At 40.4% G+C, this 144,179-nt stretch overlaps 1 protein-coding gene across 1 annotated transcript; it reads right to left on the bottom strand.

Annotated features, from left to right (window-relative positions):
* Positions 1-67,094: 67,094 nt before the first annotated feature.
* Positions 67,095-108,093, bottom strand: BACH1 (BTB domain and CNC homolog 1). The gene is given in 7 exon segments (XM_047795269.1): positions 67,095-71,320; positions 79,076-79,282; positions 81,184-81,573; positions 81,575-82,528; positions 84,303-84,596; positions 106,070-106,995; positions 108,011-108,093. Coding segments are annotated over 5 exon segments (2,229 nt in total). The 5' UTR covers positions 84,537-84,596; positions 106,070-106,995; positions 108,011-108,093; the 3' UTR covers positions 67,095-70,876.
* Between the last annotated feature and the right edge of the window lie 36,086 nt (positions 108,094-144,179).

Here is a 144,179-nt window from a genome sequence, read left to right as displayed (position 1 = left end):
CATCTACCAACCCCAAACTCCCTGTCCATTCCACTCCCTCTCTCTCCCCCTTGGCAACCACAAGTTTGTTCTCCATGTCTTAGACTCTATTTCTGTTTTGTTGATAGGTTCATTTGTGCCATATTTTAAATTCCACATGTAAGTGATATTACATGTTATTTGTCTTTCTCTTTCTGACTTACTCCACGTAGCAGGATAATCTCTAGTTCCATCTATGTTGTTGCAAATGCCATTATTTCATTCTTTTTACGGCTATGTATATTGCATTGTGTATATGTACCACATCTTCTTAATCCATTCATCTGTTAGTGGACATTTAAGTTGCTTCCATGTCTTGGCTATTGTGAATAGTGCTGCTATGAACATACAGGGACATGTTTTGTTTGTTTGTTTGTTTGTTTTTTGTCTTTTTAGGGCTGCACCCACGGCATATGGTGGCTCTCAGGCTAGGGGTCAAATTGGAGCTGTAGCCTCTGGCCTACACCAGAGCCACAGCAATGCCAGATCCAAGCCACATCAGTTGCGACCTACACCACAGGTCATGGCAACACCGGATCCTTCACCCACTGAGCAAGGCCAGGGATTGAACCTGCAACCTCATGGTTCCTAGTCAGATTCGTTTCCACTGCGCCACTACGGGAACTCTGACATGTATCTTTTTGAATTGCATTTTTGTCAGGATATATGCCCAGGAGTGGGATTGCTAGGTAATACGGTAGTTCTATATTTAGTTTTCTGAGGAACCTCCATTCTGATTTCCATAGTGGTTGTACCAATTTACATTCCCACCAACAGTGTAGGATGGTTTCCTTTTCTCCACACCCTTTCCAGCAATGCATTAATTTTTTTCATTGATTTTTTTTCTGCACTTTCTTTCTCTTTCCTGGCTTACAAAATGGGAAGCTGCGCTAGCTTATATTCAAAGCTTGTCTCCTCCACTACATTCCTAGAGCATCCTGTTCTTTTAAACATCACCAGATGCTACTCCCTGTCTTCACCTTCTACCTCACTTCTTCCTACCTGCCCGGCTGTGCCACAGTCCAGTCACCTGTCTCTCCATCAGTCCCCATGCAAACTTCATATGAGCACAGCTGTTTCTTATTCGTGTCTGCGTCTCTAGTCCCAGCTGGTACCAGACTCAAGTATACATCTAATAACTAGCAGTCAAATTAATTAATCATAAAAATTGACCTATCAAGCTACAAAAAAGGACATAGGGGAATCTTATATGTGTTGCTAAATAAGAGAATCAGCCTGAAAAGTCTTTATATTATATGATATCAGCTACAGGATATTCTGGAAAAGGCAAAACTAGTAAGACAGCAAAAGATTCAGTGGTTGCCAGGGGATGGGAAGAAAGAGGAAAAAAAGACTAAGAGAAGCACAGGGAATTTTAAGGTCAATGAAATCAATTCTATATGCTCCTGTATGATAGATAACATGGCATTATTTCTTTGACCGAAGCCACAAAACTGTATGATCCAGAATGAACTCTAATGTAAACTATGGGTCTTCAGTTAACAATAATGAATCAATATCTGTTCATCAATTGTAACAAATGTACCACACCCTTACAAGATATTAGTGATAGGGCAAACCGAGTCAGAGAAAGCATATGGGAACTCCATACTATACGCTCAATTTTTTTAACTTAAAACTGCTCCAGAAAATAAGGACTATCACTTTTTTTAAAGGGTGAACCAAATTCCAATGCTCAGTCCAGCACATGTGACACTTGGAAATTGTCTCTCTTTCCAAACAAGTAAAAAGCTGAACAAACTGAAAAATCAACAACTCATCTCAGATCCTCAGGAGAAGTGAGGTCACAGGGCAAAGTGTTGCCCTACAATTGGAGAGAACAGCGGGTGAATACAGAAAATCACAACTTATTGAAGCATGACATCTCTGCAGAAACCAGTGCCAGGGCAGGAGAACAGAAAACATAAATTGATGAATTGCTGGAGGCTCAATGTGTACACATCTGAGAGTTAAAAGTCCCCAACGACCCAGTCATGCGAGGGGGTGGGGGATTTCCACAACTTTATGTGTTTTACATCCAGGAGCTCTTTGAGAACCAAGAGTTTCTCATAGTGGATATAAGAGAAAAATAGTGAACATAGGAATATAGGAGAAAAATCCTCTCCTGATTTCACTGAGGGCAGGGCGGGGGGGATATACCAGAATATTCTGTTCTTCTTAACAAGACCTGCCCTTAAGAGAAACCATCTTACCACAGCCCAAACTTAGGATTTTTTGAGAGCCTAATCACCCAGAGGGAAGGGAAATACTCAATTCCAACCTGCCCTAGACTTTCATGTGGGGGGAGAGGGATACACCCAACTGCAGCCGTTTTGTCCCACCTGAGGGGGAGAAAGAGAAACACTTAGGAAGTTTACAGTCCAGAAGCACAAGCTCATAAGAAGACTGAGACAGAATCATAGCACAATAGAACTTTTCCCATCCCCCCCACACAAACCTTACTGCCACATTACCAAGGGTCTACTTATTCCAGCTCAGTTTACCCAAACCTTCATGTATGGGTATCAAGAAAAAAATTACAAGGCAAAACACAGTGTGAAGAAAAAAAGTAAACATCAAAACCAGATTCAGATATAGCATGGATATTGGGATTCTCCAACCAGAAATGCAAAACAACAATGATTGATATGCTAAGGATTCTAATGGATAAAATTGACAGCATACCACAACAGATGGGCAATGCAAGCAGAGAGATGGAAATTCTAAGAAAGAATTAAAAATAAATGCTAGGAGTTCCCCTTGTGACTCAGCTGTAACAAATCTGACTAGCATCCCTGAGGACAGGGGTTCAGTCCTCAGTGGCTTGGGGATCCAGTGTTGCCATGAACTGTGGTACAGGTTGCAGATGCTGCTCAGATCCTGTGTTGCTGCACCTGTGGTGTAGGCTAGCATCAGCAGCTCTAATTCGACACCTATCCTGGGAACTTCTCTATGCCACACATGTGGCCCTAAATAGAAAAAAAAATCCTAGAGATCAAAAAAACATTGCAATAGGAAGCAGTAATGCCTTTGATGGGCTTATTAGCAGCCTGGACACAGCTGAAGAAAGAAGCTCTAAACTTGAGTATATGTCAGTAGAAACTTTGAAAACAAAAAAGCAAAGAAGAAAAAGGAAAAAATGAAACAGGATATCCAAGAACTATGGGACAACTACAAAATGTATAACATCCCTTAATGAGAAGAAGAAGAGAGCAAGGGACAGAAGAAATATTTGAAGCAATAATGACTGAGGATTTCCCCAAACTAAGATCTGCTATGGTTTCAATGTTTGTGGCCCCCAAAATTAATATATTGAAACCTAATGCCCGGTGTGATAGTGCTTGGTGGTAGAGCCTTTGAAAGGTGATTAGATCATGAGGGAAGAGCCCTTATGAATGCTCTAAGTGCCTTCATAAGGAACTTGGGAAAACTCTTCACTTCTGCCATGTGAAGTTATAGCTAAAAGATGACCATCTAGGAAGCAGGCTCTTACCAGATACCATGATTGCAGTCATTTACCCAAATGAGTTGAAAACTTATGTTCACATAAGAATCTGCACATAGATTTTAGAGCAGCTTTATTTATAATTGCCAAAACCTGGAGGCAACCAAGATATACTTCAGTAGGTGAATGGATAAACTGTTGTACATCCAAACAGTGGAATATTATTTAACACTAAAAAGAAATGAGCTGTCAAGTCATGAATAGACCTGGAGGAAAATTAAGTGCATATTTCTAAGAGCATTTAGATTTAACTGCATGACATTTTGGAAAAGGCAAAACTATGGGATGTTAAAAGGATCATTGGTTACTAGGTGTTGGGGGAAAGGAAGGATGAAGAGATGGAGCACAGAGGAGTTTCAGGGCAACGAAACTAGTCAGTATATATCTTCATTTAGGCTTTGTCAAAACCTGTGGAATGTACAAAATAAGAGTGAACCCTAATGTAAACCAAGGGCTTTGGATTACAATCAATGTGGTTTGGGATTGTGAAAAATGCACCACTCTGATATGGGATTTTGATAGTAAAGGGTGATTGTGCATACATGGGGGCTAGAAATATATGAGAAATCCCTATACTTCTTGTTCAGTTTTGTGTCAAGCCCAAAAAAATAAAGTCTGCTTGAAAAAACAGAGCATGGATTCACATCCAACACTTGCTCCAGGTCACTTGGTTTTGTCCATGTGACATTAAATGTGAAGGAAGTAAAGACAGCTGGGCAGGCTATCACAGTTCATGCTGGCATTAGAACTAGATGTTAGGCCTCCTACTTTCAAGCCTAAAGAGTTTTTCCTATAGCCGATTTATTTTTCATTCAAGCCTTGTTTGCTTTTTAGTTGTTTCTTTATCCAGTGGCTTTTACCCTTTTTTCATCGCTTTTTCCACAACCTGGGCATGTCTATATCATTTTCTTGTCTGTGTCACTAATTAGCAATTGATCTCTAAAAATTCAGCTCATCATCAATAAATGCTGTTACTAAGTAGTCAATTAGAAAAAGAAAAAACGTCACACAGAGATTTATGGAGTTATTAAGTCTCAAATCTAGCTTTGGTGAACTCATACATTAAGACCTCATATCTCAGGAGGATTATCTGTGGTGACAGCAGCAGAAGGTAGACCTGCTCAGCCTCAGTAGGAAGTTCAGCATCAGGCTGGTGAATCTGTCTTCCCTGGACCGTGTGCTGTCACAACTAGCAGACTTATGCTCTAATTATGTGCCCCTCTTTTGCAACCTCTACAGTTAATGGGCATCACATTTGCTTTGGGTCTAATGTCCATTTTAAATTGAGTGTCATGCCATTAGCTTTCAGGCCTGGGGGACTTGTTTCTTCCTAAGGAAGGGAGTATGGCAAATATACCCATCGACCTGCCGTTGCCTAATGCATTAAGGAGAGCTCTTCTTCAATCTTGTCTTCCCACGGATGCAATAGCACTTTGTTCCCTGGGAGAAGCTCTTTTGATGAAACTGCTTTAATCACCCACATAAACCCACCTCCTTGAGCATCCCTGCCCTCGTGTTCCTCCCCTCTGCAGCCTTCCCCAGTTGGCAGTGAAAGAAGGACAAAGGCACTCCTCAGCCATGTACTGATGAATGATTACAAGAATTCATTGTGCAAGGCAGTGAAGAACGTTTATGTTGATCAGATAACTGGGACTTAAAATGCCTCCAGATGCTATACACCAGGTAAAAATCAACACAATAAACTCACAGCCCGGGTCTGGTCAACAGCATCAGATGTATTCATTTTAAATCAGGATACATCTGGATCCTCTCTTTGTCTCTCTCTCTATCTCTGTCTCTCTCTCCCCGCAAGCCTATGAGAGAGTAGGTAACACAAGGCAAAATATAAATGATTTATTTTATGTAAAGAAAGAGACAATCTGTGGGCTACTTTCTCAGGCCAGGTAATAGCTCAATAGGTGAGTACAGTGAGAATAGAATTGTTGAGGAAAGATCATTCAGCAGGCAATAATGGTTATAGGTTATGTTCATATAGAAAAACATCCATCTATGAAGGACTCAAATACATACTGGTGGAAGATAATCCTGACTACTAAAAATCAAATTTTGGAAGAATGTTTGTAAGACAATGATGAGATATCACTACCCCCATCTCAGAAGAACTCAGATAAAAAATAGTGACAATATGAAATATTTATAAGAGTGTGGAAAAAACTGTATCTCTTAATATCTTGCTTGTAAAAATGCAAAACAGTACAACCACCCTTATACCACACAACTTGGCCGTTTCTTAAAATCATCAGTTTCTTAAAAATAATGTGGTACTTTCTCAAAAAACAAAACTAAACTAAACATATATTTATCCTATGACCCAAAAATCACCCTCCTGAGGATTTATCCCAGAGAAATGAAATCTTAGGATGAAGGAAAAACCTGGACATGATTGTTCGCAGCTGCTTTATTTATCATAGCAAACCATTAGAAATTCTTCAAATGTCCTTCAACAGGTGAATGATTAAACAGACAGTGATACATCACACTCTGGAACATTACATAGCATTAAAAAGGACTGAACTTGATACATGCAACAGTTCGGATGGACCTCAAGGGCATTCAGCCGAGTAGGAAAAAAAGTCAAGCTCAAAAGTTCACAAACTGGATGACAGCACTCATATAACATTCTCAAAATGACAATACAGTAGAGGTGGAGAACAAACCAGTGGTTAGCAGAGGTTAGGGAGGGTTGGGGAGAGAATGACAAGTAAAAATATAAAGGGGTAGTATTGGGAGACCTTTACAGTAATGCAATAGTTTTATATCCTAATTGTGATGTTGGTTACACAAATCTGTAACATGGCATAAAATGATATACATATATGGTTAATGATGTCAATTTCCTGATACTGTCATTGCACTATGGTTATTTGAGATATAACCATTGGCAGAAACTGGATGAAAGGTACATGGACTTCATTTTACCTCAGTGAATAAGAGATTATTTCAAAATAGAAATTTTTTAAAGAATATTTAATGACAAGAAATTGTTCATTATAAGCAGGATACCTAATAAACAAACAGGAAAAACCATACCTACTTATACCACCCAAAAAAAGTGCCTTAAAAGAAAAACACTTCTGTTGGTATAGGAACGATTGTGCTTAGGTATCAGAATTTAAATTCCATGGTTTTTTTCTTTACATAAGTTCTACGTTGAAATCATATGAGTAATATATAATCAGACCCCCCAAATTCTATTTCCTTGTGCTCCACCAGAAGAACAGTAAGTTAAACATACTCTAAAAAAGCAGTAAGTTAAACATACTCTACTGAAATGAATGAGCCAGAAGTTGTTCTGAAGGAAAATTGCAGAAATAAAAGTCCTTCCCAAGAGAATCAAATCTTTCCCCTAAATACAATCAAGCAGAATTTCATGTGAACTCTATTTGCGTGAAATGCATATTTTAAACTAATACAAACCTAAAATTAGTAAAACATGCCTATAACACTATAACACTTAAACCAGATATGCTAATTTGATAACTATAAGCAATGGTGATGCTTTAATTGCAGTGTATTTCCCTACCTCAACAAGGTAACAATCAGAAAAGACGAGCTACTCATTAAGCTTAATATAAATCATCCTTTATGGCCAAGGAAGAACATGGGCCATGTGGTAACTGGTAAATTAACCCAAAATAAACATAAATAATAAGTCTTTATTGAAGTATCTTATATTTGGTAATTACTGCAATGCTGTCCTTTATTTCATGCTTCCCTCGTGAGCCGCTTTGGCATCCATATAGAACAAATAAATTATTCATAGTCTCTATATTTAATGCTTAATTTTTCTCTTTGAATAATCTACATTTATGAACTTCTTTTTGTAAGAATTTATAAAGTATATTCCACATATCTCCAGGATGAGTTTAATGACAGGAGATAACTGGGGTTTATGATTTTCCCCAGCTATTTATGAAAACAAAGAACAGTCTATTTATTATTCAGATGTAAAACCTCTATTCATCAAAAAGGCATTGATTTCACATTTTCAACTAAAAGAATCCTGAATCATTTTAAGTCATGAAACAAATGCCATCCAAATTGGAATTTCAAGATAGGCTCACAATCAAAAGGAATATAGCCTGAAGTTGAAATTCAAATAACTGTTTAGTTTCATCTCATTTTTTCCAACTTGAATAACAGGAATGCAAAAGAGGAAAATACACACATAAGTAAAATAAAGAAAAATTCTCTTAAAGCATTTGACAGTCAAAAGAAAACCCTGCCTGCTGTTGTGTCAGAAACAGCGACAGACATAAATGTGAGTATCCAAGTTGAATAAAACAAACATGCAATGGATAGAGGCAGCACGGTGTAGAGATGCTGGACGGATGAGCACAGACTAGGGAGCCCTGTTGCCAAGAGGCTCATAGCTGAACAAGACCAAGCTCAAGGCCAGACCACAGAAGCTCTCACTTTCAGGTTACAGCCTCTGTTTAGAGCTGACCTCCTCCAGTCGGCTCCACCATAGTCCAGTGCAGAGAGGCTCCAGTTCTGGGTGCTGTTCACACAAGGGCTGCACTCTTGCCTCCAGAGCCCAGTTAGATGTTGCGCATTTTTCAGAACTCCGCTGATATCTGTGCCTTCATCTGATGCCTCCCTGCATCTCTGGAAGGAAGGAAGTGGTGAACCCTGGATCTGGCAGTCATCCTAAGGATCTTCTCTTTCCAATCCTTTCTTGAATCCCTTCTCATATCCTGGCTAAGAGAGGTAAGTCCTCACCTAGCCTCTGCTGGGGCTCACATTGGAAATAGTCCATCCTGGAGCAGAGCTACTCATGCCAAAATACAAGTCCTGACTCTGCCTTCTGGGACCACATAGAAAAAGTTAAATTTTTTCGCTGCTGCAGCATCATTCCATTATTACTAATAGCTCCTGGACCTTCGTTCATGTATCAGACACTCAACTAAGCACTTTTAAGTGCATTGCCTCATTTGATCTATGTAGTAAATTTAATCAACAGGTGCTAATATTTTGTTCTATTTGACAGAAAAGTAAATTGAAAGCCCATGACCACGAAGCTAGTGAGTGTCAGGCTCACAGTTTGAATGCTCCACTCTTTTTTTTTTTTTCTTTTAACACCTGCACGTGTGGCATATGGATGTTCCCAGGCTAGATGTCGAATCAGAGCTGCAGCTGCCAGCCTACCTCACAGCCACAGCAACACCAGATCTGAGCCACATCTACAACCTATGCCACAGCTTGCAGCAATACCGGATCCTTAAACCACTGACTGAGGCCAGGGATTGAACTCACATCCTCACAGAGAAAACATTGTGTCCTTAACCTGCTGAGCCACAGTGGGAACTCCCAAACCCTCCATTCTTAATCATCCATCACCCTCGACAAATTAGCCAACAACTTTATATATTCCCTGAGATGGCTCTCATGCAGATCAATCATTCTTGTTTTCAAAGCAAAGGACTCATCACATTCTCTCCAATGCAGCAACTATTAAATGGGCATTGCCTCAGAGATCCTAGCTGGAAAGCGCATAATTCATTAGACCAGCTGGTTAAATTCAGAAAATGGTTAAAATGACATAAGGAATGGAACTAAAAGGAGTTGCATGTTTGCAGGGTCAGAACTGAAGTGGCAATTATCTACAGTCTCACTGCTCTAAATACTCCATTGTGCCTTCCTTCTTCCTAAGATTTCAAGAGTCATGGAAGAATCTCAAAGCATCTGCCAGTTATATGTAGGACAATAAACTTCTATGGATGCTAAAATCTTCTCAGTGTGTAAACTCTTTGAATGTATGGGTGATATCTTACTTAGATTTGTGTCAAATACACCTTTTTTTTTTCTTTTGGCTTTTTCTTTATCCCTTTTTTTTTTTTGGTCTTTTTTTTTTTAGGGCTGCACCTGGAGCATATGGAGGTTCCCAGGCTAGGGGCTGAATCAGAGCTGCAGGATCAGAGCTGCGTCTGTGACCTACACCACAACTCATGGCAACACCAGATCCTCAACCCACTGCATGAGGCCAGGGATCCAACCCACATCCTCGTGGATGCTAGTCGGGTTCGTTAACAGCTGAGCCATGACAGGAACTCCCACACCTGTGTTTTTTGATGAAGAGAAAAATCAAGAGACAACAATCTTCATAGAACTAGGAAACTCAGAAATAGTTACTGCTTCAAACTCCCAGCCCAAATTTCAGTGTTACCTCAGCTAAGGCACAACTTGTCCTTGTTGGGGCTCCCCAAGAACCAAACCCCAAAATAAGGACTTGGTGCACATAGTTTATTCAGGAACTAAGCCCCCCGAACAGAAGTAAAAGAGTAAGAAAAGCAGACCAAAAAGGAGAAAAGTCAATGCATGGCATGCTAATCACCTGACCTGGGTAACATGGTGGGCAGCTGTGGCGCCATCTTTCTGTGCAATGCTCAGGGGATGCTTCTGCGCAACCTTGCACAACACTTCTCAAACCTGTCACACCTGGTCATGGGAGGTCTTGAAGATGAAGATTTCCTCCCTGGGTGGTAACTATCCTGAAAGCCTGAACTGCACCCAGCCAAGTTTAAGCAACCTTCTGTAGCTTTGCTTGGAGAAAATGCCAGGCCTAATTTTGGTCAAGGACCCTGGCAGTGGTACATGGAGCAATTACGCTGAAATCAGATGCTGAGATCATATGAATAGTATATCACAGTGTGTGTTCTACCGTCTTTATCCAGGCTTTCTAAAACAGACTGAGGAAAGAAGGCCTCCTGTGGTCTCCGATGTTCAAGTAAATATCTGAAGTTTAGGATAAGTGGCATTTTTAAGAGACGAACAAGAAGCTGCCTGACACTCTCCAATTTGTAGAAAAGAGGGTGCCTGAACAAAGTGAAAATGGGTACCTAAGTTAGTGTGATAGGACTGCCATAACAGGTACCACAGACTGAGTGGCTCAAACAACGGAAATTTATTTTCCCACAGTCCTCAGTTCTCACAATCAAGGTGAGAATGAAGTCCTTAGTTCTCACAATCAAGGTGAGAACTGACCTTGGCCTTCTTCTCCATGTATCTTCACATGGTCTTCCCTCTGTGTGTGTGTCCTAATCACCTCTTCTTATTAGAGCCCTCCCCAATGACTTTGTTTTATCTTAATTACCTCGTGAAAAATTCTAAGCAGAGTCACATTCAAAGTACTAGGGCCAAGACTTCAATATATGCATTTTAGGGGAGCATAATTCAGCCCATAACAATATCTCATGCCCCAGCTAGAGGCTTGCTAACTGCAGGAATTCTTACCTCCCTGAAGAAGAATATGGTGATATTGTTCTCTGGAGAATCTGACATGGATGCATTAGAGCTTAGGGGTTTTGTGAACATAAAGTCTGGTGCCTGCCTCCCACTGAAGACTGTAGAAGATGGAGATGTTGACAGGAGAGGGGACTACTACTCAGCCATAAAAAAGGAATGAAATAGCGCCATTTGCAGCAACATCAAGGCAACTAGAGATTTTCATCCTAAGTGAAGTAAGTCAAAGAGAAAGACAAATACCATATGATATCATTATATGTGAAATCTAAAATAGGGCACAAACAATTCTACCTACAAAACAGGGAGTTCCCCATGTTGCCCAGTGGAAACAAATTTGACTAGTATCCATGAGGATGCAGGTCCAATTCCTGGTCTCGCTCAGTGGGTTAATGATCCTGCATTGCCATGAGCTCTTGTGTAGGTCACAGACATGGCTCAGATCTGGTATTGTGGCAGTGGCGTAGGCCAGAAGCTCCAGCTCCAATTCGACCCCTAGCATAGGAACTTGCATATGCTGCATGCAGCCCCAAAAAGCAAAACAAACAAACAAACAAAAAAACAAAAAAATAAAATCAGAAACAGATTCACAAAAACAGACTTGTGGTTGCCAAGAGAGAGAGGGAAGGGAATGGGGTGGACTGAGAGTTTGGGATAGTAGATGCAAAATATTACGTTTAGAATGGATAAATAATGAGGTTCTTCTGTACAGCACAGGGAACTATATCCAATCACTTGTGATAGAACATGACGGAAGATAATATGAGAAAAAGAATGTATATATATATGTATGACTGGGTCACTTTGCTGTAAGCAGAAAACTGGCACAACACTGTAAATCAGCTAAACTTTCATTTAAAAAATTAAAGAAGAAGACCACAGGATGTCTGAATTTAGAATGACAAAGGTCCCTGCATTTCCTATGGATTCAGTGAACAATGGTCAGTAGCCAGGCTTGTGCCATCTTGATGGGTTGTGAGAAGCTATGCACTATAATTCAGGGCAAAAGATGGCAGAGGAAGGGTTGGAAGAAGCTAACTCTAGAGTGAATCTCCTGCCACACCATTCAGAGTACTTGTTGCACATACAACACACCATGTAGTACTTCACAGATGAGCCAGAACCTGAAAGCATGCCACACAAATCATTAACAGCCAAGAGAAACCTATAAATATCTTTCTCCCTTTCATTCTAACCCATTCTTTCCCCTGCCCCCACCTAGGAGGATGCAGGAACAGGAGGTAGGAAGAAGAGAAAAAGAGAAAGGACTAGAAAAAGAAAAGATCATGTACTTTCCCTAGAAGATAGATCAAACTAGAGCTGGGGGGAAGATTGCAACTGCCTATAAAATTGAAGTTTAGGAGTTCCTGCTGTGGCTCCGTGGTAATAAACTCGACTAGTGTCCATGAGGACATGGGTTCCATCCCTGGACTCAATCAGTGGGTTGGGGATCCGGTACTGCTGTGAGCTGTGGTGTAGGTCACAGACGCATCTCAGATTCCACCCCTAGCTTGGGAACTTCCATATCCACACATGTGGTCCTAAAAAAAGACCCAAAAAAAGGAAAAAAAAAAAACCACGAAGTTTACATTAAGACTGTATTGGAATGTTTAATACCTCACAGTAAAATGGGACTTGTCTAATGAGGCAAAAGGACAGGAAAGTAATGAAACTTTTTCCAGATTCCATCCAGGGGCAAAGGAAGGTGATTGGACAGAGCATGTTTAAACACAAGAGATGAAGAAGAATTAATTTGTTCCCTATTTCTCTCCTTGTTGAGTTCAACACATTCAACAAACCAATAGTATTTCATGTTCTCAGACATGAAGTATTGAAAAAAATAGCCTTAACTAGCCTCCTTCCCAGAAAACCTTCAAGTTATATTGTACCCAAATCCATATTCTTTAGACACTACTTCTATCCCAGTATCCCTCTGCCCCAAATTCTCCATTGACTAAAGTGGTCTAAAGGACAAAGCTCAGGATTTTCTATTTGACCATAAAGGGCATCACCGCTAATTGCTAGTCCCAGATGTATGTTGATGCTTCTTTCTCAGGTAAAACTATGTTCCTGTCTCAAAGGTTGGAAAAGCTACATCATTAATTTCTCAGGGATCCTCCCATCATGCACTGCAGACATTTTTTTTTTCTTTTCTTTTTAGGGCGGAACCTGCATGTGGCATATGGAAGTTCCCAGGCTAGGGGTTGAATAGAAGCTGCACTGCCAGCCTATACCACAGCCACAGCCACAGCAACACAGGATCCAAGCCGTGTCTGCAAACTACACCAGAGCTCACGGCAACGGCAGATCCTTAACCCACTGAGCGAGTGAGGGATTGGACCGGTATCCTCATAGATGTTGGTCAGGCTTGTTACTGCTGAGCCACACTGGAAACTTGCACTGCAGATATTTCAAAATGAAAACTGTTATCTCAGGAGTTCCCATCGTAGTGCAGTGGTTAATGAATCTGACTAGGACCATGAGGTTGCAGGTTCGATCCCTGGCCTTGCTCAGTGGGTTAAGGATCCGGCGTTGCTGTGAGCTGTGGTGTAGGTTGCAGATGCAGCTAGGATCCTGCATTGCTGTGGCTCTGGCATAGGCCGGTGGCTACAGCTCCAATTAGACCCCTAGCCTGGGAACCTCCATATGCCACAGGAGCAGCCCTAGAAAAGGCAAAAAGACAAAAAAAAAAAAGAAAAGAAAGAAAAAGAAAATTGTTATCTCAGGGACGTAGGTCAGAAAACCCAAAGAAGCCACCTCCTCACTCAGCTGCAAATAGCCAACACTGGCTGCCACATGTCAGAGTCTATCATTCTTCTGTGTCCCAAATTCCTTAAAAGATCCATGTAACCACTAAAGGGAGTCCATCACCTTCCTATCCGACACTTCCCATTTTGTGAGATTGTGCATCAGGACTTGATCTTGAATTCTCTTTTGTATATTTGGACCCTGTGTAAGAATCTAAAGTCTAACTCTTTACCTTTCTCCATGTCCTCTTTAGTATTAAGTAAGGGGGAAAAAAAGATGAAGATAACGTAGGACTTTTTCAATGTCCCTGAACCTCTGAAACTCATGGCCCCTCTCCCACAAAGAAGAAAGGAATATCTACGTGATTAAACATGAATATCTCATCCTTGAAGAGATGGAGTCACATCAAATACACACCACCAAGAGTTCAATTTGGAAACCATGGGGCAGGTTTTGAGCGTGAAGTAGCAACGTCTATAGAATTCTTGGACTTCTGCATTTTCTTGCAACAAATGATATGTTTAAAGGGCGCTGGATCTTATTCTTCATCAATCAAGAAAATGTATTTGCAAAATCTAGAATCCAGTCTACAGTTAAGATCCACATTTTTCTTTCCAGTCCTTTTATTTATTTCTTTAAAATTGTTTTATTGTTACCATGCAAGCTCGTGCATGAATTATAGCCTTTAATAAAGCCATGACAGTTTTATTTCTCCAATGCTTCATGACCATATTAACCTCTCCTCCACAGAGTTATTCAGTGTGTTTTCTGCCCACACTTTTTTGGTGTGGCTTCCCAGGAGGGAGAGTCAGAAGTCTTCTCAGGAAGGGAAGGACATGTTTTTAACCAGCCCCATGGGAGCATTTGCATAATTATGGGCATGATTAAGGAGGTGCTTGGGGACATAGACAAGTGTACTAAGTTTTAATATGTTTCGTGACAATGCATAAGATGAGTGCATGTTGTACCCAATACAGGACCCTGCAGGTCGAAAAAAAAATAAATATGTGTAGAGGCACTGGAATGAATTCAGTCATGGGTATAAACAGAACCTTCAAGGGGAAATGAGCTTTGATTCTTGACGAGAGAATTGTTTGTGATCTGAATGAGGACAGCTGTGCAGAAAAGGTAACAGAGAGCTTGGGGACGAAAAGTCTCAGATGGTTTGCTCTAATCCCATGTTGTAAAGACAGCTTAATGTAAGGGAGGGGGTGGCAGGGGGAGCTTTGATTAATTCTGAGATGGGAGCTAAACCTTTTCTAATTTGACTCACCAATATTTAATCTTGTAACTAGGCATCCTTAATCAAAACTCAAAGGGAATCTTTAATCTGTGTGTATAAAACAGAAGATGATTAGAGCCCTTTGACCTGCCTGTGCTTCTAAGCTGCTTCTTTCTTTTCTATTTTCTAGGTCCTTTCAACTGTTCTTCATGTCTCCCAGTAGCTCTAGTTATGGAAAAATGCTATTCTGAAATTTTAGAAGCATGAAGAACATAAAGAGTTAACATCCTGTGCTCAATCTGTCATCTATTCTTTTGTTAATTCTTTTTTTCTTCCAATGGACAATGAGTATCTACTATGGATCAGGCACTGTTTTACCCGTTAAGAAAGGGGGCGAACTAGACCAATAAGTCTACTTTCCAGGCTGCACCTCACAATACGTTTTCACCCATTCTTTGCCACATGTAGGTAACCACGTGTGGCAAGTACCTGCATGTAAGTGATCTGGAAAAATAAATATACTTCTAAGGATTAAATAATACTATAGGAAATTTTTTCTTGTTCAGATGACGGCAACATGCACCTTGTTTACTGGAGAAATCCAATCTTATGTCTGACAAAACGTTTTTTGGATACTGTTAGAAGACGGATAACCAGGTGATAAAATTCGCCATTCCAGCATCACAGAATTTTAATAACAAAAGACTTGAAATGATGTCTGAGACATTTTATATGCACAATAGACAAGACTCCAGGGCAATCCCCCTGACCCATGCCTCATCCTAATCATAACTTTTGTAGAGGAATATCCTTGCAGAGCAGGAGGGCTCTCAGATCACACCTGTCCCTTGACCCAAATCCTATCATATCCAGGCAATACCTCCCTCTTATTACCATGTTAGAAAATCATGTATTTTACGAATGTTACTAAAATCTTTCAATTCTTCAGCTCCAAATTCAATTTCAGTAGTGGAAATGAATTTAAATGACTAGCAACTGACAAAACCCAACCAAAAAATCCCTGCAACAATAACAAATACTAAATTCTCTGGAAGACATTCCTCTGCCACTGTGACCAAAATAATGATAATTATAAAAGAGAGATTTTTCAGAGGACAGAAAGCATTTTTTTTTTCAGTGTTTGAAAGTTTTCTAGGTTGGATTCTTCCAAATGCACATAAGCAAAAAGATGGTCGGCTACTTTTTATTCCTCCTCCTCGGTCCTTCTACACAAATAACAAAGCTGATACCAAGGATGCCGGTAAGGGGACAACATTATTGAAATAACTCAGAAGGAGTAATATTCTGCACTCAGATTTATTTTATCCACTACACTAAAATACTCGGGCAAAACTCATTGCGGCAAAGCATTAGGTGACAACATCCACAACCAAAATATTTTCTGTTGGCCTTGGTGTAGAGAAAAGCATAAGCAATACCAAGGTTGTTTATTAACTTGGGTAAAAAACACCTCCCTCTTTTCAATTTTTCTTTTTAGTAAAGACCAAATGGATTTCCAGAAATATGCTTTAAGCTCCTCCAGAGGCACCAGACACCAAGCTCTTTGATTCTTATTTATTGTTTGTCTAGAAGACCCTTTGGTTGTATGGAGAAGAAATATTAACTGTATGTCAGTCACAATTTATTTGTGAGAGAATTTTCTCACTTAGAGCATGTTAATAAAAGGCATACTGGAAAACATTAAATCAAAAAGAGTTTGTCAGACACAGAAGACTAGAAACTACAGCTGGCTCTGCAAAAAGCAGTACTCAGTCCGAAAAGAATTGGCCTTACCCAAGCAGTGCCCTCTCCAAATTAAGAGGAAGGGAATCTTTTTATTATTCCTTTCTCTTTTTATGGCCGTACCTGCAGCATAAGAAAATCCTCAGGCTAAGGGTCGACTCGGAGCTGCAGCAGCAACCTACACGGCAGCTTGCTGCAACGCTGGATGCTTAACCCACTGAGCAAGGCCAGGGATTGAACTGCATTCTCACAGACACTATGTCAGGTTCTTAACTTGATGAACCTCAACAGGAACTCAAAAGAAGGGAATCTCAGAACAAAGAAGAGCCTGGTACTCAGAATGAGGGAGAAAAAAGATTCTTACAGCATTTCTCTTTTCTCATCATCGTTCTGAAATAAGAGAAGGGGAAGGAGAGAAAGCCAGAGGAGGCAAAGATTGTGACCACTCCCTGCCTCTTTTGACCTGTAATTCCAACATTTGACATTCAGATGGCTTGCTTGCTTCTTGCAGCTGTCAATAGCTGCCAGACAATCTCTATTCTTAAAAAAAAAAAAAAAAAAAATTGTTTTTGCAGCATTTAACATATAGAAGAGGAAATAACAAAAAACATAAGAATCCATGCACCCACCCCTAGTTTAAGAAATAAAATACTACTGGAGTTCCAGTGTGGTGCAGCAGGTTAAGCATCCAGGGTTGTCACAGCATTGGCTCAGGTTCAATCCCTGGCTGGGAAATTCCACATGCCATGGATGCAGTCAAAAAAATAATAAAATAAAATAAATAAAATAAAATAGTACTAATGCAGTCTATTTAATGCCGTCTGTTTATTCATTACAAACTGTATTCTTTCCTTCAATCTAAAGGTAATTAACCATTGTCCTGAATTTAGGGTTTGCCTTTTCCAATCATTTCTTCGTGTTTTTATTCTGCCTATATGTAGCTCCTAATAATTTTTGTATTGTGTTGTATGTTTTTTAGACTTTATATATCCTTTTTTAAATTTTCAACCTTTATATATATTTTTTTATTTTTAGATATTTGTGTAATCTTGCTTGTATGTTTTTATATTTTTTTATATTCTTCTGAATTTTGCTTTTCTTAAGCAACCTTATGTTTATAAGGTTCTTTTAGGGACATATTTTTCTTTTACGGATATATTTTGCTCTAGTCCATTAATTTTCAGTACTGCATGGTAGTCCACTATGTAAATGTAACACCATGAGTTAATCCACTGTTGTGTTGATAAGCACTTGGGTTGTTTCGAAGCATTTGCTGTTATAAACCATTTTGCTCTGAACTTGTTTATATCTCCTTGACTATATATGGGGAAGTTTTCTGGTGGTATATGCCTGTGGATTTCTGAGTTATAAGTCAGGTGAACCTTCAACTTTACTAAAAGTTGCAGAGCTTAAAGCTTATTGTAAATTGTAAAACTTATTGAAGTTGTAAAACTTATTTCTAAAGTGGCTACTCCTTGGAGTCCCCATCATGGCTCAGCAGTTAACAAACCTGACTAGGACTTTTGAGGATGCAGGGTCGATCCCTGGCCTTGCTCAGTGGGTTAAGGATCTGGCGTTGCCATGAGCTGTGATGTAGGTCAAAGATGCGGCTCAGATCTGGTGTGGCTGTGGCTGTGGCGTAGGCCAGCAGTTGTAGCTCCAATTGGCTCCCTAGCCTGGGAACCTCCATATGCTGCGGGTGCAGCCTTAAAAATCAAAATACATAAATAAATAAATAAATAAAGTTGCTACACCAATGTACATTCCTCCTGCTAGGTATATGAATTGCTATTGCTTAATATCTTTGTCATAATGTGGTGTTGTCAGGTTTTTAAATTTTTGCCAATACGATTGGTGTGAAATTATAATCATTTTTTCAGGTAATTATTAGTCATTTATGTTTCCTCACCTGTGAGGTTCCATGTTACTGTGCATGTTTTATGGACCACTTTTTATTGTTTTGATTGTGCTTTTCTTATTGATGTGAAGAATTTCTTATATACACTGCATATTAATCCTCTTTGGATTATACATGCTACAAATACCTCTTTTTCACTCTAATTATGATGTCTTTTGATGAACAAAGTTTTTATAGTATACACTACATTTTTTATTATATGTACTTTTCCATTTTTATTTATTCCATGCCTGAAATCTTAAATAAATTTTTTCTTCTAATTTTTTAAAAATTTTATTTTCACAATCAAAATTTTAATATAATTTGACCTGATTTCTTCATGAAATTTGAATTAGTGTAGCATAGTAATTAAGAACACGAGTCTGGAGTCAGACTGCCTGAGTTCACATCTCAGCTCCATCACTTTCTAGAGAACCACTTAACTTCCATGTGCCCTAGTTTCTTAATCTATAAAATGTGTATAAAAATAATAGTGCCTATATTACTTACAGTAGCAAAAACTTGGAAGCAACCTAAATGTCTATCAACAGAGGTTTGAATAAAGAAGATGTTGTACATATATACAATGGACTATTACTCAGCCATAAAAATGCATGAAATAATGCCATTTGCAACAACGTGGATGGACCTAGAAACTATCATATTAAGTGAAGTCAGCCAGACAGAGACAAATGTCATATGAGATCTCTAATATGTGGAATCTAATAAAAATGATACAATAGAACCTACAAAACAGAAAGAGACTCAAAGATTTTGAAACCAAACTTAAGTTTACCGAAGAAGAAATGTTGGGAGGGATAAATTAAGGGGTTGGGATTGATATATACACATAACTATAGATAAAATAAATGATTAACAACATACTGTATAGCACAGGGACATTTACTCAATACTGTGTAATAACCTGCATGGAAAAGAATCCAAAAAGGAATGGATACATGTATATGTATAACTGATTTTCTTTGCTGTATGCCTGAAATTAATACAGCCTTGTAAGTCAAGTATATTCCAATATTTAAAAAAAATAATAGTGCCTATTGATAAATAAACATGAAGTTACAGCTAGGACATGTGAAAACCTCAGAATAGTACCTACTAAATGCATTGGAAGTGATTACTATTATTATTGCATGAAGCAAGGATTTAATTTTATTGCTGTATGTGGATAGCCAAATTTCCTACTCCTATATGTTAACTAGCCCACCTCTTTCTCACCTTATAACAATGTCATTTCCATCATACATCAGCTTTCCTGTAGGTGTGAATATTTTTTCTAGCTTCTTAGTCCTCCATTGTCTATTTGTCGATCCTCTTGAAAAGTTTCAAGACCACGTTTAAAATTTCTTGAGTTCTAGAAGTCCCTGAAGTTATCAATCCTGCCTGTCCTTCCTTTATCATAATCCCACCTCAACAATATTTTTTTAGTTATTTGATAAAGTGAAGGAGAAGAGCTCTATTGGTTCCCTAGGGCTGCCAAAACAATGTACCATGAACTGGGAAATTTAAAATAAAGAAAACTTATTGTTTCTCATTTTGGGGGGCCAGAAATCCAAGATCAAGGTGTTAGCAGGATTATGGTCCTTCTGAGCATATAGAGGAATCCTTCCTTGCCTTTTCCTTGCTTCTCATGGTTTGCTAATGATTGTTGGTATTCCTTGGCTTGTACATGCATCATCTAATCTTCCACCTTCACATGGCCTTTTCCCAGTGTCCCTGTCTTCATAGGGAGTTCTTTTTATAAGGACATCAATCATATTGGATTAGGGACCCAACATACCCTGGTAGGAGTTCATCTTACCTAATTGTATCTGCAACAACTCTATTTTTTTTTTAATCTTTTCTAGGGCCACACCCACGGCATATGGAGGCTCCCAGGTGAGGAGTCTAATCAGAACTGTAGCCACCATCCTACGCCACAGTCACAGCAACACAGGATCCAAGTCGCGTCTGTGACCTACACCACAGCTCATGGCAATGCCGGATCCTTAACCCACTGAGCAAGGCCAGGGATCGAACAACAACCTCATGGTTCCTATCGGAATTGCTAACCACTGAGCCACAACGGGAAATCCACAACAACTCTATTTTAAACCAGGTAATATTCTGAGGTACTGGGAGATGAGACTTTATTTTGCGTGGGGGATAGCATTCAAATACTCCTCTTTGGCTTCAGATTTTCCAGTCATCACCTGAACATCTTGATCCACCTACTGAGGATGTTTGCCATGTTACTTTCAATGACAGTGACTCAATCTGCCTAGACCCAGATGTTCTAACTCGACAAATTTTAAAACAAATTGCAAACTTCAGATAATCAACCACATTAGGCGTTTGTAAAGGATGAAGATTTCAGAATCCTACCCCCAGAGATCCTGATTCAGTGGTTTGAGTTGATCAGTGCTGATGCAGGTGGTCAAGAGATTTTGGAAACATTAATCCAGACAGTAGTGTTAAAAGGCACATTTCTAATGAGGGGGCAATCTGTGGAATTGCCTGCCTCATTGCTCAATGCTCAGGCAGCTGCTCATTAACCCAAAGGTCTTGGAAGAGGCTGTCTGCAGAGAACTAAATTTTTCTTGATAAGTACTCAGAAAAGTTAGATTACTACTACTTCAGAGTTTAAATCCTATTCTTAGAGGATCATAGAATTGAACTGGTTCCATTTTTTAATTAGCAATTCAATTGTGTTTTCAATTTTCACAGGCTGTAGATTCCCTCAAGGCCCAAAGTAGGACACTGCAGGAATCTATTCTACATTAATAAAGCTCAGACCAGAGGTTGCTTTTCTATTTGGAAAAATAAGTTGAAAGACAACAGCTGGTATTTGTTGAAATCCTATTATTTGCCAACATTCTTCTGGGCACTAGTGATACAGCATTGATAAAAACAAAATCCCTGTTATCACAGAGATTTTATTCTGGTGGATGGGTGATTATTGAGGCGCAAGATAAATTATCAGTATATATGTAAATTCCAGGAAGATAGAGATTTCTGACTGCCTCAATTAATTAATGCTACATCTCAAGTGCCTTGAATGGTCATTAGCACATAGTTGAAGGTCAGCAAATTATACTGACTCCCAAAGGATGGTAAGTACGATGGCAAAAAAAAAAAAAAAAAAAACAGGAGTAAAGGAGTTCCCGTCGTGGTGCAGTGGTTAACGAATCCGACTAGGAACCATGAGGTTGCAGGTTCGATCCCTGGCCCAGTGGGTTAATGATCCGGCGTTGCCGTGAGCTGTGGTGTAGGCTGCAGACGCGGCTCGGATCCAGCCTTGCTGTGGCTCTGGCGTAGGCCGGGGGCTACAGCTCCGATTCGACCCCTAGCCTGGGAACCTCCATATGCCGCGAGAGCGGCCTAAGAAATGGCAAAAAGACAAAAACAAACAAACAAACAAAAAAAAAAAACAGGAGTAAGGAGTGGGAGGGGTACAGGTTTTAAATGGAAGAATCAAGGAAAGCCTCGTAGAGAAATGGTCTTTAGAGTAAAGATGTGAAGGAAATGAGGATGAGTCATGTATGTATCTGAGAAAGAAAGAAACAGAAAACAGCCTGAGCAAAGACCCTGAGATGGAAGCAAACCCAGTATGTTCAAGGAATAGCATGGCGAGAAGGAAAGGCAGGAAGAGAAGCAGCAGCATGGAAAGATAAGGCTGTTGGGGATAGACTAGGGAGCTCCATGTGTGCCACTTGCATTTCCCCTGAGAAAGGAAGCCACTAGTGGCTTTAAAGAGTGGAATAATCAGGAGTTCCCGTCATGGCACACCAGAAACGAATCCGACTAGGAACCATGAGGTTGCAGGTTCGATCCCTGGCCTCTCTCAGTGGGTTGAGGATCTGGCATTGCCGTGAGCTGTGGTGTGGGTCACAGATGCTGCTCGGATCTGGCATTGTTGTGGCTCTGGCACAGGCCGGCAACAACAGCTCCTATTAGAGCCCTAGCCTGGGAACCTCCATACTCCGCAGGTGCGGCCCTAAAAAGGACAAAAGACTAAATAAATAAATAAATAGTGGAGTAATCAAAACTGCTTATATTTAACAAATGTATTTCAGCTGTTGCGTTTTGAATACACTTAAGGGCATAAGTATGAAGCCATTGAAAAAAATCCAAAGAGAGATGAGTGTCCTGGACCAAACTGGTAGCAGTAAGAGGATGAGAAGGAATAGGGTTAGGGGTGTTTTGAAGGTTTGGACAACAGGATTTGCTGATGGGTAGGATTTTGAATGTGAGAAAAAGAGCAATTGAAGACAGCCAAGCAAGGATGCGGGGGAACTGGAACTGGAATCCACTGCTGGTGGGAATATAAAATAGCATGACTACCTCGGAAAACTGTTTGATGGCTGGTTGATGGCTTCCTTTTAAGTTACCCCATATACTTACCATACCACCTGGACATCCCACTCCTAAGCGATTTACCCAAGAAAACTGCAGTCAAATGTCTGCACAAAGTTTTCTGCTGAATGTGCATAGCAGCTTTATTCAGAGTAGCCAAAACCTGGACACTACCCAAATGTCCATCACTTGATGAAGACATAAATAAATTGTGGCATATTCCACATAATGGAATATTAATCACAACAAAATATAAGTGAACTCCATCACACACAACATGAACTGATCTCAAAATGTTTATTCAACATAAAAGAAGCAGACACAAGAGTATGGACTGTATAATTCCATTGATAGAGAAGTCTGGAGAATGTAAACTAAACCTACAGTGACATAAAGCAGATCTGTGGTCTCCAGAGGACAGAGGTAAGGCGAGGAATGGGTGACAGCGGGAGATAGAAATGTTTCGTATATTGATGGTGGCAGTGGTTTCATGGGTATACACAAACAGTCAAAATTAATTGAATTTTACACTTTATAATGGACAGAGTTTACCAGACATAAATTATATCTCAAAAGTTGATATCAAAAAATTTTAACAGGGAGTGTCCCTTGTGGCTCAGAGGGTTGATAATCAAACTAGTATCCATGAGGATGTGGGTTTGATCCCTGGCCTCACTCAGTGGGCTAAGGATCGGGCACTACCATGAGCTGTGGTGTAGGTCACAGACTCAGATCAGATCTCACATTGCTGTGGCTCTGGCTGTGGCATAGGCCTCACCTGCAGCTCTGATTCAACCCCAGCCTGGAAACTTCCATATACCACAGTTTGGGCCCTAAAAAGCAAAAACAAAAATCAAATAAACAAAAAAAAAATTTAATGAGGATAAAGTAAAGGTTTATAACCTGAGTGACTGAAAACACAGAGCTGCAATCTACATAAATAAGAACGATTAGGAGAGGAATTCCCTTTGCGGCTCAGCAGGTTAAGGGCCTGACATTGTCTCTATGAGCATGTGGGTTCAATCCCTGGCCTCAATCAGTGGATTAAGGATTTAACATTGCTGGAAGCTGCGGTGTAGGTCACAGAGGCAACTCAAACCCAGTGTTGCTATGGCTGTAGCATAGGCCACAGATGCAGCTCTGATTTGACCCTTACCCCAGGAACTCCCGTATGTCACAGATGAGCTATCAAAAGGAAAAAGAAGGAACAAGGAAGGAAGGAAGGAAGACAGGCTAGAAAAGAAGCCAGTTTTTTTGGGAGATATCAGGAGATACTCAAACCCAAGCTTAATTTGAGATACCTATTAGATATCAACGTAGAGATGTTAAGTGGATAGTCAGACATAAAAATCTCGAGTTCAGGAAACAGGCCAGGCTGCAGATATGCATATAGAAGTCATAAGACACAGATAGTCATGAGGCTATATCAGATCATTACAAGATTGAATGTAGAAAGAAAATAGAAAAGATCCAAGGACCAGTCCCTGGGACTCCCCAACATCCATAGGTAGAGCAGATGAGGAGGAATAGCAAAGAATCTGAGGAGCAGTAATGATTAAGGAGGAAAAGAAGTAGAGCCTGGTAGCCAAGAAGGCAAGTAACAGGTGGTTTCGGGAAAAAGGAATAATCCTGTGCAAACCCTGCTGATAAATCAGACTATATGAGGACGGAGGACTGCTTCTCAATGTAAACAACTTGACCTGGATGGGGTAATCATGAAGAATGAATGACAAAAGAGAAATGAGAATTAGCCTATACAGTTAATTCATTCATGAAGTTTGGCTACAAGAAGTGGGGAGCTGATGGTAAGTGCAGGAAGTAGGAGGGTCGAGGGAGAGTTTTCTTAAGATGGGAAAAATCACAGTGTGTTTGCTCACTGATGGGAATAACTAATGGAGGAAGAAATGTAAGTGCTTTAAAGGAGCTAGAGGAAAATTGTTACAGTCATATTGGTGAGAAATTAGGGGGCAATGGAATTGAGGGTGCAAGTAAAGGGCTTGTGTCAGGAGCCCAGAGAGTTCCTTAGCTAGAGAGACATGGAGGAGAATAGAGGCACAATGAAGTAAGGGGAGGCGAGGGGAGCTGCTGCCAGGTCTTTGCTATTTCTCTCAATGAAAGAAGAAGCAACATTATCATTGAGAGTGAGTATGAGTGAGAAGGTGATGGAGGCTTGAGAAGAGAAAAGTAACTACCTACTGGTCAGCTACTGTAGGGGCTGGCAAATTCCAGCCCACTGACCACCCCACCCCCCCTTTTTGTATGGTCTGTGAGCTAAGAATGGCTTTTCTATTTTCCAAAGTAAAATGTAAAGATAAGTACAGCCTTTCCGTGAGAACAGATGCTTGAAGAACTGAGGCTATTTCCTCTTGGCTCACACATCCTGCAATATTTACTATTGGCCTTTTAAGAAAAAGTTGGCTGTCTCTTGATGTAGAAGAATGAGAGAGTGAGTGGGCTCAGACTGTACAGCACAATATGCCAGGCAACAGAAAGGCACTGGGCAGGAGCTTGATGGAATGTCAGTCCAGTGAATCCTCGCCCAAGCACTGTAAGTTAAATATTAATAACCCAATTTTAGAGATACACTAATTGGGAGGTTCCGTAACTTTCTCAAGGTCACACAAAGAATAAGCGGTAGATTAATGACATTAAGCAAATATATAACTATCTCAAAGTCCTGTTTCCTTGCCACTCTGCCATGCTGCACCTGGCTACTTCATCTTTACCTCAAATCTCTGCATCTGCAATAGCAAGGTGATGCATAAGGACATAGTACATGCAACAGGTGAGCCACCTCCAGAGCTAGACAGATGTAGGGGTAGACCTTACCCTGCTCTTGGCTTTGTGGCCTCGAACAAAGTATGTAACATGTCCATTTCTATTTTTCTCACTTATACAATCAGATGAATAACAGCTGGACCATTTGAAGTTGCTGGCATTCGACCATTTTTAACCTGTAAAAATGACAATGTCCTATGGTTCAAACGAATACTTACCATCCAAGAATATTGTGTAGATTAAAGTTAATATATATGTAGCACAAGTACTATGCCAAAATTTAAAGAGTAGCTATTCTATAGACAATAATAATAGGAGAATCCTTATGCCTAAAGAAGTCTTTATTTAGAGAGAAGGGGCTGTGAAATGATCTCAACTATGTACCCTTGGCCTAGAGCCATAGGGAAAATGAGGGAGGAAGTCAGAATCCAATCAGCTGCAAGTCGCATTAATGCTAACTCTCAAGTCATTTGATAACATTCGTTTGGAGAGGCCCTGAAGGCCACTTGGTAGCCAGCTTCCAATACCTGGAAGACTCTTGCAGGGAGAATAGAGACCTCTCACTCTGTTTGGCTGCAGAGGATATAAACAGGTATACTGAGTGGAAGTTACATGAAGACATATGTATATGCTATTAAGCTAAAAATTCCTGATAATTAGAATTATTAACCATGGAAAGAGGTGCAGTGGTAAGTAGAGAATTCAAGGGGAGACTAGGAAAGCATCAGGTCATGTATTACCAGAGGAATCACCTATGGGTAAGTTCATCACATCATGAACTCAATGACCTTTGAGATTCCTTCCAATTCTAAAATATTATGAGCTGGTAGCCCCTGGCTTTGGCCAGTAGTGCTCTAAAGTTAGAAAAGCTGGTTAAGTATCCAGATAGGGCCAAGCACAGATTAGGCACTGAAGGAATGTTTGCCCTCTCATTCATGGTTCTTCTGCCCCTAAATGCAAGAAGTCTATGAGGCTACTTACCATTCAGAAACTGTACTATAACTCCCCTTTTATTGCATTCTTTTTAATTTATCATCTATCTGCTAATTAAGAAACAAAGGAGGAAAGAGCTGATTTTAAAAATACAAGTCAAAATTCAAATTTGAATCCAAGTGTATTGTCATGAAACTATTATCACATCAGGAGTCAGTATTTCATATCTAAATTGGCTTTGCCAAGAATATATCACTGGGATTTATATAACTAATAGAAGAAGAAATTGTTTCCCAAGAAAGGATTAAAAATAGGCCATTGGCATTTGAGAAATATTCAGATCACTTCACTCACAAATGGAATAGGAATGCTTACTACTTTAATTAGACTGGTCAGAAAAGGCATCAACATGAAAGACAATACTTAAGCTGATTTCCAATAGATAAGAAGCCACACACGAGGCAGTAGTGGAGAGAAAAGAGCAGAGGGAAGAGCATATATGAACATCTTGAGGTAGGAAAGATTTGGGTGTGTTTGAAAAAGAGTGACTTTTGTGTAGCGATGGAACAGTGCAGCCTGAGGTTGGAGAGGTCAACAGAGATGATCTGGTGGGTTTATAAGACCATTCAGCCCTTGTAAGGTGTATGGATTTGCTACAAGTACCATGAGAAGCCACTGAAGGTTTTTTAAGGAAGGTATGACCTATATTCTAGAAGATGATCACTCTTGCTTATGATGTCGAAATGGACTGTAGAGGAGCAAATGTGGAATCAGAGAGACCATTAAAGAGATGTTGACATAGTCCATGAAGGATGGGCTATGACCAAGGTATTATCCAAGGAGACAGAGAAAAGACAGAATCGAGATGGTTGGATGAATTGAATCAAATGATGTTACTAATGCTTTGGATATAGCAGTTACAGGAAAAGAAAATCATGACTGACTCTTAGGTGTCTGGATTGAGGAACTAAAGGATAGTGGTGTCATTTATTGCATTTATTGTAATAGGACAGATAGAGGAGGGATTCATTTGTAGAGGGGAAATGAGAAGCTCTAACTTGGATGTATATAGTTTGAAGTGTCTGAAAGACATCGAGGGTGAGCTGTCATGTAAGAAAAGTTGTTTATCGTGCTCAGAAAAAATTACCAGGAACTGAAGATACAAACTTTGGAGTCTTGAGTCATCATGATTTTTAAAAGACTTTTAAAATAGAGAGTTAATAGGATCACCCAGGAAGAAGGAGTAAGAGGAAAAGAGAAGAGGGCCCAGGACTTAAACAAGAGGACTGCCAACATTTCAGAGGAGGAACAGGAACCAGCTGTAAAAGGAAACTGATAGAAGAAGCCATTGCCTCTGGAAAACTACAGAGCAATAGTGTAATGATAGTCAAGAGAAGAAAGTGTTTAAAGACGTAAATGGCCAGCCCCATCAAATGCTCAGACTGTGGATAAGAAGAGGACAGAGAAGTGTACATTGCATATGGCTGTGTAGGGATTGTCAGTGACTCTGACACAAGAAATTTCAGTATAGTGGTAGGGCAGGGTAGAATCCATATGGGAATAGATTAAAGAAATGTTAAGGTGGAACCAATACAGTTAATAATTCTTGAGAAGTTTGGTTATGCAGGATAATGGAGAAATTGTTGAAACCAATCTTCAGGGAGCTATGGAACCAAGCTTTGATTTTTGTTGTTGTTGTTGTTATTATTTCTAATACAAAGCTGTAAAATTAGAATATGGTTACAAAAATGATCCAGTAAAAAATTGGAAAAGCTGATATAAGGAGAGGGGATAACCAAAGTGAAGTGTTTTTAAAGGTCAAAGAGCACTGGCTCCAGAAGATAAGGGGAGGAACTGGAACAGGCTAAGATAAAGAAAGCACCCTCCATTATGACATAAAGGAAGAGATGAAGATAGCTGCAGATGGGGCAGTTTTTGTTAAGTTTGCTTTAGGAGATTTAGAGTGATCATCTGATGGTTTTTATTTCACTTAAACATGAGGTAAGGTCAATAGCTGAGTATAAGTAAAAGAGGGAAGGGCTGTGGGTGGTTTGCGGAGAACATATAAAATCACTCTGGGAAATACAAGTGGGTTTCTGCGTCATAGTATGTGCAACTTGAGATTTTAGATAGTCAAATTAAGGAAATACCATTTCGGTTTTTATTCTCTGGTAACATTCCATTGCTCACACACAGGTGCAGAGAAGATGGAAAGTTGATATTTTACTAGATAACTGTGTTGAAGGTGAGAGTGAAAGGATTCAGAGTACTTGTGAGGGGGTGATTATAATGATGGACCATGATATATTTAATGATGTACATAAGAGTAAAAAATAGAAGAAAATTTAACAAAATATTTAAAAGGGATATTTCCGAGTGTGGAGAATACCAGTGCTTTTCATTTTCATCTTTATGTGAGTCTTTAATCTCTAAATTTTCTACAAGAAGCATATTTTAGTTCTAAGTACAGTTATTTAAAAAATAACCACAACAATATGAAAGCAGTTATGTACTGAGTTTAAGAGCAATCCTGTTAAAATTGAGAGGAGAATCAGAAAACCAGTAACAAAATAGCAGTAAGTACACACTTATCAATAATTACTTCAAATGTTAGTGGACTAAATGCTCCAATCAAAAGACATAGGATGGTTGATTGGATTAAAAAAAAATAAAGACCCACTTCAGAGCTAAAAGTCTCAAACTGAGGATATGTAAAAAGATATTTCATGCAAGTGAAAATGTCATGAAAGTAGGGATGGCAATACTCATATCAGACAAAATATACTTTAGGATGTAGTCTATAACAAAAGACAAAGAAAGGCATTATATAATGATAAAGGGATTAATAAAAGGAATATAACACTCATTAACATATACGCACCTAATACAGAAGCATATAAATATATAAAGCAAATATTAACAGACAAAATATACTAAGCAAATATTAATTAAAGGGAGAAATTGACAATATTACAATATTAGTAGGGGACTTTATCGCCCACTTACAACAATGGGCAAATCTTTAGGATAGAACATTACGTGCCAAAACAAGTCTCAATGAATTTAAGAGGATAGAAATTATAGGAAACATTTTTTCCTATTACAACAGAACATAACTAGAAACCAATTACAGGAAGAAGAATTGGGAAAAATGCAGAGACTACGCAACTTGCTACTAAAATCCGAAGGGTCAATGAAGAAATCAAAGAAAAAATCAGAAAACACCTTGAGGAAATGAAAACAGAAACACAACTTTCCAAAACCTATGGAACTCAGCAAAAGCAGTTCTAAGAAGGAAGTTTACAGAGATAGACACCTACCCCAAGAAACAAGAAAAATGTCAAATAAACAACATACCCTACCACCTAAAGGAACAGTAGAACAATGAAGAACAAGCAAAGCCCAAAGTCAGTAGAAAACAGGAAATATTAAAAATCAGAAAGGAAATAGAGACTGAAAAAAATGGAAAATATCAATGAAATCAAGAACTGTTTTTTGAAAAAAATAAACAAAATTAATAAATTAGATTCATCAAGAAAAAAAGGAGGACACAAACAAAATGGAAAATGAAAGAGGAGAAATAACAACAAACATCACAGAGATATAAAAAAATTATAAGGGAATACTACAGTTATATGCCAACAAACTGGACAACCTAGAAGAAATGGACAAATTTCTAGAAATAATTTTCCATGAATGATTCAGAAAGAAATAGAAAATCTGAACAAACCAATGACTAGTAGTGAAGTTGAATTTATAGTTAAAAAAAAAAACTACCAGCAAACAAAAGTCTAGGACTGGACAGATTCACAGGGGAATTTTACCAAATATATAAAGAAGAGGTAATACCTATCCTTCTCAAAGTATTTGAAAAAAAGTTGAACAGGAAGGAATACTCCCAGATTCATTCTACAAGTTCACCATTTGCATAATACCAAAACCAGACAAAGACAATACCAAAAAAAGAAAATTATAAGCCAATATCTCTGAAAAATTTAAATGTAAAAATCCCCAAGAATATATTAACAAACCAAATTCAACAATATATAAAAAAATCCCATGATCAAGCGGGATTAATTCTCGGGATACACGGATGGTTCAATACCTACAAATTAATCAATGAGATACACTATATGAACAAAAGGAAGGATAAAAAAATCACGTGATCATTTCTATAGATGCAGAAAAAGCATTTGACAAAATACTGCGTTGCTGCGGCATAGGCCAGCGGCTACAGCTCACATTAGACCCCTAGCCTGGGCACCTCCATATGCAAAGTTGCGGCCCTAAAAAGACAAAAGACAAAAAACACTAATCTGAAAATATACAGGCAACCCAATGTTCACAGCAGCATTGGACACAATTGCCAAGATACGGAAGCAACCTAACCATGCATCAACAGAGGAATAGATAAAAAGGGGTGGGTGTGTGTGTGTGCGCGCGCGCGCGTGCGTGCGCACGGGCATGCAATGAACTACTACTCAGCCATAGAAAGAAGAGCTGGAGGGTATTATTAAGTAAATAAGTCAGAGAAAGAAAATACTGTATGATATCACTTATAAGTGGAATCTTAAAAGTAAAACAAACTAATGAATATAACAAAAATGAAGCAGACTCATAGACATGAAGAACAAACTAGTGTTACCCCTTGGCGAGAGGGAAGGGAGAGAGGGGCAATACAGTTAGGAGACTCAGAGGTACTTACTACTCTGTAAAAAATAAGCTACAGTGATGTACTATGCAACGCAGGGACTACAGGCAATACTTTATAATAACTATAAACGGAGTATAACATTTAAAATTGTGAATCACCACCTTGCACACCTGTAACGTATAATATTGCACCTATACTTCAATTAAAGAAATGAATAAGTATTGTTGGGCTCGTTGTTCTGAAATCAGATAAAGGTACAGAATCAAGCATGTATCTTGTCTCTCTTTTATAGACCATTTTTCACATTAACCAGGTAGAAGTCCAGCGAATTCAGAAAGAATGACTGACTCACAGAAAAGTTATTTGCAACCCCGGTGAAATAATGGCTCTATGTAATAATCATCAATGGCTGCTAAGACCCTTCGGTAAAAAGTTGACAACTAAATCCCAGGAACCAAAATTAACATCACTAAAGGTGAAACAAACAGGTATTACATTCTTCCTGGCGTGATGCAGGGGGTACCCATACTGCCTGTGAAATATTCTTGCCTCTCTCAATAAAATTAAACCTAAATTTAATCTTGTGTTAAACTTATCTACCAGTTAACAAGAAAATTGAGCCATAGAAACAAGTTAGACAATACCACAAAGATACAACCAAATGAGTCCAGGATGCAGGAAATTCATCAGAAAAATGACATCTCTTCAACAAATAAATGGCTTGGAGATGAAACTGTTAAACAACAGTATTGGCATCAGAGTTAAAGCAACTAAATTCTGTAAGGGACTTTGTTTGGGTCCTGATGGAACAAATAGGACTAGTAACAAATTTTGAGATGATTGAACAAATCTGAACATGGATTGGAAAATATTTCAAACAATACTTTGTTAGATGAGATAATGCTATTGTGGTTATATTGTTTTATCTATTAGAAATGAGGCATTTACAAGTAAAATTACTGTGGCCCCAGGAGTGGACTGCTCAAACACAATTGGCAAAATATTGATAATTATTGGGCCCGGATGATAGTACCATCAAGGTTTATTACACTCTCCTCTCTTATTCTGGGCTTGTGTGAAATTTTCCGTAATAAATTATTTTAAACAAAGATGAAGTGAAAAAGATAACATGCCATTAAAATCTAAGAGAGTCTTGAGACATGAGGCTCATAAAACTGTTTCAGTGCCTAAAAGCGCCTGCAATTTTATACTATGCACGAATGATGCAAATATCAATGTGTATTGTTACTCTGTTGAACTGACATTTGCCCATTCGCAGTGTCTTTGTAAGAATGCATAATAACTGGAGCCATCCAGCCATCTGTGAAGAACTTCCTGTCTTTATCGTTTGGCAGAGAAAGAAACAGGTTGCTAGCCTCGCTAAAGCAGCCACCCACCCCCATCTTTAGGCAGGAGAATGACTATGATGATGGGATTAAAATTCACGGCCAATTACACCACCGGCTGATTCTGATTTCTTGAGATAAAACAGAAGAATAAAGGAACAAAAGTAGTGGCTGTGAGCAGTCAAATGTACAAATATTTATCTAGCGTCTCCACCACTGCACAGAGTTTTAATATGTAGTCTGAGAACAGAAACTGCAGATACCAATATTGTATATGTGTCTGAAACATGACAATTTAGCAGCCCCTCTGGGGCGCTTAAAACTTAGGAGTTTCAGTCCAGTGAAATCTAAATGGGAGAAGCATCCAGTTGTCAGGAACACAGAAGGCTTTCTCTTTCTCCCAGGACCCCCCTTTCACTTACTCCTTTGGGACCTGGGCTCATTCTGGAACCCCTTCACCTTTCTCACAACAGTCTACACTGACAAGCTTTTCTATGCCCATGTTCTGCCCCGATCAAATCCTACCCCTACCACCACCACCACTATGGTAACCAAGCAGAACCCTATGAGGCCTTCCCAGAAAAGCATGCCCCCCTCCCCAGTGTCCTCTGCCCGCCTCTTTTCTGTAGAAAGATTTTAGTCTCTTAGGCTTCTCCAAGTTCCAAAGAGTACATTTAATCAGAGAAATAAGAAAATGCAGAAAGAAAACAGTCAGGCAAGATAAAATAATAACAGTTGAGCCATTAAACAAAGTGAAAGACTTTGAGTCCTCCCTCAAAGGCTATAGATAATATTCTGAGCCATGTCCTCTGAGCTCTTTGGCAGATATTGAAACCCCCTCCAGGAAGAAGACGTTAACTGCATGCTGCCCATGAGCACAAAGACCCCAGATCTGTTGGAACCAGGAGGCCGATGATGTCAGCTTTCAACAACCTCACCACCAACCCATCAGAAGAACATCCACAAGCTTATTACATACCCCACAAACCCCCTCCCTCACCCTGTCTTTAAAAACCTTTCCCTGAGCCTTCAAGGAGTAGCACTAGCTACCTGGACTCCTCGCTTGGTGCCTTGCAATAAACACTGCACTTTCCTTTACCAACACCTGGTGTCAGTAGATTGACTTTCCTCTGCACAGGCCAAGAGGACCCAGTTTGGTTCGACAACAGCTCCATAACCACCACTTCCAACACACTTACACAGTAGGATTCCTATTTCTTGCACATGGTACAATAGCATCTCAACTTTTGGTCCTAAAACCACCAGCAGCAGCATCACCTAGGAGCTCATTAAATATGCAAATTCTTGGGCCCCACCCCAGACCTATAGAATCATGAACTCCAGGGTGGGGTCTGGTCTTCCAGGTGATTGCTATGCACGCTAAAGTTTGTGAGAAGTGGAGAAGAGTCATGCCCACAAAAGAAGGGTGAAATGGGAAAAACTCTGCAGGCCCTTCTAACCTCTAAAAACCTAGGGTTGAGTAAACTTAAGACATTCTCATTTTATACAAGAGAGAAAAGAGAATGATTAAGAAATCAGGGCGTTCCCATGGCGCTTGGGAAATAAATCCAACCAGGAACCATGAGGTTGCAGGTTCAATCCCTGGCCTTGGTCAGTGGGTTAAGGATCTGGCATTGCCGTGAACTGTGATGTATGCTGCAGATTCTGCTCAGATCCTGCATTGATGTGACTGTGGTGTAGGCCAGCAGCTACAGCTCCAGTTGGACCCCTAGCCTGGGAAACTCTCTATATGCCACAGGTGCAACCATAAAAAGAAAAAAAAGAAAAAGAAATCAAAGGATACATAGTCAATGTGAATTAATTATAGAAAACTTGGAGGGGGGTGAAATAGGCCAGGTAATACCAAACAAGTGTTAACAAAGTGTTAAATGACATTGTTTTAGCGTGTCTTCCAAATTGAGGTTAATTTAACGCTGGTTTGCATTGAATCAATTTGCCAACAAGTGCTAATTGAACACCCTTGATGTCCTTTCCTTCACTATACACCAACCAATGGAAACACCAGAAAGAGGGTATTTGGGGAATTCTCTGAAGAATTTATGACTTAAGTCATAATTTGAGTAATGTGTAGGTTTATAAGTGATACTATAATAAACTTTACAGGGACTCCTAGAAAGTGAGAAAATTACAAGGGTGTTCTGTCCAGAGTACAGAAGAAAAATCTACATTTTATTTATTTATTTTTTAATTCTACTACTGCACGTGCAGCATAAAGAAGTTCCCAGGCTAGGGGTTAAACTGGAGCCGCAGCTGAGGCCTCCGCCACAACTGCAGCAACACCAGGACCTAGACACATCTGCAGCCTACGCTGTAGCTTGGAGTAATGCTGGATCCTTAACACACTGAACAAGGCCAGGAATCAAATCTGCACCCTCAGGGACACTGTGTCGGGTTCTTAACCCGCTGAGCCACAATGAGAACTCTGAAAAATCTACATTTTTAAAGGAATACCCGTAAGCAAAACAGTGTTCAAAGACTGAATTTCTACTCTGCATCTCAGTTGAAATGTGAAGTAAATTGTCTTTAAACTTGAACTCATATCCGGAGGTATGCCTCATATTTAGCTCTCCGCTTATAGGGTCCTTCAAAGAAACCAGCTCATGGAATCCACTTCTTTGGAAAATATCCAGGGAAAGAATTTCTAGAATGAGGATTCTGAAGTATGAATATGCAGGGGATGTTTCTAATTTCCCAGAATACATATGATTTCTCATAATTAAAATGCCCAGGGTTTTTCTTTTACTTTGATTTTTATTAGGTTATAAAACTGGTGGGATAATTATTCACGGTAAAAAGAATTATTTTCAGTTTTAAGCTATCACCATATTTCAAACTCTTTTCAATTTCTCTTAATTGTGGTGAGACTGTATTTATAAATGCAGAATAAAGTCACCCAGATTATAATATTTCAAATACTCCCTGCCTTCTTTTTAATTAATAAACCCAAAAGCCATCTTTTGCAGAAATAACGAACTGCCTTAAGCTTCAAAAAAGTTTTCAGCTTAAAAGTAACAAAGCTCAAAATTTTTAAATTTTAAAATGGTGTCAAAAGGAAAAATCATAACATCAAACGGGAAGGAGATTCAAAAAATGGAAAAGGGGAGTTCCCTCTGTGGTGTGACAGGATCAGTGGCATCTCTGCACCAGGACACAGGTTCCATCCCCCAGCCCGGCACAGTGGGTTAAAGGATCAGGAGTTGCCGAAACCATGGCTGAGATTTGATCCCATTGTATAAGAATTTCATATGCCATGTGGTGACAGTCTGGGAGAACACATGAAGAGGCAAATTGGAGTTAAAAGACCCTGGACAGACATGGGGCCACGAGGAAAGTTTTGAGAAGAGTCTGGCACAGGCAGATGCTTCCCACGAAGCCAGTGTAAGATGAACTAGCCAAGCCAGCAAGCTCTACAACATAAGACATTATGGTAAACTGGGAACGGGAGCATGTATGCAGAACCTAAAGGCTCAGAAGCAGATTTCAAAACCACTCTGCACACCCAACAAACCTGATCTACTGGCAACATGGCCCAGAGGCCTGCCCGTTTGGCACTCCTATCCAATCTGATATTCAGCCTGTATACACTGGCCTGACAATACCAATTGGTCAGGTCCCCATCCATCATGGTGCCCCAAATACCTGATCATTAATTATGCAATCTGAATTGTACCCCCACTTTAACGTGTGAAAGCCAGGATGTACCCCCCCCCCAACTGGTAGTTACTAAGAATAAACAATCTGGCATGTAGTTTTGCAGGTATGCTATTTCTTTTCAGTCTAGGTGCTGGATAATTTGTATGAAGCTTTATCTGAGCTGGGAAGGCATAAGAACCTGGAAGAAGGAATCAGAAAAAAGGACCCCTGGTGAGAAAAGGTACTCTTCCCTTGATGAGGGAGGGCCGCAAGGAAGCTATGACTTTTGAAATCGTGCATTTGTGTTGCCTGGGCATATTGAAGGGCAAATCATTGAGGTCTGTAGCCCTGGAAGGGATTATGAAAACACTGCAGTCGACACTGCAGTTTAAGTCACCGCAGGAGCTTCAGAACAGGAGAGAGCAAAGAATAAGGAAGATAAGGAAGAACATAAATTCTGGTAGGTTTAGTAAGAGAATGGCTATCCCCACTGACAATGCGACACCATGACTGAGCCAAAAGATCATGGTGATAGATATTCCGGGGGTGTTTCTGGGTGTGTGTTCAGAACAGAAACACTGTCCTTACCACTTTATATGTTAATTTGCTCCTGCCCCCTTCCAGGGTAACATCTACTTCAGGTTAAAAGAAGTGCAGGGGGAGGTCCCGTTGTGTGGCTCAGCAGGTTAAGGAACGAACATTGTCTCTGTGAGGATGTGGGTTCAATCCCTGGCCTCACTCAGTGGGTTAAGGATCTGGTGTTGCCAGGCAAGCTGTGGCCTGGGTTGCAGAGGCAGCTCGGATCCAGGGATGCTGTGGCTGTGATGTAGGCCTCAGGTGCACCTCTGATTCAACCTCTGGCTCAAGAACATCCGCATGCTGCAGGTGCAGCTCTAAAAAGAAAAACAAGTGTGGGGATAGCATTTAATGTACCTTTTTTACCGTTTGAATTTTCCACAGTAGTCAAGCCTCTTTCTATGGTAGTAAATAAACAGATGTTATTTGGGGAAAAAAAAAAATACAAAATTCACGTATGACATACCACAAGTCTGGTAAATTATTTATTAAAATGGCCAAATAATATAGAGGAAATTTTAAAATATCTTTTATTTCTGGTCAATATTTGAAATTCCATAACTTTCATAATTTCTGAGAAGAAAACTATACCAAAAGGAATTATGATAATGAATTTTTTTCTAAGTACTTTTATTTAATGGAAATGTACTATAAACCAAGATAGACTTGCTCATTCTGGGAAAGGGAGATACCTCCTCTCCTTTTGTGAACTTTTAATTCTGAAGAAAGTATCTACTGAGGGACAGTATTGTGGCCACCATATGAAACAGGGCCATCCTGAGATCCACAGGCCTCTGTCCAGTGGGACCAGCTGTTCTCTCAAGAAAAGGCATCACCTCTTGGCAGCACGTTCAGGCATGTTTACAGACAGTTCAAAATGTGAGTTTCAGAGCCTTTCAACTTGACTCTGTAAAGTATGGATGGAGTAGACGATGTGAACCTCCTGTCCCACCCGCCGTGAGGTGTTGATGATACTTCCAATGAAAATTCCACTGTCTCAAAATTGGTGCCCAAGGCTGGGAGCAGAAAGCCAAGACATATCAAGAACCTCATGTTCTAAAGAGGACTGCCAAGGCTGGGGGCATGGAACCCTGCAGGATGTTCTGGCAGACTGGACTTACTCCACCAGCTGTGCTGGTCCCAACCATTCCCTCCACCTCAAACAGGCAGAAGACCAGGAAGAGAAGACAGCTTGCTGTGAGTCATCAGTAGGGGGTGGGAGAACCTCAGTGTCTCCATGGAGGAAGAAGGAAAGGGAGCCTTCACAGACCCTGGCAGTGTCAGAAAGAAGAGGACAGGCATCTTGAGCCATAGGGAGCTTACGGAGCTGACATGCCCATCTGGCCACTCTCTGAGCCTCTCTGAGCAGGGAGAGAGCAACCAAGAGAGCAGAGAGAGGACAGGGGTGGAAACCAGCCCTCCTGCTACCTGATGTTTCAAGGAAACCCGAGTCTACTGTGACTCAGGTGGACACTGTAGAAGGCACTGGGTTTAGGCCATCCTGTTGTACCCCAAGCCAAAGGGCCACCTATAGGGTGAGAGTCCTGAGTGATGAGAAATGGCTAGGTATGTTACTGGTAGTGAAAGCTATGGTGAGATTCAAAGAGGCTGAGCTAGAGCTAACCTCCCCTGTTAGGGAATCCAATGGAAACAAGGATTGGAAGCCCTGTCCTGATCCTGAAGGGTCCATGAAGAGCTCAAACATGTACCCCAAGAAGGATGCAGCCTGGAAGGCCCGCCCTCAGTGGGAATCTGTATTTGGTCCAACTCAACCCAAGAAACAATAGCCAAGTGATGGCCCATGCACACCAGCAATGACAGATTTGTCCCTTTCTATCTCTCCTCTGCAATCAAAGAGAAAGATGCCCCCAAGAGAGTGGGTTAGGGAGTGAAAAAGCAAACCAAGCCTTCTCCCTCCCCTAAGACCTCTTGGAAAAGCATGACCAGTGCTGGGAAGAGGAGAGGAAATTGATGGTGGTTGCAATGGCTCTGAAATGGACATTTGAAACTTGACTCGCCCCTTTTAAATATTCATAAGGAAATAAAAAATGTATGGAACTCTGTGAATACGAGGCAGAATTTTTCCTCCCAAAACAAAGAAATATTTGCAGGTTTTAAATTGAAGAAGAGACCTCCTACAGCAAAGGATATAGTCCTGAGGTCAGGGAATCGCAGAGATAAACTAGGAGCATCTCAGAAGTGACCCCAACACAGGATTTAAATTCCAGGATGTGGAGTTCCCATCGTGGCTCAGTAGTAATGAACCCAGCTAGTGTGCTCCAGCCTTTGTTATTTGTTCACTTGTTAATGATGGCCATTCTGGCTGGTGTGAGGTTGTACCTCACTGTAGTTCTGATTTGCATTTCTCTAATAATTAGTGATGCTGAGCATTGTTTCATGTGCCTGTTGACCATCCATATGTTTTCTTTGGAGATGTGTCTACCAAGTTCTTCTGCCCATTTTTCAGTTGTGGAATCTAAAATATGGCACAAATGACCCTATCTACAAAACAGAAACAGGCTCAGAGACATATAGAACAGACTTGTGGTTGTGGGGTGGAGTGGAGGGAAGAAGTAGGATGGTTGGGGAGTTTGGGGTGGGTAGATGCAAACTATTACATTTAGAATGGATAAGCAATGAGGTCCCACTGTATAGAACAGGGAATTATATCCACTGTCAGGATAAAACAAGATGGACGATATTATGAGAAAAATAATGCATGTATATACATATATATGACTTGTTCACTCTGCTCTACAGCAGAAATTGGCACAACACTGTAAATCAACTATACTTTAATAAAAAAATTAAAAATTAAAAAAGAAGACCCTGCAAGAGCAGAGAAAATTCCCTATCCAGCTCCCCACCCCAGTACATACACAAAAGCAGTGACTTTCAAAGTCCTTGTACCAAGATCCACAGTAAAAGAAAAAAAAATTTGCATCGTGACACTATACACATATTACATGCATAACTGATGAAAGTTTTATAAAACAATATCTACTCACCACGTGCAATGCATGGACCCTGGTCTTTTACATTCTGTTTTGTTTTCTTTAGTGCTGGTCATGGCTCATATAAATTGATTTCTGAATACTTATAGTCTACCACGGTTAGTATAAACACCTTTCCTTAGAGGCAGAGGACTCGTAAGAGAAAGGGTAGAGTTTTGGGGTCACACAAGCATAGAGAGAATTTATTTCTTCTCTCTCAAACCTGCCTCCCACATCCACAGTCCCTTCTTTATCATCAGACCAAAATCATAAGCTCCTGATAACCTTCCTTCCAGATGAGCTTTTTCCTCTGATGTTCAGACCTCTCTACTGGTTGTCTTATCTATCTATGCTCAGTGCCTTTCTAACTACCCATTCCAGACATGATTGGACTCTTCAATACTACCTGTACTAAGTGAATACTTTCCAATCCCTTAAATTGCCAACATATCCAAACCATTCACAGGACTCTCTCTCTTTTTTTTTTTTTTTGCTTTTTAGGGACACACCCACAGCATATGGAAGTTCCCAGGCTGCCAGCCTATGCCACAGTCTCAGCAAAGCCAGATCCAAGACTTTGACCTACACCACAGCTCCCAAACGTGGGAACCTTAACCCACTAAGTGAGGCCAAGGGATCAAACCCACATCCTCATGGATACTGGTTAGGCTTGTAACCCACTGAGCCAGGACAGGGACTCCAACAGGACCATCTTAACAAGCGTGTCTGAATAACAACTGTAACAAGTAATATTTATAGACACAAGGATGGGTCCATCCCTGCCCTCAGTGCTATCACTCTATACCTCTCTATCTATCATCCTTAAAGTCATCCCATAAATGAGGAAACAGAGGCCCAGGAAGGTTAAGTGAGGACACATCGCTGTTAAGTGGTAGAACTATGCTTCAGATACAAGTGTTCTTGGAAAACATGCAGGTCATAGCAAAGCAGGGACACAAAAGATAAGTGGAACCTTCCTTTGGGAGGAGCAGAAGAGGGTCCCAAGACATGGAGCAGAGCCTCTTTAGGGTTTTACTCATGGTAGAATAACCCTTCTATACCAAAGTGTTCCAACCAAGAGATTTCTCACCCTCTCATGAAGATACACGTGTGTTCACTGAGCTTCCCCATCGACCTACAGGGCTTCACATAGACCCTGAGGGATGAGAGACCTTTAGGAAACTCCTGTTTCTAGATATGGGAGCAGAGGGGATACGGGAGAACATCTGTCAACCCTGGCCGTCCCCGTCTCTAGACACGAGGGAACACTAAGAAGTGCCTAAATATCCGTCCAAAAGTTTCAGCCACCATCCCTACTTTGGAAGTCTTGAAATAATTATCTTGAAATAATTTTATCCCCACAAAACAGAGATGGAAGATACACATCCTGATAGCATTTGAATTTGTTAGCCACCCTCTCCTACCATTTTCACTTAGTTCAGGAATTTTAGGTGCTTGGGTTACTTGGAATATTGCCTGAGAAAACCTTTCTCAAGGGTAGGCTTCCTCTCAGAGAGAGTGTTCTCATAAGTCCCTGGGACTGGTCCTCAGTTTTGCTAGTTGAATGAGAGTAGACTCTAGGGGCACAAACCACGTTTAGATAACCTAGATCCTTCACTTAGAAAGGATGCTATTCTTTCCCACTCCTCCAGGGGGCACCATTTACAGAGAATTCAATAGGAACGGTACCCATAGGGATCAGGCAAAATGGTGGTCCTGAAAAACAGCCCTGCTTGAAACCATCCTCCAGACATCAAACATTTGGGAAAAAAAATAATCAAATAAATTGATTGAATTAATGTCCATAAGGTTGTTTAGTGCCCAGAGAATCAGAAGTAAAAGTAGAAACTGACATTTTCACCACTTCTTCCTCTGGGATGGAAACTGTTGGATATATTCTCTGCCCCATTATTTAATGTATCTTTTCTGACCTCCACCCATGATATATATATATTTTTTTCTCTTAAGAATGTATGTTTTATTACTAGTCAAGACCTATTCTCAACCATTCTCTTTAAGGTGAGTTTGCAGATGTATGATTTCAATCCCATTATGCTGATTTTCACATCAAATTTTCGGAGTTCCTGAATGCCATGTTGGTTCTCACAATGCAGTCCCTGGATCCAAGGCGGTGTCACTGGGAACTTGTTGAAGTGAAAATACTTGGGCCCCAACCCAGACCTGAATCAGACTCTCTCAGTGTGGCGCCAGACATTTATGCATTTACAAGTCTTACAGGTGATTCTAACACATGCTAAACCTTGAGAACCATTGCCTTAACATACAGCTTCCAATCCCTCTGATAGTAGAAACAACTATGAGGTTTTTTTTGTTGTCTCTGTGAGGATTCAGGTTTGATTCCTGGCCTCTCTCAGTGGGTTAAGGATCCACCATTGCTGTGGCTGTGGCATAGGTCAGCGGCTATAGCTCCAACTGGACCTCCAGCCTGGGAACTTCCATATGCCAAAGGTACAGCCATAAATTTTTGGTTTTAATTTTTTTAAGGGATCTGGGTGAAAATTCTAATTTTCTCACTCACCAACTCTGTGCCTGATTGAGGTTCCATTTTCTCATTCCTAAAGTGAGGATAGTAGGACCTGCCTCATAGGAAGGTGTTGGAGGTAAGATTCAGCAAGTACCTCATACAGAGATGGACAGTAATTCTTCCTCAGCCGCCATCAAAACTGGAACCTCATTTGCAGGGATTGGAAAGTATTCACTTAGTACAGGTAGTATTGAAGAGTCCAATCATGTCTGGAATGGGTAGTTAGAAAGGCACTGAGCATAGATAGATAAGACAACCAGTAGAGAGGTCTGAACATCAGAGGAAAAAGCTCATCTGGAAGGAAGGTTATCAGGAGCTTATGAGAGAGTGCAGGCCTCGTCTTATCCAGAATCACAAAACAAAGAGTTCTCAGAAGCTGCTTTCCAAAGTTTCATAAATAGCCTAACATTTGCACAGCCGTTATTGGGGTTTTTGCCATGAATCAGTGAGAACAGCATAGCCCTGAGATCTCACAGAGCTATTTCAAACTCTAGATTGATGAGTAGGGGAGTTCCTAGGAAGCAATATTTACCAACGGAGAGCATTATAATTGTTAAAGTAGCTCTTGTGAGCCAGATCACATTTCTGCTGACAACGGGGAGGCAAAGAATTTCAATGGTTGCCTAGAAAATTGAGTGGGAAGTTCCCCAAGTTACCTGCCACACACAGCTTTGTTTTTCCTTAATTATCTGGGTAATTGCTCTGGTTCCTCTACCTGCCTTTACCAAGAGACACCTGGGCAGAAGAGTGAGCAATTAAACTATTTATGGAGCCACCTGCTGAATGAAGCTTCAGGCTGCCTGGCCCGGTGCAGTGACTCCCCCATTATCAGTGGGACATTTCTATCAACTCTCCCTCCCCTGGAACTAATGAGGCCTTTCTAATTAATCTGGGTCCCTGCTCTTTTGGAATCGCATGAATTGTTTTTTTAATGTATCTGAAATTATCAGCCTAAAATCAAATTATTTCATTTAAAAACATGATACTCACCTTGACTTCCTAATATACATACACATTTGGAAAACAGTTTAAGACAGAAACTCTCAGATTTTGTCAAGGGTGCAACTGTTTTCTCCAATATAGTTTTTGACAATTCTGTACATATCAAACCAAAGTTCATTGAACACTCTCTGAATTAGTTTGTCTTGTGCCCACTAGACAGATATCTAGACACTGAAAGCCCCTGAATAGTACATAAAGGGGAAAAAATTAGAGGCAAAAGTTAAGATTGGGAGTTTCTGCTGTGACATAATGAGATCAGTGGCATCTTGGGAGCTACTGGGACTTGGGTTCTATCCCTGGCCCAGAAGAGTGGGTTAGGCATCTGGTGTGGCTGCAGATGCGACTTAGATCACAACTGTGACTCCAATCTGATCCCTGGACCAAGAGCTCCATATGTTGCAGGGTGGATGAAAATGACAATAAAATTTTTTTAAAAAAAAATTAAGATTAAAGCTGGCGAAAGGAGTTCCCATCGTGGCGCAGTGGTTAACAAATATGACTAGGAACCATGAGGTCGCCGGTTCGATCCCTGCCCTTGCTCAGTGGGTTAACGATCCGGCGTTGCCTTGAGCTGTGGTGTAGGTTGCAGACACGGCTCGGATCCTGCGTTGCTGTGGCTCTGGCGTAGGCCAGGGGCTGCAGCTCCGATTCGACCCCTAGCCTGGGAACCTCCATATGCCACGGGAGCGGCCCAAAGAAATAGCAAAAAAGACCAAAAAAAAAAAAAGCTGGCGAAAGAGTTAACAAATACACCACTTATATGAAAGAAAAGACATTTCAAAGGAGTAAAAAAAACTTCTTGGCTTGAACGTGATAGACCAAGTAGAAGTACAAATCAAAGAATGACTTGTACCCTTTGGCTTATAGGGCTTCAGCTGCAGATACCAAATAATACAGATCACCTCCCCCTCCCGGATGGCATGAGAGGTTCAGTCTTCCATATTCTATTGCCTTTGTGTCTTGAAAAATCCCACTGTGTGAGTCAGGATAGGTTAGGTTATGCTGCAGTAACATGTAACTGTAAAGTCTCAGTGACGTATAGCTACAAATGCTTACTCCTTTCCCACTGTATTAGTCATGGTTTTCCAGAGAAACAGAACAAATCATATGTAGATAGATAGATAACAAGAAATTGGCTCGTGCGATTATGGAGTCTGAGACATCCCCAAATCTGCAAGCTCTAAACCCAGGAACACTTGTTCTGTGGTTCAGTCCAAGTCTGAAGGCCTAAGAGCCAAGAGAAGTCATGTTGTAAATCCCAGTCCAAAGACAGAAGAAGATGAAATGAAACGTCCCAGCTCAGGGACAGAATGTGGGAGAATTCCTCCTTCTTCCTCTTGTTCTCTTCGTGTTGGATGACACCCCGCTGCAGTGAGAAGAGCGATATACTTTACCAAGACCTGTTATTCAAGTGCTAATCTCATCTGGAAACACTCTCACCCAGAAATAACCTTCAGTCAAATACGTGGGCATACTATGGTCCACTCCAGTTGACACAAGATTAACCACAACTAACGATCACACCAATACAACACTGTCTGTGGCTTTGACCCCCTCACCTTCACTCCAGGACCCAGGGTAATGGAGCAGCACCAACCACAACGTGGACAGGTCCAGGGCCGAGGGCAAGGAGACATGAGAGAAATGTGTACTGATTCTTAGTGTTTCTGCCCAGAAATAATACATGTGCCTTGTGCACACATTTCATTGGCCACAGCAAGTTAGATGGCCTCTCCCAAGTTTGGCACAGTAGGAATGTAAAATCCTCCTGCAAAAGATGAAAGAAAAGTAAAATATTTGGCAAACAGAAAAACAGCCTACCCTATCAATGGAATTTGTAGGGGGTCTACAGATTAACTCCCTCTCTAGACCATGCCCCAGTGACTTCCTCCACTGCACTTTATCAATTTTCCAGGCAAGGCAGGTTCTTGCTGGATTCAAGGGCAGTTGCGACTCTGTCTCTTAATTCCTTAAAAATGTAGCAAATACCTGGAAGAGCATTTAAGACAATTCGTTGAAGGCTTGAAAATAGAAAGGAAATTACAGAGTTCCCACTGTGGCACAGTGGGAGAAGCGGCATCTTGGGAACCCTGGGATGCAGGTTCAATCCCCAGCCCGAAACAGTGGTTTAAGGATCTGGCATGGCTGCAACTGTGGCTCAGATCTGATCCCTGGCCTGGGAACTTCGTATGCCATGGGGCAGCCAAAAAAAAAAACCAAACAAACAAAAAAAGGAAATTATAATGGAGAAAACAATAGTACCTGAGAGGAAATATCCCTGCTCCTTGAAATCCACCAGCTCTACCTGTTCTATTGGCTTTCCTTCTTCCTGGCCTTCCCTGGTCCACCAACCACCCCAGGCTCCTCAGTTCCCAGAGTACATTCCTTGACCCTCCTTTTCTTCTTTGAAAGAAAACATTATCCCCCACCTCCTCCCTCACAACACTGTCATCCTAACCCCACAGAGATTCAATTCTGCTCACAGTGAATTCACTGTGAATAATTTTATCAGAGTTGTTTCGTATGTGTTGTTCCAGTTTCCTGATTCCAAGATAGAATTTTGATGTGACATAAACAATGAGCCCAATGGAGAGTAAATTTTACTCAAAGATGATGCGTGTCTTCTACCTGTGCAAGAGAAAATTCCAGGTAGATTCAAAATGCAATTTACCGCCATTGCACACTAAAAGAAAACAACTGTGTATGTGTTGTGCTTATTGCAGCTGTGGGTGTAAGTGTGCAAAGTGGGTGCTTTTTGGGTGATCATATATTCATAGTGTCAATATTCATGTAAATACTATTTTACATTCTGCTTTTTACCTAAGTCATAAATATATTTCAATATTTTATATAATTGTCTTAATTAACATAGTCTAAAACTGTATAATATTCCATCTTGATAAACTGACATAATTTATTAAAGCATTCTCTTAATTTAAATAGTTGACTTTATTTAGTATTATGAATGAAGTTGTCATAAACTGCTTCATGCATATGGATATTTGCTTCTGTTACATTATTTTATTGAGGTAAAGTTCCAGGGATAAAATTCCTGGGCTAGCATGTAAATCAATGAAACTGGAACACACCCTCACACCATGCACGAAAATAAACTCAAAATGGCTTAAAGGCTTAAATGTAAGACAAGACACCATCAAACTCCTAGAAGAGAACATAGGCAAAACATTCTCTGATATCAACCTTACAAATGTTTTCTCAGGTCAGAAAGCAATTGATGTCTCCCAAAGCAACAGAAATCAGAGCAAAAATAAACCAATGAGACCTAGTCAAACTAACAAGCTTTTGCACAGAAAAGGAAATCATAAGAAAAAAAAACCAAAAGGACAATTTTTAGAATGGAAAAAAAATAGTTTCAAATGATGCAGCTGAAAAGGGCTTAATCTCTAAAATATACAAACAACTTATACAACTCAACAGCAAAAAAGCCAACAACCCAGTGGAAAAATGGGCAAAAGACCTGAATAGACATTTCTCCAAAGAAGATACACAGATAGCCAACAAGCACATGAAAAAATGCTCAACATCACTGACTATTAGAGAAATGCAAATCAAAACCACAATGAGGTACCACCTCACACCAGTCAGAATGGCTACAATAAATGTCTACAAATAACAAGTGCTGGAGAGGGTATGGGAAAAAGGGAACCCTCCTACACTGTTGGTGGGAATGTAAATTGGTACAACCACTATGGAAAACAGTATGGAGGTACCTTAGAAAACTATACATAGAACTACCATATGACCCAGCAATCCCACTCTTGGGCATATATCCAGACAAAACTTTCCTTGAAAAAGACACATGCACCTGCATGTTCCTTGCAGCACTGTTCACAATAGCCAAGACATGAAAACAACCTAAATGGCCATTGACAGATGATTGAAGAATATGTGGTATATATACACAATGGACTACTACTCAGCCATAAAAAAGAACAAAAGAATGCCATTTTCAGCAACATGGATGGAACTAGAGACTCTCATACTAAGTGAAGTAAGTCAGAAAGAGAAAGGCAAATATCATATGGCATCACTTATATCTGGAATCTAATATAAGGCACATAAGAACCTTTCCACATAAGAGAAAATCATGGTCATGGAAAATAGACTTGTGGTTGCCAAGGAGGAGGGGGAGGGAGGGGGAGGGAGGGGGAGGGACTTGGAATTTGGGGTTAATAAATGCAAACTAATTCCTTTGGAATGTGTGACTGGGTCACCTTGCTGTACAGTAAAAATTGACAGAACACTGTAAATCAGATATAATGGAAAAAATAAAAATCTTTATAAAAAAAATTACTGGGCTAAAGCTATGAATAGCATTACCTTGTACTAATTGTGTTTATATGTATTTCTCAATGTATACTGATTTTAAATAAATTTTACTGTAATAATATTAAATAACATTTTTATTTGAAACTTGTGTAGTTCAGTTTAATTTGATCATCTAATAAACTCCCTTGAACTACAGATATGAATGTTTATTTTTAATGTGAAAATATTTTAACTCCCCCCAAAAAATAAACTTCAAAAAGCTTTTCAGTGGTATAAAGAAAGCTCTTCTTTAAGTCCCTCTGATATGGACAAATAGTATATATGGATGACAACACTTTGGTTGCAAGTAACCAAAATCAAACATACAAAAATTTAGGCAAGAATGAAGAGCTTGGAAAGCTATGTTAGGCCCCTATAATAATTTTAAAAGGTCAGAAGTACAACATCTGAGCATCACTAGAGACTTTATTAAGAATGGGAATATTATAAAAACTCTCTCCTCCCTCCTCTGGCCAGACTCTGGCTTGTATCCTCCTGCTATAGACAGAGGTCTGTGCATGGAGTTCATTCCCAGCAGCTCCACAAAAGGAAAGGAGCCGTGGTATATTGGAGGATGGACCCCAAGTCTTCACCCCTCCATGTATGCACACACTAGCCATGGCCTGATCATGCTGATATATATTTCTGCCCTGGCTTTGGGATGGTCCATGTGACTTGCTTTGGCCAACAACATATAGGCAGAAATGACAATGTACCACTTCTGAGACTAGCTCTCTGAGACTTTGCGTGTTCTCAATTGCTCTCTTATGGATCACTCCCCAGTTAGTCTGCCAGAAAGTAAGAGACACATGAAACTGACATGCAAACCAGCAGTATGGAATGGAGATACCCTAGCTGTTACAACCTAAATCAATTCGCCCACTTCCAACCTTAAGACACATGAGTAGGGCCAGCTGAAACCTGCAGAGTCTGCCCAGCAGACCTGCAAATGTGTGAGATGAATAAATACTCACTGCTTCGAGCCACTTCGATTTTGTGGTTCTTTGTTATGCAGCAATAGCTAACTAATACAGGAAGCACCAACTCTAGTTTGAAAAGTCCCAAGGAAGAATGATCTCATCCAACTTGTTTCAAAGGCCCATGTCTGTCACTAGGAAGTTAGGTACTTTAAGAACAGGGTACTGGTGCTGGTTGTCAGACAAAAATGATAACTTTGAAAGTTCCCATTGTGGCTCAGTGGGTTAAGAACCTGACATAGCATCCATGATGATGCAGGTTCAATACCTGGCCTCACTCAGTGAGTTAAGGATCCAGCATTCCCACAAGCTGTGATGTAGGTTGTAGACGTGGTGCATAGCCAGCATTGCTGTGGCTGTGGTGTAGTCCAGCAACTGCAGCTCCGATTGGACCCCTAGCCTGGGAACTTCCATATGCCACAGGTGTGGCCCTAAACAGAAAGAAATAATAAGACTACATAATCTGAATCTCCATTATGGTCAGATATGAGAGAAAAAGAAGAAGGAAAAGAAGAAACAAAAAGCAATATTAACCAAAGCTCTGAGAAGCAGCAACATTTCTTTACATAAAAAAATCTTAAAATGTGTATTTGGTAATAAATATATTTTAAAATCCAAGAAATAAATACATTTTAGAATCGAAGGAAGAGTTTTTTTAAACTTTCATTTAAATAATAATTGATTAATAATATTGTGTTAGTTCCAAGTATTCAGCAAAATGATTCAGTTATATAGAGAGAGCGAAATACATACATATATATATACATATATATATATATGTATATATATATAGTTTTTGTTTTTTTGTCTTTTTAGGGCCACACCCACTGCACATAGAGATTCCCAGGCTAGGATCAAATCAGAGCTGTACACCGGCCTACACCACAGCCACAGCAACATGGGATCCTTAACCCACTGCGTGAGGCCAGGAATCAAACCAGCATCCTCATGGATGCTAGTCAGATTCATTTTCACTGAGCCATGATGGGAACTCCATATTTTTTTTTAGATTCTTTTCCATTATAGGTTATTGCAAGGCATTGAGTGGAGTTCCATGGGCTATACAGTAGGTCCTTGCTGGTTATCTTTTTTATAGGCAGTAGTGTGTATATTTTAATCCCCAACTCCTAATTCATCCCTCCCCCCATTCTCCTATGGCAACCATAAGTTTGCTTTTTGGTTTTTTGTTTTTTGATTTTTTAATTTTAAGGGCCACGCCTGTGGCATATGGAGATTACCAGGCTAGGGGTACAATTGGAGCTGCATCAGCCAGCCTATGCCACAATCATAGCAACACCAGATCCGAGCTACATTTGCTACCTACACCACAGCTCATGGTAATGCCAGATCCTTAAACCCACTGAGCAGGGCCAGGGATTGAACCTGCACCCTCATGGATACTAGATGGGTCCGTTACCACTGAGCCACAACAGGAAATCCATCCTAAGTTTGTTTTCTGTGTTTGTGAGTCTATTTAGAGTTTTTTAAATTAACACTTACCAGAACTGAGAAAAACAAAGACTGTTTTCCCAGGGAAAGAGAGTATATTGTCTCTCAAGTCACAGGTTAAAAGGCTGCCTCAGTATCCTCTTGTTGACATCTGGCACCAGCATTGTGTCCCAGCAAGGGATGAGAATCAACTATTTGGTGCCAAAAGCAGGTGAACTGAGATAGTAGAAGAAGATAAAGAAGGACATGAGCCAGAAAAATGAGGCAAAGGAGAAAGAAACTGTACAAGGATGAAAACAGAGCAAGGATGAAGACTCACAGCTAGACAGAGCCCAGAGAGGGGAGCTTCATAGGCCTTCTAGTTCCAAGGGTCTAGGAACAAGCACAGAGGTCATCTTTGCTGAGGAAGGCAGTGCACAACTGAGCAGAGAAGCCTGGAACGTCAAACGGCTGCTTCTAAAGAAACCCATCCAAAATCGAAGCAGAAACAAGAGCGAGAGCCATAGGAATGACGTCCACAAGAGGGAAGGTGATGCCAGCCAGCTCCCATCTGGGAAAGAACACAACAGCATTTGAAACCCAAGCATCTAAGAGAGTCAGGCAGAAAGGGGCTGGGTAGGCAGCCCAGCTAACTTGGGAAGGGCATTCCGAGGATCAATAGCTTCCAGTTACGAAGCAGACAAAAATTATTTCCAAATTCCACTATTTCCAAGGACAGTTCTATTGATTTACTGCCGTTATGATCTCTCCTTGGACCCATGATGAGTTGAAAACAGCCTACAGATGTAACTGAGTACTTATTATTAACAGCCGGAATGGGGTTAGAGCAAAGCAAAGACTGAAACCTGGCGGCGGGGGGGGGGGGGGGGGGGGGGGGGGGAGTGGAGTGGGGACTGTTGCTTCTGCTAAAGACTTTAAAAATCATGTATCATGTAACTATGGGCATATTGCAGTAGGAAATCGGGTTAAATGCTAGAGGTCTCCTCCCTTGCCCTTCATCTTTTTAAACATTTATGACCCCCTGCCATGAATTATTAAGAGCAATGGCCAGGGTTATCCAGAGAAATAGAAACAGACTGATAGAATAAGTATGTATCTATATACATATATACAGTGGGGCTCCTTTCTAGAGAGGGGATGGGATTCATGTCACTCAAAGAGAATGGTTTGTGAATGGGGAAGGGGGTGGTTCTTCACTGGCTGGAGAAAGGTACATTACATGCTGGAGAGATGACCAATAGAAGCCCACTACCACCAGCTGGCAAGAAAGTGTCAGGGCCTTTCCCCTTCCATTCATTTCCTTCTGTGAAGTGAGGAACCCATATAATTACAGGGGGAAGAAATCAAAATATTCTGAGAAAAACTTCATCCCACCTATAAAACACTCCTCATGCACGCAGTAATGTATGGTTTTCAAAGCACTTTCCTGGTCAGCATTTGACGTGCATAACAGCATCTCTAGGGGAGCAGCCTAGTGGGTAATACTGTCCCATTAGAGGCCTGAAAAAAAGTCAGGCTTCTTTTCTCATCTCAGGACATGGCCCTCTCAGGCTCATTGCAGAGGAAACTCCCAGTCTACACATATGCTATGGGAGGGAGGTCCCAGGAGCTTCCAGGAGAGGGTGCTGGAAGGCTGAGTGACAGTAAGGACAGCAAGAGGAAGAGAAAAGATTCAAGGCAAAACAAAGAAAGCTGCAGAATTATGGAACAAAGTGACCGCTACCAACAGCAGGAAGTGTATTCATTTCCACAAACTGGGTGACTTACACAACAGTAATGGATTGTCCAATGGTTCTGGAGGCTGGAAGTCCAAGGTCAAGCCTCTTGAAATGTGGTTAGTCTGAATGGATATGAGCTATGAGTGTACAATAGACACCAGGGTTCAAACACTTAGAGTAGGAGTTCCCATTATGGCACCGTGGAAACGAATCCAACTAGGAACCATGAGGTTTCGGGTTCGATCCCTGGCCTCGCTCAGTGGGTTAAGGATCTGGTGTTGCCATGAGCTGTGGTGTAGGTCGCAGATGCATCTTGGATCCCGTGTTGCTGTGGCTCTGGCGTAGGCTGGCAGCTACAGCTCCAATTAGACCCCTAGCCTGGGAACCTTCCATATGCCATGGGTATGGCCCTAAAAAGACCAAAAGAAAAAAGACAAACACTTAGAGTGGAAAAAAGAATGTAAGATACCTCAACAATATTTCTATCAATTACCTATTAAATAGCTGTGAGCTGTGGTGTAGTTCACAGACGTGGCTCAGATCTCACATTGCTGTGGCTGAGGTGCAGTCTGGTAGGTGTAGCTTGGATTCGCCACCTAGCCTGGGAATTTCCACATGCTGCAAGTGCAGCCCTAAAAAGACCAAAAAAAAAAAATGCTGCTTAAAATGTAGATGGTAAATATTAAACTTTATACCATTATACACTAAATGTGAAATACCTTTTCATCTAACCTAAGTGGCAGCAGATATGTTTGATCAATAAAGACCACACTTTATTTTTATTACTAAGAACTCAATTTGGAACAGGCCACCCAATATCTTGTAATAGTGGCTCCCGTTTAAGGTAATCACGTTTTCATCCATCTTGGATGAGAAAAATGAGACTATGTCACAAGGGTGATTTTTATTAATGACACATCAGAATGGTACCAGTCTTATTAAAGACAGTTTTCCAAATGAAGTTTTGCATATGCTCTATGCAGGTAAATCATGGGTTCCTTAGTGAAGTCACATCCATGTAGATGTATTTTGCTTTATAAAATGCGCTGGGTTATAAATACTCTGACCTTGTTTATAAAGGAAGCCCGGTTAGTCCTCTTAATGAAGACATTAATTTGCCATTCGTTGTGGACTGATTACTCATTAGCCACTCTCTCCTGACCAACGGCTCTGACTTACAAACTCAGCTGGTTTATCTGACCGTAGGCAGTGGTGTGCTGCCACCTACGGCTGGAAAGAAAAAAGGATAATGTGAAGAGAGTTCTGATAAAGCCACAACAATTGAAAAGAGTTAGAGTGAGGGAGAAAAAGGCTAGAACAAAACAGATTTAAAGGCGTACTCCTATGGACCTTTCCCCCTGTTGCAATCATTTTAAAACATTGACTTTGCAAGCAAAATAAAACTTAGATGAAGGAAGCCATATAGCATCACAACTGCAAAGCCTTAACCCAATTATTTTGGTGGGCTGGTGCTGTAAGTAAGATCAGCAATACTGATAAAGTCAAACAGTATATAATCTACTATAATCACTTTCTAAGCCTTGCCCAGAATTCACCTTGGGATTTTTTTTTTTTTTTTCACATTTCAGACCTTGTCTCTACTGTAGTATCCCACAACAGCAACATTCAACAAATATTTTTAGGGACCCTCCAGTGTTCCAGGCATCCATCCTCGATACTTGAGATGCAGCGTGAACAACACAGGTCTCCTGCCTTTGGGATGCTTACTTTCTAGTGGAGTGAGACCAATAAGAAACACTTAACAAAAGAAAGAAGCCAATTAGCTAGTAAGTTGGAGGGTGACAGGTGTTATGGGAAGAGAAAAGGAAGGACAAGATGAAGAGACTGGAGGTAGGATGGTAGAATGGAGGTAGGGTACAATCTTAAGTAGGGGAGCCTTGTTGAGAAGGTGACACAGGGTAAATGTCTTCAAAGAAGAACCCCTTGGACCAAGGTCCCCTGGAGTGACAGTGTGTGTGGGTTAAGAGAGAAGAGGCCCGAGGAGCTGAGGGCGCAAGAGAGGATGAGGACCAGAGGAGGAGGCCAGGGACGAAAGGAGGGAGCCCATCACAAGAGGCCTTGAGGGACCCCATCTAGATTTTAGCTTTTAGCTGAGTGAAACATAACTTCTGGCTTTTTTTATATTTCTGGCTGTCACCCCCTTAGAGTTTTCTCTTTCTGGTTTTGGTTTTAAAATCATGTTTAAAGAAAAGCCTGGAGTTCCCGTCATGACTCAGTGGTTAACAAATCCGACTGGGAAGCATGAGGTGGCGGGTTCGATCCCTGGCCTTGCTCAGTGGGTTAAGGATCTGGTGTTGCTGTGAGCTATGGTGTAGGTCAAAGATGCAGCTCGGATCCCGAGTTGCTGTGGCTCTGGCGTAGGCCGGCAGCTACAGCTCCGATTAGACCCCTAGCCTGGGAACCTCCATGTGCTGTGGGTGCAGCCCTAGAAAAGACAAAAAAAAAAGAAAAGAAAAGAAAAGCCTAGGAAAAGAACAGAGGTGAGGGGATGAATGCCAGGCCTCATGGACAAATTCAAAGGGCCTGTGGCAGCTGTGGGACTGAGAGGTTGGGAAAGAAAAGGATTTTACTAACTCCAACCGATCTAATAAAAAGAAGCTGGCTTGGTCTCTGGAAAGCGGTTCAGTCACTGCAGGTCCTGATCTCTCTAGCCTGAGGTTGTGAAATCTGGTAAGACATGGTGGTCCTCAAAACTGCTTCACAGGATGTAATAATATATGTGACTAGACTGCTTTAAAAGCAAATTAGTCTCATACACATACATACACATGCCAACCCTTGGATCCATACCTATTTCAAAGAGAAAAAGAGGAAATAATTACATACCACCAGGCTCATGGAAAGGGAGCCTGAATATAAATTTTTGCTTATATGTCACTATGACATCTTTTATACCAGTAACAATTTTTTTTACATTTTTGATTTCTCATTCTCAAATATACGGAAGCTTTTTTTTCACTTTCATCCACTAAAAGCTATCTTACATATAGCTTTACTCCTCTTACGTCTAAGTTTGCAAATTACTAGCATCTACAAAGTTTTGATAGTCACTTGTGTTTTATATTTCTATTATTCAATTTATTATTATTTAACTATATCTAGAATTGTTTTGTTTTGTCTTTGGCCACATCCACAGCAGGCAGAAGAACGTTGATCAGGGATCAAACCGATGCCACAGCAGTGACTCAAGCCACAGCAGTGACCACATTGGATCCTTAACCAATGTGCCACCAGGGAACTCCCTACCTGGAATTGTTTTTGGTAATGTGAAGCGAGGAATGTTTCACTGATTGCTATTTGTTCTAGCATCATTTATCACCAAAAAATAATAAATGTAAACTTCCCTTTTCCTAAAGGTTTATGTATATATTTCCAAGGGAGTGGCCAAAAAAAAAAAAAAAAGATACATCAGTACTAGGGATGTAATGTGTACAACACGATAAATATAATTAAAACTGCTCTGTGTTATTTATGGAAGTTAGAGTAAATCATAAAAGCTCTCATCACAAGGAAAATTTTTCCTCTATCTTTAACTTGATGTCTGTGAAAGAAGATGGATGTTCACTGAACTTACTGTGAACTCGTATGGTGCTGAATGTCAATTCTATCTCAATAAAACTGGAAGGAAAAAATAGAAAAATCCATTAAAAATTAATGGATGAACAAAGCATGGTATATACATACAATGAAATATTATTCAGTCTTAAAAAATGCTGCAACATGGAGAAATCTTGAAACATCCTGGGAGGAGGAGAGATTGGGAAGTTACTATTTAATGAGTAGAGAGTTTCAGTTGGATGATGAAAAAGTCCTGGAAATGAATAGTGGTAATGGTTTTGGACATCTGTAAGTGTACTACAGAAGGCCAAAAACCATGTAAAGATGCTCAACAAGCTAATTATTAGAGAAATGCAAATCCAAACTACCATGAAGTATCCCCTCACACCAATAAGAATGGCCATCATCATAAAGTCTACAAATAAATGCTGAAGGGGGTGCAAAGAAAAGGGAACTCTCCTATACTGCCGGCAGAAATGTAAATTGGTACAACTGCTATGGACAGCAGTATGGAGGTTCCCCAAAAAACTTAAAATAGAATTACCATATGATCCAGCAATCCCTCTCCTGGGCATATATCCCAATAAAATTATAGTTTGAAAAGATACATGCACCCCAATGTTCATTGCAGCAGTAGTTACAATAGCCAAGACATGGAAGCAACCTCAATGTCTATCAGCAGAGGAATGGATCGAGATTACATGTATATATGATTACATATATATATATATATATATATATATATATAAAATATTACTCAGCCATGAAAAGAATAATGTCATTCTTTCACTCCACAACCTGCTCTCCTCACTATAGCCAAAGCAAACTCCCTAAAACACAAGAGTAATCATATCACATCTTTAAAATTTTTCACATTGTCTTTAAGGTAAATTCTAATTTCTACAGTACAGTATACCTAAGAGGGGCTAGACTCTTCTCACCCCTCTCTCCACTCATCACACACCACCCCTCCAACCTGGAGCCATCATCTCCCTGACCACACACACACACAGAATTCAATCATATTAAACACATTTCAGTTCCACAAATAAATCATGCCCCCTCTTATTCCTCAGCTTTTGCACATGAAATCACCTAGGCTCAGAACACTCCTTCCCAACCCTTCTTACCCAGCTTCTTGCTCATCTTTCAGACTTCCTTTGGTTGGCTCCTTGCAATCCCTCTTCAGCATCTATATTTGTAAGCCTCAGATTCTTTCATTTAAAGCTGCCCCAACACCTGGCAGAAGCCCTCTTATATTGGATCCCTGTGGAAATGAGCCCAAATAGGCTTCCCTTGGGTTCCATATCTAGTGGCTGGAATCCTACAACTCTGACCCACACCAATGCCAATCCCACTTCTTCCCAAATATAGCCCTCTATTCTGCTGCCACAGGTGGTCCATCCATTTATGGACCATCTGTGGGTTGTTTTTGCTTTTTGTTTTCATGAGTCAGGAACCAGTCCTTTGCATCCCCCAAATTCTAGGTGACTTATGTCACAGCTTACCCAGTAGGTCCCTCATAGCCCCTCTCCCTAACTGTAAGATGGCTATATTCCCAGCAAAATAATTGTCTTTTTAAAAGAAATTCTCTATCTTCTCCAACAAATTCCTGTATTCTCAACCACCTCTGTAGGATGGAGGGTGGTGGTCAGTTTAGCATTCCCAAACCAGTTCTCGGCCAGCTCCTTTCAAATGCTGCTTAAGAGATGGAGGAACATGTCAGCAAGTTGAAGAAACAGAGAGAAGATTTCTCACTGAGAGAGAATGACAAGAGAAGAACATGATATGAAATGTAATCAGCGGGATAGGAAGGATGGAAGAGCATGATAAAGAGTTTATATATATTTTTTCAATAAAGGAAAACTACTGGAGCATTTTTAGCATAGGAGAGACATGACCTGCTCATATGTCATAAAAGCCAACCTCTTTCCCATGTGTAGAATGGGAGGTAAAGGGACAAGGGGGAAACGAGGAGACCAGTTAGAAGGCATCTCAGTGGCTCAGTAGAGAGATGGGAATGGCTCAGATGAGAGAGTTGACCTCAGGTAAAAAGACTGCTCAATCAGATTAAAGCTACATTTTATCATAGAACCAACAGACATGGCTGGTTGACTGGATGTGAAGAATGAAATAAAAGGACAAATGAGGGATGGGTCTAAGAATTTTTCCTCAAGCCATGGAATAAGTTACTTAGTTGGAAATGACTAAAGGGGGAAGCAGGATTCCAGTCAGAAGAATATTCAAACATCTGTTTTTAGAGAACAGACTTGTGGTTGCCAAGGGGGGGATGGGGAGGGAGTGTGGGGTGGACAGTGAGTTTGGGGTTAACAGATGCAAACTATCATATTTAGAATGGATAAGCAATGAGATCCTACTGAACAGCACAGGGAATTATAGCCAATCTCTTGGGATAGACCATGATGAAAGATAATATAAGAAAAGGAAAAAAAGAAAAAAGAAAAGGAATGTATGCATGACTGGGTCACTTTGCTGTACAGCAGAAACTGGCACAGCATTGTAAATCAACTATAATAAAAAACAAAAATTAAAAAATCTGTCTTGGGAGTTCCCGTCGTGGCTCAGTGGTTAACGAATCCAACTAGGAACCATGAGGTTGCGGGTTCGGTCCCTGGCCTTGCTCAGTGGGTTAAGGATCCGGCATTGCTGTGAACTGCGGCATAGGTTGCAGATGCAGCTCAGATCTGGCATTGCTGTGGCTCTGGAGTAGGCCAGCAGCTACAGCTCCGATTGGACCCCTAAACTGGGAATCTCCATATGCCCCGGGTGCGGCCCTAGAAAAGACAAAAAGACAAAAAAAAAAATCTGTCTTGGTTATATTAAGTTTAAGATGATTATTAGACATCCAAATTGAGAGGTCAGAGGGCAGCTGGAGTCTAGAGTCCAGATGTTCAAACATTCCAGTCATCCTTTTTCTTTGTAACCACCCCCCAAAACTCCATGCCATAACTATAATTTTTCTTTATGCTCATGGAATCTGTGAGTCAGGGACACAGATGGCTTGTCTCTATTCTATGATATCTGAGCCCTCCGCTGGGGAGACTTAAACAGCTGGGCATGGCTTGAATGGCTGGGGGTTAGGATCATCTGGAGGCCTCTTTACCCACATATCTGGCACTGAGCCTGGGATGACTTGAGGGTTGGGCTCAGCTGGTACTGTCAACGGGAGAACCTACACATGGCCTTTCCATGTGACCTGGGCCTTCTCCCAAGCCTGAGGACCTCCGAGCAGTTGGGCTTGTTCTTGGTGGCCCAGGGTTCCAAAATCAAGTATTGTTTTAAAAAGTGGAAATTGCCTGGCCTTTTGAGATCTAGGTTCAGAAGCCCCATAGAATGAGTTTCATAGTGTCATATTCCAATGAGGAGCAGGTACCTCTCTCTTCATACAGACCACTCTCCTAAATTCCACCCCCCCCCCTTTTTTTTTTTTTTTTTTTTGATTTTTTAGGGCCACACCTGTGGCACATGGAAGTTCCCAGGCTAGGGATCTAATCGGAGCAGCAGTTGCCGGCCTAAACCACAGCCACAGCTATGGCAACACAGGATCCGAGCAGCATCTGTGACTTATATCGCAGCTCACATTAATGCTGGATCCTTAACACACTGATCAAGGCCAGGGATCGAACCTGTGTCCTCATGGATACTAGTTGGGTTTGTTACCGGGAACTCCCCAAATTCTTAAGAATACACATCAGGTTCACCCAAGAACCCTTTCCTGGGGGAACATCTAAGCTTCTGCAGCTCAGACATATGCAGCCAGAAGTGGCTGTCAGACTCTGCTTCCATGAGACAGCCCTATCTCTATGCCAGGTTCTCCTGGCAGCCACTTTGCTTGACTTGTAGGATCAGAAGCTCCCCCTCCACTCTCCACAGCACTCTCCACTTTGATGAATTCACTTGAAAGAATCTAGTCGCTCAATGAATCATGAGGCTTCTTTTATCTAGAGACTATAGATTGTCTGGCCAAAAGATGGATTTGGCCACCGCAAGTAAGCCCTGCATGGATGTGTCTATGTGACAATTTCCTTAATATGTGGAGCACTTGCCTCCCACTGTCCTCAGCTGTGAGGCTTGAGCTGAAATGCCAACACAACAAAGTCCCGTGACCCTCCTATTATATACAAAACTATATTTTCCTTGATCTATCGATGTCAGTCTATTTAGCACTATGCAATAGAACTTTCTACAATAACAGAAGCGTTCCAGGTACGCCCTGGGCAAAATAGAAGTCACTAGCCACTCACGGCTATTAAAATTTTGAAATGTGGGAGTTCCCGTTGTGGCTCAGTGGTAACGAACTGGACTAGTATTCATGAGGATACAGGTTCTATCCCTGGCCTCGCTCAGTGGGTTAAGGATCTGGCATTGCCATGAGCTGGGGTGTAGTTTGCAGACGCAGCTTGGATCCCGCGTGGCTGTAACTGTGGTGTAGGCTGGCAGCTACAGCTCTGATTCAACTCTTAGCCTGGGAACCTCCATGTGCCGCAGGTGCAGCCGTAAAAAGCAGAAAAAAAAAAAGGAAGAAATGAGATTAATGCAACTGAGAAATTGAATTTTTAATATTGTTTTATTTTAATTAACTTAAAATTGCCTCTTGTGGCTAATAGGTACTGTATTGGATGGCATTCTATATAAAAAGCAGATGAAAACTTTACTACATTCTAGCTGTGTACTAACTGGTCTCCTGATAGGAATTAGTCCATACATTCCTTTGATCCTTACTACAGCCATACAAAACTGGTGTTTTTCTCCATTTTTACTTTATAACTTAAGCCAAAAATGATTTTCAATGTATAACCAACTAAAACTCACTTAACTTCCTTCAGTGTTTTATGCAAATGCCATCTTCTCAGATGAATTTTCGCTGGGACCAGCAGATGCAAACTACTATGTATGGACTGGGTAAACAACAAGATCCTATTGTATAGCACAGGGAACTATATTCCATGTCCTGCAGTAAACCATAACGGAAAAGAATATTGAAAAGAATACATATATACGTATAACTGAATCACTTTGCTGTACACCAGAAACCAACACAATATTGAAAATCAACTATTCTTTAATAATAAATAAATACATTTGAAAATTAAAAAGAAAGAATAGCTGCATTTTCAGGTATTTGAAAACACAGAGCAGAATCTATTTGAAATATGTACTGTATTTTGAAAATCTGGTAGTTTCACACAAAAATCCAGCAACCTGGCTTTTTTGGAAAACGTCAAGATCTGGTACCAGATCAGCTACACAAAATCACCACCCTGATCTTCCTCTGGTGCCTATTTTTCTCATGCCCATCATCTCATACATTCTATGCTTTATAACTGTGCTTATTGTCCATTTATGCTGATGATAATATTAACTCTCTAAGGACAGAGATTTTTGTCTCTCTCTTTCTCTGATGGATCCCTGGAGCCACAGTGTTTAGTGGTTCTTGCTGGGGCTTCCTAGGTTTCTGTTGAACGAATGAATGAGCTGCCTCCTAGAGGGGAGAAATCCTGCTTCAGGAAACATGCTGTGTCTTGCTGAGCCCTTGTGTGATAGAGTCCAAAGCCATCCTCAGAGGCTGAGACTGGAGAGGGCTGGACTGCTCCACATATTCCCAAGAGAAGAATGTAGGCTCCCAAGGGCAAGGGGAGGAAAGAAAGAGAGCAGAGCCAGCGGGCTGGCATGAGGCTAAGACACAACATGAGGCTGGGCAGCCTGTGAAAATTCCCTAGTACAGGGATGTCCTCAAGACAGCTTTCTAACAGTGTTTACATTGCAGCTGTCTCTATTGCTGCGAAATAAATATATTGCCCACGTTTTCAATAAAGCCTGCTCTCCCCATAAAAGTCTAGTGTCAGAGGTATTTTTTATTGAACTGTAGTTGATGTACAATATGTTACAGGTGTAAAATAGAGTGATTCACAATTTTTAAAGGTTATACTCCTGTTATTATAAAATATTGGCTATAACCCCTGTGTTGTACAATAGATCCTTGTATTTTATTTTATACATAAGAGTTTGTACCTCTTCATCCCCTACCCCAGGGGTATTTTACTTGCTTGTTTATTTGCCTACTTGACTTACCTGCTTACTTATTCCTTTGGGTGAAACTAAAGGAAGTTACTGAGTTTAATGGCTCCATCAACAATGTATCAAACAGCATAAAACAATGATAAGCTGAATTGTTTTGATGGAAGCAGGTGCCTAAAACTGGGTAACCATGAGCCTCTAAGCTAATTCAACCACAAATACCCACACTCACATGCCAGAAATCCACCCCTCCTCCCCAATTTAAGGAAGGCATTCAATAAAAATGAGTTTTAATAGCTGATTAGGACTTACGTAGGGTGTGATGAAAGTTTGAGTCAATCTGACTTTGATCTCAAGGGCCAAAGGACCCAATATAGAAGATGTACAGACGAGGGAACTATGGGGAGAAATTAAGTGCAATTTCCTATGGCTATTCAGTGATTAAGTGTCAAAACCAGGCTTCAAAACCAGGTCTTAACTCCAGGTCCATGTTCTTACTATTCACCTCCACAGTCCTCTTTCTGCAAAGGCCTGGATTTATGCCCAAGGCATTGCCTAAATTTGTGTAATTCCTTTGGTCCTTAAGTGCATATTTCATCTTTAGCCTGTTTAAAGTATGTTTACAGCTGTTGGCTGTCCCAGACCCTAGTGAGCCCAAGGCTAGTCTATGAAGTGCTTGGATTAGCCAAATTCTAATTTATACTAGTGGTCCACTCCTCATTCTTGGGCGTTTCCAACCCTATCCTTGATTCCATATCAAGCTCGTCTTCCAGGATACTCAATTACCTAGTTAGCCAAAACAGGGGTCTCTGAGTAGATACCCCAAATCCTAGGAGTAGTAAGGACGACTTCATGGCAGATTAAATTGTCCACAATGTCCCACAGCAGAAACCTCAAATACCAGATGCGAAGCGTAGTAGTTGAGGTCTTTAAAAAAGAGAGAGAGAGAAATCTCAGACAGGTCCAAAACAGTGTTTAAAAAAATTATTTTCTTTAGAAAAATTTATTTTAAAGGTACTAGTAGTAGTTCTGTTCATCTAAGGTTATTTAAATCAAAGCCAGCAAAACAGAAGTTTACTTATTTTACAAAGGAAAATTCTTTGAAATTAATATGCCAAAGCAAAAAGACTTTAAGTTTCTGAGTAGGATCAGAGGTATTACTTTAGAAATCATGGTGGATATTTCCATATTTAATAGTGCTCTGGGTATTATTCACAAGACCTCCTGGCAAGAGATTAATATCACACCAGAAACCTGTGTATCAAGATGGTATCTAGGAGTTCCCACTGTGGCAGAGTGGGTTAAGGACCCAGCATTGCCACAGCTGTGGCGTAGGTAGCAGCTGAGACTCAGATCCAATCCCTGGCCGGACAACTTCCATATGCCGTGAGTTTGGCAAAAAAAAAAAAAAAAAAATGATATCTAAAAAATTATTTAGGTCCAGTCTCCTGAAAGAAGGAAATTAACCATTCCCTTGTGGCTCATCTGGTTAGCAACCTGACATAGTGTTTGAGAGGATGCAGGTTCATCCTTGCTCAGTGGGTTATGGATCCTTCGTTGCTGTGAGCTGTAGCATAGGTCGCAGACGTGGCTCAGATCCCAAGTTGCTGTGGCTGTGGTGTAGGCCGGCAGCTGCAGCTCCGATCGACCCCTAGCCTGGGAACTTCCATATGCCCCAGGTGAGGCCCTAAAAAAAAGAAAAGAAAAAAAAAAAAGAAAACAGCTGGGTTTCTGGCTTTGGGGACAGTGATTAAATGTAAACTAAGAGAGGAAAAGAAAAACTATCTGCTGAAAAGACCATTATTTTTAAATGAAAAAGGAATGTGTGATCATCAATTTTAAAACTGATTTTTTTTGTTTAAACTTCCAGGACAATCTAAATAACAGAGGTGAAGGAGAAGAAGAAGAAGAAGAGGTGTTTGGGCTCAAGCACAAGGTAATGCTTTGTTTCTAAACCCAGGTTCCCAATAGGGGTGGAGGCTGGGAGAGCGAATCTGTGACTTTCATTGTGGCTGGCTTCTCTTGAATACCTTGCTGTTTCTTGTCAAGTTTCCAAAGCCCCCAGACTGGCCATGGAGATCATTCCTCGCCACATTTTCCCCTTCGTCTCCTATGTTTCAGCTTCCAGGAGAGCTTCCCTTAACCTCTTGATTCACTCCATTCCTGGAGAGATGGAGTGACGTATCTGATGGATGGATTTGAGAAATAATAACTGTTCTTCTCCACTCGGCATAGGCCTTCTTCCTCTTGGGATAGCCCTGTAGCACCAGTTGTGCTCAGCCCCTCTGATGAGGGTACAGCAAATATAGGTGGTGTGGCGCTGCTGAAAGAAGCACCATGCCACCTCTTCGTGGTAACCAGAAGTGTAAGTCACTTCCCTCCAACAGGAGACAAACTGATAACACAAACTTGCCCCATTTCAGAGATCCCACGAGGCACTCTCTCTAAGCGACTCCTTTGATTACTCTTTATTGAGGTTTGATTTCAGTTTTCCATCCACCATTCCTTCATGTATTTCTCTAATTGTTCATAACTCAGGAAAGGAATATGACATGCTCCTCTAGAAGCCCAACATTTGGAGGGGGTGGGGGAGAGTGTTTAGAGATCCTGAGAAATCAAAACCCTAAGAATAGAATTTGGGGGAGTTCCCACTGTGGTGCCACGGAAACGAACCAATTAGTATCTGTGAGGACTCAGGGTTCAATCCCTGGCCTTGCTCAGTGGGTTAAGGATCCAGCATTGCTGTGGCTGTGGTGTAGGCTGGCAGCTATAGATACAATTTGACCCCTAGCCTGGGAACTTCCATATGCTGCAGGTGTGGACCTAAAAAGCAAAAAAAAAAAAAAAAAAAGAATAGAGTTTGCTAGTAAAGTATACATGTCATCTGGAACCTCATGGTGCCATGCATGGCACACAACGGAGGCCAGGGAATTTTAACTTTGGGCTGGTGGAGGCTTGAAGTAGGCCCAGTGAGTTTTCACAGCACTGTAGCACAGGTGGTGGCCTGGGTGAGAGATTTTAGGCGAGCCTGTGAGTCTTTTGAACCTGGAGGGTCACTGTTGCTTATGGTATTTTACTGGCAGAATGGGACTTTCTCCGGGGTCCCAACTGCAGAGGTGAGGGTCACCTCTCCCAAAAGCAATGTCATCTCTTCAGGGACTCAAAAGTTGTAATGGCTTCATGCCAAGAGTCTAAAGCAACTCAGAATGATCATGAGACACACAGGAGGATCACACAGCATCTGTGCCACCTTGTTTGAAAACGAGCCAATCTCCAATCATTAGAACAGTTATCTCCGGAAAAGTTACATCCCTGGAATACAGTACCTAGTGTACCCAAAGGCTGTAGTGGATATCGGTGATGTGGAGAGATTCCTTCTATCAGTGTCCCCTGATGCCAGTCAATGCCCACTTGCCAGAATCTACAGTCTGTGAACTTAAACTCAATTGGCAGAAATATCAGTGCCACACACCCCCCAACCGTGAACTTGGTGGACTGCAAGAAGCCTTAGAAGATGGGTGCACTGTGGCACAGATTTAACTCCCAGGTGGCAGGTCTGTGGGAGTCCTCTGCAACACCAGCAGTGCTGCAACCTTACAAACAAAGGCCCAGCAGCAGCCGGCCCTCAGTCCAGACAGGCAGCCTCTAGGCACTACCGCTGCAGTTTCCAGGGCAAAGCACTTCACGGGGCTCTTAAGCAGAACTGGGAAAAGGATGCGTTGCTTTCCTGCTTTTTTTCAAGGCAGCTGGGTTCAATGCACTACAGAGTGCTGGGCAGGTTCTAGCTTTTAATTGGTGGAGTCAGGCAGGTATCACCAATGCTACACTCACTATCCCCAACTCCCTTTTCATGCAGGCCCAAGAGGGGGATGGTAAGGGACTAGCCTTGGACCCATATGGCTTGTTCTTAGTTGCCTCTAGATTGCTTAAGTCTGTGTAAAATATCCCTGGGAGACAGGTTTCTTAAACCTAAACCTTGCTTTGGAAGGGGACAGACTACACATCCTTAGGTTCAGGCCTGAAAATGCCTATTCACAGGAGTGTGGCCTCAAAGCCCCTAGAGGGAGCCCTCACTCAACCCAGCCTGGGTGCCGGAAACACCCTGTAGGAAGGGGAAATGTAAATGAAAGCAACCCAACTGAAGAAGGGGCACAAGACCTGAGACCAATAGGCACATGAAAAAATGTTCAACATTACTAATTATTAGAGAAACACAAGTCAAAACTACAATGAGGTACCACCTCACACCAGTCAGAATGGCTACAATAAGTCAGTCTACAAATAACAAATGCTGGAGAGGTGATGGAAAAAAGGAACCCTCCTACACTGCTGGTGGGAATGTAAACTGGTACAACCACTATGGAAAACAGTATGGACTTACCTCAGAAAACTAAACATAGAACTACCATATGATCCAGCAATCCCCACTCCTGGGCATAGACCCAGACAAAACTTTCATTTAAAAAAAAAAAAAAAGAGTTCCCGTTGTGGCTCAGTGGGTTAAGAATCCAGCTAGTATCTATGAGGATGCAAGTTTGCTCCTGGTCTCACTCAGTGGGTTAAGGATCCAACATTGCCACAAGCTGCGGCATAGGTCACAGATGCGGCTTGGATCTGACGTCGCCGTGGCTGTGGTGAAGGCTGGTGGCTACAGTTCTGATTTGACCCCAGCCTGGGAACTTCCATATGCCTCAGGTGCAGCCCTAAAAAAAGACAAAAATAAAAGATTCATGCACCCTTATGTTCATAGCAGCTCTACTGACAATAGCCAAGACATGGAAACTAAATGACCATCAACAGGTGAATGGATTAAGATGTGGTACAGATGCACAATGGAATACTACTCAGCCATAAAAAAGAACAAAATAATGCCATTTGCAGCAACATGGATGGAACTAGAGACTCTCATACGAAGTGAAGTAAGTCAGAAGGAGAAAGACAAATACCATATGATATCACTTATATCTGGAATCTAACACATAGCACAAATGAACCTATCTACACAACAGAAACAAATTTATGGACATGGAGAACAGACTTGCGGTTGCCAAGAGGGAAGGGGAGGGAATGGGATGGACTGGGAGTTTATGGTTAGTATAGGTAAACTATCGCATGTGGAGTGTGTAAGCAATGAGCACGTGGAAGTATATCCAATCACTTATGATGGAACATGATAGAATACGAGAAAAAGAAGCACATACATGTATAACTGGGTCATTTTGCGGTATGGCAGAAATTGACAGAACACTGTAAATGAACTATAATAAAAGAAAAATGTTTTTAAAGCATTATGCAGTATCTTTCTCCCGGAAATGACCAATGATCAATGAGCCTAAGGCCAAAACTAAGCCTCCACCCTCACCCCCAGTTGAGCCTCACAGTTACTAAACCAGAGGACAGGGATCTGGATTGCTAACAGCTCTGAGCAGTTGCTCAAAGCTTGACTACAAGGGCCTGGTTAGAAGTTGAATGTAACACAGTAGAATTGACTCAGCAGATAAATTTTTAAAGGACTGAAAGAAATACTACTCCTTAGAAAACCTACTGCACAGACCAAAGACTAGACTAAAATTAAATCAGAAGCAAGGCTAATGTCTGTGTTTTCTTAAATGCTTGATTGCTGGAGACTTCTTTTCTTTTCAGACATGTTGACTCACAAAAGGCTCCTTCATACAAATGCCATACTCATACTGTTTACTGTTGAAAGACTAAATCAGTAAATTCATATGAGGTGAAAAAATGGAAATGGAATGTACAATTCTAGTCAATCAGAGGCAATTTGAGAGAATTTTATTGAACTGTCAATTTAATCAACATCTAACATTTCTAGTTTTGCTACATTTGGATAAGCACATCAGGAAATTAAATTAAATACTATGAGAGTTCACTTGTAATGAAACATGATCTTAACAGGATATGGGTATATAAATTTAGTGGTTTTATTGCATTGTTAGAAAATTATATTATGAAAGATACAAAAAAAATCAATAGCTGTTATTACTTCTGTTTATTTTACAATCAGTATGCCATCTTTTACCATTATGGCTTTAAGTTTGCATTCTGCCCAACAGATTTCAAATAACAGTTTATTATACACATGCCTTAATAAAACAGTTAAAATATTTACAAATTCAAAATAGATGTTTTATAACTGAAAAAAAAAGTTCACCTGAGAATTCATTGTAGCATTGCCATTTTAAAATTTTTTCCAAGTTGTTAATGTGGCTACATGTCCACATTCAACTTGTATCGTCCACGGCATCAAATATATTTGATTCCTTATTTTAAATTAGTTGCACATTAAGCTATAGTAAATTGCTATAAAATGCACAGAGGAGAATGTAGATTTGTACCCATATTTGTTTTTAACATAATGATTTAACAACAAATTATGTGCTATAGCTGCAGGATTCAAATAACAAAAAAAAATTTTTAAGGTACAGTTATTTTACTGAGAGAGACCTAACAGCTTTTTAAAAATCATCAGGCAATGAGAAGGCCAACTCATAAAATAAGGAACAATGATTATGTAAATATGCAATACACAAATGGAAAACTACCTTGCCAAAATTCTGCATGAAGGAAAAGATATACACTGTATACACATAATCCTGTCATTTGTCTTCGGCAGCCTCAAAAAAAAAAACAAAACAAAAAACTTAAATTTTCTTAGAAAAAAACTTCTTTAGAAGTTAATGTTAAAATAGGCATAAATGTGTAATGCTATGCAATATATAAAAAACTGCCCCACTTTATGGCCAAAAGACAAAGAAAATTTTTTTTCTCTCTCTCTGTCCCTCTGGATTACAACTTGAAAATCATGTAGGTATGAGGTAGTGTAGTTTTACTTGTATTACATGCTGGCTATTAAAAGTAATGCTATATTTTATGAAATATTACACTTGGCCAACAATCAGAGTATCATTTAAAATAAACCCTTAATGCTAAACTATTTATATGTAGAGAGAAATTTAAACCAAGTGCCTTAAAAATCATATTTAAACTCTGAAGACTATCATAAAATAAGAAGTATTTCAAAGCAGTTATTTACAGTAGCAATTAAAGCAAAAGATTATTTGACATTTGCACATACACAAACTGATATGACAAACAGTCCCGTGTACACTGAGGTAGGAAATCCAGGAGTCCATTGGCTTGTATAAGATTTTACATTTTGTAAACCGGAAACGTTTTTATATTATTTTCTATTTTGAAGTTAAAATTAAAGGAACAAGTATCAAAGAAATAGCTACATGGAAGGATCTATACACACATACGCACATATCATTCTTTTATAATATGGGATGGACTATCACAGAGTTAACATTCTCCCTGACAAACTGAGTATACCTCTAAAAGCCTCTAGAAAATAAATGAGCCCAACTAGTTTTCTCTTACAACTAAGTTGATAAACAGAGATAACTCACAAATCACTGAAGATACCAGGCAACCTCTCCACCAACACCCCCCCACCCCGCAAGAAAAGGGGTAACACTTGACAAATTGCTCTGAAATATTAAGTCTGGTCCCCAAACACTCACAGTAAAGGCCGCCTGGCTTCAGACCCACTGTTCTGTGGGGGATGGAGACCTCCCGCATCGGCTATGCAAGCCCTTCGCTAGACTCAGGATTTCACCTACAAAAGTCTCTCTCTCAGGCATCTAATTTTGGTGAAATGAGATACTTTCTAACGCAAACACTAAAAATTACTCTTTGTACCCTTTCAAACTTTGTTCTGCAAATGCTTCTGTGAATGTGAATATACATTTTTTTTCATTGTTGAGAGGCTCATAACTTGACCCCCCAACAAATCTATAACAGCAGAATGGCTAAGAACCACTGCAAAATGTTATGGGGCAGGTGCTCAGATTATTTAAAAAAAATTTTTTTTTCTTTTGGCCACACCAGCAGCATGTGGAAGCTCCCAGGCCAGGGACTGGACTGAACCCATGCCACAGCAGCAACCCCAGCCTCTGCAGTGACAGCACAGGATCCTTAACCACAAGGAAACACCTAAAAAAATTATTTTAAAATAGACCTGAATAAACACAAAGACTGATTTTTAAAATGCCCAAGTGCAAAATTACTTTTTTTTTTTCTTTTGCCATTTCTTTGGCCGCTCCCGTGGCATACGGAGGTTCCCAGGTTACGGGTTGAATCGGAGCTCGGAGATCTAGCCGCCAGCCTCCGCCAGACTCACAACAAAGCTGGATCCGAGCCGCGTCTGCGACCTACACCACAGCTCACGGCAACGCCGGATCCTTCACCCACTGAGCAAGGCCAAGCATCGAACCCGCAACCTCACGGTTCCTAGTCAGATTCGTTAACCTCTGAGCTACGACGGGAACTCCAAGTCCAAAATTACTTGTGTGCCCTTATACACTAGATTTGGGGAAGAGAGCGAGATTAAATCTGGCTTCCAGTTCAAATCCACAGTGGGTCAAGATCAAGTTTCATCCTATTTCACAAACCTGCATGGTTGTTGTGGATACATTTTTATCTATAATAATGCCTTTTGCAAATAAATCATAGGACTTCAAAAATAGGATGGAAAATGAACTGCCATTCCTGACAAATGTAGGCAATTTTTGTCTCCCTGCAATATCTGGTTTTCTTGCATGGGTGACCTATGTAGGGCAGGCAAACAGCCTTGTATTTGGTGAGCCCTCCAGGACTCTAAGGAGGCTAAGACAATACTGCCAATGCATTAGCTCAGGCCACTGCATCCTGAGTCTTATTTCTTTTTCCAAAGGGACAAGAATGACAGGAAGCAGAAAGACCATGATGGACTCAGATGCGGAAGAGACTGAAGAGAAAAAAGAGGGAAATGACACTTATCTACTGTTGTCGTAGTCAGAACTCTTTTAAAGTTGATACGGAGGAGGAGCAGAAGCCTCTGCCTTAGGCCAGCTACCTGCCCTGTTTCCTAACTACTTCCCCAGAGCTCAGGACTCACAGCGCAGGCCAACCAACCTCTGGCTTTACTAGGAGCTGAAGAACAAAGTGCCAGGATTCAGGCAAGATGCTTTATTTATTTTTTCACACTGCAGTTCTACACAAATATTCCTGAGGAGCTGACACCCTACTTCTCAGAAGGAATGAGCTCTATCAGTGTTACTTGGGGGAAATTTTTCTTTTAAACCACTACATTGTAAGAAGGTCAGATTATTAAACTTCTGCAGGCTGTTTCTTTGTAGTAGGAACTAGCTGCAGATGTTTCAAGCTATTTAACTGTTGTTTGATTTGCTATGGTTTTCGTGTTCTTATTTATTTTGAATCCTGGGCAGAGTCACTACTAATAGTTATTATTCTTTAGGACATGAGTTTTTCAAAGCCTTACTACATGTTCACATGTGATGTTTCGGCATCCAGGAGGCAAGTCATTCCTGCCTCTCCTACTGAAATCACGGGAAAGGTCAAGGGAACTCTCTTAACGGCAAACTACCAGGGGAGAAAAACAATATCGTTTTAGAGACAAATGGCTACATCGGGCTCTCAAGACGATGTTCAAACTTCAGTAGAAAATGAGACGGTTTGGAGGAAGTGGATGCAAGTTTACTCATCAGTAGTACATTTGTCGGTCATCTGCTGACAGAAATCCGAGATGCCACCACTCTGGCGACACTGCTCCCCAGGCCCAGCCAGCTCCGAGGGGGCACTGACAGTTGCCGAGGACTCCTGGCCGGCCTCGCTGCCCTTGGCGCTGGGATAGTGGGGGCTCTGCTCCCCTGAAGGTGGCCCAGCTGCAGGCCCTTCAGACAAACTCAAGATTGATGGTAAAACAAGCTCACCATCAGAAGAACTCTTTCCTTTCTCAGAAACTAAAAAGGAAAGCGGGCAATCGGAGGCCGAGTACTTGGCGAGTATCTGTATTTGTTCTTGACTTAGAGCTGCTTCTTTACAGACTTGCTGGCAAAGTCCAGTTAGGTTCTGCTTTGTCTCGCCCAGAGTTGACAAAATGTGATCCCTCTCCTTCAACAAGCTCTCCTTTTCGTTTTGCTGTGAAGGTGAGAAAGAGAATACAGTGAATTGTGTTTATGAGCTCGATCAACATCCCTAAGGCGACCAAACATTCAGATTCGCAGTGTCTTCTCACTAAACAAGACCACATGGAGTTCTTCCTGTCAATTCAACTCAAAGATACATTAAATACCTCAGGTCCAGAAGCCCCCATCTTAAACTTTTAGGCTTACATGTATCTTGAGATTTCAAATTTTTCAGATTTTAGAAAAGAAAATACAGACACACATAATTCCGCTAGTAGCACACCACTATCAGGCGCCTTTTCATTTCTAAACACACACATTAAAGTATCAATGCACAAAATGTGAGTATGATAAATAAAGACTCTATATATCCTGATGTCAGTTTGTGTCAGCTTTTTTGGCCAAAATAGTTTTGTTGTGCAAACCTGCAAAGTTTTCAGAGCTTTTTGGATTTGTGGACTACAGATAAACAAACGCAGACTTTTTGGATGGAATACAACCCAAAAAGTACAACCACAGTGACCATAACTCCTGCAAGTTCTAAGAGTGACTGGCATTAGGTGCGCATTTACTCTGTCCCAGATACTGGACTAAATATTTTAAAATATGCAGTCTCAACTACATAATCCTCACGACTCTGTTGATCTCAGTAATAGCAAATCCACTTCATGGGTTTTCAGAGTTTAACATGCCCAGAGTCAGAAAGCTAGTGAGTGAGTTACTAAAGTGTGAAGAATTGGGGGGGGGGGGATTTGTGTTTGTTAATTATTATTGGTGCTGCTGTTACTTTCATTTTAAAAGTATATCCCTACCGGAAAACCTAGCATGGAATTTTTTTCAAGCTCTCCTGGTTCCTGCCTTTCAGTCCACTATCACTGGTTACTGCTGACAGCAAGTCTTTTTCTACCATTGCCCCACCTCATCCTTCCTATTCTATCACTGCATTGCTCCTAATGGCATGTGTGCTAGAAACCCAATAATCAAGCTATTCATAAGGTAAGAGTTAATAAATGTTGAGAGAGGGTCAAAGATTTCTCTTGTAAAATTTACGACAGCTCTTCTGGCCTTCTGCTCATTGGCAGCTTCTGGAGAGCTGAGCTATTAAAATGTTGCCAGTTAACATTTAGACAGGTTATTTCATAGTAATCATCTACAATGGCCAACCTTTAAATAGATTCCTTTCTGCGACAAAAATAGCCAAAAGGGTAAAAAGAAATTTGCTTTGCACAAAGTACTGTTGGAGTTTCATATAAAAGTTTTTCAAAATTGTATGTGAATCCAAATACCAGTAGTTTAGTTTTTAAATATTTCAAGGCCATCTAATATTTTGAGAAATGGTACAATGAATATAAAGCCCTGCATTTTTATACTGCAAGGTATTGTCCCAATTTTCTCTGGCTTAAATATTGGTAATAGGCCACGGGGGAAAAATATATATATATATAATAAAGACCAATGTTCAATAAGTACATTTTTCTTACAGCAAGCCTGTCAGTTGCAGCCTTCTGATAAAATGAGTCTGATGGTGCCCACAAGGTGAAAACGGTGAAAACAATGAAAAACAGTAAAAACAGTGCCCACCACCTGACCAGAGAAGGAACACATTTAATGCAATCACCTGCTTTTCGTCATGGCCTTTCAGAAGTCAATCCAAATGAGGATGGAAGCAAAGTTTCCAGAAAATAGTTAGAAACACATTTTTCCCTAGTCACAACAAAATACTCAAAATTTCAACTGCTGGCTAGTCTTTTAAATTAAATATGGTTAAGCAAAGTAATGAATATTTGAGTATCGTCCCCAAAATGAATACTACCTAACCCACAGCTACTATGAAGACGACAAACATTTTACAGCTTCCATATCTTTTGATAAATAGCAATACAATCTTAATATTCTGACTACTTCCTCACTAAATAAAAGATGTCAGGACTACACTCCAAGGGTGTCCCATACAAGATGGCTTGCTTCTTTACAATTAAAACCGAAAGGTACAACCCTAAAACTCTACCATGGTTATTTCTATAAATTAAATGTTCCCTTCTGTTCCTCTGTACTTTAAGCTAATTCCTACATGGGTAAGTTTTTAGGCCGTTAGCTGATTTTTCCATTTCACTCCAATTTTTAAAAAAATCACAAAATTTACTTACAGTTTAATCAAAGTAATTCAACTTAATAACTTCATGATATCATTATTAAAGACACCTCCCAAATATATTACCGGTGTCCTTCTACCTACTTCTCCGATACATTTAAAAAAATGAATCTTGGTACTATTTTCCATTTTATGGCAAGAAAACAAATTTACATCCAAATTCACATTTTCAACAGCTAGTGTATAATATTCATTCAAATATAAGAAGTTTAAAAAAGAAGATCCTAAATATAACTCACCCAATAAAGACAAGGAGTGGAAGAACTTGGCACCAAAAGAGTCAGATGACAGTTACTGGTTAAAGGGTACTTATTTTAGGTTAAAGGGTACTTACTGCTAAAAAGTGGTGACTAACAGTCCCTTATGATGTAAAACCCCTGTACAGATAGTTCATAGAAATATAAAAATGAGCCTTAAAATATGAATAAAAGTGCTCAATTTCAAAGCTACCATATCAATTCTCACAGTCAGACTGGGAAAAAAGCAAAAGCTAACAAACTTTCGGCTGAGGTTGCAGACGGACAAGCACACATATTACTTACTGCTTGTGGGAAAGCAAAATGCCGTAACTCCTACTGAAGGGTAATTCAATAATATCTAACAAAATTATGTATGTGTTTTACTCTTGATCCAACAGTCCCACTTCTAGGACTCTATCTTAAAGACCTATTTTCTCAAACGTTGGGGAAAAAAATAATGTTCCAAGTTATAAACTATTGCATCTCAGAGTTCCCATCGTGGCGCAGTGGTTAACGAATCCGACTAGGAACCATGAGGTTGCAGGTTCGATGCTTGGCCTTGCTCAGTGGGTTCAGGATCCAGCGTTGCCGTGAGCTGTGGTGTAGGCTGCAGACTCGGCTCGGATCCCACGTTGCTGTGGCTCTGGCATAGGCTGGCGGCTACAGCTCCGATTAGACCCCTAGCCTGGGAACCTCCATATGCCGTGGGAGCAGCCCAAGAAATGGCAAAAAGTAAATAAATAAACTATTGCATCTCAAATGTCCATTAATAAGAGACTGCTTTGGCAACACTTTTCTTTTCTTTTCTTTTCTTTTTTTTTTTTTAGGGCTGCACCTGCGGCATATAGAAGTTTCCAGGTTAGGGGTCAAATCGGAGCTGCAGCAAGAGAGGTCAGGGATCAAACCTGCATCCTCATGGATACTAGTCGGGCTCTTAACCTACTGAGCCACAAAGGGAACTCCAATAAGAGACTGCTTTGGATTACCTGTGCTAGAGCCACAACTGAATACTATGAAGCTTTAAAAAGAATGATAACCACTATGAATTAGGAAAAGTATTTCCTGGAAATCACTTAAAACAGTAAAATACAAAACAGTACATATAGAATACTTCTCTGTAGCAAAAAGGGTAATAAATATATACACAAAATATTAACCTGTTTTTATAAAAGAAACACAAGGGAAAAAGTCTAGAGATTAATGGAAAGAGTTACTAAAGGAAATAGCTATGAACAGGGTATAGGGAGAAGACGGGATCAAGACTGCAGAGTAGATTTTTTGAATATAGCTTTAACTTGTAAACCATACAGATGTTTCACATATTCAAAATTGAACTTAAAGAATGTGAAGAGTAAAGAGTTCCCATTGTGGTAGCCGCGGAAATGAATCCAACTAGTATCCATGAGGATACAGGTTCGATCCCCAGCCTTCCTCAGTGGGTCCGGGAACCAGCGTGGCCATGAGCTGTGGCATAGGTCGCAGACTCGGGCTCAGATCTGGCACTGCCATGGCTGTGATATAGGCTGGCAGCTGCAGCTCCGATGCAACCCTAGCCTGGGGACTTCCATATGCCTCGGGTGCGACCCTAAAAAGCAAAAAAAAAAAAGGGGGGGGTGATCAATCCTGGTAGTAAACAGAAATAGAAAACAAATTAATTGCACATCAAAATGCTAACATAAAGGACTACATCTCACTGATCTGTGATTTCCTGGTACCCAGTATATCTAGTAAGTAGTGACCAGCAGGTGCTTACAGAAAACACAACTACTAGTATCTACTCAGCCCTGACTATGCACTGGACAGTACAAAAAGCTTTCCATACCTGAGAGCATCTGACCCTTGCACCAAACCCAAGGGAGATACTATTCTTATCTCCATGTAACCAATGAGGGAATCAGTATTGGAGGTGAAATTATTTCTCCAGGCCACAAAGCTACCAAGTGGCCAGGCAGAATTTCCAGCTCTTTGACTCCAAAGCCTCCATCTAACTTCTGTGTTCTAGTGCTAGGTTCTCAAAATTTAATGTGCACAATAAAGATGTGCGCAGGAAATTTTTATAAGATGCATGCTCCCAGGCCCCTCCCACAGGTCTGGGATGGGCCTACGGATGCTACATTTTGAGGGGGCACCCTTGGGAAACTCTGATGTCAATGGCACAGAGACCACATTTCAAGACATGCTGCTCAAGGGGCCTCACAGAGTGGCAGAGACCAGGTTCCAGAAGGCCTATCAAGGGCCTGGGGATGGCAGTGCCCATGTGGCTAGAACAGCCAGGAGAAGGTGACAAGACAAGGTTTACCTTTTTTTTCCTTGCTTTTTAGAGCCACACCCACAGCATACGGAGGTTCCCAGGCTAGGGTTCAAATGGGAGCTGCAGCTGCCAGCCTACGCCAGAGCCACAGCAATGCCAGATCTGTGTCTGCAACCTACACTGGAGCTCATGGCAAAGCCAGATCCTTAACCCACTGAACGAGGCCAGGGATTGGCCCCTCATCCTCATGGATACTAGTCGGGTTCGTAACCCACTGAGTCACAATGAGAACTCCCAAGACAAGGTTTATTTTTAATAAAATAATACCACCTTCACAACAAAATTTGAAACACTGAAGACAGATGAGGAGGTCATTTTACTCCATAATAGATGAGGGCTTTTTTTTTTTTTTTCCCCCATAAAAACTGTAGGGAAACCAAATATTCCCTTAAATTGCAAATCAGCAGAGATTCATTCCATTGACCATATTTAAAGGAACTTTACTGTAACAAGAGAAGCAATATGAGAATGAGATCCAAACCCAGAGTCTGTAGTTTTGGCACAGACAGTAGGAAAGAAGCAATTAAGGGAAAGAAAACTGAAAACTGATAAATAATAGTATAGCAATAAGAAGAAGAAGGGAAAAGTAATATTTATTAAGTGCTTGCTATGTGCCAGGCACTCTTTTAAGTTCTCAGATATAGTAACTCTTTAATCTTCATAAATGAACACCCACTCTATAAATACTAACAGTAATACTAGTATGATCCCATCTTATAGAGGAGAAACCTAAGGGACAGAGATATTAAACAGTGTGCCCAGCATTATTAAGTGCCACAGATGGGAGTGCGATTCAGAATCCCATTCTTTTAGCCACTATATCTCCCACTGCTCTCTGCTGAAGCAAAGGTAGAGGGAGCAGAAAGTCCAAAGAAAGTAGCAAGACCTCTTCACCCTAGACACCTACAATTTAGTAAAAACATCAACTGTCCAGGAATCCCAATGTCTGACTCATAAACCAGGAAATAGACCCATAAACCAGGAAATAGACTAGTTTCAAGGGTAATAGCTACTCTCCAACATGTCTGCATAGTACATTCATAAAATAAAGTTACCTATGAAATGAACTTGAGCAATCTAAAGGGTTTTGGGGGTGTGTTTTTTTTTTTCATTTCTGTTTCTCTTTAGGAGGAAAAAAATTAATCAATTCTACTGAAAGCATAAATTATCACTAGCTGAGGGGGAAGACAGAACTTAAAAAAGCAGATGTAAGAACCAGTAGTACAAGTTTATGTAGATTTCAAATAGCTCTACACAACCCAACAGTCTAAAAAGCATCTCTCTGTATTAGAGCACAGAACAGTAACTAAAGCTAAGTGCTGTACTCTGTCTAAAGGTAGGTCTTTAATTCAACAATGGATAATAAGAAACGTCACCAGTGCTTAGAAGTATGGACTGATACACACCCTAAAAGCACTGGGTAGGTAAATATTACTGAATTCGTAGCTTTTTCCCTTTGGTCTTAACAATTTTAATCATTTGGCAATATCCTATAGGTTTTTTTAACGTCTCTCTACTTCCATGTATAAAACATCTGGTTTCTTTCTCATGTTTTTATACAGTTTGCTTCATCTTTTCCTACAGTTATATATCTTCATCTGTTTACCTAAAGTATATGCATTATACTGTATGAGTAACAAATTTTTACTGTTCTACTTTTTTTTTTTTTAGGGTCACATCTGTGGCATAGTAAGTTCCCAGGCTAGGGGTCGAATCAGAGCTGTAGCTGCCGGCCTACACCACAGCCACAGCCACACCAGATCCAAGCAGCGTCTACGACCTACACCACAGTTCACAGCAACACCAGATCCTTCACTGGCCGAGTGAGGCCAGGGATCAGACCCACATCCTCATGGATACTAGTTGGGTTCATTTCCACTGAGCCACAATGGGAACTCCCTGCTCTACTTTTTCAAAGGCATATAAAGGCAATGGGGTTTTTTTTGCTTTTGCTAAACCGTTGCTGTTAAACTGATATTCATAGTTAGAATATTCCAAGTTTAAAGAGTTGCTATGATCAAAGAGTTCGCATTGTGCCTCAGTGGGTTGCAGGTTCGATTCCTAGCCTTGCTCAGTGGGTTAAGGATCCAGCATTGCCGCAAGCTGTGGCATAGTTCACAGAAGCGGCTCTGATGTGGTGTTGGTAGAGCTGTGGAGTAGGCCTCTGCAGCTCCAATTTGACCCCTAGCCCAGAAACTTTCATATGCCACGGGTGCACCCATAAAAAGAAAAAGGGAAAAATAAAGATTTGCTATAATCACAACTGTAAACTTCTACCAACAAAGACCCCAAACTGAACATTCAATTACTGTTTTTATTACTTGTAGGCACCATTTCCCTGCCATCTCTAACCATATTTTAGCTTTACCTAGCCAGCACTATTAGGTATCCTTCTTCATACAATGCTTCCTTCTACCAACCGCTAGGGTACAGAGAAACATGGGTGGAACTTAATCCATTTCTCAGTTAATTTGTGTTTTGATGCTGTAATAGAAAATAAGATTCAATAAAGTAAGCATTCTTCTGACGTGGGTCTCATTAGATCTTAAAGTGTTTTATTCCTATCAGCATGTGAATTTTTTCCCTTAGATGGAAAATCAAATTGGCTACTTTGTTTTGGTAAAACAAGTTACTAGTTAATCTAAACTAACAACTGGTACATTAGCTTTTATAGACACCACACACACAGCACAAAGAGAGTAAAGTGCTTTATAACTTAACTTTTACTCAACCATTAAGAATTAGGTAGATACTAAAATTACCATTAGTCTGTGTATCACTTTTTTAAAGCACACACAGTTCTCAACTTACATACTGTAGTATATCACACTAAATATGTAGAACACTTACACGGGTAAAATAGTCTACAAACACCCTCATTGTTTTTTATTTCCTAAACTTTCTGAAAATGTCATACTTTTGTTAAAATTATTAATTGGTAAATTTTAAAATTAATATATAATTAGGCATTATATCTGACTTAGGAACTGAAACAGCTATTTCCTGCACAAAAAAAAGAAAGTAGGAATTGCCAGAATTAGAATAACAAGAAACTTGTATGCTTACCAACTTCTCGATTTCTGACTCAAGATTCTGTATACAGTCAAGCTTTCTTTTGCGACAGCGCTGCGCAGCAATTCTGTTTTTACTTCTTCTCCGAATGTCATGGATGCAATCCAGTTGTTCTGGAGTCAGCTTGTGCATTTTCAACAAGGACTGAAAATCATTTCTAGAGAGTGAAATTATCCGTTGTGCGTTAAATGGCAGTTTCACCTAGAAGGAAAAATAAACATTACTAATTGTTGCTGTATTTTGTAGTTACACTTAAATCTAGGAAGAGGAAAAATACATATCTAGGTTTTCCAAGGAACTTCATTTAGACTTAAAGAAGGCCCCTATTCCCAATTTCTAAATGATCTCTTATTAAAAAAGACTGATAATTTAATGGATTTTTTTTTTTTTTAATGGCTGCACCTGTGGCATATAGAAGTTCCCAGGCTAGGGGTCAAATAGGAGCTGCAACAGCCGGCCTACACCACAGCCACACCAACACCAGATCCAAGCCATGTCTGAAACCTACACTTCAGCTCATGGCAACACCAGATCCCTAAAGCCACTGAACGAGGCCAGGGATCAAACTCTCCGTCTTCATGGATACCAGTCGTGTTCTTAACCTACTGAGCCACAGTGGGGACTCCTAATTTAATGGATATTTCTATTCTATTTTCAAGAGGGTTCAGAAGATAAATAAATTTAGAAGCAGACTTTTTTTCAGTAAATAGAACATCCTGACACAAATATTAATATACTTAAGATTAAAAACAGAATTTTAATAATTTTACTAGGGCATGTTAATACCCCACAGGTATCTGTAAGGCTCTTTCTAAAGTGTGTTTAATGTATTGTTATCCAAACCAAAACCAATCAATTTTATTTTTTGATTTATATTACTGTGTAGCATTGATTTAATACTGGCATAAAAACACTAGTAATTTCTAAAGATTTCAGAGAACTTATTTTTCTGTCAGGCAAATGACAGTTTCACATAATTCATTTTACTTGCCAATGTAGAAACTGTTAGAAAAAAACCTTCTGAATATTTTAAAGTCATTTTCAACACACTTAAATTTGAAAAAAAAGATAATTAGAAAGAAACGACACTGAGGGATAGTTAATTACCATAATTATCAAAAATGCAAATGAAACACTGGTCAGTTTCTTTGGCAAACTACTTAGTCTTTCAAGCTGACAGAAATTAGTTATATGAAATAATCTAAAATTTCATAAATGTTTCATTTTTAACATTCTTTTCATAGTTCCAAACATTGGAATTACCAATGTCATATAAAAATTTATGGATGTAACTCATGCATACATATTACTTCTTAAATTAAATCAACAATCGCCTCCCTGCAAAGCCGGGGTGGGGGGGAAACTCTTTCATTCTTCCAAACTATGTCATCCAACAAATATAAAGACAAAGAGAATGATAAAGAACTAACAAGCCCTTATTTTTACTGGAACTACAGTAATGTTTTACAAAAAAGCATCTATCAAATACAATCATTTGTACACAAAGCATATAGATCATAATATGATTAATGCCATACCAGGTATACAAAATGCGTACTAAATTATTAAGACATTCTCTAAATTAACAGCTGAAATGGCTAAGGAAAAATAAGAAAAACATTAATAGCTATGAGAGGCTAATTTAAAGAAAACTCTGGATCAGAAGCCACATTCCTAAAATGAGTCACTGCTAAGTCATTGCTAAGTGACTAGTCCCGCGTCTAGACATCCTTGTGGCAATGAACACGACTAAATATGTGCTGTGTTTAACTAGAAGTTATCACATAATGATTACAGAGTTATTATTCTTTTCCCTCTTGGGACATGGCATTTAATTTGAACAGTTAAACAGCCAATGTATGAATCTACTCCCTCGTTAACATAATAAATACACCTATTTGAAACATATGAAGACAGAAGTCTTTCATACTTCTTCCCGCACTCCTGGTATTTATCCTGTTTTTTTAAACTACTGTACATGGATGTCCCCCCTCCCTGCCTGAGTCGGCTCAGGTCCCTAGCGGTGCAACAGGTGCTGACACATTAATCCCAATGAATGGTGGTAAGACAATGACTTAACAACTCACTTATTTTCTGCTCACCTCACATTCTTGTTCTCTGGCTGAACAGGGTTCACTGTCTCCTTCAGTATCTGTTTCAGAGTCGTCTCCCAAGCTAATCACACACGCATAGGGACAAGGTTCCTGCTGGGGCTCTGAAACATAATCATCATTTCCGATTTCCAAATTGCTCGAAGAGCCTTCGGTACTCAGTGTACTTATAAAAGGGCAATTGACAGAACTCAGCGTTGTAAAAGTCCTCTGACCCGGTTCCGGGCTCTCGCTAATCCTGATACCTAGCCAGGGACACTCGGACCGTTTCTGGGAGTAGATCTGTTCTGAGCCATCTTTGGCCATGGCAGGTGATAACTGCATTTGGCATGGAGAGTCCGTGCTGCAAATGTCAGTCCAGAAGCCTTTCGCTAGGTGTTCTGGCCACTTCTCGCTCTACACTACTCAGATCACTTGAGGCAAGGCTACTATCTTCCCTGGAGCCAGAGTCAGATTTCAAACGTAAATCTTGACTCTCACCAAAAGTTTTTTCTTCTTGAACATCTGAACCCGACAACGGCTTCTCTGTTAACACTGCTGTGTTCTGCATACCAGCAAAATTCAAGTCACCATATTGGTCATACGTGTGTAAAAGAGACAGAGAATAGAGCCCATGGGGGTCTGTAGAACTGGGGGGGAAAGGAGTTGCTCCTGTTTTTTCTGATGGGCACTGAGAGGCAGGATCTTTCTTCTTGGCTTCTTCATGTTCCATTGCTAATTTTCTTTCTTCACATTTTAAAATCACCTGCAAATCTGCACAGTCCTGGACACCTCCTGAACACTCACGTTCGGAGGGCTCGTTTGGCTGAACAGAAGAAGTGTGAATGTCTTTGACACTGGATTCCACAGCACGGACTCTGTCAGTTCCAAACGCTTTCTGGAACTTCCGGTATTTGGGGCATAAAGACGGCAGAGACAGAGCAGCATCCTTTTCTAAGCACATGGATTCACATGTTTGACTGGCACTGTCTTGCAGAGGAGGCAGTACTTGTGCACTCCCTTGATACCGGCGGAGTTTACAGTGAGGAGTCCGCACATTTTTGTGTTCCAAAAATTCCTCCACTTCATCAATTTCTAAATCCTTCTGGTCCAAAAGTGAAAATTTAAAATCTGGTTTCTGACAGGATGATGAGAAACATTTTTTTCTTGGGCATTCTTGCTGGTCTGCAGCAGAGTCCAAAAACTTGTATTTGAGAAACTGAAAGCAGGATTCCTCAATATCAGATACACCTAAAAATTCCACACATTTGCATACTTCGTCCACATTGTCCTTACTTAAAATCAGTTTAGCGGTGTAGGCAAACTGAATTAAAGGTTCAAATCCTTTAACTGTCACCTGTTAACATACAAAATAAAAACAAATGCATCACAATGAAAGCTGTCTAGTAGATAAGTACAAGAGAAGTAGGAAGGGAATGAATGGCAAGATGGGTAACCTCTCCATAACGGCTTATTTTAATGGGTATTTTAATTTGGTAGGAAAAAAAACATTCTTCCAGGAAATGTAAAGCAAAGGGAGTCTGGGAAAGCATACTTCGCACATCCTATTCATTACAATCACACCCTCCACTTTATAGATTTCACTCTCAATGACCCATGGAGTTCAGTTTACTGATATGAGGTAAGACATAAACACCGCCACAATTGTCCACATTAGCTGAAAGAAATCATCTATGGAATAAAGCAGCATGGACACAAGTTGCAACACAGAGTCAAGTGCCAGGTGTCTGCTGCCATCCCATCTCCATGTGGTCCCTACATTCCACCAACTCCCCAACTGCTATAAACTACAAATGTGAAATTTGTAACAATGGAAAACAAAGTATCTAAAGTCCTGACCCATGGGGAATGCACAGTAAATGGTAACTATTATCTTTATCTTTTATCTCATGCCAAAAAGGTCTAATAAAATTTTTTAATTTCAGTTTTAAAAAGTGAGCTAAGAGAAGATCTAAAAAATTATGCCAAGTATTGTTTCAGAAAAGATTCATGGACTCTAGGTAGTAACATCTTTAAGTAGGAACTTGTGCATTTACACTCAATCTGCCTCTGCAAAATGAGGGGCAAATGAAGCCCATGGCAACACAAGGAAAGTCTCATTCTGGGCTTAAGACACAAAATTAGTTTTAAAACACTGAATTCTTCTAAGAATGATCAAGATACACTGTCATCAAAGAGCAGCCTGCACAGAGCTGTTACACACATGCTTTGTCCAAATTCCTTTTAACAGCTTCTGATGTGTGTCCCAATGCCTAAAGCTCAGCACTCTTCCAGCTGTAGATACTAATGCAATCAAGCAAGCTGCTGGAAGAGTCCCTGCACCCAGCTCCAGCCCCAGAGAGAGGTCTCCTAGAGGCAGGATGGTAACAAAGACTTAAATGTCCAGATGAGTAAGCTCCACAACAGGCTGGTGGGCAAAAGGTGTGTGAGAACAAGGCTCTATAAAGACGACATAATAGCACCCTTTTTCTAATAATGCATAAGCCACAATCTCAAGAAAGAAGAGAGGGAGAGAAAAAAGAACAGTTCTGGAGTACCTTAACACCCACACGTAGACAAAATGAGGAGGCTGGAATGCATAATCTTTTGGGTTCCCTCCAAATTCTAAAATGCTTTGCTAAGAGCTGCTTGAAAAGCTGAAAGATCTGGCAACTCTGGCTCATAGTTAAAACAATTAACACTGAGCATCACAGGGAGCCACCAATTCACTCCCAGCCCATGTCCACGAGGGCATGTCTGAGAGGAATGGAGGCTGTGGAGACCCCTAATCCCCATCACAGCTCCCCACCACAGGAAAAAAGGAAGAGTATGGCCTGCAGTGTGGTCCCTCCCACCCAACATGACCTCACCAAATGTCTGTCATCCACCCGCTGCGTCATTTCATCAAAAATAATGTAACAGGGGTCAAATTATTCAACTGCTCAATAAATATTAACTAGCACCCAAAGTTAATCATTTTACATGGAAGATGTCATCATTTCCAAGAAAACAAAAAAGCTAAGGAAATGCACTGTTGCAGAAGCCAAGGAAGGGCTCCTTGGCCTATTTTAACTTTATAAACCAGGACAGAATTAATGACATTCGGTTAAAATCAGGGTGACCTCTCCCACCTCCTCAGGCAGAGTGATGCGCAGCTCAGCGTCGGCCTGGCCCGTGAGCCTGGCGTGGAAGTAGGCGCTGCAGGCCGCCAGCACGGCCCGGTGGGCGCGGAAGGGCTGGCCCTCCACCAGGACCGTGACATCACACAGCACGTCCTTCCGGCGCTGCTCGTCCAGGCTGAGCAGCACGTGGGCGCTGTGCACCGAGGACTCGTAGGCGAACACCGCGCTCTCACCCAGCGACATTCTGCGTCACAGATGGTGCCGGGAGGTTCCGAGAGAGCATGCTTCTGATCGGCATCAACCCTGCCAAGACACAGGCCGGGGGTCACTCACAGGAAACGGTGGGAAAGCAGGTTTTAACAAATGACAGTGGCAGACATCCATTAAAACACCCATCACTAAAACCCAACTGAAAACAAAAGCCTCTGGAAGAGCCTGGAAGCCTTTGGTCACTTGAGCTCATTTAACATAGGTTCTTAATAACAGTTCTTCTAATTAATTTTAGGTTCGTGGGGTAACAGAGGGAAGTCCTTTTGGAAGTCAGGATTTCATAGCTCTCTGAAAATAAGACATTTCCTACAGAGAAAACAGCTCCAGTGAGCAAATGGGTAGAGCATCCCAATTCTGTTGCTTTAAGACACTAATCAGTGTGTGTGTAGGTCACCAGAGGTTGGTTACACTTTAGGATGGGACCAGAGGAACAGGCACATGGCACTCCACAATTCTCCATGCCGCATTCCCCAACATCTGACAGCAAGTAGGAGGGCTTGATGTTTCACAACAAGGGGCACATTCTACAAAAGAAACAGTTCCTTCAGCACAAAGAAGAAAATGACGCTGATCTAAAGACTCCAATATGTCAGGCTGGATCTTGGTAATGAGTCCTTTTTTTTCCTTCTTCTTCCTCTTTTGGCCACACCCACAGCATATGGAAGTTTCTGGGCCAGGGATGGAATCCGAGCTTCAGCTGAGAACTATGCCACATCTGTGGCAATGCTGCATCCTTAACCCACTGGGCTGGGGATCAAACCGGTGCTGCCACAGAGTCAATGCCGGCTGGGTCTTTAACCCACTGCACCACAGCAGGAACTCCAGTAAATGGTCTTTTTTTACATCACAAGTCTTAAAATTACGGTTTACCATATATAGAAACTCTCAGTTTTCTCAAAATGCTAAAACGTAAGAGAAAGTTATCAAAAATGCTTATTTTTAAAAGTACATAGTAACATGTAGTAGCGCCCAAACATTTTTTGATCACGTACATACTACTGGCAAAAAGAAAGGGTGGTCCCAATTTTGTCTACATATTTCAGCTCCTCATAGGGGTCATCCCCTTTTGATCTTCTGATACCTCTCTCACTGTCTGAAACAAGAAAGTCTTCAAATATTCAGTAACTGAATAAATGTTACTGCTTTCAGATTCACTATATTCTAAAACAGAAATGAAAGGAAAAATAAGAACTACTAAAGTTAAAACAGACTAGGGTGAATTCTACCTTAAAGTCAGGGTTGTCTTAGTCATAAACATGTGAAATGCATCTATAAATTCTATTTCACTTATGTATTTATTTTTAAGGTGTTCATTATAGCTGAGACAATAAGTTCCTCGGAAACAGTCAATGAATATAAACTCTCTCCCTATGTGGTTAAACTCTACCCAAGGTTAAGGATCACAACCTCTCATTTACTGATTCAGTATACCACATGAAATCATGGCAACTACAAAATCATGTACTAGAACTAACTCGACTTTGGGGTTGTGCCCATACAAAATAGTAAATTCCCTTTAGCAACTGGTCTTAATATTTCAGTTATCAATATGAGGAGTTAAGTGTTAGGAGTAGCGGGAAGGAACCATCATTCAAAGGCACACAGACCACTGCCTTCCACCTGCTCTAAGACTGTACACCCTCCCCCAGCCAAGCCAGATTTAACAAATGACCACGTGCCTTGCCACGTCCCTGTACAAGTCCCCCCCCTCCTTATTCTTTCCTATCATCTGCCTTGCAAACCACTAAATCTATACTAATCTTACCCTAGTATTCTGTTGGTGAGAAAGTAAATTGCTGAAGCCACTATGGAAAACAACAGGGAAATTCCCCGCAAAATTAAGAATAGAACTACCATATAATCCAACCATTCCACTTTTGGGTATTTCTCCAAAGAATACGAAAATGTGGGAGTTCCCGTCGTGGCGCGGTGGTTAACGAATCCGACCAGGAACCATGAGGTTGCGGGTTCGGTCCCTGCCCTTGCTCAGTGGGTTAACGATCTGGCGTTGCCGTGAGCTGTGGTGTAGGTTGCAGACGCGGCTCGGATCCCGAGTTGCTATGGCTCTGGTGTAGGCCAGTGGCTACAGCTCCGATTGGACCCCTAGCCTGGGAACCTCCATATGCCGCAGGAGCGGCCCAAGAAATAGCAAAAAGACAAAAAAAAAAAAAAAGAATACGAAAATGCTAGGTTGAAAAGATATACAAATCCCTATGTTCACTGCGGCATTACTTACAACAGCCAAGATATGGAAACAATATAAATGTCCATCAATGAATGAATGGATAAAAGAAGAAGTGGCATGTATTTATAATGGACTACTACTCAGCTGAAAATAAAATAAAATCTTGCCATTTGCGACAATACGGATGGATTGTAAGGATACAATGTTAAGTGAAATAAATCATATGGAGAAAGACAAATACTATATGAGCTCACTCATAAAATGGAGTCTAAAAGAAAACAGAATTAAATAAAATTCACATATTCAGAGAACAGTATGGTGGTTACCAGATGGGAATGGAGCTGGGGTGGGCAACGGAGGTGAAAAGAATCAAATGGATGGTTGGTGATGGATAGTAACTAGACCTTTGGTGGTAATCACTTTGTAATATATATAAAGACATTGAAGAACACCTAAATAAATGAAAGATACGTTTACATAAAACAAAGCTCATACCTTCACTCCAAAGCTACTTAGTTATTAGCCCACATGTGTTTGTGTGGCCCATTGCCACCAGTTTGCTCACTACTCACCTCAAATTCAAGAAAGAGAATTTATTCTTGGTTTAACCCTCTGTTTAAGCAATTTCGGGTTACAGGTCACCACACATGTTCATGGCCAGCTTACAGATTTGGGTCAATGCCAACTGTAAATCTCATCAGCTGCAGCAGAGAGAAGCTAGAGAATCAGGTAGTGAAACAAAGAGCTACCTGGGAGGACCCCTCTAAGAAAGGTCAGTCTTCCTTAAAGTGGACTGATCTTGCTCCCACCATCCCTGGCACTCCCACGTTTTGCCCCCGTATCCAATCTCCTCCCACCCACGACCTGGTGCCCTCTGCCTCTTACAGCTGAGACCCACTTCTCTCTGTCTGCACTGCCACCATTCCAGTCCACGCCATCACTGGCTCTTACCTAGACATATCCTGTTAGCCTCTTGCAATGGCTTACAAACTCACACAGTACAAATACAGTCATGTAAAAAAATAGTGACACAAAGTTTCACACATCAACATTTTATCCTTATTAGTGCAAAGTACTCTAATTTCTACTCTGTTTTATTTTTTTAAAAAAATCCAGTTGTGAACCACTCAAATCTTAAGAGCCAATAATGGACCATATTTTGAAAACACAAGCCCATCAGCTAAGAGAACAACATCTAGAACCACACACCATCTGGGTTCAAATGTCAGCTCTGCCACTTACTATTTATCACATTGGACAACCTGCTCAACCTCTCTGGGTTGTGTCTCGGTTTCCTCACCTATAAAACAAGGAGAGTAACAGCACCTCACTGGGTTGTTCTGAGGCTTACATAATACAATGAGGGTAAAGGATTGAACACAGTGGCTGCCCCAGAGCAAACAAATAATAATGCTATTAATGATGATGATAATAAAAATAACAAAAGCCTCAAGCCCCTCTGGATCCCTTTCAATGTACGCTCCTTCATCAAAGTTACATCTCCCTTGACCAAAATCCCACGTCTTCCAAATTTCTTAACATCAGTTCCAAATCATTAGCATGTTTGCCAGATCTGCATGGTCAGGTTGTCTGTCTATTAGTCCACCTTTATCTCAGGCCTTTGTCTCCCACTCTTGCTATTCCACAGCCTGACCATCCTTCCCTCCTGCCCTACAGGCACCAAGATCCTTCCAACTTCAGGATCTTTGCACATGCTATGCCCACTCCCTAGACTTCTGCTTTTCAGCTGGCTAACTCCTCACCTCTTAGGTCTCAGCTTTAATGTCAAAACCTTACATGACTTGTTCTCTGCCATAAGTCAAGCATATAACAGATTACCTGGCCCAATGCAGGTACTTGCTTCTGAATGAATGACTTGGCATTTTGAGTACAAATCCAAAACCCAGATCATCTACATCTTCTTCCAAACACAGCACAGTCAGCTATTCCGATACGTAAGGGAACAATGCCACTAAGCCAAGTACTTGGAGAAAAGTCCTTGGATAACTTTTCCAGAGTCAGGAAGTGCAAAAGGGAGCCCCAGCTCTGGGAGCTAGAAGCATTGGAAGCATATCTGCAGGAAACTGGCAGGAGAAGAGCAAAGGTTGGCAACTATAAACACAGCCAATATAACTAACTACTTGACCTTGGCCTCATCATTACGGAGCACTACCTAAAGCTGTCCTGAAATTCAGTATCCTAATTCTGAAAATCATCTAAGTCATAAATTCAGGTTTACCAAATAATGTTACCTAATTAATGACTGAGCCAGGTAAGAATGGTGTATATCCTTCTAATATCTCTCAGTCACCATCAAACATTTCTCAAACCTAGACAGCAAAATAGAGCACCTCACGGAGTCTTCCAGACCTAAAATTCTGTTAATTTATTAACACCAAATTTAGATTCCTATGCTACACCTGAATTTTTTTATATTCCTGGAAACAGAAACTATTGTTATACTCCAAAATAAAGGTTCACTAACCTGAGCAAATTGCTGACTCACTCAGTAATGCTGACAAAGGATGAACAGGCATTTTAAAGTTTTTTGCACCACATTTGGAAATAACTTCTGTACTCTGCTCAATATACACAGTGTAAGCTTTAACATAGTTACTACTAGATGCTCTTGCTTTCAAAATCTCTTTTTTTTTTTGTCTTTTTAGGGCCGAACTCGCAGCATATGGAGGTTCCCAGGCCAGGGGTTGAATCAGAGCTGCAGGTGCTGGCCCACGCCACAGCCACGCCAGATCCAAGGAGCATCTGTGACCCACACCCCAGCTCACAGCATTGCCAGATCCTTAACCCACTGAGCAAGGCCAGGGATTGACCCTGCATCCTATAGTCAGATTCGTTTTAGTTGAGCCATGACGGGAACGCTTCAAAATCATTTTTTAAATGAAATAAGATGCTATGGCTTTATCACATTTTAATAACTTTAAAGATAATTTACTTAAAAAAAAAAAAAAACTTTTAAAACCCGAGGTGACTATTCAATCATGGAGCCAGATCTACAATGCTTCATAACAGAAACTCAGATGAGGACAAAGCTCCATGTGTACAAATGAGCTTGAACTTTATTCACCTGGAGTCTCACAAGACTTCAGTGTTTTTTAATTCTTAATGTTGAAGGGCACACACTCTGTAATCTAATACCAAGGATTCATTTAAAAGGGAAAGATTATCATCCAAACATCCTTTATCTTCACTGAACAATGACGAGTATTCTTTCTGCAAGTGCCTACCTGTACCACACAACAGCCTAGATGCCATGCAAACACAAAGGACAATCCCGACATTCAAGAAGAACATGACCTAGCGATGTTCAAAATGAACATGATACCTGGGGGTGAAAGAGGTGACAACAATCATCATGACCAATTTACACAGAAATGAGGACACTCCCAAAGGTATCTACAGTAAGACTCCAAACCGAAATCTATTTTCTGGTCAATTCTCACTTAGCCGTAACATTCAATTAATGAGAGCAACTGTTTTTAAAATAGATCTGTTAGCCAAGGGGGGCATATATGTGTACGGTTGGGCATGAATGATTAGTGACCTTGGACCTCAGAAATGGCACAACAGGCAACTATCTCCGCCTTCATATAAAGGCAGTGCCCTCCACCTACAGCATGGTTGAGTTTCTTAGATCTTGCCTTCTCCCTGCCCCCCCCCCCGCCCCCGTTCTTACAGCCATTTGGAATTTCTGCCTTTTTCTCCTTACTGCTTCTGCCTACCACCACCTCCATCATCCTGTCAATTTCTTTTGCCTCACTCAATTTCAGGGCAGGGTCTTCAGGAGGACAGGCAAATTCCTCATACCATGCCTCCAGTCTTGGCTCCCTCCTTAGCTTCAAAATCCTCTAAGCCAGTTCCTTTTACAATACACCCAAGATACCCAGAGTTTTAAATGTTCTGAAATTAGGTGAGCCTTGTCCTCTATTTTTAAGTGGATGGCAAAGACCCAACCGTTTCATGTGTTTACACCTTTTGTCCTTTGTCTTTCCTTTAAAGGCCTTTAAAAACTTTTTTTTTTTTAATTTAAGGTGGAGATGCTCACAGGAAAAAAATCTTTTTCAAGATAAGCCTCTTCCTGTTATCATTCCCCCCACCCCCGTATTTTTTTGCGTTTTAGGGCCGCACCCACAGCACATGGAAGTTCCCAGGCTAGGGGTCAAACTGGAACTGCAGCTGCCTGCTTACGCCACAACCACAGCAATGCCAGATCTGAACCGCACCTGCGACCTACACAACAGCTCTCAGCAATGCCGGACCCTTAACCCACTGAGTGAGGCCAGGGATCAAACCCGCATCCTCCTATGTACTGGTCAGGTTCTTAACCTGCTGAGCCACAACCTGCTGAGCCAGGAACTCCCTGCACTATTTAATTCAATGAGGTTTGACACTTGTACAGCAAATAAAAGGACCACACAATCAAGATAAATTTCCATCACTCCTCAAAATTCCACATGCCTCTGTGAGGTCTCCACCTCCCCGTTCCCCTGGCTCCAGGTAACCAACGATTTGCTTTATGTCACTTTCAATGAGCATACATTTCTAGTGTTCCGTTTTTATATAAATGAAATGACACATTATGCATTTGGGTTGGGGGTTTCGTTCACTCGGCTTAATGACAATGAGGCTGCACACATCACATGCTGCTGACTACTACTCCACAAGGATGTCAACACCATTTGTTTACCAATTTAACTGCTGATGGACTATGTATTGTAATAAAGACAGACAGCTGCACTGTTTACAGTTTGGGATTATTGTAATAAAGCTTCAATGACCATCTGCATGGACATATACTTCAATTCTCTTGAATAACTAAATACCTAGGAGTGGATAAGCTAAGTGATATGTAGATTTCTGTTTGACTTCTTCAAATATAGTAGGTTTCTCTTTGACTTCTTCGAAAATGCTAAAACACTTTTCCAAAGTAATTAAGTTATTATATCATTTTCATTGCTACCAGCATTACATGACAGCTCCATCTGCTCCATATTCTCATCAGCCTTGATACCATCAGTCTGTTTAATCTTAGGTATCCTAATAAATATACAGTGGTACATCACTGTGGTTTTAGTTAGCATTTCTGAATGGGTAATGATATTGAAGATCTCTAAATATGCTTATCGTCCATGTGTGCATCCTGTTTTGTGAAATGTCTGTTCAATTGTTCTGCCCATTTTAATTTTTTTTCTTTTTTAATGGCTGTACTGGCAGCATATGGAAGATTCCTGTCTAGGGATTGAATCTGAACCACAGCTGAGACCTATACAGCAGCTGCAGGAATGCTGGATCTTTTAAGCCACTGCATCAGGCCTGGGACCAAACCTGAACCTCTGCAGCAACCCAAGCCGCTGCAGTCAGATTCTTAACTCACTGTGGGAACTCCCTTCTCCCATTTTAAACTGGGCTGCTTCCTTCTTGAGTTGTAAGAGCCAGTAGAATTTTGATTAGGATTGCAGTAAATCTATACAGCAATTTTGAGAGTACTGACATCTGACAAACTGAGTCTTCTGATGTATGAACATGGAATACTTCTTCATCCATTTAGGTCTTTAATTTCTCTCCAAATTATTCTGTTTCTTAGTAAAGAAGTGTTACATGTCTTTTGTCAAATTTATTCCTAAGTATTTTGTGGTGATTTGTAGTTACTATAAATGCATTTGTCTGTTAAACTTCATTTTCTAGTTTTCTGCTATTATGTAAACATAAAATTTATGGTTTAATATTAATCTTGAATTCTCCGTAACCTTACTTATTAGTTCTGATAGTTACTTCTTAGATTCATTAGGCTTTTCTTGGTTTTTGTTGTTGTTGTTGCTGTTGTTTTGCTTTTTATGGCCACACCTGCAGCATACGGAATTTCCCAGGCTAGGGATTGAATCAGAGCTGCAGCTGCTGGCCTACACCACAGTAACAGCAATGCCAGATCCAAACTGCAAATGTGACCTATGCCAAAGCTTGCAGCGACACCAGATCCTTAAGCCACTGGGCAAGGCCAGGGATTTAACCCACTTCCTCATGTATACTAGTCAGATTAACTCGCTGTACCACAACAGGAACTCCTCCTTAGACTTTCCTATGGAGGCAATCATGTCATCTGCAAATACAGTTTTAATTCTTTCCCATCTTTATACTTATTTCTTTTTTCCCCTTATTGCAACTGAATAAAGAGGTGAGGAAGAGCATCCTTGCCTCATTCTCCTCTAAGGAAAGTGTTCAATATTTCACCATGAAATATGATGTTAACTGTAGGTTTTCTAAGATAAGCAATGATGGGCAGAAAGGAAGGTGCAGTAGTTACTATCCCAGTTAATTTAGGATTCCTCTAAAAACCCTGGGGCAGGGGGAAGCAAAGTGTGAAAATTCCTAACAATTCCCCTAAAGAGTAAAATTCTCAAACTCAGCCTCTTTCAAGGGCACACTCATTCCTACACCACCTGCAAAGTATTCACCCCAAACATAAGTAAGAGCCCACAATCAGCGGGGATCAGATAAGGAGGACAGAGATTAATTATCAGAGAGCACACCTAAGCTTTATAGCTTGATGACAACCCTGTCAGTTGGGTAAATTACTTCACATCTCTCTGACAATCCTCCCCCTTTTTTCAATAAAGGGACAAGAGTAGTACTTTTTGCTGAAAGAATCAAATGAATAATAATATACATAATGCCCAAGGACAGTGCCTGACACGTAGGAGTGCTCAGTAATTAACTGTTAGCTATCATTTGAATTTGACATTGGAAATGTTTTTGAGTGGCACAAGGTAACACAAACTAGAAAGAAAGAATAACACGTTACTTAGTTTTCCAGTGCCCAATATTGACACAGGCATAATAACACGAACACTGGTAACTGGTTTTCAGAACAGACAAATAATGGAAGACAATCACAGTTATAAAATGAAATGTAATTATTAACCTTGACAAAATAAAGGGACAGACTGAGAGACTGAATCAGAGAGAACTGAAAGACAGCGTTTCTATATGACTTATAATGTACAGAGTGAAAAGATACTGCTGTAGATTAATGAGATCAAATTAAAAAAAAATTGGGAGCTGTAGAGGTGACCAAAAACAAAAATGGAGTGATTATAAATACAGGTGAAGGGGATGGTAAAAGCAAACGAAATCTACATGGATAGTAACAGAAAGTAAACAGATGACAGCTTAGGTTGATAAATAAAATGATATATAAACATCTTAGAGACACAGAGGTAACCACCAAAAAAAATTAAGTAGAAGAAATGGATAAAGATGATCATCTTTGAATCAAAATTAAGGATTAGGTGGGGTGTAACAGATGAAGTTGCTTTATGATAAATCTATTGTTTTTAAATCAACAATATGTAATACTCTGTAAAAACATACTTAAAAGATGTTTACATACAGAGTAAACAAGAAATAGGGAAACAGTTAAGTCTAAACTGTTTATAACTTGGCTGCAAATCTTAAAGCAACTTTTTAAAAATTCTTCAAATAGAAGAGGAATTTGGTAAAGAAAAAAATCAATCTTCAACTAAAATCTTAGATTTTGACAAAACTGAGAGAGAGAAAATGCAGAAAAAAATGTAGCGAAATTTCTTGTTTGGGAGCAATGTTATATATACTGTTTAATATTTCATACTGACAAAGATACCAATTCAAACAGATTCTTTAAAAATTGAAGGGTATCTTTCAGGGAAACAAGCTGTTGAACCGTCAAACCAGACAGAGCAAGGGTTTTCTGACTTACAGAACCTGATAAAAATCTATTGTACTTCTGTCAAAAAAAATCACACTAACATAACAAAATTCTGTACCTGCTTTTGACAGAACTCATGAACTAAACCATGAGCTGATTCTTTAAGAGGACCAAAAATATTGACAAACTTGTACAAAGTCTCACCAAGGAAAATAAGAGGGAAAAAATGAATACACAACATTTCCATTATATAAAAATACTGTAATGGCTCTTCCCTTAACATGTCTTGACCTTCCCCATACCCTAACTATAGTAAAATTCACTGCTCACCTTTATAGTTAACTCCCCAGAAGAGTATCTCCACTTTCCTCTCTCCTAAAGTCATTTGAGCCTAAAATCAGGCCTTTTCACCAAACTCCATGGGAACCACCTTATGACAATCAGTGGCCTTCACCGTGCCAAATGTCAAGTTTTCAGGCTTTTACACAGCATCTCAGCAATGTTCAACGGAGGACTGATCACTGCCTCCCTGAAATCCTTTCTTCACTTGGCTTCTTGGATACCATAATGTCTTTCTTTCTTTTTTTTTTTTGTTTGTTTGTTTGTTTGTTTTGTTTAGGGCCACACCCACAGCATATGGAAGGTCCCGGGCTAGGGCTCAAATCATAGCTTCAGCTGCCAGCCCACACTACAGCAACGCCAGATCCGAGCCAAGTCTGCAACCTACACCACAGCTCATGGCAATGCTGGATCCTTAACCCACTGAGCGAGGCCAGGGATTGAACCCGCATCCTCATGGATACTAGTTGGATTCGTTTCTGCTGGGCCACAGGGGTAACTCCCCAGATACCATAATTTGACTTTCCACTTCACTCACAGCCACTTGTCCCTTTGGTGGACCCACCCCCTTCTTCCAAACCTCAGAACTCTCTCCTCCTCCCTGCGTGAACTCATCCAGAGTCACGGCAAGCACACCATCTCGTGGATTCGCCGCACACTCTCATATTTTATTTGATATAATCTCCACCACTGTGTTGAATTTCCTCCTCAAATACCCAACTGCACATTCAAATTACTACTTGTACATCTAACAGGCATCTCACATTTAACATGTCTGAAACCTTCTTTCCTCCACCTCTAGTTAGAATGTACATCAAAATATTAACAATTGTTACACTGAGGTAAGTTTTGTTTCTGCATCCAAATTCTTAACCATATAAACACATATTTATAATCAGAAAAATGTTCAAATAGACAAACCACAAACAAAAAAAAATATATGCCTTTGGAAAAAATACAGTTCACATTAATTTCAGTTTTCTTAAAGGCTCCCAAAGAATGTCAGTTACTTTCTCCCCCCTTATAATGGGTATTTCCTCTAGTCATCATGGGTATCGGGCTGTTAATATATGGAAACTTCATGGGCAACTCGAAAACACAGTAGCCTCCACTGATATCTTCACAATACTAACAAAACAATAAATAAATGTTACAGAAATTTAAAATAAAAAGATGCTTTGCTATGGAAAAAGAGAACCCTTTTATAAGAAAATAAGGAGAAAAGACCCATGAAATCAGGTCTAGTTCTGTGAACACGGGCAAATGGACATCCTTGAGACTTAAGGAGGGAGCCCCTGCCCTACTTGTCACAAAGCCCTTTGAAAAGGATAAGCGCTAAACAAATATGCAGAATTATGAAATGCAAAAGAAAATCAGTTTTAGGTTATTTTCACACTACCAGCAGCTTGATATTGTGAAGAAGGAGGTACTGGGATATCATCAAGGCTTTGCAGATATTACCAAATGTGTGATTTTCTGGAAGATCTGAGCTCACCCTTCTGGTTCCCCAGAAAGAAAACAACATCAACACTTACTGTAAGGACTGAATGATTTGGCACTTTGTGTTTTGTTTTGTTTTGTTTTGTTTTCGTTTTGCCGGTTCTTGGGCCACTGCCGCGGCATACAGAGATTCCCAGGCCACGGGTCCAACTGGAGCCACAGCAACACGGGATCTGAGCCGTGTCTGCGACCCACACTACAGCTCTCAGCAACGCTGGATCCTTAACCCACTGAGCGAGGCCGGGGATCGAACCTGCAACCTCATGGTTCCTAGTCCGATTCACTAACCACTGTGCCACAACGGGAACTCCTGATTTGGTGCTTTGATAGCACAGTGCCTGGCACAAGATAATTAACATTTCATTCTTCCTACTTGCCATCTTTATGCACGTGAACAAAAGAAAACTGTATGCTACAAGGTTCTAGGAACCTAGGAGTTAATCTACAAAATAGAGATGCATGAACATTTACGAATGTCAGTAAGCCTAATAAAGATCTCAACAAGACAAAAAGAAAGTATTAAAATGATACACACTGCTCAAGATAGTTGGTAATCTCACAGACCTAAAGAATTCCTAACCAAAAGAGCACATTCATCCAATACAACCCACTCCCCCACTTCGGTTACAGATGAGGAATCTGAAGCCCTGAGAAGATCAGTAACTTAGAGTTTAAAAAGGTCTCTGGGGTTTCTGCCGTGGCACAGTGGGTTAAAAATCAGACTGTAGTGGCTCAGGTCACTGCAAGGTGCAGGTTCAATCCCCAGCCCAGTGCAGTGAGTTAAAAGATCTAGCATTACTGTACCTGTGGCATAAGTCATAGCTGTGGCTCGGGTTCAATCCCTGTCCTGGGAACTTCCATACGCTGAGGGTGCAGCCATAAAATTTTTAAAAAGTAAAAACAAAGGTCTTCTGCCCCCAGGTCCAAATATTACTTTTCAATTCATATTACATGACCTAAGTAGCAAAGCTGTGTTGAAGGTGGGGGTAAAAGTGAGGAGGATGAAAAAACAAGAATAAACAAAAATGCCTCAAGGATCCTCTGTGTATAATAAGAACAACTTTAGACAAGCAAATTCAAAGGACATTTAAGCAGCAGAAAATCTCTCTTATGACTCAATGTTTAGAGAATTAATTTCTGATTAACACTTCTTAGATTATATAAACAATCTCATGTATCATTTAAAAAAGTCTGAAACTAACCTATGCTGAACTTAAAGTCTGTAGTTATTCCGAACTACATATGGAAAATTAAAAGAAGGACATAATGCTGGAGCTCCCTTAAAATTCCTCTCAATCCAGAATATTAAGTATTCTTGTCCCATATTCATGTCATTTTGTTTTCAAACTGTGAAAATTGTAACCATGATCCACATTATTTATTTCTGATTGCTTAGAGGAAGTGAAAGCCCCAAAACTAGATCTAGGTCAGAATGACTCACTGTAGGTCTAAGAGGTGACAAATATAACATGCAAAGTAACTGAAAAAGGTGCCCTTCAAATTCCTAACCATTCCTTAAATACCTTATCGCCCCAGCTCAGAATAAATTTGAGTCCAAAAAAATGGGGGTGGGGGAATGTTAAGTAACAATGTTAATAAGGCAGAAATTACAGTAGAGCAATTAGAAAATTTCATGAATCACGGATTTGAAACTTTTAAATTTCAGTAGAGGTACTAAATTAAAATGCCTTATATTTAAAGATAACCTAATCTACTAATCCTTGATAGCTAGTATAGTGCTAGGTATCTCAGTATACAAGGCTAAAACTAAAAATTTTTCATCTACTTCTTGTTTCTGTGTTAACTTGGGAATCAAAATTACCATCTCTAAATGAGCTGTATACTTTCCACCTAAGCCCTCAAAAGTTACTTTCCAATACATAACCACAAGATCTAGTCAAATCGGTCATAATTTGAGGCCTGAAAAAAAAAAAAAGAGCTGAAATATTTCTCAGTTCAAATAATATCTGAGGAACAACTGAGTAGGTAAATACTATTGCCTTTTGTCTGAGATGAAAATAATTTTGGCAGTATTGCTAAGACTTTCTAAATTCTACCACAAAAGTAATACCATTTCAGAAGCCTAACCTAACCATCAGAGCTATTCATACTGCCAATAGAAAATAAAATCATGATTATTTTCTATTTTGCAAATTTACAGCACTAAGTGTTTATGTATTTACATCATTCGCTTGCCTTTCCCATAGCATACAAAGTACCAAAACCTGCAACTGAGAAGTAGGAACAAGAATGACAAAGTCCTCTGAACATGTCAAAGTGCTCTAAGAACTTTAGGAGGCTACAGGAACAGTGTATAAAATTAAAGTGGAACTATTCTTGAAGTCTGAAGGAAAAGGCAAATAAGCTAACCACAGGACAGAGTGCCTTTCTAGAAGAAGAATGGGTATGTGGAGAGGGAGTGACGTTCCTGTTTGTATCTGAGATTCAAGAAGTCGATTCTATCCAAGCCTCACCACTCAGTGAGAGCCGCAGACATCACAGAGCTCGCCCTTCAGAGGAAGAGAGAATGGCCCTCTTGGTATAGAAACAATCAGAAGCTGCAAGATATAACTACATATTCTCCTTTGCCTGAAAGTATTAGGAGAATCACAGAGAATTTTAGAGGTGTTTAGAGTCCTGAAGAAAATATATTCCTTCTACATGTAATTTTTTGGGCAACATTTCAATTTTGAAATCATTTTAAAATAAAACATTTATTTGATCTGATTGTAAAAATAATACTTGACTATAGTAGGTAATATGACGAAATAAAAGGGAAAAAGACATAAAACTCCAAATCCAAAGTCAACCACATTTCTTTTCCTTTTTTTTGTTTGTTTGTTTGTTTGTTTTTAGGGCCACACCTGCAGCATGTGGAGGTTCCCAGGCCAGGAGTTGAATCGGAGCTGCAGCTGCCGTGCACAGCCACAGCCATGCCAGATCCGAGCCGCGTCTGCGACCTACACCACAGCTCACGGTAACACTGGATCCTTAACCTACTGAGAGAGGCCAGGGATCAAACCTGCGTCCTCGTGGATGCTAGTCAGATATGTTTCTACTGACCCACAACGGAAACTCCACATTTCTTTTTCTACTCGCTGGTATGTGTCTGTGTGTAGTGTTAGTGTAAGAAACAGGCAAAGATGACACTGCTGAACCAGCCAGTACCCTTCACTCTCTCATTTTCTAACCAAATCCTGAAAGTACCCACAAATCTCTCTACCTCAAGCCATGTGTTTCTGGGGATGCAGATCCTAGCCCCAACTCAAGATGAATCACAAACCATTTAAGCCAATCACAGTGGTTCCACTTCCCTTGACATTGACCAATTTAGGCATAAATGTAGGCACTGCTGACCCAACAGAGAAGTGAGGTGGCATCTATTATGCAGCTTTGGAAAAGGCTTTCATCAGTGATAAAGAGACATCACACACACAAGAAAAATAGTCTTCTTCCAAGCAACTTAATCATATTTACCTGTGACACTTGAAGTTGCAGCAGTCACCTCGCAACCATAAGAAGAACTAGCCACGGACAAAATAAAGACATATCCTGCATTTTAAACCTTTTCCCACTGACCTTATTTTTAAATACATACATACACAGATACACAGCCTTCCTGACCCAAACTCCCCCTACTAAAATCTCTCTCTTCATTGCTAAGCTTCTCAAAAGTGTTGTCAAAACAAGTGCTGTCCTCCACTAAACTATGCATTTATCATTGACATTCCTAAGGCTTGCCTAATTTCCCAAAACTTAAGCTTCTTATATCCAATGGTTTCATGGCACATTTTACATGTTGCTATTTTAGCAACTGACACATGCTATACCAATGGTGTGCCCATCAGACTGTAAACTCTGAAAAGTTCTGTATTGTCGATATCTAGAAAAGTTCCTGGCATATAAAGGTACAAATATTTGTTTCACAAATCAAATGTAAACCCAAAACCTAACATGTAGACATACCACGAATGCTGAAATGAGCTTAGCAACTCTACTATCCGCACACACTGAAAGGTGAATATGTTTTTGTGTGTAAGTTGGGGGAGAGGAACAGCATGCACAGAAAGATAAAAGACCAAAGAGCCTTGAAACTCACAAACACAATAGCTCTTTACGCTCCAGGGATCAGACAGCTGATCCAAGCTGACTCAATAGAAGAGAGGAGGACATTTCCACACGGGTATCTGAGAACCAAAGGCAGGGAGGTGTGCTAGTGTCTGAGCATCTCCGCCACTGGTGGGCACTGCCATCAACCTGCTCCAGAGGAAAAGGTGTCCCGGCCACCTGGGGTCTGACAACAAACCAGGCCAGTGATGGGAGGCATGCCCTCATAGGCAGAACACATATTACAAAAAAAAAAAAAAAAACCATAGAAATATATCTAGAGCCTGAACACTACTTGCAACAGTCCTTCACCACAAAAAGACAATTACGTAGGCAAAGTTGGACATCCCTAAGGAGCATTTCCTTTCATTTCTTTGGATGACAGCTGGAATGAAGGCATGTAAGCAAAGAACCCTATTCAGCTGACAAAATGCTTTTCTACTTCACAAGTCTCTTAATAATGTGGAAAAACTGATTAAAAGGGCCATCCATGGCTTTTTTTCCTTACTCCTCCTCCTAATTTTAGTAAAAAATTCTATCTAGAGGAGAGCCCTGTGCCATGCTGGGAACATTCCTTAGAAAAACAAAGAGACACTAGGTACTTTGAAAATGAAAAGTGTCTTGGGCCAAGATTTGCTAAGTACCTGACATTTCATAAAATGTTTCAGTGCAAAACACACACTAATGAAATTACTGACCTTACCGAAACCACTTACTACTCCAAAATGACAACCTAATAATTTACAGTCTAATAAATTTTTTGAAGGGCTAATAAATCTTTTACAGCCCCATATTTTACAGCAAACTCTCCGATGGATAAGTAACTCTCCTTACTGATTCAGCTGACTTCCAAAAGACACCGGCACACTTCAGAGCAGTATGGCATTAAGGGCATGAAGATACCAGCGAATAGGAAGTTGAGCGATGATGGGTCTTCCCAATTCTTCAACAAGGCCCAAAGAGCTTACCTCCTTAGGCCAAAATATCTCTCCTGGGAATTCTAGAGGCTGATCAGTCAGTGAGGAGAAGAGACTAACGGGAAAAAGGCAGGAGATGTAGGCAAGACACTTCCTATACCCCACCAAAATGAGTCTATACCCTTAGAGGTGGGGTATTACCAATATCCAGGATATAAAGGAATTGAAAAAATGACCCCATGATATAAAACCCTTTTTAGTGCAATTCCTCTTTAATGGGGGATGGGGAAGTGGAGTGTAAGTGTCCACTATGACTCTGATCCAATTTAAGAAATGACAAATCAACTACTATGAGGTACCACCTTACACCAACCATAATGGCCATGACCAAAAAGTCTACAAACAATAAATGCTGGAGAGGGTGCAGAGAAAAGGGAATCCTCTTACTCTGTTAGTGGGAATGTAAACTGGTACAACCACTATGGAAAACAGTATGGAGGTTCCTCAAAAAACTAAAAATAGAACTACCATATAATTCAACAATCCTACTTCTGGGCCTCTATCTGGAGAAAACCATAATTTGAAAAGATACACACACCCCAATGATCATAGCAGCCACTATTTACAATAGCCAAGAGGTGGAAACAACCTAAGTGTCCACTGGTGGAGGAATGGCTAAAGAAAATGCAGTACATGTACACAATGCAATATTAGTCACAAAAAGGACGAAATCATGCTTTCTGCAGCAACATGGATGGACCTAGAGTCTATCATACTAAGTGAAGTCAGTCAGACAGTGAGAGACAAATATCATATGATATCACTTATATGTGGAAGTGTTTAAAAAGATACAAAGGAACTTATCTGCAGAACAAAAACAAACCACAGACTGAAAACAAACTTACCCTTACCAAAGGAGACAGGTGGAGGGGTAAGGATGGGCTGGGGGGTTTGGTTTTGGCACATGCACACTGAGGTATACAGAATGACTGGCCAATGGGGACCTGCTGTATAGCATGGGGAACTCTACCCAATATTCTGTGATAATCTACATGGGAAAGGAATTTGAAAAAGAATGTAAAACTGACTCACTTTGCTGTAGAGCAGGAATTATCACAACACTATAAATCAACTATACTTCGATAAAACTTTTAAAAATGAAAAAAAAAAGAAATGACAAAAAAAGTGAAAATGACTTTATCAGATAGAAGCCAGAAATAATTATACTCTTACAAAAATACCCTTTAATTAATGTTTCCTAAGGCATTAAAAAAATGACAAATTTATGTTTAAAAGACCATGATTTGCACATAGCTTCAGCTGCACAGAGGTACATTTTCTAACTGTGCCAGGACTGAGGAAGGAGCCAGCAGCCCAATAACTTCACTGCTTGCCCACTGTGCTCCTATGACAGTCATTAACAACTGAAATCCTGGCAACCACTACTTCTTTGTTCCTTATGTTTGCTTGGGGGCAATTTTTATGATCCTATTAATATTCTCTAAACTGTCCCCAGTCCTAAACAAAACAAAGGATCTGTTCTAGAAGAGTGATCATATTAAAGGAAAGTATGAGATGCGTAAGAGGTTTAACATCTAGACAACCCAAATTACATTTTGCTCAATCCAATTCTAAGTCAATTACAAGTACAAAGAAGTCACAAGACAAATTTTCTTTCTATCTCAGGAGATGAACTAAAACAATGATTTAAATCTAGCTGCTTCCTCAATCTTCACACCAATGATAGAAACAGAAAGCAGAATTCTAAATGACGAGGAGTTTCAACTCAGTACACATTTAAAACTGAAGAGGTAGAATCTATATTGTTCTCTTTCACTCTCTTATTAAAAATTCCCAAATTTCAAAACCATAGAACTAAACTGAATCCGTTTATACCACTACTGCAGCAACTGAGAGGTTACTAAATAAACACACTGAAGCCAAGGCATTCAAAGTACCATGGAGATAAAACAGAAGACATATATCTTCATCATTAAGAAACTTACACTCTAGTCAAAAGGATGGTCAAAATATTTGACTCAACCCTTCTAAATTACTATCAGGTAAAGAAGCCATATGCTAAACATATCCACTATTTATCATGGATAATTTTTCTGCCTTAGCACAGGCATGTCATTTAAAGAAGTAACTGGCAGGTAAATTCACATTCTAAATGTTCACAATGTACAAGCCAAGAATGAAAATCCAGAAATGAGTTCTGTCCTGTTCTTAATAAGCAAGAAGAGAGCAGACAGCTACTAACCTTACCGGACCACAGTGTCTTCAACTATAACATGAAGAACAGATTACATGCAGAATGGCAGGTGCTTTTATTTCTTCAAAAGCCCATTCCAGTTAATCAGTAATAACTGCCTCTGGAACATTTTGCTGAGACTGTTAAGATTCCTTTCATAAAAAGCTAAGTCCTGTGTCCCTTACCCTCAAAGGTTAGGTATTTGTTTGAGATGTTGCTACTGATTTGTCAGAATGTTCACTTGAGTTGTTTTCCCAGTAGCAACAATCCTGCTACACACCTACATGCTTCTCCTCAGTCTCTCCTGTAATCAATGGTTAAAATGCAGCTCAAGGAGGCTGTAACATGTGGCTTTGTAACCGAGCATTTCCCTGATTCTGAAGAATAGACAATAAGACCCGATGTGTATTAATGTTAAATATGGAGCTGGCACTGTTCTAAGACTTAACACATATCAGTGCACTTTAATTTGCAAACAATCCCTACAATACAGATTCTATTATCATCATCCCATTTTACAGATGAGAAAAGGAGGCACAACTAGGTGAAGAAACTTGCTCAAGGAGTTCCCATCATGACTCAGCGACTAGTATCCACGAGGATGCAGGTTCCATCCCTGGCCTTGCTCAGTGGGTTAAGGATCCAGTGCTGCTGTGAGCTGTGGTGTAGGTCACAGATGTGGTTTGGATCCCACATTGCTGTGCCTGTGGTGTAAGCTGGCAGCTGCAGCTCCCATTGGACCCCTAGCCTGGGGACTTCCATTTGCCATGGGTGTGGCCCTAAAAAAAAACCAAAAAAGAAAAGAGAAAAGAAAAACTTGCCCAAGGCTTCACAGCAGGTAAGTAATGGAACAAGAACTTGACCTCGAGCAGTCTGGCTCCAGATCTCCCACTTTCAACAACTCTGCTTACTGTTTCTCTGTCAAGTGTACAATGATCAAACCGACAACTTCAGTTCTGTTAATGCTATGCAATAAGCCAGAAGCCCAGGTTTCATGGTGGGTGTTAGGTCTTCAGTCATGAAATGTTTACTTTCTCCAAAGGGTCTGGGTTCTGGCAAATGGTGTTCAAATTACCCATACTTTGGGCTTCAGTAGATTTCCTTATTTGGCACATTTAAAAAGTCAAAATAGTTTCACAAGTAATCCATTCCACCACATAAAATACTCCCTCCACTGAGTAGAACCCTCAGGAAATGGGAGTTAAGGAAATTCTCCCATTAACAGAACATTGGAAAACTGGGAGGAGATGACTTCTAAAACATAAATACTGGAGGGATCAGCATTGTGAAGACAATCTCTGATAACTGGTCATTTTAAAGGGTTCTTATAATCATTATTCTCAGCATCATTTCTCTCAGTACAGGAATGCAAAGGCTTATGATCGATGAGACCTAACTGAATGGTAAACACTAATTATCCCCCAGTATGCCTAGAAGGTTGATTTTCTGAGTAAATCACATTCTCCCAAGGGAGAAAATGCTGCTTCCCAAGTGATTTGCTGAATATGCAGTGTTATTAATCTTTGTTAAAGGGGCTCCTTGTAAACTTGGCCCCCAAAATACAGACTTCAAGGAGTAGCAGTACAGAGTAATTTTTCGAGGAATTTGTTACATCCAAATCATGCTCAAATGTGTAGATTATCTTCCGGTGGTGCCATTACACCCTTCTGTATATTACTATACCTCAGAGCACATCCATGAAACAAACCAACTGCCTGGCTTGTCTCCAAATTCAAAATACATGGTATCATATGTAAGGAGCAACTCTATATTTTTTGCTATTTCCAGTCTGGACGTCAACAATGTAATAAGGAATCTATACTCAAGCTTCTAATCTTTGAAAGAGAGCATAAAAAGAACAGAACTACATAGGAAATAAAAATTAAATGCAGTAAGAACACTTGAAAGACGACAGCTTTGGGGAAGAAATCAGAAGTTTAAAAAAAAACAAAAACAGTTGTTCAGAGTGTTATTGGCAGTGGTTAACAAACTCTTTATGTTCCCACAGGGCATAAATCCACATCACATAACATGCACGTACTACTGTTAATCTATATAATGAAGATTGTTTTTCTTATTTTATATAAAAGTGAAGTCTTTAAAAATCAAATGTTTAGTATTTTCTTCCAAATGACTCATTTTCCATCTGCTTTAGAAGTCCCAACCCCTAAATAATTCATGATATCTAATTTCTTCCAGTCCCCAAAGTAAAGCACTTTTTTCAACTACAAATGTTTTAAATGAACTACCATGAATAAGAATCATTCTTTTCACCACAGATAAAGGCCAGATAACCCTACTCCATATTTCCCATCCCTAAACAGGGACTATATGCTTGCGCCCTGTGGTCATTTTTAAAGCCAGAAGTAATTTTCAAGATGTAAAGACCCCAGTGCCATGACTGAAGATACTGAAACAGATATACACATGGTTTGCCTCTCATTAGACAGCTCTTTCCAGACTTGCCCCAAAGACACCTGTGAATTCCACCCACATTCTCCTTACCCTCTTCTCAGCCACCAGAAACTACCAGTGTCTGCATGAAAAGCCTGGGGCCATGAAAACGAAGAGGAAGGCTCCGTTTGCAGTTCTCCTAAAAAAAAAAATCTATGTGAAGAACAAACTAAATTCACTTTCTAAAAGATATAAGCCACACACCAACAAAACCACAAAAAGGGAAACAAAACACTCCATACATTAAGAGGAGTAAATGCTTTTGTTACAATACTGTTAGGAGGTCACCCCTTAGCTGTGAATTTCTTTCTGAGTTTCAGCTCTCTCCAGCACAAACTTCTTCTCAGGCAGCAGGTCACGAGGCTGCTCTGTTTAAACACCACCTCACCGCTCCTTGGCCACTTCCTAAGAGTGCTGGCACCTCACCCACCGATCACCTGTACCAACAGAGACAACCCCAGCTTCAGCCCTCAGAAGCAACCCCTCTTGAGTGCTCCTTGGCCTTTTATAGTGGAGGCATGTGATGAGCCTATCTGTACCAGCTGTTCCTAATTACCTCTCAGGCTGGGGCGAATGACTCAGCAACCCAACTTTTTTTAAGGAGTCATCCACCTTGTTAGCCAACCAACCTATTGAACAATAGTAAACCACTTGACACAGCCAGAGGTTAAACAACAACAAGTAAGCCGTGGTGCCATGCAATCACTTAAACCAAGGCCATCCTACCCCAAGCTGACTCACCGAATGTCTTTTTTTTTTTTTTTTTTTGCCCTAGGCTTCTCTAATCCAAAGGCTGAAGTGGCAAGCGTCTTCAAGCCCAGCCCAGCCCTTGCACCACTTACCCAGGACCAGGAAGAAGCAAGCCAGCCTCTTCCCATTTCTCTGCTTGACCATGTGAAGCGCCCCAGCGCTCTGTCACTACCACGTCCGGTCTTTCCAGCCTTTATCTTTCGGAACTGCTTTCAAGGCAAACCTTCCTGGACATAGATGAACAAAGACCTAGTCGTGGCACCCTTCAGGGTAACAGACCCAATACTGATATAATTCTCCAAAAAGACAGACATTCCTACAAAACAGCCTTTGTTCCTTCCAGCTTGACACTGTAGCTTGTTTTTCCCACACACGTTCTTTCACAATTACTACTACGCTATATACCCTGAATCAGCCCAAATTTCACGCAGCAGGCTCAGGGCACAAAAGCCTTTGCTACTCAATGACATAAAACTGCCCTGCAAAAAAAAACCCAGAAAGCCACGGCACTCGTGTTACATTAGACGTACACAAAGCTGGTGTCTCTATGATCAAAATCTCTCTCACCTGACTGTGGGAGTCTTAAATTACAACGTGCGGGCAAAACTCCAACAAAGGGGGCCCTCGGATCTCCGGGGCCCCAAACCATTCTTCACTAAACCCAGCCCCTTAAGGTGGTGTTTTTTGCTCCAGCCACGAACTCGGCCTGTCTTACGCGATTACACGCGCGACACACACCCAGACTGGGCGGACGGGAGGCCAACAGCTCGCTGGACGCGGCAGCGGCCGAGGGTGGTGGGAGGGGGCGGGAGGACAATACGGAGCCCGGCCCGGCAGCGCGGGCGGTGCCGATGTGTCACAGCCCGGGCGGGCCGCGGGCTCGGACCCGGGTGACCAAGAGGCGGAGGTGGGGAAGCGAGCGCCCAGCCCCCCGCCCGTCGGCCCCGGGGTAAAGAACAGCGCGGGCCCGTAAACAACGGAGCGGGCCGAGCACCCGGCCCCAGGGCACCGACCGGTCACCCCTTCCGGCGGACGCGGCCACTTCCAGGAACGGGAACCGCAGCCGCCCCCCACGGGCCCCGCTTAGTAACCCCCGCCCAGAAAGCAGCCGCCAGGGTCCCCTCCGCCGCCTCCCCGGAACCTGCCCGCGGGCCGCCCCTCACAGGCCCGCGGCCCCGACCGCGCGCCGCCGCCGCGCGGACGCTCCCGAGGAAGGGCGCGCGGGACAGGAGAACCACTCACCAGAGCCGAGGCGCGGCGCGGCCCGACTGACTGCAGCGAGCAAGCCTGGCTGGCTGCGCGGGCAGCGATCAGGTGACTCACTCCCTCCGCGCGGCCAGCCGCCCCCTCCCCTTCTCTTCTCCCCGCCCCACCTCCCGCCCCGTCTCCTCCCCTCCTTTCCTTGAGGGCCGCGGCCACCGCCCCCTCCCGGCCCTAGCCCCGCCCCCACGCTCGAGGCCCCGCCCCGTAGGCCTGTCTCGCGAGGCCCCGCCCCACCCGCTCCCAGGCGCCTAAACCCCGCCCACAGCGGAGGCCACGCCCCACCGGCGGCTTAGTCCTCTTTTCCAAAGATCGGTGCGGCTTGGTCAGCGCTGCCTGAAGCCCACGCGAGGGGAGGTGGAGAGGGACCTCGCAGGCCCGTGGCTGAGCAGGCCTCAGGGAGGCGATGATGGGGTCCTGTAGCCTTCGCGCACCGTGCCCCTTTGCGAGCGCGACCCGCTGCCTGAAGGAAAACTCACCGAGGACCACCTCCTCCTTTGCTGCTGAGAGCAGAAAGGAAAAGCCTGATGGCCTACTCGCACTAAGTGTTGCCTTGACACCCGGAATCGAGCTCCGGCGGACACCACGAGAGTGGGAGAGCCCTGACCCAGTCCCTCCCCGGAAACCTGAGGGGGTAGCTTCTAGAAACCCTTTCCCTGGGGCCGGCGGGTCTCCCAGGTTCTCGAGGTGTCTAAACCTGCCAATAGGGATGCATCAAGTGCATCCAGGATTTTGTAGAAAGCATCTGGCAGCCCTGCTTGTGTCTGACAATGAAGACAACGGCGTCCGCTAACAGGTGTTCCTTTTACGCGGTGGCTGCCAGGAAACTTGGAGCCACGTTCAGCGCCCAGCGGTGTCTGCCCGCCCATCTCAAGCCCTGGTCAGATTTTCATCTTGTGTTGTTTATTCTGGAGTTTATCCAATTGTAGGTTTTTAAGTTATGTTCCCAAGCCAATTAGCATCTCTGGAGTCCAAAGCACCCGCTCTGCGAAAAGTTGCTCCCCTGGCAAAGCCTGCGCTTACCAATCTAGAGGGAGACCCAGCGCACTGACACTGTGCCAGCCAACCGGATTGGAGTTCCAATTGTGTGAAAGGATTTTGCCATTGGCTTTTGAATTCAGGTGGAGAGATCGAAAGAAACTGGTGGCTGGACAGCACCAGCACCAGCACCAGGATGTATGAGCTCATTCTTGCTCACCGGAAGATAGCCCTGGACCTCCCAAGGCAAAATAAATAAGTAATAAAAAAGCTTCCAATATAATAAAGTCAGATACTGTCTCTAATATGACTGTGTTTGTATTCACAGGCTGTGAGACTTAGGGCCATTTGAGTTACATCCAAAATACACGAGAAAATGACGAGGGAGTCCAAGGAGTGAAGTGATTCATCGTGCCCTAGAATCAGGCAGAAGGTAGCATTTGCATTGGGTCTTAACTGGGAAGAATGGGGCCCTGCTGTCCAAGGAGGGAAGAACATATGCAATAGTCCAGAGGTTAAGAGGCAGATGGCAGTTCCAGGCTGCCTGAGTTCATGGTGGAATACAAATATTTAGTGAGAAGGGAGGAAAGAATAGTTTAGAATAGACATGAAATGACTGGGGTTCTTACACACACCTGAGAGTTTTTGAGGCTTCACTCTCCTTCCACCCTAAGCCAGTGGAATTCTATCTTTCCTTCCTCCCACACTTGTGCAGTTTCTCTTAGAGGAAGAACAGACCCTCCACTTTGGGAGGAACTCTTCCTCCTTTACTCTGGACAAATGGCATATGGTCTGGTATATTAAATTATTTGAAAAGTCATACAGAGGTATATTAAGGCGTTGAGAATATTAAGGCTGTTACGACTACTCAGTCTTTAGTGTGCATAAGAATCTGTGGGGTATTTGTTCCCACGGTGGCTCAGCAGAAACAAACCCCGCTGGTATTCATGAGGATGCGGGTTTGATCCCTGGCCTCGCTCAGTAGGATAAGGATCCTGCATTGCCGTGAGCTGTGGTGTAGGTTGTACACGAGGCTCAAATCCCATTTTGGTATGGCTGTGATGTAGGCCAGCAGCTACAGCGCCGATATGAACCCTAGCCTGGGAACTTCCATATGCTGCACTTGTGGCCCTAAAAAAAAAAAAAAAAAAAAAAAACAGATTTCTAGGCTCTGCCTCTAAAGATTCTGACTTCATAAGTCTGAATGTGACCCAATGATCTGGGCTAAATAAAACAAAATATGTAGAAAACATTGTATAATTTTGAGCCTGTTTTTATTTATCCTGTGTCAATCTCCTTCATCTGAGATAGCACTGGAGAGCTCCCTCAATTACAAATTAGGGCGTTCCCATTGTGGCATGACAGAAATGAATCTGATTAGTATCCGTGAGGATGTGGGTTCGAGCCCTGGCCTTGCTCAGTGGGTCAGGGATCTGGCGTTGCCGCCAGCTTTGGTGTAGGTCACAGACGCTGCTTGGATCTGAGGTTGCTACGGCTGTGGCATAGGCCTGAGGCTGTAGCTTCAATTGGACCCCTGGCCTGGAAACTTCCATGTGCCTCACAGATGGCCCTAAAAAAGCCAAAAAAATAAAAATAAAAATAAAATAATGATGGCCCCAATTTCCCTCAGTCTGCCGTATATATTTACATAATGAAGTAGAGAAACTTATTCTCTCAGATGCTACTTTTGAAATCATAGTTTAATATACACACACACATACACAAACACACACATATACATACATATAAGTGCTTTTGGGTAGAAGATAAAACCTTCAGGGTTCTGAGTGTAGCCTGACTGCTCTGCACCCAGTTTGGGAGGTGAGAGAAAAAAGAGTAGAGTTGGAGGCAGAAAGGTGGCAGAAGACTGCACAAAGCTTGATACAACCAGTCCTTCAAGCCCGCATAAAGTTACTAAATATTTGGTGCAAGTGCCTTCCTGTGGAGCCTAGGATGTTTGTGCTGAGTCAGAAACAACACCGAGAACCTTCCCCCATAGTCACATGTCTGCAAAGGGCAGAAAAATCCAGCCTGATAGGTTTATCACATGCATTTGTTGATGTTTACACCCAGAATTACAGCCTGCAGCTCTTGATCTTTTATCTTTGAAATTCTTGCAGGTGTTAAATTCTACTCCATAATATATTTGTTTTAAGATGAGTGTTCTCAAAATATATTTTTAAAGTAAAACTGACACAACTAGTAGAGGTGCCATATTTTAATTCATAGTTTACCTATGGCATGTGTCACTCCATTTACCCAGAGCAGTGGGTGTCAACAGAGGCAGGTTTTGCTCCCCTGTAGATATTGGTATTGATATAGGATGGATGCTGTGGGGGAAGGGGATGCTACTAGTATGTAGTAGGCAGAGGTCAGAGATGCTGCTAAACATCCTGCAATGCACAGGGCCACCCCCATGGATAAAATCCTTTGTGAATAAAGACTCCTTATTCACCATTCACAATGAAGAATTCTCTGGCCCAAACTATCAATAACTCCATGGTTGAAAAACCCTCACCTAGGTGTACTTACACGCCAATATGAGAAATGTGTATATAAATTAAGAGGAAGGAAAAATGGGGGGGGGAATAAGTGGCAAGAAATTACAGTGGAGCCTAGGAAGAAGCTAAAAGTACCTATCACAAAACGCCTATCTTGACAAGAGCTACAGAATTCTCTGTAGCTTCCTAGCAGCCGGGTAAGAAGGGAAATTTGGTAAGTCAATAATGAGCCAACTAGGGGTTGAACAGGGATGACCCCTGTAGGAGGAAGAAGTACTAAACTGTGGGAGAAGAAGGAAAAATGGGCACAGGCTGTGACCCCCATAACAACAGCACATTTCCTGAATGCAGGGAAAGTGCATATATAGGATGTACTTGGGAAATAGAGTAGAATGGGTGACCTCTGAGATTTAAAAGTTGTAAATAAGGGAGACCTACAGGGTCAGAGGAGAGATAGGCATACTATCATAAAGAGATGAAACCATCACTTGAAGTTCTGGATTTTCACCATTGGACACTCCAGATTCCCTGTCCCATCTTCCTCACCCTGCTCTGAGCTCAGGGTGTTGGTTTCTAAGCAGGGCATCTGGGGCGAGGGGTCCCCGATACCCTCACTTCTGGTTGCAACTTGCATAATGGGACATGTCACTAGGAACACAGCTCCCCCAGTGGTAGATTGGCTGTGGCTATGTTCCTCTAACAAAGGCCCGTTGGCTCTACTGCTACCTTCACCCTGAGCTACACCTAAAGCAACAACATTCTCAAGTGGCCATACTCCCTAACTTGGTTAGCCACAGGGTGCAGCCCTGTTTCTTAGTGGGTTAGCAGCTCCCACCCTTGTGAGCAGTCTTATCCGTTTCATACCAGTTCCCCAACTAATTCCCCAGATCAGGACTTGGGGAGAACCAGAGTGAAATACTAACACATACGAGAAAAGAATGAATGTCAAAAAGAGGAGTTCATCAAAATCTAAAGCCAAGAAGAGGGGAGCCAGAGGTGCAAACACAGGCAACAGAGCATCCCTGGCACTGGAGTGGGAGGAGTGAGGGTGTGTCAGCCAAGGACAAAACACAGGTGTTCCCTTGCTTTTCAAAAATGTACCATATATCACTTTGATTTTACAAAACACATACATCAGAACTTACCTTTGCTAAACAAAAAAAAATATGAAGAGGATTTTTACTTTTATGGGGTGAAAAAAGGGAAAAGTGAAAATAGCATTCAGTTTTCTTTGTTTTTAATTAAAGTATATTCGACTTACAATGTTGTGCCTATTTCCGCTGTACAGCAAAGTGACCCAGTCATACATATACATTCTTTTTCTCATATTATCTTCCATCATGCTCTACCCCAAGAGATAGGATATAACTCCCTGTGCTGTACAGTTGGACCTCATTGCTTATCCATTATAAATGCATTCAGTTTTTGTTTTGCAGTGAGCCTTTACAGAGGCAACACCCACCCTGAGCATCAAGAGTGGTGCCACCAAACTCCTTACCCAAGAACTACACTCAGCATCTCAGCATTAAGCCACCATAGCTTTGAACTGTGTCTGAGCAACTGTGTTTTATCTCAGTTTGTCTTGTACTTTCATTAGCAAGATGAAATTGCTTCTTCACTTTATGCCATTTCAGCTTATGAAAGGTTTCATGGGAACACTCTACTTTTCTCAGAAAGTGGGGAAACTTGTATTTTACTCTTCCCTGCAGAACGTGGGGAAGATGGGAGCTGAGGGCTACCGTGTCTCTTGGTTGTACTAGATTAGCCATCTGGGTCACCCAATTTATACCACCATTCGATTTCTTTCTAGTGATTGGCTTTGCAGATACAGCTGCTACAGGGAGAGATTGTCTGGTTGGTGAGCATAAACATTTGGTACATTTCCTGGCAACACACCCATTGGAAACTAGTAAATCATCTTTCCAGTTTTCTTCTTGCCTCTGCACCTTTGAGTGAGTGTGCATCCAAAAGACAGATCATTACTGTTATGCTGGCAGTTCAGGTTTCAGCTCTGCAAGTACAGAATCGTGCTGAGTGAGACAAGGCAAAGCCCGAGGTGACCTGGTCCAGGTGGTACCTACTTCACAGGAACATTCTTTGTAGTCGTCACTAGGGAACCTTTGATCAGGGGCACTTTATTCCCCATTCACTTCCATTTCCCTAAATCCCTTTTTGGCAGACTGCCTGTTGTCTACCCAATGTCTATTCCCCCTTCTTCCTTTCTATTCTGATTGAATGTGTGCTTAAAAACACCTCCCCAGGGGTCCCCGCTGTGGCATAGCAGAAGCGAATCCAACTGGTAACCATGACGTTGCAGGTTTGGTCCCTGGCCTCGCTCAGTGGGTTAAGGATCCAGCGTTGCCATGAGCTGTAGTGTAGATTGCAGACGTGGCTCCAATCCTATGTTGCTGTGGCTGTGATGTAGGCCAGCAGCTGTAGCTCCAATTCAACCCCTAGCCTGGGAACTTCCATCCTCTACATGCTGCTAGTGTGGCCCTAAAAAGCAAAAACAAAGAAAGAAAGAAAAAAACAGCTCCCCAGACTCCCTCAGCCATGTGACCTAGTTCTGGTCAACCAGATGTAAGCATATATGCATGCACTCAGTGGAACTACCAGAAAATCTCTTACTTTCCTGATAGCAAAAGACCAAATCGGCTAGTATGCAATTTTGCCTTCTGCCTTCCCTTGCCTTGCATGACTGGAGGTGGGGCTCTTTCATCTTCGAGGATGAGAACCACACTCTAGGGATAGAAGAGCAGGAAGCTAGAAAAAAAGCTCAAGTCCTTGACAGCTTCCTTGAGCAGCTGACCAGCACTGGAGATGGGGTTCATTCTTCTTATCATACCAGAGGAAGAAAACCCTATTAAGGGAGGCTTCTAGATTTGAGTTTCTGTTACGTGAAGCCAAATGCAGCCTTAACTGATGTCTTTTCCTAATCTCAAGGTTTTGCCAGATCTCCCATATCATTCTGTTTAAATGCATGCACTAAGAACCCTGAAGTCATGCATCCTAGATTATGTGGGAATAAATGAGTTGCTATGAACATATGCAACCTATGCATATGACCCCAGAAGCATATGATAGGGTTAAGAGTAGTAGGATGAAAATCAATCTTATTATGAAATTATGAAGAATATTATTATTGACTTCAGGATTGCCATCACCTCTTAGATACAACTAGGTCACAAGTAAGAAAACAGAGATGCAGTTAAGTCAGTAAAAAATATGCTGATAAAATTCCAGGAAATGGCTCTTTTGAAACATGGGACAGCTGCCAAAGGGGGGAAAAATAGGAAGTTAAAATCTTTCAAAACAATTTCATGGATTTTAGCTCTGCATAAACACTGGGAAAGCATAAGAAATTGTATGGAATTATTCTGATAACTTAAACTCTTCTTCTTTTATTATACATTTCACAACTGAATAATCAAAATCTGCATCATAGTTAGTAGATTGTGAGACTTGAAAGAGGCATATCCACTTACGGCAACCAAAATAAAGAAATACATGTCCACGCAATGAAGCTGTAGGAATTAGGAGATGTTGAGTTCCATTTAGTAAAAGGAAATATCTTTTTCTACAAATAATTTGAGAATTTTTTTCCCAAGTAAAAGGAGACTTTAGAATTAATATTAAGCTTAGAGTTCTAAACGCATCAATTTGAATCGATTAGAACATTATAAAATTGCCTCCTAGCTAAATAAGATTTCCAGAAGAAACTCTATTGGGAATGTTTTTTATATCCCTTCGGATAAACAAGGAAAGGAAACCTAGGGCATATCTCTAATTAACTACATGTGCCCCTTGGGTTTCCAAAAGCAAGCTCTAATGTGATTTGATTCTTTATCCTTAGCAATGAGAAGTCAAGCATAAAACCATTTACAAGCACCACATGATGTGCCAAAGAAAGGAACCAAAAATAATCATAGACATTTTTATCATTTTTAATAGACAAAAATCCATATTTCTCTTATCAGATGCGGGGAGATCAATCTCTGCCTTTCTTGCTTCTCCACTTGGTGCCTGAAATCCCTTGGAGATTAATTTGGGGGGATAAAGGTTTTGCATCTTCAGAAGCTCTCCGTTAGAATAAAAATTGTTTCAAAGGGCGAGCACATTAAGCCACCTTCAAGGACAATCACAATTACTCTAGAGAGAATAAGCTTGCAAACACACTCAGGGTGAAGGGGGTTCTGTGCATTTTGATAGGAAAGTAGAAGAAAGTTGTTAAGCTATATCTGGGAGCCATGCCACTTAGAGAAATATGATGGGATCGGAAAGGGCAGAAGAAGGGGATTGAATGCTAAGTAGTAGGATACTGACAGGCTAATTCAGAATGATTGCCAAGAGCTGGCACAGCTTTTGGAAATAAGTGTAGCCTATTCAGTAAAATTTTCATTAAAAATCCATCTTTAAGTATGATTTTGAAAATAATATCCTAAGTGGGATGGACTGGGAATCTGGGGTTAATAGATGCAAACTACTGCCTTTGGAGTGGATAAGCAATGAGATCCTGTTGTATAGCACTGGGAACTATATCTAGTCACTTATGATGGAGCATGATGGAGGATAATGTGAGAAAAAGAATGTGTATATGTATGTGTGACCAGGCCATTTTACTGTACAGTAGAAAATGGACAGAACAGTAAACCAGTTATAATGGAAAAAATAAAAATCATTAATTAAAGAAAATAATATCCTAAGAAGTTATAAATTCATCATGATTAGTAGAAAAACTAAGGACATCAAATGTCATAAATATGCAAAAAGCAGGAAAGATTCAGATACGTGTATCCATCAGTCAGTATACCAGCATGTGTATTTAATTCTTGATAATTTACCAAGCATTTTCATAGAGTTTGGTTCATTTCATACACCACCCTCAAGGTAGATAAAACAGAAATTATCCAATTTTAGAAATGAGGAAGCTGGGTTTTCAGGCCAAACCTGGCAAAAGTTGCCATGCATTTCTTTGGGCTCCTTGACCACAAGCCCTTTCCTCTACCTGAAATTGCCTCCCTGAGGATCCTGTAGAAAAGCCCAAGTAAATAAATTTGAGTCTATGGATTTTAATATTGTCCTTTTACATTGATTTGTATGCATGTTTAGAAGCTCTATATTGTACAATACGCAGTTATATCCTTTATTTGTTTAAGTATGGTTTGTGATCATTTCTGTAAAAATTATCTGTCAATTCTATTAGAGAACAACTCATAGGAGATTGGTAAATTGATTTAACCTGTCGTGGTCAAAAATGGCAAAGTCCTGGCCTCTGTGGAGTCCTGCTGGGAGAGAGTATGGAGCAAGCCAGGAAGGTCTAGAACAGAAGCTGAAAGGAAGTTAAGTTGGGCTTCCTGCTATCTAAACTGCTATTTCTTGCTAAAGACCAAATTCAGGCACTAAGTATTTACTAAGTCTTGAGTACCTCTTCATCCAACTCAGGTTGACAGGGAGTCATTGATGAGAAAGTGAATGGGGAGTTCCCGCCGTAGGCCAGTGTGTTAAGAACCCATTGCAGCAGCTTGGGTCACTGCTGATGCCTGGGTTTGATCCTGGCCCAATGCAGTGGATTAAAAAGGATCCAGCATTGCCACAGCTGTGGTGTATGTGACAGCTATGGCTCAGATTCAATCCCTGCCTAGGAACTTCCGTATGCCATGGGTTCAGCCATAAAGAAAGAAAGGAAGAAGGAAAGAAGAAAAGAAAGAAGGAAATGGAACACAAATCACCGTAGGCTGCTTTTGTAGGGAATTCTGTCCTCATAGGAAGGCATTTCAGCATAGAAGTTGCAAGCGTGGACTCTAAAACCAGACTGTTTGAATTCTGGCTCTACTCCTTAATCATTTATCCTATTTCTTCAACCATAAAGGGAGTTATGCTCTTAGGATACTTGTAAATATGAAATGACTTAAGGTACAAAGAGCGTTTACAATAGTACATAGCACAAATTGTGTACGTGTTAGCTTTATTATTCTGGAAGCCAAGAATATGTTAGACGTATAGGTAATTCGCTGATTCTGAGAAAGGAATAAATAGCCTGAAGAGGTTGGAAGATGATGACATAGAGAATTTTTTACTTTTGCAGTTATATAATGGGCATACTAATCATTTATTAGTGTGAAACTACCCAAGAGCTTTTTACCCCTATTTATTTATTTATTTTTTCTTTTTAGGGCCACACACTCGGCATATGGAAGTTCCCAGGCTAGGGGTCGAATTGGAGCTGCAGCTGCCAGCCTTCACCACAGCCACAGCCATGCAGGATCTGAGCCGCGTCTGCAACCTACACCACAGCTCACAGCAACACCAGATCCCTGACCTACTGAGCAAGGCCAGGGATCAAACCAGCATTCTCATGGACACTAGTTGGGTTCGCTTCCACTGTTCCATGAAGGGAACTCCCTTTTTACCCTAATTTAAATTTAAATCTCAGTTATTAACTGGTTAGTCTCACCTTCAGAATAGGGAGTGTATGTGTAATTTGCAAGGAGCATCTTCTAAGGTGAAAACAAAACCATGGGAACATCCTCATGGGGAAAGGGTTGGGAATACAGTGGACAATGTCGGTGACCTGCTCAGGCCCTCTGGACCCCTTTGACCATCCTTGTGCATCTCTCCGGGTTCTATGTGCTTTCACTCCCAACAGGCAGCACCTGCAGCCCTTCTTTAAAAGACTCCCCTCAGTCTGCTGAAACTATCCCCTCACCACTTCCACCGCACATGTAGATCCAGAAATACCTGTGAATTTACCGTTCGTGGGTCATGGTTCTCTGATGGGCACAGGAGTAGGTACAACTCCATGGTCCAACTTAATTTCCAAGTTCCCTCCTGGGATCAGGCTGATCCTACCTTCTTCAGGGATTTGGCCTGAGATCTCACCCTTGTTTGACTTCCTCCCCTTCCCTATTTTTTCTTCTTTGCCTTCCTTCCTAAGTTCCCCTGGTAGGAAATATTGCATAAATTACTTGTACATGAATCTTTGTCTCTAGGTCTGCTTCTGGGAAAACTGACCTAAGATTTAAGTGAAGATGCTTTTTGTCTTATTTTATAATAAATGCTTGGTAATTATGGTAGGCTCTGAATTTAAACTTTGCCTTAACATTTAGCTGTGCTAACTTGTATGAGTTTCCTTTCATCTGTGAATGTTTTCAGCTTCTTCTTAAAGAAGAAATGTATTTTGTTTCTTCTTAACACAAGAACTGTCTTAGATTTTGAGTTATCTAGGTAAAGGAACATACCAACAATTGCTGAAACCTGGGCACAGGGTTAGAGTGCATTGATATGTTACCATGACAACCAAAAGGGATTATGTATCCCTGTTTCATAATGAGGAATTTGAGGCTCCAAGAAGTAAATTGTTTGTCCATTATTACAATGAGTATTTAAATTCAAAGAAGGCTTATGTAGAATACAGAGTTATAAGAAAGAATCACACACAAAAAGAAGATAAAAGCCTATTATGCATAACTTTGTTATATTAAGATATCTGTGTGGAAATTCTCAAAAGTGGACTGTAATCAAAAGCTGACATCTGGGAGTTCCTGTTGTGGCTCAGTGGTAATAAACACAATTAGTATCCACAAGGATGCAGGTTCGGTCCCTGGCCTCAATCAGTGGGGTTAAGGATCCGGTGTTGCTGTGAGCTACAGTGTAGGTAGCTCACAGCAACCTACACTGTAGGTTCAGCTCCTAGCCTAGGAACTTACATAAGCTGCATATGCGGCCCTAAAATGCAAAAAAAAAAAAAGCTGATATTGTTCTAAAGTGTCTCTCATCCACTCTCTCCCCTCCCACCACCAAAATATCTACATTCACAGCAGCTAAACAACAACAGTGCGTTGAATGAATAAATACATGAATGAATCAACAAAAAACAAAGAGCTCACATTCTATAGCTTTTATTGAACTATAGGATTCAACAGATGGCCTTCTTGATGCTGCAGAAAAAGTTCATTTATTAATTAAAAGTATGTATATGTATTTTACTGCTATCAAAAAGGCATAATTGGGAAATTCAGAGTGTTTGGAAATTTTAAAAGGAAATTTTCCCCCATGAGAATTTTCTGTTTTGTAGTTATATGTCTGGTATATTTTTTGGAAAACCAACCCTTTCTACAGTTTATAGCAGATGGTTAGCTTTAAGTGGAAATCAATTTATATTAACATATCTGCATATGTATTAAATATGTAAAAATATCAGTAAAAAGATAGTAGTACCTATGTTTTCCCAAGTGTTTTCATAAAAAAAATCTCAACTCTTCAAAACAGTGGAAAAGAAATATGCTGAAAAATAAAATTCTTCAATAACGTTTTTTTTCAAAGCTGAGAAAGTGCAAAGGTATAGGAAGCAGACCCCACTGTACATTCTGCTAAAGGATGGCAATTCAAACTTTGCATGGGAGAAGTTCCCATCATGTCTCAATGGAAACGAATCTGACTAGTATCCATAAGGATGCAGGTTCGATTCCTGGCCTCGCTCATTGAGTTAAGGATCCAGCACTGCAGCAAGCTGTGGTGTAGGCCAGCAGCTACAGCTCTGATTCAACCCCAGGCCTGGAAACTTCCATGTGCCTTGGGTGCAGCCCTAAAAATATTTAAAAAAAAAAAAAAACTAGTATCCATGAGTTTGCGGGTTCAGTCCCTAACCTTGGTCAGTGGGTTAAGTATCCTGCATTGCCGAAAGCTGCAGTGTAGGCCGCAGATGCAGCTCCTCCATATGCCGCAGGTGCAGCCCCAAAAAAGAAAATTAATTAATTAATTAAACGTTTAAAAGAAAAAAACTCACCTTGTTAAAAAATTGTTTTATATAAATATAAGTATAAATATAAATATGGAGTGATACACGGTATCATTCCAGTTAGAAGAGGAGAAGCAGAAACTTGCAGAAACACAATATGTTTGGATTATGTGTCACTCATTCAACCAAAACTTACTCAGTATCTCCATGCCATGTACAGTGCCAGGCTTCAGGAACATGCTGGTGAGCAACACCTGACTATCCACCCTTTTATGGCACTTATCATTTGGCCGGAGATGCAAATATTCCTCCAAAGAGTTCCCTGATAAATGCGTAAGTACAAACTGACCAATGCTATGAGGAAAAGGTGTCTGAGGCTTTGAAGTATGAAAGAATATGGATCACTGGGCAGACATCAGCAGAATTTAGTGAATTAAAAGGAAGAGGACTCTGAAGCAAAAATTTATGAGTAAGTAATGTGAGTGTTTAATTAATAGAGCTGCATAATTCCCTCCAGCAGAACTGTAATGCTAATAGAAGCAATCACGGTAAAAAAAACTTAGGAGTTCCTGTCGTGGCTCAGCTGTAAAGAACCCCACTAGTATACATGAGGACGCGTTGGATCCCTGGCCTCACTCAGTGGGTTAAGGATCCGATGTTGCCACGAACTGTGGTGTAGATCCCAGACATGGATCAGATTCCTCGTTGCTGTGGCTGTGGCGTAGGTCAGCAGCTATAGTTCCCATTCAACCCCTAGCCTGGGAACTTACATATGCCATGGGTGCAGCCCTAAAAAGACAAAAACCAAAAAACTTTCTAGAAGGAGAGAGAGAAAAGGAAGCAGGTGAAGAATGGTCTACTGGCAGGAAGGAAAATCAGGGAAGCATGCATTTGGGGGGGAGGAGCTCTCAGTGTTAAAATATTTGGGGAAATTAAACGAATAAAGTCAAGGGAAACATTGGGGGAATGGAGAGAGACTTTTAAGGAGAACAACGGTGATCATTTCCCTGAAATCGGGGCCAAGAAAACCTCTCTGCCAGTTGTGATTAGCATAATTACCAGGGTAAACCAAACAAGAATTCAAGTGTGTTAGCACAGGTCCTCCAAAAAGCAGACTTCAAGATGGGATTAAACATGCAAGTATTTGATTGGGAGGAATGCCTATGTGAAAAAGGTAAGGAGGGAGCTAGAAAAGACTGGCAGAGTCATAGCACTTCAAAAGTCTAACCCCAAGCCAAGGGAAGAGGACGAAAAGTTTGCATGGAAGTGTCCTAGACATAGGGTGCAGTCTAATGAAGGTTCAGCAAAGCCATCAGGATGTCCTTGTGCCTAAACTGACAACTGTGGAAGTCCTGTGGCTCCATGAATAGGAATGCCTTAGTATTCCCCACTGCATGCCATCACTGGCAGGGAGAAGGAATGGCCTCGAACAAAGGTAATTTTGCCTTTCAGAGCTTAGCAGATGAGACCCTTGGTCCATTACAATTATGCCTTGCAGTTCAAGATCTAGGTGGTACTTTTCAGGGCCACTTTATTGAGTTCCCCAACAGTCTCTGAATATTAAAGTAACATCCCTTTAATTGTCAGTGTTTCACAGAAAAATAACAAAAGTCACCTTTTATTGAGCATGTATGTACCAATTACTGTGCTAAATGCCTTCTATATTTTTTCTCTTATAGTCCTCACAGCAGTCCTATGAGGTTAAAGAACTTCCCCAAGAATACGAAATTAGTAAAGAGTAATGTCAAGATTCAAGATAGGCATTTTGACTCCTGATGCTGATTGTCATTTTGTAATTTATAATAATACAAACTTTGGTATTTGGTAGCATTGTCATGACTTTAGAATGTAGAATTCATGTTAAAGCCCTCAACAAAATACTTGGCCAGGAAGTAAGAGCTCAAGGAATGTAACCGTTATGGGGTAATGGAGCCATGACCCAGATCCACCTCTGACTGATGCCAGCGTCTGTACTCTTGGCCACTGATTCTGAACAGCCATCAGTGTAAATTGAGTATTTCAATCAGATAGTATTGGCAGCACCTGAAAAGACATTTAAAAAGACAAATGAGTGCTAGAACCAAACATTTATCAATAAATAATATCAGTCACACAGATAGAATTTAATGATAGGAAATACTAGAAATGTAAGGTATGTTCCTTCGGATCCCCAGGGAAGAAAGTCACACAGGTGTGGCCTGTTTACTACTTATTCATAAATAGAAATATGTAAGGTTTATGAGTCTGCCAATGGAGAAAAGATGAGACAAGTTAATCTCCACATTCTTTTAAAAGAAAACAGAGAGGAAAAAAGTTCTTGCAAAAGAAGGCATCTGGACTTTGGCTTCTAACCAAGTTGAATAACAGGGACAAGATTTACCCTCCTATAGAAACAACCAAGAAATCAGAAGACAATAGGAAAGAATGGTTGTCAGACATTGGATTCTGAAAATATAGGACAGTGCCCCCTGAGAGAGGAGAAACACACAGGATGAGCCCTGTGAATGCCCCAGACGACGACCTAGAGAGAATGAACCCAAATGGAGCCTCATGGCCAACCTGAATAGAGGAGATGGACCTGGAGGTTGGTAAGCTGGAGAAACCAAAGAAGCTGGAGTTCATTGAGCAGAATGCTAAAGAAAGGGAGCTACACACAGAAAGACCTCCAGCAATCTACAGACAGTCTTCCCAAGTCCTCAGCTTAGTAATGGTTACTGCATGCCCATGAGGAAAATGCTGGAAGGCGGGGCCAGGGATGAAGGGAAAGCCACCTAAAAGGAGCAAAAGGAACAAATACTGGAGTTAATGTGTGGCTCTGGGAATAAGTCAGGTTTCTATAAGCCCAAGTAGAAAATCTCATAATTCATGTGGCCTTGACTAGAGCACTGAGGAAGTTATTGCTTCAATAGTGGGGCAAAAGTAGTTATAAATTAAAAACTTCTCTTGTCTCACTTAAAAAAGCTTAAAAGCAAGACTCAGAAGGATCAGACTGTTTTTATAACTTCATCCCAATAAAACTCAAGGATATTTATGAGAATAAAAAAAATATCCAGGACCCTAACATAGTAAAATTCACAATAAGTGGCATTCGATCAAATATTACCAAGTATGCAAACAATCAGGAAAATGTGATTATCCATCATAAAATGAAAAACCAATCAATAGAAACAAATCAAAAAGTAATAGGTATACAAATAATGGAATTAGTACATAAAGACATTCAAACTAGTATTGTAAATATATTCTATATGTTAAGGTAGAGAAAAGATTAAACATTTTAAGTAGGGTTGTAGGATATATTCAAAAGACCCAAATCCACCTTCCAGAAAAAAAAAAAGGGGGTTTTAAATGAAAATTTCATTAATTGGGTGGGATTAACAGCACATTAAACACTGTAGAGAATAGGATTAGTTAATTTGAAGATATGGCATAGAAACTATCCTAAATGAACTAAAATAACAACTGAACAGAAGGAAAGGAAAAAAGGAAGAAAGGAAGAAAAAGAAAGGAAGGAAGGAAGAAAAGGAGAGAGAGAAAAAATCCTATTATATTAAGTCTTGTTTTAGACTTTTGCCATTTTCTGTTGGATTGTCTATAATTCTCTTAATGAGGTCTGGAAAGTTTATTTTAAGTATATATTCTGGGAACATGTCCTTTGTCAGCTTTTTTCTCATCCTGTGGCTTGCTTTTCAATCTTTTAGTTGGGTTTGGTTTTGTTTAATCAACTTTAAGGAAGTAATATATATACATCCTTAGCTGCACAGATTTTAAGTGTGCAGTTGTGTAATGTTTGGCAGTGTATACACATGCATAACCCCAGTCACAGTCTAGAACATTTCCAGTATGTCAGGAAAGTTCCCCATTCCCCCTTTGCCTTTTCCCCTCCTCCTCTTCCTCCTCAGGCAACAACCAATCTGATTTCCATTATCAGAGCTTAGTTTTGCCTGATCTTAAGCCTTATATAAAGGAATCAGAAAGCAGATTCAACCATATTATTGCATGTGTGAGTAGTTCCTTCACTTTATTTTTGAGTATACATTTGTATGGCCGAAACACAATTTCTTTGTCCAATCACCTGTTGAAAGCTTTTGGGTTGATTTAATTGCGGACTCTTGCAGATAAAGCTACTGTACATATTCTTGTACACAATTTTCATAGATGTATATTTTAGCTTCTTTATTCCCCTAGAAGTGGGATTACTGGGGATAGGTTAAGTATATGCATACATTTATAAGAAGTTGCTAATCTGTTCTTCAAAGTTTTGTAACATTTAACACTTCTACCAGCAATGTGTGCATATTCTATTTGCCACACATCCATTTCTATGCTTGGTACTGTCCGTCCTTTAAGCATTGAGATGTGTTTCTATTTCAGTAATAACTAATAATGATCTTGCCACCTTTTCAAGTCTCTATTTGCTATCCCCACATTTTCTTTTGTGTAGTATCTCTCCGAGTCTTTGCCTGTAGTTTATTGATTATTTATACTTTTAGTATTGATCCATAAGTATTTTTTAATGTATTCTGGATGCCAGAGGCATATGCACATAGTGAAAGTGAAAGCAAGAGAGAACATTTGACCCCAGTTTAGTCTGTGGCTTATCTTTTAATTTTTTTTATTTGGTGTGTTGTTCTGAAGTCCCACCTATCAATTTTTCTTTTTATGTTTAGTGGTCCTATCCTTGAATTCTATGCCAATAGCAAAATCATGACAATATTCTCTTATGCCTCTTCTGGAAGTTTTACCATTTTAGTTTTTACATTGAAGTCTATTTTCCATCTTAAATAGATCTTTGTGGCTGACACAAGGTAGAGGCCAAGTTTCATTTTTTCCCCATATAGGTATCCAAATGTTCCACACCATTTATTGAAATTATTTCTCCCATTGATTTGGTTTGGTATTTTGTCAAAAATTGATTAGCATGTAACTATGGAACAATTTCTGGGCTATTCTGTCCTTTGGCTCTGTTAGTTTATCCTTACCCCAATGTTATACCAGCTCCACTATGGTAACTTTATTTTTTTATTTTATTTTATTTTATTTGCTTTTTAGGGCCACCCCTGAGGTATATGGAGGTTCCCAGGATAGGGGTCAAATCAGAGCTGTAGCCGCTGGCCTACACCACAGCCACAGCAATGTCAGATCCAAGCCGTGTCTGCAAACTTCAGCACAGCTCAAGGCAACACCAGATCCTTAACCCACTGAGTGAGACCAGGAATCGAACGAGCATCTTCATGGATACTAGTCAGATTTTTTTTTCTGCTGGGCCACAACAGGAACTCCAACTATGGTAAGTTTAAAGAATATTTTAAAAGCAGGCCCGTAAATTCTCCAATGTTCTTTTTCAGAATTTTTTGGCTATTCTTGGCCCTTTGAGGTCCCTGAAAATTTTTGGAATCTAAACAATTTTTTAAAGCATTGTGAGACTTTATTCTGGATAGTGTTAAATCCGTAAATCATTTTTGGGAAGAATTGCTTTTTTGTTTGTTTGTTTTTTTGGTCACACCCGTGTCATGTGGAAGTCCTAGGCCAGTGTTTGAAACCATGCCACAGCAACAAACTGAGCCACAGCAATGACAATGCCAGATCCATAACCTACTGAGCCACCAGGGAACTCTACCTTAATTTTGCTATCTTAATCTTGAATCTTCTAATACACGAACATGCTATGTTTCATTTTTTCTCTGCAATGTTCTTACAGTTTACAATATACTGGAGGTAACAGCAAGTTCAGTGAGACAAGAAAAATAAATAAAGGAATGAAAAACGGATAGAAGCAAAGTGTTACATTAATAGTTGATATGCTTTTTATGTAGAAAGTTATTTTAAAAATTTAACTTACCAGAATTAATAAATAAACTTAGTGAGGTCACAGAATACAAAGTTAATATATAAAAATCAATTGTCATATACACATTTTGTTAAATTTATTTTTACTCTATCATGAAGGTTGATAGTATTATAAATGGTATTATTTTCCATTTTATTTTTCAGTTATCTGTTGCTAGTATACAAAAAATCAGCTCTGTGTTTTTGCACCTGCTATCATCTTTCCCTAAATTGCTTTGCACCTAAAACCATCTTTTATCTCTTCTTTGCTGATTACTTACTTTCAAGACCCAGCTCAAAAATCATCTCCTTATTGGAACTTTTCCCAACATTCCTGTGAAAGATGAATGGCTCTGTACTACACACTTCTGAGCATATCCAACATGAAAAATAGTTTAAAATTAGAGGGCAGTCAGTAGGGTAACCTTAGTGTATGCTTACTATGTGAGTTAAGCTTTAACTTGTGGTTGCCAAGGGGAAGGGAGGAGGGAGTGGGATGGACTGGGAGTTTGGCGCTAGTAGATGCAATTACATTTAGAATGGATAAGCAACAAAGTCCTATTATATAGCACAGGGAACAATTTCCTTTCTCCTGGGATAGGCCATGATGGAAAATAATATTTAAAAAGAATGTATATATATGTATGACTGAGTCACTTTTTTGTAGAGCAGAAATTGGCACATTGTAAAATAACTATAATATAAAGAATTCCACCCCTCCAAAAAAAACATAAATTTACCTCCTAAAATTTAAAGTACTATTTTATCCCTCCTAATGATTTATATTTTCTTCAACTGGATGCTGTTGTTTTTGAAAAAGATATGTCTGTGTTGAATGTTATAATTTGCAACAATCATTATATAATTTCTAAAGACTGAGATGTTAATGTAAACAAAAACCAGGAGAGAAAATTTAAATTTAAAAAAGTGTCCAGCTACCGGCTACTCGTGTAACTTTCCTTTTGAGTGATGTTAAATTTTCATAATCCTCTGTAATTTTTCCTTATTGAATTTAAAGCAATGACAAATGCCAAGTTTACAATGCGACTTAACTGGAGTTTTCATTGTGGCTAAATGGGCTGAGAACCCAGCATTGTCTTCAGGAGGATGCAGGTTTGATCCCTGGCCTCGCTCGGTGTGTTAAAGAGCTGCGGCATAGGTTGCAGACCCGGATCCAGTGTTGCATTGGCTGTGGGGTAGGCTGACAGCTGCAGCTCCAATTCAACCCTTAGCCCAGGAACTTCCATATGCTGCAGGTATGGTGCGGGGGCGGGGGGGGGGGGGGGGGGGTAAGGACAAGGAAAACATAAATAACGTAATTTGACAGGTCTCTTTTATTTGGTCCTAGCTTCTGGAAAACACCTCTTATTGGTGATTGCTTTCCTTTCTGTGGGTCTATCTCTTCTAATTCTTCTAATTAAATGAAGGAATGACTGTAAAGGACTTAGCTCAATCTTACCCCTGGTAAGTGCTCCAAAAATAGCAGCTATTATTCATTACATAAATGATTCTAGAAGCCAAGGTTTCTGATAAGGCAGAGCCATGGGTAATCTAGAGGTATTAGAAAATCAATTTAAAAAAATGAAAATTAGAAAAATCTTTCGGAGTATTCACTAAAAACATAAATTCAATAATTTGTAGCCATTCTAACTCAATCTTTTGTTTCTTCTTAATAAAAGGTTTTTAAATTTTATTTTATTTTTTTAATTATTTTCCCAATACAATTTTTTTTTCTACTGTACAGCATGGTGACCCAGTTACACATACATGTACACATGCTATTTTCTCACGTTATCATAAGTGACTAGACATAGTTCCCAGTGCTACCCAGCAGGATCTCATTGCTAATCCATTCCAAAGGCAATAGATTGCATCTATTAACCCCAAGCTCCTGATCCACCTCACTCCCTCCCCCTCCCCCTTGGCAGCCACAAGTCTATTCTCCCAGTCCATGATTTTCTTTTCTGTGGAAAGTTTCATTTGTGCCCTATGTTAGATTCCAGATATAAGTGATATCATATGGTATTTGTCTTTCTCTTTCTGACTTACTTCATTAATAAAAGTTTTAATATGCCCAAAGGTAAAGCTACTTGTATCATAGTTAGACATTTAATCTAAACCCTTTCATTTCCATTACCCATACACAGACGTTGAAAACTCATTGTCATACTGAGTATTGAAACAATGTTTATATCATGTAAACAGTGAAACATAACAGGCAAGAGGTGTTTTGAAACAATTTATTATTAATATGCGAACATCAGGTATTTGGTATGAAAAAGAAATAACCACTGGCAACATGGGTTTAAAAGAACAATAACAAGTTAACTTCATATTAGGTATCTATTGTTGTGTAACAAATTACTGTAAATCACAGCAGCTGAAAATAACAATAAACACTTATGATCTCACAGTTGCCGGAGGTGACGGAGCAGTTAGTCAAGTGGTTCTGGCAGAGGGTCTCTCATAAGGCTCTAGTCCAGATGTTGTCCAGGGTCACAGTCACCTTTAAAAGCTTGGATGGGGCTAGGATCCTTTCCAAGATGACTCACTCAACTACTGCTATTTGTTGGCAAGAGGCTTCAAATATGCCAATTCTCCATGGACTGCATGAATATCCTCACAACATAGCTCTTGGGATGGGGGGCTGCTTCTCCCAAAGGTGAGTCATCCAAGAGAGAGCAAGACAAAAGCCACAATGCTTTTCTGACCTGGCCTCAGAAGTCACACATGCTTATTTCACAATATCCTGTGGGTTACACAACTCCATACTAATTGAAGTGAGAGGGGGCTACAAAAGAGCATGAGCATGAAGAGTTGAGAACCATTACGGACCATCTTCAAGGCTGGCGATCATGAACCTTAATTAAAATCTAATGCTGGAGTTCCCGTTATGGCTCAAGGGGCTGAGAACCTGACTCATATCCATGAGGATGCTGGTTTGATCCCTGGCCTCTCTCAATGGGTAAAGGATCTGGCGTTGTCACAAGCTGTGGTGTAGGTCTCGGATTTGGCTAGGATCCCACGTTGCTGTGGCTGTGGTATAGGCTGGCAGTTTCAGCTCTGATTGGACCCCTAGCCTGGGAATTTCCATTTGCCGGGGGTGCGGCCCTAAAAAAAGACAAAAAAAAAATCTAATGCTTATGAAGTGCTGTGTAAGAAAATCAATAATTTTTAAACGTTATTAAATTCAATGAGCATTTTTTATCTTTTAAAGTTTATCTGTATGTATTTCTAAAACATATATACTTTTATTGTTTTCGCTTTTATAAAAAGAAAAAATGGTAGCCTGCGGTAGATAATCTCTTGGCACCTGCTATTTTCTATTCGATATTACATTTGTAATATTTATCCTATTGTATGTATGTGATTAATTAAGAATGCTGTATAATATTCTATTGTGTGGTCATACAATAGTTCTTTAATCCTTTCTCCTGTTGATGAGAACCTGGGTTCTTTCCAGGTTTTTGCTATTGTGATCGATACTGTTATGAACATTCTTACATAGACATTCTTACCTTGCCCGTCAGACTTGGGCAAGAACTTATTTTGGATGTACTCCTAAGGGCAGGATTGCCAAGTCACCTGGAATATTAATGTTCCATATAAAGAGATAATGCCAGTCTACTTTCCAAGGTGATAACATCATCTATTTATATGTCCACTCATAACACATAGAACATTCACAGCTAACCAAGACTTTTCCTTTTTTTTTTTTAAATAAAAAATGCTATGATCTTAGTACTATCCTTAAAAGTAAATGAGGGAGTTCCCATCATGGCTCAGTGGTTAACAAACCCTACTAGTATCTACGAGGATGAAGATCCGATCCCTGGCCTTGCTCAGTGGGTTAAGGATCCGGCGTTGCTGTGAGCTGTGGTGTAGGTCGCAGATGCAGCTTGGATCCTGTGTTGCTGTGGCTGTGGTGCAGGCCAGCGGCTACAGGCCCCATTCACCCCCTAGCCTTGGAACTTCCATATGCCGTGGGTACAGCCCTAAAAAAAACAAAAGACAAAAATGAATAAACAAATGAGAAATACAGCCCCATCCCAGAGAAGAACATAGTGTAAATGGGGAAAAAAAATCATATCTAAAACAATTAGATAGCAATTCTAAGATATTATGTAAATGTCGTAATAGCTCTTAATTGGGCAATAGTCAACCTCAAATGTTTTTGTGAATGTATCCCTGATGCTACGAGAATATGAACATGCAGTTAGTCCTGCTTATACCTCCTTCCTAACCCTACTCATCAAGGTTGGGGATGTGGTACAAACTTCAAAATTCATTTGAAGTTTAATATTTAATTTTTTTGCCATTACTACAAAATACAACCATTTTGTTTCAATATACAATAATATTTTTATTATGAATTTTGGGTGTTCCCACCATGGCACGGTGGATTGTAGGTCACAGCTGCAGCTTAGATTCATTTCCTGGCCTGAGAATTTCCATATGCAGGTACAGCCAGAAAAAGAAAAAGAAAATTTAAGTATCACTGATCTTTGAGTACAACTAATGACCCAAAATGATGTGACATATTTATCTTGTGTTAATCTGCTCTTACTTGCATATTCATAAGTATGTATACCTCAATTTAAGAAGCACAGTTATAAGTGGTGAGTATGTCTGAGATTTTCTTGTACAATCTCAATATCTATTTTTGGAACAAAATCATTTCACATTGGAAATGTTTTCAAACTGTTTCCAGAGACTTTTTTCAGACCACACGTTGCTTTTGAAAAACACATAATTTCTTAATGTTGGAATGTCATATTTACTGTGAAGGAATGGATTAAATGTGCTTATTTGTCAAAAATCTGTGCTATATAGCATTTGTATATATATTCATATATATATGCATATCCATTTAACTTTAAAGGAAAAATCAGCGAATCTGTATTCCTTGTTTTATGTGTGCCATAATTTAAAAAAACAAACAAAAAACTTTCTAGGATTTCCCATGTGATTCAGTGGGTTAAGGATCCAGCATTGTCACTGCAATGGTTCAAGTTGCTACCGTGGCACAGGTTTGATCCCTGGCCTAGGAATTTCCACATGCCAGGAGCACAGCCAAAAATAAAAACAAAACAAAAACAAAACAGAAAGAAAGAAAAAAAAAGTTAAATAAATAAAAATGAAATCTCTAATATTTTCTTATTCTCATTTCAGAGCCCAGCAGTTTGGTGAATAACGAAAGTAATGTCTATTTTTCTGCATTCTTTTCTTCTCTCAAAGAGGCTATAACACAATATTGAGAAAGGGAAGGAGAAGTGTATGGCAATTTCTCTATTTTTTTTTCAAATATATGTTGTATTCACTTGATACTATTAAATTCACATTTGATAGTTTTGATGTTGAATTTTAACTACCTTTTGGGGTTTTCACTGAAAGTAGCAAAATAAAGTACAACATTGTGCTCATAATTCTGTGACCATTGTAGTGAAACTCATTTTTAGGGTTTTGTTTGTTTGTTTGTTTGTTTTAATTAGTCTTAGTGACCTAGAGTGACTAACCATTCCAGTTTTTCAGGGACTGATAAGTTCCTGGCATTTGGGATGGTCAGTGCTAAACCAGAGTAAATTGAAATGAGCAAGTGCCTCTCACCAATGACTATCTAGCTGGCTTTCAAAAAACATAAGTACTTTGGCACTTCTTTCTGCCCAGTGGCTTTTGTCTTTTTCTATTTTAAAGCTCTGTGGAAACCAAGGGCTGGGCAGTGCAAAATAGAGGAATGCTGGGTAGTTTTCAGTTTTCTAAATGATTTTGATGAGAAACAATGCCACTAACCTTTACTAAAATAATACCTCTGTATTCTGAGTAATAATTTCTTAAAACCTGAAGGTAAAATTATGTGAATGTTATTTGTTATAGGGAATTTTCCTCAGGGGGGAAAAAAAGATTGCATAAGCACAAATAAAATTGGGTGGTTTTTTTTTTTAAAGTGATCTGGAAAATTATGAGTCTTCCAGTCAAAATGCAAAAAGAGTCATTTAATTAAATGTTAAATAATGCTTATAATTTCCATATTAATTTAGAGAAAATTTATATTGAAGTCATGTTTTTATATAGTATATGTTTTTTTGTAGCAAATTGAAGTTTTTATGTAACTGTTATAGTATATTTTTAATTCTTTTAACTGGAGTCGAAGTGTTAAATTGCATATTTTAAAGGGGGATATCAAATTTAACTTACAGCTTTTCCATTATGTTGTTAGTCAGAGCTAAAAAGTCAAATTCATCTCATGTTGAATCATCAATACAACCCCTAATTATATCATTAGTCCTATGACAAAATACTGTTTTTAAATGATGAAGTTTCTGAGAACACGCTGAAAATAAAGTAGGAAGTTTTTATATTATATTTCAAAATGCAAAGTCTATATTTTCTACACATATGTGTATGGAGAGTATGCGTGCTTGTGTTCACGTGTGTGTGTGCGTGTTTGCATGAATGGGAGGGAGAGAGAGAAAATGAATCCTAGGCACTAGCGACAGAAACTTGTTCTCCATTGCTCAGGGTTCTCAAGCTCTACTGTCCACTTGAATCACATGGGAAGTTTGCGGAAGTGCAGGTTCGATTCTGGGATAGATCTGGGTGGTTGCCAAGATTCTGCCTTTCCAACCAGTTCTCAAGTGACACTGAAACCCCCAGCTGCTGACACCCTTTCTTTCAGCAGTGAGTTCTAATAACTCTGTGTGAGGTAGAAGGTACCCTCCCACCAGTCACTCCTAATGGCTTAACCCTGCTATACGTTGTTCATAACATCATTCCCGACCCCAATCGTCTTATTTCCTTATTTATTTGCAAATGTATTGTCTGTCTTTCTACCAGGGTCCATGAAGCCAATGACCTTTTCTGTCTTATTCACTCCTCTATCTCCAGTTGCCTACAACATGATAAGCCATTACTTCTAAAGTTCTATTGGTTAAATGATGTATTTGCATGGTGTCTGTGCTGTGTAGGTTACCATGTGTGTATCAGGCAGGGGACTGGTGGTTATGAGCATGGCTCCTACATGCACTCCCTAGGTGTGTGACACCAGCAAGTGACATAATGTCTCCTGCTTCTGTGTCCTCATCCATAAAATGAGAAGCAGTAATAACCACACTCTTGGTACGGTCATGAGGACTAAATAAGTTGCTACCCATGAGATACTTAGAAAGTACCCAGTACATTGTAATAAACATACGACAAATGTGAGCACCTAGGTTATAATGCTTTACCACTGATAGGTATCTTTATTTACAAAACCTAGATGCTTCATGAAGGCAGCAGATATATCCTGTGTTTTGTCTGAGAGGGGTCAAGACTACGTGGGTGATTTTGAACCTCTGTTCTCAGAGAGGCAGAGGATCTGTGTAAATCTCAAGGGGCTGTGTCTCTGAGAGAGGATGGCTGGGGAGGTGGGCCAAGCACAGCATTCAAGGTCCTGCCCCTCTATCACCACCATCATTCAAACGAAACAGCGTCACCCTCTCACTCATTTTTCACATTGCAAATAAGCTTCCCAAATAAAGGGGATTTCTTTAAAAAAAAAATGCCAAAAAAATGACCAACTTGAAAACCAGAGGGTAAGGGGTGTCCAAACTTTATTTGGCTCTATAATCTTATCAATCCTTCAAAAAGTAAAACATTATATAGCACTGCTTATGACCCACAGCAGCCTTTAGGTAGGTCCTCAATATTGGTTATGTTATGTTATTATGATGTTATGTAATGCATTGACTATGTATTAACATGTATTAAATGAATTAGTGATGGGGTTTCCTCGTGGCACAGCAGAAACGAATCCAACTTGGAACCATGAGGTTGTGGGTCCAGGATCTGGTGTTGCCATGAGGTGTAGGTCGCAGACGCGCCTCAGATCCTATGATGCTGTGCTTGTAGCATAGGCTGGCAGCTGTAGCTTCGATTGGACCCCTAGCTTGGGAACCTCCACATGCTGTGGGTACAGCCCTAAAAGAAAGCAAATAAAATAAAATAAAAAATAATTAGTGATGGAGGCTCGGTAAGATCAAGTTCAGGAAGGCGGAGATGACCGCTGCTGACTTGAGATGGGTTGAGAAGTGAGGAAATTGGAGCAGGAGCAGCCTCTACTCTTTAGAGGAAAGTAGTTCTGAGGAAGGAGATATCATCTGAAGAGGATACAAGATCAAAGGAAGATTCTTTAATGGATGCTGGAGAGATGTGGTCATTGATTTTGTTTCTTAGCCCTGTGTAATTAATTCACTCCAGCAAATATTTATCATCCTGTTCAACTATGTATCCTGCTTTTTCTTTAGGTCAGAGTCTCAGTCCTAACAGCCCATTAGAACTTCCTGCGGGGGCTTCCAAAAAAATGCCTATTCTCCAACAGTGAAAACACACACTTTGGAGGAGAGTCTTAGTCATGGGGTGGTGGGTTTTGTTGCCCTTTTTGTCTCAAAGTTTCCATGGCAACTCTAACATTTGGATGGTTTTAAGTTTTGTTTGAGAACTATTTTAGGAGTCCCTTGGGGACTCATCAGGTTAAGGATCTGGCATTGTCACTGCTATGGATAGGGTGGTTGCTATGGTGCATGTTTGATCCCTGGCCGGTGAACTTCTGAACACCGTGGGGGGAAAAAACCTGTTTTTAAACTTTTAAGCTTTGTTTCAAATCAGAGTTCCTCCCTCCTACACTGTTGGTGGGAAAGTAAATTGGCACAACCATTACAGAAAACAGTATGGAGATACCTCAGAAAACTAAATATAGAGCTACCATATAACCCAGCAATCCCACTCTTGGGCATGTATCTGGACAAAACTTTCCTTGAAAAAGATACATGCACCTGCATGTTCATTGCACCTCTATTCACAATAGCCAAGACATGGAAACAACCTAAATGTCCTTTGACAGATGAATGAATTCAGATATGGTATATATACACAATGGAATAGTACTCAGCTATGAAAAAGAACAAAATAATGCCATTCACAGCAACATGGATGGAACTAGAGACTGTCATACTAAGTGAAATAAGTCAGAAAGAGAAAAACAAATACCACGTGATATCACATATCTGGAGTCTAAGATATGGCACAAATGAACCTTTCCACAGAAAAGAAAATCATGGACTTGGAGAACAGAGTTGTGGTTGCCAAGGGGGAGGGGGAGGAAGTGGGATGGACTGGGAATCTGGGTTTAATAGATGCAAACTATTGCATTTGGAATGGATAAGCAAGGAGATCCTGCTGTATTGCACTGGGAACATATCTAATCACTTATGATGGAGCATGATGGAGGATAATGCAAGAAAAAGAATTTGCTGTACAGTAGAAAATTGACAGAACACTGTAACCAACTATAATGGAAAAAATAAAAACCATTAAAAAAATTAAAGTTCCTGTTGCAGCTCAGTGGTTATGAAAATGACTAGTATCCATGATGATGCAGGTTTAATCCCTGGCCCCACTCAGTGGGTTAAGAATCCTGCATTTCCAGGAGCTGTGTTGTAGGTCTCAGATGTGGCTCAGATCTGACATTGCTGTGGCTGTGGCATAGGCGGTAGCTGCAGCTCCAATTCACCTCCTAGCTTGGGAACTTCCATATGCCACAGATGGGGCTCTAAAAAGCAAAAAATAAAACAAACAAAAAAATGTCTAGGAATTACATCAATAAGTATTTAACTTATGAATCAAAATGTATTAAATTGACCTCTTAAAGAGTTGTTAATTGTCGTTCACAGTTTTGTCATCGTTTGAATGTGGTCAGTGAAATCCAAGCAAAGACTAAGGAAATTTGACAACAAAATGCAATGTGGGGGCCTGGACTGGATACCAGGAAAGAATAAAGGCATTAGTATCAAAACCAGTAAAATTCAAATAAGATTTATTTATATTTCAGTTAACAGTGCTATACCAAGGTTAATTTCTTAGTTTTGAAAAATATTCTATGGTTATGTAAGATAATTACAAAAGGGAAACATGGGTGAAGGACATATGGAAATTCTTTAAAACTGTAAGTCTAACATCTGAAAATGATAAGGGAAGGAAAGACTGAGGAAGGGAAAAAAGAAAGGAGACAAGGAAAGGAGGAAGGGAGGGGAAAGTAAGGCATACATTTGACAAAAATCTAAGATCTATACCTATGAAAAAGGGTATAAGGTAAAAAGCAGTTATGTTTTTCCCCAAATAGCAAAAAATATAAACTTTAAAGAATATCACACTCAAGCATCTAATACCATCTACATTATTATCTAGTTGTGGTTTTCTCAGTTACTAACCTCTAATATTTCTGAATCACTGCTGAATCTAATCCTGTTTCCCCCTCCCTGCTCTGGTTTAAGAAATTCAAATTCATGGCCAATCTCTTAATTTGGAGAATGAGGTTTCCAGAGTTTACCTGGCTTCTCAGCAACTTTGTGTTCAATCGCCTGGCAAACACTTTCAGCTAAGCTCAGATCTCCTTAAAAAGTGTGATTGATAGCTAGAGCCTATATTTTTTGATTAAAAAAATGCTCCTTCCAAGTTTCTCTCATTTGCTTTCCCTCTCCCTCCCGCTCTCATTTGTCTCTTATTTCTGCACCCAGTAAAATGGGCAATATTTGTCATACCATCACTGATTTTAGTAAAACATGATCTTTCTCCAATTTATAAGCTCCCTGACAGCTTACTTCTAAGTTGTCATCAATATTTTCTGTTTGAAAAATTCTGCACCTCCATCTAGTCAAATTTTGATTAGTATCTCAAATCTAGTCTTTTTTTAGAAAAAGACTTCTAATATGTATTTCTTTCTGCCATCAAAATTATGTTATGGAGTTCCTGTTGTGGCTCAGCCAGTTGAGAACCCAACATAGTGTCTGGGAGAATGCAGGTTTGATCCCTGGTCTTGATAAATGGGTTAAGGATCCAGCGTTTCTGTGGTTGTGGCGTAGGCTTGCAGCTGCAGCTCCAATTTGACCCCTAGCCAGGAACAGGTGCAGACCTTAAGAAAACAAAAAATAAACAAAACACTGTGTTACTACAGTTTAGTTTAGTTTAGTTTATGATAGATCTTAATTCCTTAAAACATATTTAACCAGTAGGTATTAAACTTAAGCAAAGATATGATATACCCTCCTCCATAATTGTAGTATTAAATTATAATATAGAACATTTACACCGTATGTTAGCCACAGATCGTTTGCAGTACTGTTGTAGAAATCTAACATTTTATAAATCAGGGCTTGTGAATTCCCTTCCAGAGCCAAGTAGCCAATTCCCAATAGACCATGCCAGAGGCTGTGTTTTCTACTTTGGCTACTAAGTGGCCAGAAGAAGGTTAGGGAACAATAAAGCTAACACGAAAGGAAACTATGGGAGGCAGTTACCATCCTGTTTACATCTGTTACCATTTAATGGTTACAATAATCTGACCAGATGTTTACTATTCTTATATCCATCATACCCATGAAGAAACTGAGGCAAAGTAACTTTCCCCAGGATCACACACCTAGTTAGGAGTGGAGCCAGGAGCCAGATTCAGGTCACCTAACTCCAGCTTCCTTACCTACTGGGCTACACTGCCTCAACACAGTGCAGTGCCTTCACCCATTCGCTCATTCATGTAACAAATATTTACTTAGGAGTTGTCTGGTGGCCTAGAGGTTAAGGATTCAGCGTTGTCCCTTCTGGGGCACAGGTTTGATCCTTGGTCCGGAAACTTCCACATGTTCTGTGTGCGGCCGAAAATAAACCAATAAAATAAACCTCTAAATAAAAAAATGGAAAAAAGAAAAATAAATATTTTTATTTTTTAGTCTCTACTCCAGAAGGTAGGGCCCCTATCCTCATGGACCAGTCAAATAATTTGAAAAGAGTAGGGTGTCATGGCAGGCACAGCCAATAGGAGTGATTGAAAAAACAGTAACCCTGTCTGGAGTACTCTAGTCCCCAGCAAGAAGTGACATCTAAGTTGGTCTTAAACGAGTAGGCAAAAAGCAGTTATAGGGTGAGGATGAGCTTCCCAAGACAGAGAGAATGACAGGTGCACAGGGCAGGAGTTAGTGGGGGGAGGTCTTCCGTCAGCAGTGTAAACAGGACATAGAATAGAGGTAGGAGTGAATGAGAGGGGCTGGAGGGACAAGCAGAGGCCGGATCATGCTACCTGGGTCTGAGGATGCCCTTGAAAGATACTGAGCAATCTTTTCAGGTTTAAGTGTGATTGAAGACTGGAAAGGAAGGACCAAAGAGACTGGACAGGTGGCTGATTTGGTCATTGGAACAAGAGACTTTAAATGTCTGAACTGAGCTGACAGTGATGGAGGTAGCAAGAAGTGGCAGATTATTATCTTGTGACGTAAAGCTACAAAGTACAAAAATAATGAAGCACAAACACTAAATGTGTGATGAACAATGCCTACAATATGCACACACACATGCACGCACACCGCCCCCCCCCAGATATTGTTTGAAATAATTACTCAAAAACACCCCAGAGAAAAACATCCAAGAACAAAGGGGTTATATTTAAGAATGAAAAAAGAGAGAGGGTAAACTAGGAAGAAATCATCAAGAATTCATTAAATTGTAGTCACTGCAAATAATTATGTCCCAGCAGAAATCTCAAGGGATCAGTTTTTCCTGCCAGTGATAAAGTAAAGGAAGTCCTAATAAAAACAAGAAAGGATTTCACAATTTGCTACAATTAAAAGAGAGAGATGATGGATTAGAAATATATGCAACGGGCAAAATCACGTAGGCACAGCCTCTGGAAATTGGAAGTGCAGAGTAAACATGTGCCAAGAGGCTGCACCCAAATTCCAGCTCATCCTATTACATAAATTTCCTTCCACCTTCCCTTGGCTCATTCCAGCCAAAAACAGGATACCTATCATCAGTCAGGAGTCCTAGGTTTGCCCCATCCTCTCTCATCCGTGTTTCTTCGTGCCTTTTCTCTCCTAAACTTTTGGAAGTTTATTTACTAAATTACAATTATTGTTGTACTAGAATTGTACTTACTAAATTATACTGATTTGGGTTGGCCCACATTTGTGAATACCACTGCACAGCCTCAATTTAAGTATAAATGCTCAAAACAGGACTCTCTTTCCTGCATGGTCCGTACTCATTCTGACTTGAATGCATTAGTGAAATAAGCATGGCTACAAAAGAAGGAAGTGGAAGGACTAATCTTTACTGAATATCTCCTATGCATAGATATTCTGCATATGGTATCTTAGTGTTTTAATTCTCATATCTCATGAAGGAGATGGGGTTATCTCCATTTTACAATTGAGGGTATTGTTTAGAAAATTTCCCTGAAACACTCAGTTCTTTAGTCTTTGAGGTCAGGTATAGAATCTCAGTCTGATTCCAAAGTCTACATTTTTTTTTTTTTTTTTTTGCCCACTACACCACATTCTAAAGTCCTTTAGTCTAAAGTCCTTGGAAAAAAAAAAAAAAAAAAGAATGATACTTTCTTCCTTTGTATTTTGTAAGGACATAATTGGGATTAAAGAAAAAATGTAAAGAAATTGACCCTAAGAAAAATGGCAAAATAGGAAATACTTTATGGTCATTTCCTTTGAAAAATGACAAGCAGTCTGCATTTTGTGAAATACAAATTTAAATTAAAATGTACCTTTAAAACTTGCATTAAGAGTTTATTAAGTGGAGTTCCCGTTGTGGCTCACTGAGTTGAGGACATAGCATTGTCTCTGTGAGGATGCAGGTTTGATCTCTGGCCTCACTCAGTGGGTTGAGGATTCTGCATTGCTGCAAACTGCAATGTAAGTCACAGATGTGGCTCAGAGCTGGTGTTGCTATGGCTGTGGCATAGGCTGCAGCTGCAGCTACAGTTCAGCCTCTGGCCTGGGAACTTCCATATATCACAGGTGTGGGGAAAAAGAAGTCAGTTTCCTCTGAAACATTGACTAAATAAGAATAATCTGAATTGGTTATCTTGCAAAGTTAAAATAGAAGAGATTTCTATCTAGCAAGAATTTTCAGGAGTTCCCGTCATGGTTCAGTGGAAACCAATCTGACTAGCATCCATGAGGATGCAGGTTCCATCCCTGGCCTTACTCAGTAGGTTAAGGATCTAGCGCTGCCATGAGCTGTGGTGTAGGTCACAGACCCGGCTCAGATCTGGCGTTGCTGTGGCTGTGGCCAGCAGCTGAAGCTCTGATTTGACCCCTAGCCTGGGAACTCCCATATGCCTCAGGTGCAGTCCTAAAAAGACAAAAAAAAAAAAAAGATTTTTCAGTGATAAATCTCTATAAATCTTGTTAGTATATAACCCAGCCAAATATACTGTAATTCATTTGCATAATTTACCCTATTTTTCAAAGCTTAGGAAAATAAATGACTCAAGATCACAAAATGAACTTTCACAAATGTTCATATTTTAGCATATAGCCCAAGACATGTGCTACTTAGAAAGCAATGGATACTTCCTAAAATAATATATATATCTAAAATAAAATAATAATGTATCTTGCTAAAAATTATTTTGGAAGTTCCCTGAGTTTACAGAGATGTTGGAAGGGCTAAAGAAAGGTATTAGATGAGTTCCTACAAACAATATCCTATCCACCAATCATTCATTTTCTGCTGAGTTTGCCCTCTCCTGTGTAGGAAGCTGACCATCAGGAAGCTCCTACCTCTCCGGATATTAAGGCGTGCTATGCATGCCATGTTTGGTGGAGGTGCTGCGCTCCCTACAGTCAGCTGGTGCATCAAAAAACCTGCTAAACATGCCATCACTGCCAGGATCCTCATCAGGATCCTCATCAGGTTAAGGATCCGGCATTATCACTGCTGTAACTCTGGTTACTGCTATCGCCTGGGTTCGATCCCAGGCCCAGGAACTTCTATATGCCATGAGTCCAGCCAAAAATAAATACATAAAAATTTCAAAATAATAAATAAGTTAAAAATAAAATAAAATAAAAATCATTTTGAACAGTCCTTTACAACTAGAATAGACAGAGAAAGTAGGTGATTGCATGCCTTTCCCTACAGCTGGTAGCTCCACTCTGCTGAGCTCCTTTTCCTAGAGAGATAATAACTGTGAATCATACCAGCTCCTGCTTTGAAAATGGTCCACAGACACTGTGAGCAGATGGGCTTTTTGGCAGCAAGACCCCTCTGTGCTGTCTGTTGTAGGTGAGTAATAGCTACCCTCTTAAATAAGTCACAACTGCTAATTCAAGAACTAGCCAATTGCAAACATGATAGCCAACTCATGACAGCATGCTACATATTTTTAAAGAAAGCTGACAGTCTTTGGACTTTACTCAAAGGAGTCTACACATATTAGAAAATGGAAGCCATTCCCTGCATCAAAAATCATGCCAGCGTTCAAAATTTTACATTATCTACAAAGCAAATGGTGACCCTTTCTTTAGATAGGCAAACACTGCAAATGAGATTGTAAGATTTTCAAGTATGATGGTAGCAGAAAACACTGTGCTATAGAATAAGAGGGTATTAGAAAAACACTCAAAGAGATAATAGGCCACACCAATTTCAGCCAAGTATTTGTGAAGAACTTCAACCCACATGCAATGAATTCCTTGTAAACACTAAAACCCCATGAAGGTCAATGCAGGCAATTGAACCTATACCCAATGTAGTGTGTGTGCACACAGTGGGATGGAATCAAAGGTGGGTAAGAAGAGAAAGAAAATGAATCATTTTTTTTGTGGGACACACCATCCATAGCTTAAAAGACTTCTGAAGGATGTGGGTTAAATGGAACTTTGGCACATGCTGATGGGAATGTAAAACTGTTTAGCCACTTTGGAAAAATAGTCCTGTGATTTCTTAAAAAGGTAAACAAACACTTACCAGAGGTCAGCAATTCCACTCTAAGCATTTACCCCAAAGAAATGAATACGTCTATATGAATGTTCACAGCGGAATTACTCATAAGAGACCCCAAATGGAAATAAACTAAATGTCCTCCAAGTGGTAAAGGGAGGTAAACAAAGTTTGGTGCATTTATACAATGGATTACTACTCATCAATAAAAGGAATGAACTACTGATGAAACAATGAAGGAAACTCAAAAATATTATACTAAGTAGAAGAAGTTAGACACAAAGGACTAAATGTTCTGTGATTCAATGTATATGAAATTTCTACTGAAGGCATATTTGGAGACTGATAGCAGTGGCTGCCTGGGGCCAGGAATAGGAGTGAGAAATGACTGCAAATGGGGCAGCTGTGAACTTTTATTGTTTGACAAAATTGTTTTAAGTATCTAGGTTTTCAACAAAAATTACTAGCCATACCAAGAACCAAAAAGACCTTCAAATGAATAAAAATGACAACCAATAAATGAAATTATTGAGATGACAGCATCTGAAGGAGTTACTTAAAAATGTTCAGTGATACATTATATACTATTGCAGGAGAAATTTAATAGAAAGGTGGCTTGGTGACTTTAGAAATTAATAAATCAGGAGTTCCCATGGTGGCTCAGCAGTAACAAACCCAACTAGTATCCATGAGGTTGTGGGTTTGATCCCACATTACCATAAGCTGTGATGCAGGTTGCAGATGTGACTCAGATCTGGCGTTGTGGTACAGGACAGCAGCTACAGCTCCAATTGGACCCCTAGTCTGGGAAATTCCATATGCTGTGGGAGTGGCCCTAAAAAGACAAAAAAAAGAAAAAAATTAATAAATCACTACATAATTCATCGCCTGGGATGAAAGGATAAATAGTGGTAAATCCATACAATAGGATATACTTCACACTAAAAAGGAACAAACTAAGTGATATATGTGACAATGTGACTGAATTTGAAAAACATTGTATTTGCGTTGAGCAAAAAAAGCTAGACTTAAAAAAAAATCCACATACTATGTGATTCTATTTATATGACATTTAGGACAGAAAAACAAATCTATGGTGATAAGAGAGTATCAGCGGTTCCCTGGGGCTGTGTTGATAGAGGATTGATCACACAGAGGGTGGAAAACACTGTTTGCTGTGATGGAAATGTTGTTGCTCTTGACCGTGATGGTAGCCACTGTCCAATTTGTAACTTCAGACCAGTCTAGGTGATTTGCGTCTTGCTTCTGCCACTTTTTTTTTTTTTGTCTTTTTCCATTTTCTTGGGCCGCTCCCGCGGCATATGGAGGTTCCCAGGCTAGGGGTTGAATCGGAGCTGTAGCCACCAGCCTACACCAAAGCCACAGCGACGAAGGATCCGAGCCATGTCTGCAACCTACACCACAGCTCACGGCAACGCTGGATCCTTAACCCACTGAGCAAGGGCAGGGACCAAACCGGCAACCTCATGGTTCCTAGTCGGATTCGTTAACCACTGCGCCACAACGGAAACTCCTGGTTCTGCCACTTTCTTAAACAGGTTATTTAACCCTTCTGTGCTTCAGGTCCTTCACCTGTAAAATGGGCATCAAATTAATAATACCTGGTTCATAAGGTTGTTGTAATGGATCAGAAATGGGTTAATAAATATGAAGATGTTAGAGTGTCTAGGAGATAGAAATATCCATAAGTGTTAGCCATTATGGTCAACAAAGGACAAAGTTTATATATATACACATGTATGTAAGAATGATTGTTAGAGAGGAGTTTTAAAAAGTAAAAAATTAGTTTGCATAGAAGTAGAAGCTATGATGCTTTCACCTGATGGAATATTAATTGCACGGCTGAATGATAGAGAACCTGTTAGTATAACTCATAGTGTTAATTGCTCACAGAGAAATATCAGGTGAGCGTCTCAATAAATGCAGAAGATAAAGGACATAAAATGCAACATCCATTCCTTATGTAAAGCAAATAGGTCAATTTTTGTATTTAATCACATCAAAAACCAGCATCAAATTTAATGATAAGACCTTCAATTTTCCATACAAATTTCACAAATAAAACAAAGGTACTATTGCAAATTGGGAAGTAAAATTCAGTGTACTCAAATAAGAAAAATAAATAAGGAGTCTATGTATTGGAAAGGAAGATACATGATTATCATTATTAGAGATCACATGATTGCATGAGGGGATTAAAGTGACTAGTTAAAAATGTCATTTATAAAAATGAATAGTTCCCCTACATATAAATGATAATGAGACAAAAAGTAACTAAACAATATCTCAAAGTAGCAAAACAAAAACAAATAATTAG

The sequence above is a fragment of the Phacochoerus africanus genome, chromosome 1 (genome assembly GCF_016906955.1).
Source record: "Phacochoerus africanus isolate WHEZ1 chromosome 1, ROS_Pafr_v1, whole genome shotgun sequence".
In the NCBI taxonomy this organism is placed as follows: domain Eukaryota; kingdom Metazoa; phylum Chordata; class Mammalia; order Artiodactyla; family Suidae; genus Phacochoerus; species Phacochoerus africanus.
The sequence above is the reverse complement of the archived record's forward strand: the minus strand, read 5'-3'. Positions and strand labels throughout refer to the sequence as shown.